The 144,179-nt window shown below is 36.2% G+C and overlaps 1 long non-coding RNA gene across 1 annotated transcript; it reads right to left on the minus strand.

Moving 5' to 3' along the window:
* Positions 1-27,279: 27,279 nt before the first annotated feature.
* Positions 27,280-106,121, minus strand: LOC130245016 (uncharacterized). The gene is made up of 3 exons (XR_008839279.1): positions 106,043-106,121; positions 32,240-32,393; positions 27,280-27,418 (listed from the first exon to the last, which is right to left on the minus strand). It is a non-coding gene; the product is annotated as an uncharacterized LOC130245016 (long non-coding RNA).
* Positions 106,122-144,179: the final 38,058 nt, after the last annotated feature.

Here is a 144,179-nt window from a genome sequence, read left to right on the forward strand (position 1 = left end):
TCGCCGAGCGCCTTAATCAGCTGCAGCTTGCCCTCTCGAATCCTCCAGCAGCTCTCCCTAATCCTCCAGCGGCTCTTCCGGATCCTCCAGCGGCTGCATCGTCGGAACAGGCGATAACCCCTTCACGACAGGCAGAACCTCGACTCAACCCACCCGCCGCTTACTCTGGTGAGCCCGACACTTGTCGATCCTTTTTGTCTCAGTGTTCCCTCACCTTCTCGCTCCAGCCATCTTGCTTCCCCACAGAGACTTCCAAGGTAGCCTTTACTATAACTCTCCTGATTGGCCGGGCCAGAGAATGGGGCACGGCGATGTGGGACAACAAGAACGAATGCTGCACATCATTTAAAGCTTTCTCCGACGAACTCAAGAAGGTGTTCGACCGTTCCCCCCTGCAGACTGAGAATGCGAGAGCATTAGCGGCACTTCAACAGGCGGACCGATCAGTGACGGATTATTCCATTGAGTTCCGCACTCTGGCGGCGAACAGCGGCTGGAATGCCAAGGCTCAATGGGACCACTTCCTTCACGGCTTGGCGGAGTACGTTAAGGACGAGATCTTCTCGCTCGAGCTGCCGTCCAGTCTCGATGGACTCGTCGATCTCGCCATCCGGGTCGACAACCGGCTCGCGCTCAGGGCGCGTCATCGCAGAGGCGGAGTCAACGAGGGTTCAGCTAGGAACACCGGCGCGCTGGATGTTCTCGTGGCACAACACCCCGAATTTTCAGAGGAGGAGCCAATGCAAGTCGGAAGAGCTCGTTTGTCGGCGACGGAGCGACGCTTCCGCATTTCTAACCGCCTCTGCCTTTACTTCGGGGAGGCGGGGCATCAGGTGGCCTCGTGCCCTATCAGAGAGCGGCGTAAGCCATCTAAGGGCGGATTAACGGTGAGCACCACGAACACACGTGCACTGCCTGGGGGTCGGGCGTCACTCCAGGCCTGGTTAAATATTAAGGGTTTTGTTAAGCAGGTGTCTGCCCTTATTGATTCCGGTGCTGAAGGGGACTTTATGGACTTAGACTTGGCTAAGCGACTGGGAATTGCTATGGTCGCTCTGGATAACCCCATTTCAGCCAAAACTCTTTGTGGCTCTCACCTAGCTGTGATAACCCACTGCACTATTCCCCTCACACTCACACTGTCAGGCAATCACGTGGAGCAGTTACAGTTTCTCCTCATTCACTCTCCCACGGCCCCCTTAGTGTTGGGTCACACCTGGCTAGTCAAGCACAACCCTCATATTGATTGGGCTCTCAGCTCTGTATCTTCTTGGAGTCCCTATTGTTTGTCTCAATGTCTTGGCTCTGCATGTTCTCCCCTTTCTTCTCGTTCTATGTTACAGGAGGAGGTGAGCGTGACTGGCGTACCTGTCGTTTACCATGATTTGAGAGCGGTATTTAGTAAGTCCCGGGCTTCATCGCTTCCTCCGCACCGCCCGTACGACTGTGCTATCGACCTATTACCTGGCACTTCTCCACCTAGGGGGCGTCTATACTCTCTGACTAGACCCGAGAGGGAGGCCATGGAGAAGTACATCCACGATTCTCTAGCAGCAGGTATTATACGTCCTTCTTCCTCTCCAGCTGGGGCCGGGTTCTTTTTTGTGGAGAAAAAGGATGGATCTCTGCGCCCCTGCATTGATTATCGGGGGTTGAATGACATCACGGTAAAGAACCGTTATCCATTGCCACTGATGTCATCGGCCTTCGATCTCCTGCAGGGGGCAACCATCTTTACTAAATTAGATCTCCGCAACGCCTATCACCTAGTTCGGATTAGGCAGGGGGACGAATGGAAGACCGCCTTTAACACCCCCACTGGTCATTTCGAGTATCTTGTTATGCCCTTTGGGCTCTCCAATTCACCGGCGGTCTTCCAGGCACTCGTCAATGACGTGCTCCGGGACATGGTCAATAATTTTGTGTTCGTCTATCTTGATGACATTCTGATTTTTTCCCAGAATGAACAGGAGCATGTCCAGCACGTCAGGCGGGTGCTTCAGCGGCTGCTGGAGAATCGTCTATTCGCCAAGGTGGAGAAGTGTGACTTCCATACACAGTCGGTTTCGTTCCTGGGGTTTGTTCTGTCGCCTGAAGGATTGCAAATGGATCCTGCCAAAGTAAAAGCAGTTGCGGATTGGCCCACCCCAGACAGTCGCAAGGCGGTCCAGCGGTTTCTGGGGTTTGCCAATTTTTACAGGCGATTCATACGCAATTTTAGCCAGGTTGCTCTACCTCTGATAAATCTCACCTCCATCCACAAACGATTTGAGTGGTCCCCTCAGGCCCAAACTGCCTTCTCTGAATTAAAGAGGCGCTTTATTTCTGCACCCATTTTGGTCAATCCAGACCCATCCCGTCAGTTTGTGGTGGAGGTTGATGCATCAGAGGTAGGTGTAGGGGCCATTTTGTCCCAACGGTCACCATCTGACGACAGAATACACCCTTGTGCCTTCTTTTCCCACCGACTAACCCCTTCGGAACGAAACTATGACATCGGGAACAGGGAGTTACTGGCTGTCAGGTTGGCGTTGGGTGAGTGGCGTCACTGGCTTGAAGGATCGGGGGTTCCTTTCGTAGTCTGGACCGACCATAAGAATTTAGAATACATTAGATCTGCCAAACGACTAAATTCTCGTCAGGCTCGTTGGGCATTATTCTTTGGCCGGTTTGATTTCCACATCTCCTATCGCCCGGGGTCCAAGAACGGTAAAGCAGACGCCCTGTCACGTCTTAGTGAGGTTGAGCCCAAACCCACCTCTCCGGCTGCTGTTCTGCCACCCGAACGTGTGGTGGCAGGGGTAGCCTGGGGGGTGGAGTCTGTGGTTCTTAGAGCACTCCGCACCATCGTTACGCCCACTAAGTGCCCTAGTAACTTGCTATACGTGCCTGAGTCGGTCCGGACCAAGGTGTTACAGTGGGGTCACTCATCTGAGCTAGCCTGCCACCCAGGAGCAGATCGCACCATTGGGTTAATTAAGCAACGGTTCTGGTGGCCCTCGATAGTACGGGACACTCGTGAGTTTGTGTTGGCTTGTCCGGTCTGTGCGGTGGCTAAGAGTTCTAATCGACCCCCAGCAGGGCTTCTCCGGCCACTGCCTGTCCCTTCGCGACCCTGGTCACACATAGCGATGGACTTCGTCACGGGATTACCCCCATCCAGTGGCAACACTGTAGTCTTCACTGTGGTGGACAGATTCTCGAAGGCGGCACACTTTATTCCCCTCCCCAAATTACCTTCAGCGAGGGAGACAGCTGCCGTTGTTTTAGACCACGTCTTCCGTATTCATGGCCTCCCGGTTGACGTGGTTTCAGACAGGGGTCCCCAATTTGTGTCCAGGTTTTGGGCAGAATTCTGCCGACAGCTGGGGGCGACTGCTAGCCTTTCCTCTGGGTACCACCCACAGACCAACGGCCAGGCCGAACGAACTAATCAGGACCTGGAAAGGGTCCTGCGTTGTGTGGCGTCAGGGGAACCGTCATCTTGGAGTTCCAGGTTAACCATGGTCGAGTACGCTTATAACTCCCTCCCCGTTTCATCTACGGGGTTGTCTCCCTTCCAGTGCTGCCTAGGCTACCAGCCCCCTCTATTCCCTTCCCAAGAACCTGATGCCGTTGTTCCCTCCGTGCATTCGTTCATTAAAAGATGCCTCCAGACATGGAGAATCGCCAGAAAGGCCCTTATTCGGACTGGCGAGAGGAACAAGGCTTCTGCGGACCGCCACCGTTCCGTGCCCCCTCTTTACGTGTGTGGCCAGAAGGTTTGGTTGTCAGCCAAAGACATTCCCCTTAGACTTCCCTCTCGTAAATTGGGACCCAAATTCATCGGACCTTTTCCTATTATCAAGGTGCTCAGTCCAGTGTCGGTTCGACTCAAATTAAGCCCTCAGTTTAGAAGCATTCACCCGGTCTTTCATGTATCTAAGATCAAACCTGTTCTTCGCTCCCCCCTGCAGCCCTTAACCTCTGCTCCTCCGCCTCCCAGACTGGTTGAGGGTGCACTTACATACACTGTGCGCCGTCTCCTGGATGTGAGGAGGAGAGGCAGAGGCTATCAGTATCTGGTAGACTGGAAGGGGTATGGTCCGGAGGAAAGATGTTGGATCCCAGCTCGGGATATTCTGGACCGCTCTCTCATTGACCAGTTTCATCAGGTCCATGGTGAGTCTTCAGGGAACGCCAGGGGGCGTTCTTGAGAGGAGGGGTACTGTCACCGTACCTTGCGTTCTTGCTCTCCTCTCCTACCTTGCATTTACAGATGACCTAGTTTTACCTGTTTTTATTTGCAATCACAGGAGCACCAATCATTTCTGCTAATTCTTTCCACCAGCCTGTTATTCCCTTTTTCCCCTATTTATAGCACGTCATTTCCCTTCATGTTTGTCAGTATGTTGTCATTTGTGTGTCTGTGCGAAGCACTCCGTTACTCACCTTTGTTTGTGTCCAGGCCTGCCAGTGAGCGAGCGTCCCGTTGTTCTGGGTTTTGTCCTTGACGCACCCTCAGCGTTTACCCAACTGGGTTAATTTGGTTTTGTTACTTTCCCTGAGACTCGCTCCTTAAATAAAGACATTATTTTTCTGCATTTGAGTTCATCTCTTCATTGCTCGTGACAGATATTAACTCATATTTTCCCTCTCTTGGAATAATAGCTGCAGCTGCGGGTAATACAAACAGTCTAAAGATATTATTCAATCACTTGTCATAGTCATATATACATGGCCTTAAACTGATATTTTAAATAAATATGTTTTACATTTAATTAATATTTCATGAAAATAGCCAGAACAAATGGGGGTAATGTGTGTGTGTGTGTTTGTTTTGGTGACATATAAGGACATACATTTGCATAATGACTTACATGCAACCCAGGCTCATTCTGAAAACGTACCTCTATATGCATTTCTGGAGACCGCAAAATAAATTCCAGGAGGTACGTTTATTTGCAGTTTTTATTTTCGCTAATCCACGAGTGGTTGCCGTCGCCGTGTATGCTTTTTGAGATCTCAAATTTCTCTTGCGATTGCCTACTGTTCTCGTGTAAACCCACTAGAGGCCGCTGTTGACTGACTGTTTGACTGACTAAATGACTGACTGACTGACTGACCCAACCAATTTCTTTTTTTAATGATTGACCCTCCCACCCACTTCGCTAAACCCAACCAACAATTTTGAAAAGCCATATGTACCTCTGGCTACATAATTTGCGGTATCCAAAAACGTATGTAGGACTACTTTTTCAGAATGAGCCTATGTTGCTTATATGAGGACATTTCCCCATGTCTCCATTTTTCAAAAGGCTTATCAATTATTTAGAATTTCTTCTTCTTATTATTATTATTATTATCATCATCATCATATTTATTTATTTTCTTTTTCGAGAAAGTAATAATAAACAAAGTTTCTTGTAAGGGTTGTGCAGGGACATAGAAAATACAGTTTATGCAGTTTAAAAACCATTACACCTATGGAATGTGTGTGTGTGTGTGTGTGTGTGTGTGTGTGTGTGTGTGTGCACATGTGTTTATCAAATCTATATGTGACCTAAAGGGCTCAGTGGTTAGCACTGTCGCCTCACAACAAGATGGTCACTGGTTTGAATCCAGGCTGGGCCAGTTGGCATTTCTGTGTGGAGTTTGCATGTTCTCCCCATGTTGGCGTGGGTTTCCTCCAAGTGCTCCAGTTTCCCCCACAGTCCAAAGACATGCGCTATATGTGAATTGGTTAACTAAATTGGCCATAGTGTATGAGTGTGTGCGAATGTGAGAGTGTATAGGTGTTTCCCAGTACTGGGTTGAAGCTGGAAGCTTCATTCCACTGTTGCGACCCCTGATATATAAGGGACTAAGTCGAAGGAAAATGAATGAATATGTGACTTAAAACTATAAATGTGGCATGGGAAATGTGGCATAAAACCATAGTTCCTTATTTTAAGGTGTGGCTTCCTCAAATAATTTTGACATAATACAAATATGAGCTTTCAGTTTTTAAATTATGGCAATTTGCAATTTTAATTGGAATAGGTATTGCAGGCCTACCTGACTGGACAGAGGGCGTCTGAACAGATCTGATATCTGGCTTACTGTAGGGGAAAAAATTTTTTAAAACATAAATTATACTGACAAATTGTATATGCCGTGGTGTAAAGTAACAAATTACAAATACTCAAATTACTGTAATTGAGTAGTTTTCCTCAGGAATTGTAATTTGCTAAGCAGTTTTTTAAAAATGTGTACTTTTACTTTCCCTTGAGTACATTTTTAATGCTGTATCGGTACTTTTACGCCTTCCTCTCTCTACTTTTATTTCCTTCAACCTGCAGTCACTACTTTATTTTTTCTTGTCTATGGGGATTAGAAAAATCAGTAATGTAACTCCAATCAAATCACACAAAGAAGGTAAATCGCATCATAATGAATCACCTCAAGACATGGGTGATTTATAATTGCAGCAAACTTGGAAGCATTAAAAGTGTCCATAAAGAGGTCCAAAATCTTTACACGCATTGAACCAGAGACTGTTTAGATGCAGGTCACTGATTAGAAGAGTGTTTACTGTATGTTGACCGAAATGGCCTTAAATATGCAGCAGGCACAAGATGTCAGCATGACGTCAGATTGATGTTGTACCCCAACGTTGTGGGGACATTGCATTTTGTTTGGAAATGAAAATCGGATTGACATCAGAATCCAACATCAGGCCGTCGACGTTAATGTCCAACCTAAAAGACACCAAATATCAATGTCTAATGATGTTACAGCTTGATGTTGTGTGGACGTTACCACTTTGATGTCTATTAGATGTTGGATTTTGGTTGCCATACCAGACGAATAAATGTCAGTATTTGACGTCAGTATGACGCTGGTTTAAGATGTTGGCTCGACCTTGGATTTTAGTCACTTTATAACACAACTTAAAATCAACAAAATATCAACGTCACTAGATATTGAATTTTGGTCACCTGACGTCACAATCTAAATCTAACCTAATATTAACGTCTTATGACATTGCGTGCCTGCTGGCTAATTATGAAATGCACTACAGAATGTTACGTTTACACACACATACACAAATTACATGTAAATGAATCAGCTTTTTGCAGCGTAACTCTTGAGTACTTTTAACAGGGCCACTTTTTACTCATGCTTTGAGTAATATTTACAACAGATACTTTTACTCTACTTGCACAACATTTTTAGGTAAGTAATGGGACTTTTACTTTAGTATGATTTTTCAGTAGTCTTTCCAGCACTTATCGTATATGTGAACGTTAGGTATGCTTCATTCAGGTTGATCAAGTTTACATTTTCTTAGTACGCAGATTGACTCATGTTTGTGGCTCATGTACATACTAAAACTCATGTTTGTTATATTATCATGTTTTCATTTGTTATATATATATATATATATATATATATATATATATATATATATATATATATATATATATATATATATATATATATATATAATTATTTGTTTTCTACGTAAAGCCAAACCAGGGAAGGGGGCTGCAAATTAGCTTCATGCTATGTACGCGACACCAGTTATCTTTGCATAACAATGTCAAGTGTAGGTTATTGTCGTTGTTAAATAAACAAAGTAAAAAAAAAAAAAAACTACTTAATTCGTATGTACCCGCAGAGAGACTCTAAAGACTTTATTTATATCTGAGAGAAATAAAATAGGCTGTAAATAACGTGTCATCTGGCTACATTTATTTCATTCAAACAGATGAGGTAAATTAGCTAGAAAGAAGTGCAGAATGTTCTGTAACATGGAAGTTATTTGCCTATTATTTTTTTCAATTTACATGTAGTTGATCTCACAACCTTTTCATGAACGTTTCACGAGTTCGCACTTACATTGACATAATTAACCTTATGCGTAGTTGTCGTGCTGTGCGGTGAGAAAGCTCTGAGCTCGGAAACCGCTTTAAAGATTTAAAGATACAGTAACGCAGAGGGTGCCGAATGTCGAGAGGTAATGGAGGTAGGACATAACGCACTCGATCATTTATAGAGACACTGCTCGCACTTGGCATTTATAGGGCTATTCTTGTTCTGATTCGATAATAACGTGATTGCCAGTTATGAATTTAGTCTTGATCTGCGCGTGCTCCTCCCGCACCATAAAAATAAAAAAAAAACATTAAACACGAATGACAATTACATATCTTGTCCACAAGATGGCAGCAGTGAAAAGAGTGAAAATGCATCTGAGACTCGAGCTGCAGTTTATCAGATCTGCTGCATTAATGAGGTTCTTGTGTGCTGTAAGATTGTCACTAATTACTGCTATAGTATTGAAACAATATCACTTATGTATTAAGCTGAAATCTCATATTGGATCATGTTGAACTGCTTGTAACTAATTACAACAATTATATTAGACCTTACAAGAAGCCCATACTGAGTGTTAAAGGGATAGTTCACCCTGAAGTTATTCCATCCTGTATCAGTTTTTTTCTGAACACAAAAGAAGATACTGTGGGGAAAATAAGCATTGAACATGTCATGTCCCCCCCCCCTCCCCTTTTTCCTAAGACTTCAACAGAGTGTAAACAATTTTGATGGTTCTGTGGGTCTCGTCTATCAAATTTAATCTTTACTTTCTATTGAATTTAAGTCAGATGATTGGCTAGGCCATTCTACAGCTTGGTTTTCTTTCTCTGAAAGTATTTCTGAGTTTCCTTAGCTGTGTTTTTTTGGATCATTGTCTTGTTGTAATGTCCACCCTGGTTTCATCTTCATCATCCTGCTAATGTAGCATTCGGACTACAGTTCGAACAGCTGTAGTTAAAAACCCATTCTTTACAGTTGGTGCAAGAAACCCAGGGATCCTTTGCAGTGAGTTTTCTGAAATTTACTTTAGCCGGTCTTAGCTGGATTTCTTTCACAGCTGACCTAGTGAATGGATTAAAACTGACTTTCTAACCACAAGAGTGGATAATTGTGCTTTTATTGTTCTTTACAAGACTGTAATTTCAGTAGTTTCAGTAGTTCAATTTGGTGAATTTCAGATTACTTCCTTAATGATAGAAAGGTTAATTTCTAAAGATAGTGATGTATTGTTTGCTTTATGAACCAAAAAAGTTTAACCTACATTGTGCAAACTTAGCAAAGAAGGTCTTTAGTGAACAAACTCAGAGTTATAATGTATAATAGGTGAGTGGGTGAATGAAGAAGAGATTCAATTATGGTATATGTATATATATATACACACAAGTTGACTGAACTAAATTAATAGAGTAAACTCGTTGCCTCAATTTAATTGAGTAATGGAGTCTCCCAAAACTTGCATATTTAAGTTTATTTAACTTGCCGGTTTTGTAGACTATACTTAAATTGTTCAGTTCATCAAACTTAACACTACGTTTGGTAAACTGAACAATTTAAGTATAATCTACTTAAGTACTAAGTTTGGTGAACTGAACAATTTAAGTATAATCCACTTAAGTACTAAGTTTGGTGAACTGAACAATTTAAGTATAGTCTACAAAACCGGCAAGTTAAATAAACTTAAATATGCAAGTTTTGGGAGACTCCATTACTCAATTAAATTGAGGCAACGAGTTTACTCAGTTAATTTAGCACAGTCAACTTATTAGTGTTTTCAGTGTAGAGGCTGAGTAAATAGTGTGTAAATTTAAATTTTGGGTGAACTATCCCTTTTCTCAATATTGAACATATCATAAAGTGTCCTTTATATCTGCTGGCCTGGTATAGAGTTTTGCAATGATTTTGGCTCTCTGGTCTTCATATGTTGGTGTTATCAGAGTAGACAATAAATGCAGAATTGTCTGGCTGCAGACCGACTTGCACTTGCACTCTCAGGCACATGCATTATTAACATCTACACCTATACCCTAACCCGAAACCTACCCCTCAGTCACCTCACTTGCAGAGGAAGCGAGTGCAAGTCTGAGAATGTAAGTGTAATTCCGCAGTCAGACACTATTGAATAAATGTCATGTTTACACAGTTGGACTGGTTGTTCTCATTCGGCTTTGCTGATGTGTTGCATATGCGACTCTGTTCTCCATAAGATGGCAACAGATCGGGTTATGGACAGTGAATGGAAGATTATGGAGTTGCTAGGTAACATGCAGGCCAAGTGCACAATGAAGTAAACCCCCAGAATATTTATGCCTTGCGAAGTTGAAACATCTGGTGGGGTTTTGTGAGGAGCTGATTGGCTTCAGAGTAGCTGCAGAAAAGCTCAGCGACTCCAGGCTGTTGTGTTGTGCGTCTCATACAGGTGCCAGTTGCTTCCACGAAACAGAGTGGATCTAATTAAAGATCATGTCATTGGAGGATAATGGGTTTCTCACTAATTAAGAACTGTTGGCTGATGATGACGATGATGTGTAATCTGGCTCTTGCTTAGCACAGCTTTCAAACATAGAGCCGGAATGTATAGTTCAAACTGTCAGTTTAAATGCTTAGGGAAAAAAGCATGCAAACTTTACACTTACGCTTACACTTATTCATTTAGCAGACATGTTTGTTTTATGAAAAGCATCTGCTAAATGAATAAATGTAAATCAATGGTCAATCAGTAGTGGAATCCAAGCAGAAAATAATTATATATACAGTGTAGGGCGACACGGTGGTGCAGTGGGTAGCGCCGTCACCTCACAGTAAGAAGGTCGCTGGTTCGAACCTTATGTAAAACATGTGCTGGTTAAATTGGCGGTTCATTTAGCTGTGGCGACCCCAGATTAATAAAGGGACTAATCTGAGAAGAAAATAAATGAATGAATATACAGTGTACATGCATATGACACTGCTATGAGTGTGATACTGCGTTTTTACAACACAGCAGCATAGCTGCACCCGGAAGTCAGGAGATGCACAAATTAGTATTTTTGTCATTATTACACATTTTTATAACAAACAAGCATATGTTTTAATATATTCCTAAGCATGTTCATGTTTACCGTCATGCTTTAAAAAAAAAAACCTAAAATAAAAAACACTAAATTTCGCTATCTATAATCCATAATAAACTCCTCTATAGCAGTCCCACAATATTCTGAAAAAACTTTTTACAGTGTCTGCTATAATGTTAATGTTGTATTTTTTGTGTGGTTACATAGATGCACATGGCCACAGTGTAAATGCACAGTACAGTTACGAGCTTACTGCCACATTATATTGTTATGATAACATGATACCGTTGCCTTCAGTGATAAATATCAAAAAATAACGCAATTAAAATAACTACAGCAGTCACCGTCGTCAATCTCATATTAAGTAAGAGATCACGATGACATATGATGACGTGTGCAGGTGCTGTAGTGGTGTCCCATTTCTTAGGGGTAAATTTTGAATCCCTTCTCCTTCACACTCTGTTTGAAGGGCCAAGGGGAAGGGGAATGGGTAGGGGTAGAGAAATAGAATTGGGATTGAGCCTTACTATGGTATAAATACACAGACCCACTAGTTTTTCATAATTTTTTTAGTGATTTTTAGCGATAAAAGTGACTGATTTTGTTGTGGTAATTCCCAGTAGTTTGCAGACAATGTTGCGATTAAAAAAAATATTATTAAAAAAATATACATTATAAATATATATATATATATTAGTTGTCAAACACCCCCCCTCCCTCTCTCATGTAATATGATTGTGAGGGCGCAGGTGAGACGTCATTTTAGTCATATAAAACAATTTATTGCAAACTGAAATAAATATAATTTAATTATATGGTTTGGAATGAGATGTTTTATGAGATTATTTAAATTTTTTTGCGATTATTTTGCATTTAAATCAAGAATTTTGCAGAATCTCAAAAAATTGCGACTTTTTGTTCATTTTGCGTTGGATTCAGTGATCGCGGAATCGCGAAACACTAGGAGGTCTGAATACAGCACTACAACATACCAAAGAGAGAGGTCGACTTAGAAAGTCACTTAACAGTTTAATAATGATTTGATCAGCTGTAGTTAGAAATTACATTGAGTTTTTCTCCTCTAAGGGCTTATTATGTGATCTCTGTTCTCATCTTGTGCCGGAACATCAACCGTCTTTTCTCAGCTTAGTATGACCAAAGACTATAGGCCTCAAAGGTGACAAGCTGATAAAAAAATTTGTCCAAAATTAGAAATATTTAAAATAGGCACTATCCTTATAAATAAACTGCATAGTTGCAATCTAAACAACTACATTCTTTCCTGAAAAAGCCTCAAAAGTACATTATGTTGTCCAACAGCAGCAATATTTGTCAAACTGTAGTGAGTTTATTGATCTGCTGTCACTCTATGTGGGAGGAGTGATGCAGAAGGGTGCGGAGGCTGTACGAGTGCTGTTATTATGGGAATTTTGCACGACTATCAGCCAATCAGATTCAAGAACCAGACAGAACTGGTGTGTGTGTGTGTGTGTGTGTGTGTGTGTATATATATATATATATAATTTTAATTTCTAAGTATTTATTATGATTTTTATGGTTATTGGTTATTTCTACAATAATATAATATAATATAATATAATATAATATAATATAATATAATATAATATAATATAATATAATATAATATAATATAATTCTACATATTCTAATATAATAAAACATATTGAAAATGTTTAGATATATAAATATATAGGAAATACATTAATATAAATGTATATGCTGACTTAAAAGATAAACAAATAATCTAAATAAAAACCTTTATACAAGTAATTTAAAGTCTTATTACTCTATTAGATAGTATTTTAAAAATTGTCTATACCTAGTATGTGATGTATTAAATATTAAGTAAAATTACATTGTATGTTATCGTAATAATTAATGATTGTTCATTTAACACATAAAGATAAATAAAATAAATAAAAAAGGGAAAAAAATAAAACAAAAATAAATGAATTAAATTAATAAAATGTACAGTGATGTGTTAAATGTTCTATATAATACACATCATTATAATCATCTTGTTTGATTATAACTTTCAACCTAAATAGTGGGGTGTAAAATAAGCAAGAATAATCAGACAAAAAAATTCTGTGCATGCTTAGTTTTCTCCTCTCACTAGGTGGCACTGTGGAGTTGTCCTTTGTCTTTATCTCCACCCATCTCAGTGACTAAGGTCATCACAGAGATATAGCAGTCCATTCATACTCTCTATTGTACATTTGCTCTAATCTAATGCTGGATGCAGTACTGAAGTTTTCCCAAGAACAGAAAGATACAGACAACCAAACAAGCTAACAAACAGCTAGCATGTACTTTCCACCCCCCCATTCTATAGTGTTAGCATGACACAGCAGCGCTCCGTGTCTCTGATAGAGGCTTTCTTCGCATTCCTCTTTCATTCGCTTTTAATTGGTGCTGTCTCCTGGCGGGATGGAGGAGACACTCTTGTTTAGGCCTGTCACAGAGTTACGCTGCTCATTTCCCCCACAACACACTTTCAATTAGCAGCCTGCCTTTCATTGCATGGAGAGCAGGCAAGAGCCCTAACAAGTATAGTGTGCTATAGTTAATGAGTGAGTGTGGAAATGACATGTGAAGGAGAGGCCCACAAGACATCAATCCCATTATGTATTTCCTATATATTTATATATCTAAATATTTTCAATATGTTTTATTGTAGAATTATATTATATTATATTATATTATATTATATTATATTATATTATATTATATTATATTATATTATATTATATTATATTATATTATATTATATTATTCATTCATTTTCTTTTCCGCTTAGTCCCTTTATTAATCTAGGGTCACCACAGCGAAACGAACCGCCAACCTATCCAGCACCTGTTTTATGCAGCGGATGCCCTTCCAGCTGCAACCCATCACTGGGAAACACATACACACTTATTCACACACATATACACTACAGACAATTTAGCCTACTCAATTCACCTGTACCGCATGTCTTTGGACTTGTGGGGGAAACCAGAGCACCCGGAGGAAACCCACGCGAACACGGGGAGAAGATGCAAACTCCACACAGAAACGGCAACTGACCCAGCCGGTCAAATAAATCAGTTATTAGAAATGAGTTATTAAAACTTTTATATTTAGAAATGTGTTGAAAAAAATCGTCTGTCAGTTAAACATAAATTGGGGAAAAACATAAACAGGGGGGCTAATAATTTAGGGGGTTCAATAATTCTGATTACAAATGTATGTTTTTTCGATTTGCTATAGGACAAACCACTGTTGTCCAGTGACTTGACTAGTTAAAATAACTTTAGTTAAACCTTTAAATGGAGTATATGCACACAGACTTTTACTTTTAGCCAGCCAGCCTCAGCGCAGCCAAGGTCTTTCCATTAAATTTTCACATTTAAGGTCTGATTACTTTAAAAATCAGTGATATTCACTGCCTGATAGATAAATAAAATAAAGTGGGTCTAGATCACACAAGAAGCACTGCATTAAATCCTATTTTCCCCTGACATGTCTTTAAAATATGACAGTGTATTTTACCCCAGTATTTTCAATGGAGTTTCTGCACTCGCCTGCTGATCCTGATGGCGCTAGTGGTTACACGATCTTGTTTTATGCTTGAACAACTAAATGAATGCTTGAGTCTATTTAACTGAATGTTTTGTAATGACATTACAACATCGATGCTGTAAAAGGAACATTTTGAAATTGAAAATAGTCACATTTGGCTTTCACTGGAAGTTTAGAATTGGCTGAAAAACACTAGCTGTGCATATATCCAATTGCACATTAAGCTGAATACTATTATCTTGCAAAATAATTAAAAACAGTAATTACTTTTATTTTTTACAGGGCAAAGAAGAAATAAATTAATTAGAAATTAGAAACAATATACAGGTTTTTAATGAATTATTTTTAATGAATAATGAAAAATAATAAAAAAAACTCCTTGGTATTTTTTACTTCAACTGCATATATATATATATATATATATATATATATATATATATATATATATATATATATATATATATATATATATATATATATATATATATATATATATATACACACATATACACATATATATATATATATATATATATATATATATATATATATATATATATATATATATATATATATATATATATATATATATATATATATATATATATATAGTCGGCATCTTGATATCACGATGCCATTAATAGTATGTACAAATAAGAACATAAATAAGAATATAAATTTTACACAGCATATGTCTTTAAAATATGTGTGTGAATTGATTTGATAATAGAAATATTTATTGAGGATATAAATATTCGTCCTATATTTGTTTATGTTTTTTAATTGTATTTTTTCTGTAATTTATGTATAATTACATTTTTATTTGAATATAGCATTCAATATAAAAATTCATATGGTGCCTAATAGATATATTCATCAAGGCTCAATGGTTAGCACTGTCGCTTCACAGCAAGAAGGTCGCTGGTTCAAGTCCCGGCTTGGCTAGTTGGCATTTCTGTGTGGAGTTTGCATGTTCTCCTCGTCTTCGCGTGGGTTTCCTCAGGGTGCTCCCACAGTCCAAAGACATGCGATATAGGTGAATTGATTAAGCTAAATTGGCCGTAGTGTATGAGTGTAATTGTGAGACTGTATGGGTGTTTCCCAGTGTTTGGTTGCAGCTGGAAGGGCATCTGCTGTATAAAACATATGCTGGATAAGTTGGCGGTTCATTCCGCTGTGGTGACCCCTGATGAATAAAGGGACTAAGCCGAAGAAAAATGAATAAATATATTCATCAGTTATTCATACCCCAGGGGTTATACCTCAAAGATTTATAAAATCTTATTTGTTCCACTTCAGATGTTGACTACTGTATGAATAGATGTGTGTAGATATTACAAACAAATATCTAAGTCACAAAAATGACAAAATGAAATGGACTTGCCTATACAAAAACTATACTATATTGATATTACAGAATAAATGCTACATTAATCAAATACACTGATGCAGCAGAGTTCATAGGGAAGAAGAGTTTAACTGAACACTCGTTTCCTTTGCCTTGAGGAGTTTATGCTGCAAAATCCTGCAATATGAAATAATAACTGCAGTTATAACTAACCAAAATACTACAGTCTAACCAGAAGCATGGCTTAAAGTGCGGCCAATCGTGAAGAAATCAGAAAATAAAGAGTGAGTACTCTGTAAATAGTGTCTTGCCTAGAGATTTTCATTATTTTATTAAACTCGCAGCCTCCATCCATCTTTCCTCTAGTGCTTAAAGGCACACAGATGTTTTTAGACATGTCCTCATTAATGCTTTTGTTTCACAGTGATCTTTTGCAGAACGCCATCATTGATAAAAGTATAGCATATCATTTAAAAGCAAGGTTACTTTGAGCTCACTCAAAAAGCTGTAAAACATGGTAGAATTAATTCGGATGTTTCTGCTATAATTACAGGCATCTGAAATGTGCACAGTAAACAGGGAATGACGCAATAGTATGAGTAAACAAGGAGACGTTCGTTTGTAACTTCAAAAGAGCTGTGATCATACCGGATGCTCAGATGAAACATCATCGGCTTGCCAAAATTTGTTCATGAAAGACAAAAGGGGATTAAAAAAAGACACAATCCAAGATGCCAAATTCCGACCAGCAGCAGCTTAGCTAACAGTGTTATTCATACAGGCTGATCAGATAAAATGTTTGCTTAATTACATTTGTGCCAGAAGCATGGAGGACATTTAAAAAAAATGAGTCAAACATGAATTAAAGAGAATGTAGGAACACTGTGGGTGTTGTGAGAGCTTTAGCATGGCCCATTTTAAAGAAAACCACTCACCGCAAGTTATATAGATGTCACCATGCTGAGATCACAACACGATCTTATCATTTCACTGCAAAAACACTGAATGTATTAATAAGCAGCACATCAGATTTTGTATTATATGCTAGAATGTGTTATAATTGAAACTATATAGTGTATGTACACAGACAACATTCAAACTTAAAGTCAAAATTATTAGCCCTCCTGTGAAATTTGAATCCTTTTAAAAGTATAAGTGTCCATATTTAAAACAAATAAGTGCTGTTTAACGGAGAAAATATTTGTTCAACACATTTTTAAACATATTTTCGATAGCTAATTTCTAGTAAATATTTTATTTTGTGTTTGTCATGATGACAATATGTAATGCATTTTAGTTATTTTGCTATAGATAGTATTCAGCTTAAAATTTAAAGGCTTAAGGTTATTTATTAGGTATAGCAAGTCAGGTTAGGCAAGTCATTGGATAACAGTGGTTTCTTAAGTGGGCTACTGTTAATGATCTAAAAAGATTGTTTACACACATATATATATATATATATATATATATATATATATATATATATATATATATATATATATATATATATATATATATTACTGCAGTCAAAGTAAAATAAATATGATTTTCTCCGGAAACAAAAAATATTATTGGAAATATTCTGACATGTTTTTGCTCCATTAAACATCACTTGGGAATTTTGAGAGTTTTCTGAACTTACTGCATTCATTAATTATGGATTTGAGTAAAAAGTAATATTTGGCTTTATTCTTAAAAGGTTTTAATCTCCACATCTCAAATTAAAATATTGTAATTTAGAGCATTTTTCCTTTTATTATTAGACAATTATAATTGGTCAGAATTAGAAATGTTTTAATTTGCTGTGTTTGGAAATCAGGATTTTCCACCAAATACTTTTTGAATATTTACATAATCTGAAGTTAAAACATCGATAATTTTTTTGTCTAAAATTTAATACAAACATGTCTGAAAACAAAGCACCATAGCAAATTTAGTTAATTTGTGGAAAGAAATCCTCTATATTTTTATTTTATAAATATATGGTAAATATGTTTCTAAGAGAGCGGTTGAACTTGAAATTGATCCAGATTTTGGCAAAATCCCAAACAAACTGAAATAAATCAAAAATTGTTACATTTAATAGTTATGTTTAATAATGAATGACACACGGAATGCATTTAATACTTTGTATACACTCTAAAAAATGCTGGGTATTTTCGACCCCCTTCTGTGTGTAATATGGACTATTTTTTCCAAATAAAAATGAATAGGACCAAATTTAACCCAGTGTTTGGGTTAGTCCATATTTTACCCAATTTGGGTTTAAATAACCCAGCATTTCTTAGAGTGTAAAATACCTTTTATGGTAATGACAGCTTCAAGATGCTGCTTACATGGAGAATGAAGTCTCATGCATTGTGTGATTTATTTCCAGACTTCAACAGAGTCTAAAAATCTTGATGGTTTTGTGTATCATGTCTATCAATTTTGATCTTTAGCTCTTATTTTCTATTGGATTCAGTTCAGGTGACTGGCTGGACCATTCTAGCAGCTTGGTTTTCTTTGCTGAAACCATTTGAGAGTTTCCATGGCTGTGTTTGGGGGCATTGCTGAAATGTCCACCCTGATTTCATCATAGTAATGTAGGTGTTGGGACTAAAGCAGCTAATATTAAATTTAACTGACAAGGGTCAGGGTTGGTTTCTAACTATTGAGAGATTTCAGCTGCTGTCTGGGCTTTCCATGCATTTTTAGACCTCCCATTATTCATGTGTTCAATACTTTTCCCCTGTGTCTTTTCATTTAATTACACATAGCTTAATTTGTAAACTAATTAATTCTGTTTTATTTGTATGAATGCGTTGCCTTAGTTGTTACTGACATGTGGTAAACATTTCCTTTAAAAAATACATTTAGAAATATATTTTCTGAAAAATGGTGACATGTTCAATACGTTATTTAGAATGAATGTTTTTATATGTACATAACATATTTTGGGGTGTTTTCCCTGTGATGGGTTGCGGTTGGGTATGTCAGAATAATTGGCAGTACATTCCACTGTGGCAACCCCTGATAAATCAGGGACTAAGCCGAAGGATAGTGAGCGAGTGAGCATATTTTATAAATATATATATATATACACATATATATATATATATATATATACACATATATATATATATATATATATATACACATATATATATATATATATATATATATATATATATATACACACAAATCTGTATGTATCTGAGATGCCAACTTCAAACCAGCACCAGTTCAGCTAACAGTATTATTCATTCAAGCTCATCAGATAAAATTGTTGCTTATTACATTTTGCCAGAAGCATGGAGAGCATTTAAAAACACATCAAAAATGAATTAGACAGAATATAAGAACATTGTGGGTGTTGTGAGAGCTTTAGCTTGGCCCAAATGAAAGAAAACCACACACCACAAGTTTAAATGACGCTCCTTTTTTTCATGTGCTTTTTTCCTGTGTTGATTCATATGGGTATGAGGGTGGATATAGATTCAGAAGCTTAAAAGAAGCAGACCCGCACACAGGCTTTTCCTCCTTCAGGGGTTACACTGTTTTCAGATGTGGCTGTTTTGAAGAACGCGACAGTGTATGTACTACAATGTATGTTTAAGAGGTTGAGATATCTCCAGAAGCCAGAGCAGGGAGTGTACGAACATATGAAAAGGGATTTTGGATTATCTCTCTTTGGATGCGAACACTCCAGTGACTTGCAAACAAAAAGGCACATAAATGCATTATGCGTTCTGGGCCATCAGGCTTGAAAAGAGACAAATAGGGTTCTCATCAGTGCAATCATTCGCTCGCTCTTACTGCTGTTTGAATGTAATTAAGGGGCAATAAAGGAGATAAACTGTGCTTTTACTTGCCGCCATATCGACACTAAAGGCAGAAAAAAGTACCAAAAATTCCCAAATCTTTTGAAGATATCATTTATCCAGTAAAAGTACATTTCTGGCTGTAAAATTTTCAGTTATTAGTGTTTATTTAAAATGTTATTATTTTAATATCTAGTCTATCCATTTCTAAGGTTAGACAGATTTTTTAGAGGGTTCATCCAAAAACGAAATTTCTGTTATTAGTTACTGACCTTCATGTCATTCCAATCCCTTAAGACCTTTACTCATCTCCGGAACACAAATTAGGATATTTTAGAATAAATCTGCAAGCTCTCTCATCTTCCATAGACAGCAATGATCCTAACACATTCGAATCCAGAAATAGAACCAAAAACATTGCCATAATTTGGAGACAAATATATTCACAAACATAAAACTATTTTACTGAACTATAATGTATATGACATTTAGTCCTCAACATTAGAATAACAACAAGTAAATAAAAAAAATGTTTAGCATTTATCACCATTTTCATGACACTGTTTATTTTCAATAGGTTACAGAGGACATGGTATGCCCCTTTTTACAAAATGTAAATAAGTCTCTGATGCCCCTAGAAGTTTTATGTAAAGTTTCAGATCAAATACCCCAGAAATAATTTTTTATAACTCTTTCCAAATCAGATCCAAATTGTGCCCTTTTGGTAACTGTCACTTTAAATGTAAATGAGATTGTGCTTTTCGAAGTCGGAGCTACAAACATATTATTTACTATAGCAGTTATTATTATTATGATTATTATATTATAGATTCAAAACAGAACTAACAGTATATCTGTGAAAAACTGAAAGTGTCAAAAGAAGTGGCTCAGAGGAAGGCAGTCTATGGAGATTACATTGTACATTTGTGCAACACAAAACTCCACATTTATAATGCCTCTTAGTCTCTGAAATTATCTTTGAAAGGCACAGTGCAAAAACTGTAATGGCAGATGGCTGCTTCTCACTCAGGACTGTTTATGTTAACGAGAGAGAGAGAGAGAGAGATCATCAATAATGGGTGATACTTTCCCCCTCTGATGACATGTACTGAGGGAGAACGTCAATCAAAGTGTTTTTATGAAGTGTGATTATTAAAAATGTATTAATTAATTTTTATCATTAAAGCCTGGCTATATTCAAACATTATTGTCACACAACTGCATATAAACCCTTGATAAAAATATATTTGCATGATAGATACCCTTTAAATTAAAATTATTCAGCTTAAATAAAAAAAGAATACATAATCCACTATTTCACTTTTACGTAATTCAGGAGAATTAGGAATCCTGACCAAAAAAAGAGGACCTGTGCAGGGAAAAAAGAGGAAGTATGACCATCCTGTCAGTTCAGGGTGCACATTTACCATGGGCAGTACAACACTGCCATTGGAATCAGCAGCACAACGGATCTGATGTGGGAGAATTTGCCAAACAAAGTTGTTTTTAGAATTTTAATTTTTTTTGTCTCAAAAAAAAATATTGGATCTTTGTATGATTACAGTTGAACCACAAGCACTTTGAACGTCTCAGGACTATTGCTGTCTATCCGCTTGTTAAGTCGTGAAGTATGGAATACTGTTTCCAGGTCAAGCTGCTACTCCTTTGAATTGAGAAAATATTTGTTTATGGCCACTTTTTAGTCATATCACACTTTAAAGTAAATTTTATATAGAATCACAGTTCACACATCAGTCTCTGGGCTCGCTGCATAGTAAATACTAAAATTTAAACAATTTATAAAAAATGTATTACTTTCTGGCCATCAGATATTCAGTGTGGATATATACATTGCGGTCGTGAGTATTACAGCGCTTTGGAAATGTTTATTATTACCAATTGATAAGTCTCCCCATACAGTTTGATAGAGCGCTTTGACCCGGAAGCCGCTTCGCCTGACGTCACACTTAACAAGTGGATGGAGGATGAGTGAGCTCTCAGATTTCATTTTAACTATAAAAATTTGTATTCAGACTATGAACAAAAGTCACAGGGGTTTTGAAAGACATGAGGGTGAGTAATTAATAACACAATTTTCATTTTTGGGTGAACTAACTCTTTTATTTTTTATTTTTTATTTTGTGCAAATGGGAAATGTTGCAACACCGCCTTACAAAATGTGTCCCGTTATTATTAGAACTATGCTATTTTTTTACTTTAGCAATAATTTTTTTTACATGAATGTCTAAATCATTGCGTCATGTTTGTTTTTAAGTAGTCTGGGGTGCGTTACCGAAAACCATCGTTAGCCAAAAAAGGTCGCAAGTTGCGTCGTTACAAAGTTCGTTGATTTGGCGTTTCCCAAATCCATTGTTCCAACGAACATTCGCAAACTGCATAACAAACTTCTGCGCTTGCAACTACACCTCTAGAGCTAGTTAGAAGCATAGTTCCTGGCTGTGTTCTATTTCCAGTTATCCAGACTATGCCCTATTCCTTTCAAACCTTCCAACATTTCACCTTGGAATGATTTAAAAAAAAAAACGTTAAAGTCATCTCTCTTAGGTGTAATTTGCTTTCCAAGTATTTTTACAGTTCAGTTTTTGTCTTCATATTGACAATTGTGTTCCCTTTATAGTGCATTTTGAAAACATTTATGCCATTTTGAACGCAGCTGTGGCTCATGACAAAAGCTATAGGTGACCTCTGATTTAAAAGCGGAATTTACGTTACGTCTCCAAAGCTTGTGAAAACAAGCTAAGCCAAAGGATCGGGAGTGAGTGAGTGTTTAGTTTTTGTCTTAGATTAGATAACATTTTAGGATGTCATATGATCATGTTACCACGAGCCTAACATTCTTTTAGTGTAAGTAATGACAAAAAGTAATAAGCGTTTTGGCCTATCAGAAAAAAGAGACAAATAGAGTTCTCATTGGTGCAATCATTCACTTGCTCTTATACTGTTTGAATGTAATTAAGGGGCAATAATGGAGACAGACTGTTCTGTGCGATGCTTACAGGCTTAGTGACAGTCAAACTATTGTTTATGGAGATCTTTTATTCCATATCCGTAGGGGTAAAGTCATCGCAGGTTAAAAGATTGTTGTCCATGCACACAATGCTGTTTATCAATTCAAAAGAAGTCTGACACAACATATGCTCAGGGTAAAGCTACTGAAGCAGGGAATTCATCATAGAAAAGGGCACATCGCCTGTCTCTTCTCAGCAGCCAGTCTGGGATTTGGATAGACCGAATACACTTGGCTGGTGAGAAACAATAGAGTATGCTTGACACCGGTCATAGTTCAGACTTTAAGCGGATTGGAGCGCAGAACATTACGTGAATGCTAAAGCAGAGCATGCCAAATGTCTCATATCTTCTGATGGAGTCTTGCAAACGTGGCTGCGCGAGTTTCTGGGGCAGAACTGGCTTCTCTCTAATGAGCATTTGCTAAATGAAGGCTCATTAATCTCTCTTCAAACAATGTAATTTTTTTTTTCTGCTTTATGCCTCAACTCAGAGTCAAGTTGGCAGAATTCACTCAATGTCATGGCTCTGCTTCTGATCTGTTGTTATTAATTGTTTATTTGGGATTCATGCCACTGTTCGGTAAGTCTTAAATCCCTCCCAGAGTCTTCCTGAAGCACGCCTGTCTAGCCTAAAGTAAAGAAGACTCAGACACAAATCCAATTTTCTGAACATGACAGAATGTATTTGTATCCATAACCAACTTTAAAGGGGACATATCATGCTCACTTTGACCAATCTCATATTAATCTTGAGTACCATGCCTATAGAGTACCACGGCATCATCTTTTCTTTAAAAGCTCTTTCAAGAGTTCACACTCTGTTTTGACAGATATTGTTTGACAACTGTTAGCAGGTTTGGCATGCTGTCCTGGGAGAGAACCCTGAGCTCGGAGATAGGTGAGCCCAGGGCTCCCGCCTGGTCCATAGAGCATATGAGGGGAGAACAAGATCAGGTGGTTCTCGAGAGCTCCCCGTGGTAAAAGAAAAAAGGAGGAGAAGGGGTGGATGGGGGGTTTCTTCGGAAAACGAAGATAAGAGAGTAGTTCTAGCTAGGCTACTTATAGTGAGTTGGGGTTAATCTGATTGGCTAACTAGTGAATGTAGATGAGTGGCCAGCTGCAGTCAATCATATCACGTGCTCCTCTCGAAATTAGTTTGAAAACTTCACTTAGTTTTTAATACTTTTTAGGAGAAAGTTACAGCTTTCTGATTTTCTAAGGGAAAGAAATTACAAGTGCCTGAAGGCATGTCATTGGCAGATCTATTGTGTCAACAGTGCGCAAGTGTGACAGTGTCCACTTAGCAACCAAATATAGTTAAAGTCTAAGGCCCCGTTTACGCTAATACATTTTAGTTTTAAAGTGCATAAGTTTTGCTACGGTTACGCCTTCCATCCACGTCTTTTTGAAAACGCTGAAGAGGCCATTTTCATTTTAAAATGCTGCTGCTCCGTGTAAGTGTGAATGAGGGAATGATTGGGGCTTTTTGCTTAATATTAAGTAGCCTACACAAAGTTCAGTCTTGCATCTTCTCCTCGTAAGTTTGCAAGTTTGATATGGAAAACAAACTCCCGAGGACACATCAGTTAAGTCTTCAAAGGGAACAGTGTACTTTATAACCTCATTCACATCACCCTGGCTACGTTGTTTCACTTTCCTAGCAATAAAATGAAAACATGATTTAAGAAACTTCCTATTTTCATTTTGATAGCAACTTAACTGACACCAAAGATTGAGGCGTTGTGTAGCTACATATTTATATGAGCGTTATCTTCACTGTATACATAACAAAACGAAGCCTATAACATTACTGCGTCCTTTCATTCTCATTGAAAATATGAAACTTTTGCTGAATATCAGTTTCAATAATCAATAATGGCCATTATAAAAGTATAATGTACAATAAATTTATACATTACAGGAAATAAAGGCAAGCAATCTTTGCACTCAGCCAAAACACGTTACCTGAGAACAGATTCAAAAGACCAAAGTCAAAGTCTATATCATTAGATATAGACAACAAGATGAATTAAATATCCCACTTAACAAATATAGTGAGATTACATTCAGTGGTAGACCCTTGATGAACAGTCTGACATGCACAGCTCTCATCTGGGTAGATGTGCTCAAAGCACCGCTGACTGCCTGGAGCTCAGTTGCATGCAATCACTGCAGTGCATGCCAGTGTGTGTGTGTGGTGACGTGATGTGCGTTTTTAGTGGTATCCTCTTAAGGCCCAATGTGTTTTTTTTACATGCATTTTTTTCTCTCTTTGCTATTTGGGCTTATTAGAACCTAATTAGAATTAAAATCTAAGCATCATCTTTTGATACGATGTACTTTTAGAGAAAAATTATGTCCATGTATGTGGACTTGTGGTCCGAATTTACATAAAACACTTTTTCCTGAATTTTTTTAATGTATATTTAACATAGAATTTTTTTTGAACTTGCTTTGACTATCAGAGAGTAAAACCAATTTTTTTTGCCATTTTGGACAGTTAAAAATAGTGTTTGGGACATTTCATATGCTGCAAAACAGTTGCAGGGTGACACTGTATGTCTGTAACAAAATATAAAACATTCAAAGTATTTTAAATAGCCACTTAAGAGCTAAAATGTGCTGTCCACGTATGTGGACATTCAAGCCCTAGGAGGTTATAGTGTGGACGGAGAGTTGTTCAGAAACGTTTTCATTCTAAAACGCCATTTTAAAACTAAACCGTATTAGTGTAAACAGGACATAAATTATAAGCCATCCTGTGAATTTTTTTTAAAAATTTCAAATATTTCCCAAATGATGTTTAACAGAGCAAGGAATTTTTCACAGTCTTATTTGTTTAATTACGGTTAGAATAAAAGCAGTTAAAAAACATTTTAAGGTCCATATTATTAGCCCCCTTAAGCTATTTTATTTTTTGATTGTCTACAGAACAAACCATCATTATACAATAACTTGCCTAATTACCCTAACTCGCCTAGTTAACCTAATTAACATTGTTAGGCCTTTAAATTGCACTTTAAAAAAGCTGAATAGCATGAAAAACATTCTAGTGTACTGTCATCATAGCAATGTTTAAGGATATATATTTATTTGCAGAAGTTATTAACACTTATGTTTAGAAATGTGTTGAAAAAAATCTTTCCATGAAACAGAAATTGGGGAAAAATATACATGGGGGCTAATCATTTAGTAGGGCAAATAATTCTGACTTTAACTGTACATCTTCTGATATCACTGTAAATAAAACAGTCACAAGCAGTGCAATCAGTTTAAGCTGGTCCCTGGAGCGAACGATCACACCAGTGTGATTCGAACATTCAGCACATCATTGATCAGCTGCCAAATTCAAATCTGCCCTCATACAATTGCTCCTGCCGAGCCAGAGAAAAAATAGTGCTGCACTTATTAAAGTTCAAAACTTATCGTTATTTTCAGTAGAACAACATTTGCTTAGGTTGGAGACATTTAAATATTCATATTTGCCTTCAAAAAAATAAAAAGTGCTTTGTAAATTGCATGGTGATATATCAATGGAACATAATAATCAGAATGGCAATAAAAATCATTTTACACATACTCTTACAGTGCGTATTATTCACAACAGAAACTCACTGTTTATGTGACAAGAACATTTACTCTATTCTTCTCTCGTTAATTTGATATAAGTTAGGAGAAGTTGATGAATTGTAAATCCAGCAGCTCTCATCTGCATTGCAGCGACATGGAAATATAATAGTGATGCGTTTAATATAACCCTCCAAAAAGGGTCAGCTGAAGTATTTAACACGTGAAAGGGTTAAACTAACTATGGCTAAATAAAATCAGCTTTTTCTCACATCAAAAAAGAAAACTTTTTAAGACTCATTCTCAACCAAATCCTGTGTAGCACTGTTGGGGGGTGATAGGTGCCCTTTTGCATTCACGCTGGTTAAGGATTTTTGCCCTTGGTTACGTAAACAAAAGCCAGGCTCAAAAAACAAACAAACTAACAAAAAAAGATAACCCGCAATAGAATATATTGGAATAAGAATACTCTTTGCTCTTTATATTCTTTATTTTCTATTTTTAAACACGCCTAAAATTTATTCAAAACTGTGATATTTATAGGTCAGAAATCCAATCAGGATCCCTAAAGTGACTGTATTGCAATGGAACAAATGTAAAAAATTAGGCTAGAATTACCATTAAAGGATTAAAATACATATTTGCCAAACAGCTCAGATTTATTTTATAAGAAGCTTAACACCCTTGGGGGCGATACAGATATTTTGGGAAGCTCTGGATGTGAGGACAACAGACCTAGGCTCTGATGCTGACCTACAGTTGGTCAAAATATTTCAGATGACCATCTCTTTCTTTCTTTCTTTCTTTCTTTCTTTCTTTCTTTCTTTCTTTCTTTCTTTCTTTCTTTCTTTCTTTCTTTCTTTCTTTCTTTCTTTCTTTCTTTCTTTCTTTCTTTCTTTCTTTCTTTCTTTCTTTCTTTCTTTCTTTCTTTCTTTCTTTCTTTCTTTCTTTCTTTCTTTCTGTCCATGTTTTGCCGAGCTGTGTACTTGCTAGTCCATATATTTCAGCTGCCCACCTCTCTGATGATAGAGGTAGAAAAAGATTAGTTCCCATTTACTAAGTCCCTCCAATCTGACTTTGATGAATGACCAGTACTTACCCAATCCTTATTGGTTCAAATTGAATGTAATCAAGATGAATGTTTCTTGTGGGTCCAATTATGTTCATGGTCTCTTGCTGGTTAAGATCCTCTTGCTTTACCATTAAAAAAAAGATCAATAAGTTATTTATTGTTTTCATACCACTTTCCAGAGAATCTACAGTACAGACACCCCCTCTAAAATATCCCTTATTCAGGCCTCTGATCAAATCACGCCTCTGCATAATGGTGCAACATTGCACTTCGTTAGGTGCTGCTAAAAGCATAATGGCCTGGGATAAAAAACAATCTCAAAAATGGATGACTAAGCTCAAAATTCACATATTCCACTGTAAAATCATGTAAACATCTTGTAATATTGCTATGCTGTACAATGCCAAACCATTTTAATCTTTAAGGCACATGGGTAGGCTTAATTTTAACCCCCAAAATTACAAAATAATTAATTAATAATCATTAAAAATTAAACTAAATAATAAATAAATACAAAATTATCATTATTTCCACTGCTAAATCTAACCTAGTGTTTTAACTGGTAAATGATTGATCTTTTTTGTGTCATTGGCTCTACCTATATTAACATGATCTTAGACTTTAACTTGACATTTATTGCAGTCCACTTTACGCAGTGCTTGATATAAACATTCTTTGTTAACTCTGTGTTTACCCAGTTTGTGATTATCTCTGGACTGCATGCATGCACCACACACAAGAGAGTCAGTTTTATTGATTTCTCATCAGAGAGTCAGTAATTCACTTCACTGTTGAAGATTAAGAGATAATATTATCAAAAATATAATGACTTTAAACACACTTCCAAAGCAGAAATAACACTGCTGATGCTGCAAAAGATTGAGAAGGCAATTTAAAGCAAATATTATTACATCAGTGCAACTAATGTTAATAATGTTCACCAAGAGCTCAAAATGCTTTAGCTAATTTATAGTCATTCATTCATTTTCATTCGATTTAGGTTCTTTATTCATCAGGGGTCGCCACTGTGAAATGAACCGCCAACTTATCCAGCATGTGTTTTACAGAGTGGATGCCCTTCCAGCAGCAACCCAGTACTGGGAAACATCCATACACACTCATTTACACACATCATGGCCAATTTAGTTTATTCAATTCACCTATACTGCATGTCTTGGTACTGTGGGAGAAACCGGAGCACCCGGAGGAAACCCACGCCAACATGGGGAAAACATACAAACTCCACACAGAAATGCCAACTGGCCCAGCCAGGACTTGAACCAACGATCTTCTTGCAGTGAGGCAACAGTGCTAACCATTGAGCCATCGTGTCCCCACTAATTATATCTAAATATTATTATTTTTTAATATATTTTAAGCCATTATTAGCAATAATTGACCATTTAAAATATAATGTATAATAAAAAATGATATAAAATATAATACAAGTATAAATAATTATAGTTATAATCACTCACTCGCTTTTCTTCAGCTCATTCCCTGCTTTATCAGGGGTTGCGACAGCAGAATGAATTGGCTGTTTACAATTAATATTATATAAATAAATTATTAGCAACAAAAGACAATTTTCAATCAAAAACACTTTAATTGTGAAAGGCTTTCATTTGGAGCAAAAAAGACACCAGTGGACTGGAAGTGGAGTTGTTGCATCACATATGTTACATTACTCACAACTGATTGGTCCAATTTGGGTTTGCAAAGTCTAACTCTGAATAAATCTTGCTCTGAAGCAGGTTAGACATGTAAGTTACTGTGGCGAGGAAACCCAATTAAACCAACCTGCCTTCTTGAGCCTGAAAACTCAAAAATGTTTTTGTTATTTTTGTTGCTCAAATTACATGCGCACTTACCTGGGTAAAAACCCAAACCAACTTCATCTGTTTAGACTATTTATCAAGTCTTTTTATCTGTGAAGTCTTTTCATCTCATACTGCAAACATCCATAACAGACATTGATTCTGTGATATTTACAGTACTATGGGTTTGTATTATTTGCTTGTTTTGGCATTTATCCTGCAGGCCATTGCAAATGACTGCCTATTTATACACTTTATTTCAAACATTTATTGTTGCTAAGACTTTTTTCTATTCGCTTATGTCTAATTCAACCAAAAATATGAGACAAACAGTATGACTGACTGTGAAATGTTACAATTTGGAATAATAATACAAATAAAAAACATTATTAGTCTAGTGTCACGTGATAATGCTGAATCAACATGCTGATTTTGGTCAAGAAAAATACATTATTAGTATTAGTTTTTCTTCAGATGTATAATTTTTTCATAGTGTAGAAATGTGAGATTTATTGAAATTAGAAATATTTGTTATAAATTTATAAATATCTGTCATTAAAAAAATAACTGAATACATAATATGTGAATACTCAGGGCTGTTTGCTTAGATTGTGGATTGAATATAATAATTCATTCATTCATTTTCTTTTCGGCTTAGTCCCTTTTTAATCTGGGGTCGCCACAGTGGAATGAACCGCCAACTTATCTAGCATATGTTTTACACAGCGGATGCCCTTCCAGCTGCAACCCATCACTGGTAAACATTCATACACACTAATTTCCAACACACACTCATACAGAATGTATTAATACTGTAAATAATTTTGTAGTGTCTTGCATGCACATTTTGAGACATCATTGTATCATCGTAGCACAATCGCCTCACAGCGAGAAGATTGCTGGTTCGAGCCCCAGCTGGGTCACTTGGCATTTTTGTGTTGAGTTTGCATGTTCTCCCGTGTTTGTGTGGGATTCCTCCGGGTGCTCCGAAAAGAAAATGAATGAATGATATGAAACAGGAAGTTGTTATAACTCAGGCAAGCATTCTCCGATCTGCCTCAAAATTCACACGTTTGATAACAGTCCTGACCTGAACACCTTTACATGCCAATATCCAGTTACAGTTATAGCGCCACCTGCTGGCAACAGGAAATGACATGTTTTACAGTGAAACAAACTCCTCCTACAAATTTTATCACATTAAATCCATGTTCCATTAGTTTAGTCCAAAGGTCTTTGTGATGCTAATTTATGAAGATCTAGTGTCGTGGTGGCATGACAAACCTCAGTGTTTTGCCATGGAACAGGAAGTACTTACAACTAAACCACCCAATGTTCGATCTGCTTGAAACTTCACATGGCTGATAAAATTCTTCTCCTGAAGGTATCTACATACCAATATTGAGTCATAGTCATAGCGCCACCTGCTGACAGGAGGAAGTTTGTCATAAATTTGTGATTTTTTTCAGTTTTTTTAAAAATATCAGCTTAAATTAATATTGTTCACTATTCTCTGTCATCCTGAGGCCACCGGGCAGCGGTGAGCCCGGGTGCGAGGTTCCTTTCATCCCTGCTTGCAGCTTTAATTATTATTATTATTATTATTATTATTATTATTATTATTATTATTATTATTCTTTTGACTGTAGGTCAATAGCCGGAAGCTGTTGAATTACCCTTATGAATCAAAGAAGACCAAAGTTTTAGTTAAGAAATGTTATTTAAAATTCTACAAAAACATCCCATATCTTAGATGGCCTAAATGTGAGTAAATGAACAACATTTTTTCAGTTTTGGTGAACTATGCAAACCTAAAACTTAGAATTATAACTCACATAGAAATCTGATACATAGAAATATATACAAATTATATCACATACAAGTTCATATCTGGATTTTAAATATATAAAATATGTCATATATGCTTTCCCATAGATGGGTTGCAGCTGGAAGGGCGTCCGCTGCGTAAAACATGTGCTGGATAAGTTGGAAGTTCATTCCGCTGTGGCGACTCCAGATTAATAAAGGGACTAAGCCGAAAAGAAAATAAGCGAATGAATGAATGTCACTTATGCAACATAGATATTTAAATATTGCAAATATAGCTGATTTCATTTATTTTCAACCTTTGGAATTACAAATATATACATGCTATCTCTTTAAATACAATTAAATTATTGACACAAATATTTGATAATTTCAAAAAGTTGACCGCCAACTTATCCAGCATATGTTTTTACGCAGCGGATGCCCTTCCAGCCGCAACCCATCACTGGGAAACATCCATACACACTCACTCACACACACGCACTTATAGACTATGGTCAATTTTAGCATACCCAATTCACCTGTACCGCATGTCTTTGGACTGTGGGAGAAATCGGAGCACCTGGAGGAAACCCACATGAACATGGGGAGAACATGCAAACTCCACACAGAAATGCCAACTGACCCAGTCGAGGCTCGAACCTGCGACCTTTTTGCTGTGAGGTGAACATGCTACCCACTATGCTACCACGTCGCCTATTATTATTATTATTATTATTATACATAATTTTTAACATGTCATATCAAAAATACTTCTCATTTTACTTTGCACCTTAGTTGTCCTGGAGTGACACACATATATATTTCATAACAACATAAGAAGCTTAACAAGCAATGCACAGCTTACAGCTATTCTGGGCGTCTCTGGATAAATGTCAGAACAACAGCCCTGACCTGTGAATGTGACGTTATTTTGCCTTTAGCTTGTCAGTGTTTCAGTCCAGTGTGGCACCGGCTCCTGGTTTGGGAGCAGCAGCTTTGAATCAGTGCATTCAAATGGAGAGCTTGTCACACACTGGATCCCCGGACTGCGCGCAGGGGGACTAATATAACGCCGTGGGCCAGACTGCTGGTGCTGGATGATAACCAGTCAGACAAATGGCTGATTGTGTCTGTGCGTTACTGTATATACACACTGAGGCAGGTGGGTGATAGCGACGTTCAATAAGCTTGCGATTTTAGCCTCTAGCGCAAACACCAGACAAGCGTAAACCCACAAGACATGGCTGGCGCATGGCGATATACACACAAACACACACGAAAACACATGCATATATGCAGAGCTTAGGGACATGTTACCTGACATCAAGAGAAAATGACCATTAAAACTCGCGGACATGCGCTGTCAGCTGTATAGACTTGAGGTTTGGCGAGTGGACAGCAAACTGTCAAGAAGGCTCCAGTCTCTCTCTGGCATGGTGTCAGTGCCCATTGCTGGAGCAGTGATGTCTCACTGTCGACGACGGGCCATTCAAGCAGGTAGCAGGTAATCAGGAAGACGAGGGTTGAATAGCGGCAGTAGGAGAGAACAGGACGAGAGGAGAAAGAAAGCACAGGGGGAATAATGAGCAGCGCTGGATTATTTCCTTTGTCATTCACACCAACAGTCAAACATACCAGATACACTCATGTCAGATGTTGTAGAGGATTTTGAGTGGTGATGGGAGAGTTAAAAAAAATGGAAAAAATGTGGTGTTTCTGCCTGATTTGACCACTACAGTACTGTTGTTAGTGCAACCTAGTATGTAGTCCTGTTGATTTCATCATATTGAACAATCTTGTAGAAAAAGTCAGGGCTAAAGGCAAATTAGAACTAAAACAAGCTATCTTTTTTTTGGTGAAGGCAACTTATTTACCCAGAGACTTTACTCTGCTCTTCAACAGTGTGAATACATTTTATCTGGTTCAGTCCTGATAGCTACATTACCTGAAGATAAAACCAGGGTATACATGCACTTAATCAGTGTTCATACACATTTTACTACTAAAATATCATGACTTTTCTAAGACTTTTCCAGAACTTTCAAGTACATTTTCATGACGTAATGCTTCATGTAATGTCTACATATACATGGTAAATAATAAGAAAAACAATGATGTTCAAATTTATGACAGCATATTATACAACACGTAACAATCTCTTTTGTTTAAATTAGTTTATATATCGATGTAAAATTGATTTTGATAATGCTTACACAGCACTAACAATGTGAGAGAAAGTTTTTGGCCAAGGATGGAAAAGAAGTAAAGACAACTAACCTATATTCAAATTAGGGCTGCACAATATATCGTTTCAGCATCAATATCGCAATGTGTGCATCCACAATAGTCACATCGCAGGATATGCAATGTTGGGATTATAGTTTAATATAGAGTTTAATAATAATGGAGTAAAAGTTTATCATCTGCATGCGTTTTTAAACAGGTAGTTCACCCAAAAATGACTTACCATTTTCATTACACCCTTAACTTGTTATAAACATTTATGAGTTTTTTTTATTTTTTAAATGAACACAAAAAACTATAATAACTCCTATAATATTAAAACAAGTGAAGTGTGAGTAAATAGTGATTACATTTTAATCTTTGAGTAAACTGTCCCTTTAAGGCCTGTAACTGTATGAACATTTCGATATTTCAAATTTTAAAACATCCAGCCACTAGAAATGTTCTGTAACTTTAATAAAGATTAGATAATATACAATGAAGTCTATGCAGTGTTGCTTATTCAATATCTGTACCTGAATAGTGAATAACTGAAAACTAGAATTCACTTTTATCTTTACTATAATTTACTTATCTATGCTTGTAATTTATTTGTTATATATTATTTGAGATTCACTACCCTACAAAATCCCCCCAATCAATCCAAATAAACCTGTTAAATCATCTGGTGAAATTGTATTCACATTGCAATATATATCACAGAAATACAAAATACCATAATGTCAGATTTTTCCAATATCGCGAAGCCCTAATTCAAGTATACGGGTGTTTGTTAAGCTAACTTCCATGACTTCTCCAAAACTCTGAGGGTTTTTCTGTTTTTCTAAAACTTTTCCAGGCCTGGAAAATGCCATGTCAAAATTCTGTGACTTTTCCAGGTTTTCCATGACCATATGAACCCTGCTTAATACACTTCATTCACAACATACACTTGTCATTCACACCAACAGTCAAACATACCAGCTACACTCTTGTCAGATGCTGTAGAGGATTTTGAGTGGTGATGGGAGAGTAAAAAAATTGAAAAAATGTGGTGTTTCTGCCTTACTTGACCATTACAGTACTGTTGTTAGTGCAACCTAGCATGTAGTCCTGTTGATTTAGTCATATTGAATGATATTGTTAAATAAAAGTCAAGGCAAAACCCAAATTTGCACTGAAACAACCAATTTTTTTGAGTAAAGGCAACTTATTTACCCAGAGACTTTACTCTGCTCTTCAACAGTGTAAATGAATGTTATCTGGTTCAGTCCTGACAGTATATATTACTTGAAGATAAAACCAGGGTAGACATGCACGTAATACACTTCATTCACACCACACACTTTGTCATGCACACCAACAGTCAAACATCCTAGCTACACTCTCTAAGATGTAGAGGATTTTGAGTGGTGATGGGAGAGTAAAAAAAAATAGAAAAAATGTGGTGTTTCTGCCTGATTTGACCATTACAGTACTGTTGTTAGCGCAACCTAGATTGTTGTCCTGTTGATTCAGTAATATTGAACAATATTGTTGAAAAAAAAAGTCAAGGCTAAACCCAATTTTCACTGAAACTACCTATCTTTTTTAGTGAAGGCAACTTGTTTACCAGGAGACTTTACTCTGCTTTTCAACAGTGTAATTTAATGCTATCTGGTTCAAGATGGAACCAGGGTAGACATACACTTAATACACAAACACACTTCATTGAACATGTACACAGACATCACCTATATACTATATAACTGCAGGTTAACTATGTTTATACATAATAACTTTAACTGGCAAAACCTATTAGTTACTAATTAAAGTTATTGGTAACCAATAAAGTTCTGGTAACTAATAATAACCTTAACTTTTCTGAATTTGATTGTAATGTAATAATGTGCACCTTTCGTGAAGCTGCTTTGAAACAAGAATTATTGCGAAAGCGCTATACAAATAAACTTGAATTGAATTGAAGTGGACATTTTAGCAAGACAATGTTCCCAAACACCACTAAAGAAACTCTATATTCCTTTCAGAAAAGAAAATAAAGCTGCTAGAATGGCTTGGCCAATCACCTAACTTGAATCCAATAGAATCCTCTTTGCAATAGTAACATTCTCATAAAAAACTGTTTTTTTTCTCAGTAACTAAAATGATCTCAGGGGTTTTCAAAATGTGGTCCAGGCTGTTGCAAGGGACTGCCAGTGGCTATATAAATACTATAATAAATGTATTGTTTGTGGTTTTTTCAAGTAAATACATGAACTAATGGAGCATTATATCAAATTGTCACTGAAAAGAAAGCAAATTGAGACCTCCACCTCAATAAATGATTAGATAATGATGGATTAGACTGATATTACACAGATTAACAGTGACCAAACCAACCCAGGCTCATTCTGATTGTGCTGGATCATCTACTAAATCTTAGTATTTAGAATCCATAAATTAATGCCTAGTCATTTAGCTTCTTTTAAATTGTTGTTGCCATAGACACATTCTGACAGTTAGAATCAGTTATTTGCCTCATTTAAAAAGAACACTTTACAAGAAGTCACTTACAATCCTCTCATCCTGTGATCATCTGTAGAAGCATTGTCTGCAAGTTTATTATCTGTTTGTATTTATATTCTATCTCAGATGTTATTGTTATGTACATAGATAACTGTTGCTCATTTTATGTACTCATTTTATCTTTTACATAGTTTCACTCTGTTTCAACATAATGTGGCATGGAATAAAGCAGCATTCTCCCACAATCTCACGTGTTGGAAAGAGTTTATCTGTCTGTCTAACTTTGGGAAGAGAGACACCGGAGTGAGGGCAGAACACTGATTATGTACCCCTATATACATTTCTGGAGAGCACCACAGACATCCCAGGAGGTACAGTTTATTGCAGCTTTTGTTTCCGTGAATCTGCCAGAGACTTCTGTGTAGGCTTCTTGAGATCTCAAATTTTTGTCGTGATTGCCATTCACACCTGATGTTCTAGCATAAAACAACTAGAGCCAGCTGTCGAGTGACAGATCCCCCTACCCTCCTCCTTCCCTAAACTCAACCAATAGTGTTTTAAAAAGCACCGATTGACCAGTGCTCATCCACTAACCTAAACTTAACCGACAGTGTTTTCAAATCAATCCAGAAAAAGATAAGCCCTCACGGGAGCCTGGTTTTTACATTAAAAAATTTTACCACATTCTCACCCTGTTATTTACATCTTTATTTAATTTTGTTGTTTTTGTTTTACCCCCTTTCTGAAACCGTTCTTTGCCAGACTCAAACCCCATCATCACGGTCAACTACGCTTTGCATCTCAAATCCTCCAAAGTACGTGGCGAGCCACTAGACAAACTGGTAACAGTGGAAAAGCCGTCCACAAAGAGGTAAGCGGTCAGCTGGTAAGTGCAAAGGAACGGCCTCATGCTGCCCCGTGGCGTTCGTTTTAAAGACAAAATGCAGCCATACGTTTCCCTGGCTACATAATTCGATCTCCAGAAATGTATACAGGGCTATATTTTCAGAATGAGCCTGTTTTGGACCAAACAGTGACTAAATAGTTACTGAAAAGGAAAATCAGGATCTGATACTGATACTGTATTAGACAGATATTACGCAGATTAACACTGACCAAACTACAAAAGAATATAAAGAAAAGTCAAATATAAACAGCAGTATACATCTTCTCCTGACTATTGCAGGAGAAATTCTCGCTAATTTAATGTACCAAGGATATAAAATATTTACACACAATGCCTGAGGTGTTACAGCAATACGTTGCTCAAAGGGTGACCTCAGGCTAATGGTTTTCACCTTAATTGCCAAGGAAAACTTAACACACACATGTACACACAGCTTCTTTCTCACAGCATGGAGAAGAATTTCCTTATAGAAAGTACCTTGAATTATTGATACACTGTTTGAATGCCTATCTCTCATTGTTTTGGAAACATTGAGAATATCTATTATTAATAACACTCCCATGTGAGTGATCTGTCTCACTGCAGTTCGGAATTAATGAAACATGAGATGGTCCACAAAATACGCCTACACTCCTGTCCGGTACAGTACACCTACTATATTATAACAGGAAATCGCAAGCTATCATTAAATACTTTAAATAACTAAATAAGTACATAAAATAAAACATGCATTATCCTACACTTTCATCTATTTATTCCGATTTTGATGTCTGATAACAAGACCTACTACTGTAGCGCCGATGTTTCTGTCTTCTTCATTTCTAATTCTCTTTCATTGAAACACAGCTCCCCATAGGACATAATTACTCACCAAACACCCAGCACCTATTGCTCCAAATGAGCTTGTGCTCTCTCTATATATGGCAGAATGCTATATTATTCTGATCTGGGAATAGAACGATTCACACTGAGTCAGAAACTAGACACATCATTAAGAAACGTCGTCTACATGACATCGTCTCAATTACCGCTTGTGCTCGAGTCACACAGCGGCATTTTCTGATTAAAAACAGTATAAGCCTAACAAAAATAAATCCGATGAGCATTAAACGTCCCCAATGAAACTTTTTTTTAAGAAGTTCTTTCAAAGCCAGACAAGAAATCACAGCACGGCCTCACAACGAATAACGTTTGAATACAGATCAAACCAAGGGAGATTAATATTCAAACCTCCCGTGTTACCAGACAATACGTCTCTCTTTGCTAAAATGCAACCTCACTTGGTTTCCGAAGCAGGCCGAGGGACATAATCTGGCCTAGTTCCCCTGATTTATGATGAGGTGTCAAACAAACTTTGCTAGACTTCTCCCCAGCTGACTTAAGTATGCAGGACTCTGGTTCCTTTACGTATAATTAGCATGGATCCGGAGTTGTCATGATGGTGTCACTGCGTACGAATCTGGATGTTTCTTTGTATTTGTGTGTGAGTGTAAAATGAGTAATGACCCTGGAGAACCAGCCTCAAGGCCGTGTCAGGGGCAATGCGACTGTCACATCTGGGACAGAACCCTCAGAGCTGAATCAGTGCTGATATCAAAACGCAGGATGTGTTGTTATCAAAGGAATAACAGTGTTGCAATTAATCATGAATGCAAAAAAAGGGCACATGAGAGGGAGGATACATGGAGATACATTAAAAACATTCACTCTTAATGCACTCCTAGCGTAGGTTTAAACTGCTCGCAGCAAAGGTTGAGAACTCTCCAATGCATTTTAGCCAGGCTTTCAAACAGTCGTGCGCTCATTTGGGAGAGAAAAGAGCCATTTAAAAAACACGCCTCCCTTGGCTCCAAACCTATAAGTGATATTATAGGGATGGCAATCATGAAGCGGCTTTTGCTCCAAAGTCCCCAAAAGTGCTGTTACGAAGCGAGGAGGACTGACTGTAATGTAAAACTCTCTCTCTATCTCTCTTTTTCTCTGATGGTGCACTGCATCTGTTTCCCCCGACCACTCTTTTGGACACATGCAGCCATGCAGAGAGGCTTATAATAAGTTTCTACACTGTGGGCTGGTCAGAACACAAGCTCTTGAATCCATTTGGCTGGACGGAGGGAACAGATCTAAGTCTGGTCTTTCAGTAGATTTGAGCTTTGACAACTCGGACGAGGCTGCTGTAAACCCTATATCAATCTCCGGATCGAAATGATGAAGTTCCTTGTGGGGAATAACAACGGAGTGTTTGTGGAGCTTGAGAAGGATTTTTTTGGTGAGGACTTTGGGATAAAATTGATTTATAGGTCAAATTGAGGTACCATGCATTGCAGCTTATGCATTTCTATAACAATATTATTATAATATTATAAGTCAAAGCTCAGTTCGCATGAACTGAAAAAATACTTTATACATATATATATATATATATATATATACATACACACAATATCACACTCGTGGCAGTGCGATATGGCAGTATATTGGCACTGGTGGGAGGTGTGCATTAGCTCGAGGCCACAGCGTAATATGTAAAGTGATGTCAAAAGAGGTGATTTTGCAAACATTTCAAGATTATAAGGCTGAATGGCATGAAATGCCATCAGTCTACAGAGATTTCCCAGTATTTCTCTGTTGCAGTCATGATTTCGCAAAAATTAACCCCGAAAAAGCCAGAGCAAAGCAAACACTACCAGTTTCTGTGGTATAAATACAGCACTACAAAATAGAAAAGATAGAGATCGACTCAGAATGTCACTTACCTGACTTATACTGATTTGTTCAGCTGTAGTTTGAAATTTACGCTTAGAAAATGCAGTTTTTTACTTATCATGCGTTCTCTGTCGCCATCTTGTGGCAGAACGTCAACTGTCACTTTCTTTGGTCTGCTCAAACAGGCTGATGGCGGCCGATGCATTGCATCCGATGCTTCGAAATTATAAATATTTAAAATAGGCACTATCTTTATAAATAAACTACATAGTTGCAATCTAAACAACTACATTCTCGACTAAAAAAAGCCTCAAAAGTACATTATGTTGTCCAAAAGCAGCAATATTTGTCAAACTTTAGAGTTTTGCTTGTTTCTTCTGTTTTTTGCTTGCTTCCTCTGCTTGTCGCTGTATGTGGGCGAAGTTATACAAATGGGTGAAGGGTGAAGAGTCTGTACTAGTACTGTCATTTGCAGAGTATCGCACGACTATCAGCCAATCAGATTCAAGAACCAGACAGAACTGTTATATAAATATATATATATATATGTATATATTTAGAACAATAATTTCCTGACGTAATAACAAGCCAGGCTCATTGCGGATACATACCCAGGTCTATATTCCTGGGTACAGCGAAATACGTTACCGGAGGTACGTCTGCTCTCTCTCTTTTTTTTTTTTTTTGCAAACCCATCAGAGGCTGCTATGTACACTTTATGATGTTCTCAAATTTGTTTCGAGCATCTTCTTCTCGCATAAATCCACCAGAGGGCAATATATATCAATACACACTTCAGCCAACCAGGCCAGCTTGCTGTACAGGTGACTGGCCCACCCACCCTCTTCCCTAAACCCAACCGATAGTGTTTTAAAAAGCAATTTAGAAAAAGAAAAGCCGCAGTGGCTGCATGATTTCACCACATTTTCAGCCTGTTGATTATAGACCCTTTTCATATTTCTGGGTTTCTCAGTAGCGGAAGGTGTCATAGCTGGGTAAACTTAGAGCGCAGTGAATGTGAGAGCACAACAAATATTTTATTTACAATAAATAATTTAATCCTATTTGCTGAAATAATAAAAGAAAAACTCCTCGATGGTGTTATCAAGACTTTCAGGACAAGGAAAAAAGTGAGACTGATGACGGCAGCTAGAGGAGAGAATAATGTAACATTTACTCTCAACACCATAGACACTGCATTAGAAACACCTCACATAAGTGGCAATTCGTTTTTTTGCAATTTGATGCAAATATGATATAATACATTCATAAATGCATATAAATGTTCATACTTTAAAAAATTTTAAATATTAAAAACTTTCAAGGACTTACAATTATGATGACCGTTAAACGCATCATAACAGTCTTGTGAACAAGGTCCATTATAGACGTACACCTGGCTACATAATTCACACTCTCCAGAAATGTAAACCGGGGTACATATACACAATGATGCTGTGTTGCTTAAATAGAATAACAATGTAGCCCTAAATTTCCAATTATTTGTCATTATAATTTAGTATTTTTAGAGCTAGATTTGACCAATTTTTTTCAGAAAGCTGTTTTAATAATAAAAAGTAATCTGTCACTTATTCATTTAATATTTTATTAAGGGCATGTCAACATAATTATTGTTTCATTTATACATATACATATTACTATGATCATCCATTATTATTTAAACCATATTTTAAAACTTTTCACAGAAATTATTTGAAACAGATTTTCCAGCCTGATCTCACGAGAAAACAAAGTATTTTACATTTTGTCAGTTTAGTGGCTCAGTGACTCAGTTAGTAAGTTCAGTCAGTTGGAATTTTCCAGGTATCCAGAGCTACATACAGTAAATCAAAATATGATGGACGTTTGACATTTCTTTGACAATTTTCAAACATATATATTTTTTAATTTGCCATAACTGTTTTATCACAAATTTGAACATTTCAGTGTGAGCATGTTTACTATGCAGTGCTTGAAAGTCTGGTTGTGTGTGATCCTTAGTTGTACATAGGTTAAAAAGTGTATGTAATTTTTTTTTCTTTTTCTGTTGCAAGTTTAAGAGCCATGTACTGTGTTTCAGCCTTTCAGGATAATTTTGCAATATAGTTAACATATTCAAAGGCACCACTGTTACCCAGCAAACAATTTTATGTTTAATGGACATCTAATAGACATCTAAACTTGGACAGCTTGGTTTAAACAAGGCTAAAATTGGGCTGTCTGTGAAAATCTTATAGGCATCTAAGAATAGCCCAAAACTAGACTAGTTGTCAAATAGACAGATTAGACAGACTTTATATGTGTAGTCATTCATTTCGTTTTAGTTCTAGGAACACCTTTTGGGGAATTAATCCAGCTCAAAAGGAACTACCAATAAACTGTACACTGATTGGGCAGATTCATGCCATACAAAACACAGTTACTGTTTTTTAACAAAATACAGAACACAACCTACTTCAATCTAGGCATCCATCGTCCTCTAGTTGCTGTTTTTGTTGAATACAGCTCTTTATGTTGCTGGCAACTGGCTTACTGTACGTCACTTCAGAGTTGGTTCTCAGTGGACATTAGTGAACCAGGCCATATAAATAAGTTCCTGTTATTACAAAAGTTCCAATACACACAAAAAACACGCAACACACTATTTTGATAATGAAATTTGAATCACACACCATTTTTAGGCACAACTTTGGCTTTTTTTCTGTGTACATGCATATTAAAGGGACATACCAAACTGCACACATGCAAGGTTCATATTTGAAGTTTTACAAACATTTTTTTTTTCAGTTTTGCATCTAATCTGCTTTTAAAACATTTCTTCTTCATAATATTGCACCGTTATGAATGTGCGCATGAATGTTTTTTTTAGTACAAAAGATTGACGGTTAAATGAGAGTTAAAGTAAGCATAAGTTTAATGAGGCAGCATGCTTTTCAGAGGAACAGCACATCACAACACAACAGCTTTTGTAGGGGATAATTTCCAGTTTTACAAATGCAAAAAACCAAGACCCTCCAAGAGCGCAGTGGAAAAAAAATCATTAAAAGTGCATTGCATTGGTATAATCAGTTCTCTGTGACTGGCCGATATCTTTTCATCTGAGCGAGACTACGCTAGGTTAATTCCTCACTAGTCGCTCATTTTACAGCACCCCATCCCACTCATATCACGCTATGCATTTTCCACCAAGGAAAAATAATCACTATGAGCCATCTCCCTGAAACATAAATCAGAGTAATGTGAAAATAATGCTGTCTAAAACGTAATGTTTAAGAGCATTTGAGTTCAGCGATTGCACATTTGTAACAACACAGCCAGTGTTAAATTGCCATTTTAAACACTTATTAATCATACAGATTTCCTGTCGGAAATTTAATGTGTCCTTCATCTTGCAGAAAGGACAGGAAAACATTCTGTGGCCGCTCATGATGGGTGAATTAAGGCTCTCTCTGCAGGGCAAGGTGGCACACCCAGTGAACCATTACGGAGTCATTATTACATCTATAAATGATTGATCTTTAAAGAGGCGCTGCGCAGAACACCTTAACAATTAACCCACCAGCTATTAAAACTTTGGCAGAGCTGCGACTCGACAAATAAATCACATGATTTTATATCTCCTGCATATTGGATGAGTGAAAAGTGCCATGTTAGAGCATATTGAAACTATTTCTGGAATGATGAGGGTCTTTCTTCAAATATGTGTCATCTTCGCTAGCAGATAAAGGTGTGAGTCATTTATTATATATGACCCATGCAAGGCCAGTCATGTTGGATTGTTTCCTTTGTGGTGTTTTTTACTGAGATTATTTTATATTTTTGTTTTGTTTAATGTGCCAAAATATTTATTTAGTACAGTTTTAAATGAGATTTAATTAATGTGAAGAGTTAAATATTTCTGAAATGGCCATTTGTCATTATGATGATCATAAGACATTTAAAGAATTACTTTTTTCAATTCCTTAGTATTTCATACCTTAATATGCCTGAAATGTGTTTACAGCCAAGTACAAAAAGAGATTTAAACAGCAATATTGTTCTTCAAGACAATTTTTTATACAGTGCTCAGCATAATTAATTTTGAAAATGAATATTTGTATCCATTTCTCAGTGAATATAGGCAATGTATTTTGGTGCATTTAAACAAAACAGAATTATTAAACAGATGTATCTATCAAAATAATATTTTAGTCACCAAACATATTTAGAAATTGAAAGATAATACAATTAAATTTAATTAAACAGTTAAATTGTAATTAAAAATTACAACCTACAAAATTTCAACTCATTTTGTCGTTTTTTTTTTGCTTCTCTTGATTTTTCCTCACCTAACCTCAACCCCTAAGCCTACCCCTCAAAGTGACGTCACTAGTTCCTTTCAGTGCATTGTGTCTGACATTGCATCACTAAGTGATACAATCTCAGCTTGCATCATAAAGGCTGCATTCAGATACTATTGGATAATTCTCCTAGCATTCCCAGTGATGGGTTGCAGCTGGAAGGGCATCCTCCGTAAAACATATGCTGGAAAAGCTGGCGGTTCATTTCGCTGTGGCGACCCCAGATTAATAAAGAAACTAAGCCAAAAAGAAAATAAATGAAAGAATTCTCCTAGCAATCTATTACCATCCAAGTCTGCACTTACTGTGTTGATTTGATGCACTTACTGATATTATAATATTATTTACAAATGTATTTGATTTATTTAAAATATTTTTTAAATTTTATTTATAACTTTATTCAAACCTTAACTACAGTTCAGAATCTGACAGACTGATTAGCTGTAGGCTATAAACCAGTCTGAAACAGTAAACACATAATTAATAAAGCATGAAACCAAGCACATGTGCCAAAATATGAACGAGACGAGTTTAATAAAATATAAAGTGTTTCAACCCCCCCCCCCCCCTCCCCCCCCACAAAAAAAAAAAAGATATATGAAGGAATATGAAAAAAATGCCAATGGGCATCTCTAGCTCTGCCCACCTCCCACCAGCCCATTTTCTATTATCTGCGAGAGATGCTCGGTGATGTTCTGCCAAGATGGCTACAGCCGGTTCCACCCATTTTAAGCTTCAAATAAGTTCTTCTGAAATGTACAGGTTAGGTCACAAACACTATGTTCATATTTTTGTACAGTCTATGAAGTTTACTTGAATTAAAAATATATAAATATTTTAAAAACCATGTTAAAAGTTTAAAAATAATAATTAAAATATACAAATTAGTAGTGTGAGGATTGATGATACTGGCATTGGGTATTGATGATACTGATGATACTATTGATGATAAACTTTGTTAGTACTTAATGAAAATGTTCTTAAACTACTTAAAGTAAACCACCTTTATTGTACGAAATTAATAGTAAAATTATGTATTACGTATTTTTAGTCTGGGTAGGCTAAATTGTCCGTAGTGTATGAGTGTGAATGAATGTGTGTGGATGTTTCCCAGAGATGGGTTGTGGCTGGAAGGGCATCCGCTGCATAAAAACATGCTGGATAAGTTGGTGGTTCATACCGCTGTGGCGACCTCGGATTAACAAAGGGACAAAGCCGAAAAGAAAATGAATGAATAAATGAATATATTTAGTCTTAATTGTCAATAATTATAAAAAATATAAATGATAAAAATAGATCTATCGATCTAATCTCAAATAACGCATGTTTAATATTATTTATATTATATATAATATTATATTATATAATTTTATTAAAAATGGCAAAATGGAAAATCAAGTGTTCCAGTTGCTCTGGTCATTGGATGACATTCCCAAACTGTTCTACTCCACTGACTGGCGCTGCGGTTTTAAAAGTTAGTTTAATTACAGCGGTCTAATTGAATTTTAATTGCATAGTTACTCAGGGTCTGCTTGACAAATACAATCACACATATGATTAAAATACAAGGAACCGCACAACCACCCACACACAGTTATGAACACTCTTGAGCCCCATATTGTGATATTTCATGTTGCCAAGTAAATTCTTGCTCACATAGCAAAATGCTTAATACTGTACTTCAAAGGACTGGAGCTGGATGGAATATTTGGCAGATGTTCGAGATGCTTAATGAGTGAGCTCATTTTCCACCTCATTAGGCAGCAGTGGTTTTCCAGGAGACGGTGGTGTTGTCTGTCTTGTACTGTGGAAGCGGAGACCATCGTTTTAGTATGATGTCGAATGGGATGCCAAATGCACCAAAACTGCCCTGTTTTGGCTGAATCGCCCAAGTATCAAATAATCACACCTGTCTATGTTGAGCAAATTGACAATTTATCACATACAAAATTCTATACCGGTTGGCTAATTTGTAATTTGCATTAAAACTTTAAAAAAGAATATCTAATAACCCTTTATATGAAGCCCTTGCTCATAATGAATTATAACTCTGTTTATAAGTATTCATAAGCATAACAATTCTATAAATGTATCTAAAAAGGCACAATATCTATTCAGTATTACAATGACAGTTATAGCTACATTTATCCCTCATATGACAACATGATATTTATATTCATTTACCTGCCACTGTTTCTTTAAGACCAACGTTCTAATTTTTTTGTTGAACAGAGAAGTTTAGCCAATGATGTGCTTTAGTTAAATCACATGACATGCAGTGTTTTTCTGTGGCATGATTTCTGACAGACTGGCGTTTATTGTGAGTAGTTGCTGAAAACAAATGAAAACGTCAATAAAAACAACTGATCAAATTATGTCAGAAAAAAAAAATCTGAAGACATCACCTCCAGTAAGTTATGATGACATATTCACAACTTAAAAAAGTTTTTATCAAATCATTTTTTTTTTGTAAATTAATCAAATGTATGGGTTGCAAATGTGCAATATTTCAATAGGTTAGCTAGCTAGCAAGGCCAGCTGTGATCTTTTTTCAATAGTATCTGGATGCAGCCTTTATGATGCAAGCTGAGATTGCATCATTCATCGATGCAATGTCAGACACAATGCACTCAAATGGAGCGAGTGACGTCACTGTGAGGGGTAGGGTTAGGCATGGGGTTAGGTGAGCCCATTAAAAAGCATTGGATGCAGCCCAGATTGCACTGCACTAGGTCTGCATCCAGACCCATCTCCCTTTTTTTAGGTTGTAACAATAACAACATGAACGCTTGTAAGATGATGTTAATTAGTCATATGTCAATGGAATTTGAACTATGGATAAAATCAAATTTTAATGGCAATACTTTTGAATAGATATGAATACAGGGAGCAGTGTATTAGCGAGCACCACCATGTCCTATGATAAGTGAAAAAAGAAAAGGACAGAACTGGCTTTTCCTGCAGATGAAAGTGAGGATGACATAGACTTTAGTGATCATGCGAATGATGCAGATTGGACATTTGATAAGAGCAGTGATGCTCAGTTCAGGTAAGTTAGCTCAGAGGCAGATAAGACAGGCTTAGTATAGTATAGAGTATAATATATAAACATTGTAGCTACATTATTCTGATGCATCTGAATATATTAGACTGGTTATTTATCTGTTATAATATTTACTGGAGGAAATATTGGTCACACTTTATTTTGATGTTCCATTTGTTGAATTAAGTTACATTGCATCTACATGACAACTAATTCTCAATAGATTAAAAGTAGACTGTTAGGTTGGGGTTAGTGTCGTGTACTTGCAAAGCATCTTATAGTCAGTTAAATATCTGTTGAAGGAGCAGTATCAACAGATATTAAGCAGACAGTCTACTAATACTCAAATGGACCATCAAAATAAAGTGTCACCGAAAAATTAAACCTACTGTATGTTGTATACATCATAATACAATATTATGTTTGTTTTCAATAATATTCAGCAAAAAAGAATATAATAAATGAAAGCTGTTGGAATATGAGTTGTTGGAAAGTATGTATAAGGTGTCATTTATAAGTTCAGTGTTAAAGCTTTTAATACTGCATTTCAAATCATTTCAAATAACACAATGATTAATTATAAGGAAAGTTCTAAATTTGTAATTTCTAAGTTAGATCCACTGTTGGACATTGTTGCCATATGCCAACATATCTTAAAGTACCAATTAATGTTTTTTACAGCACTTCAAGTTAAGCCTCTCTAAGAAAAGAAAAACAGTCTAATTTTTTTTATAGATCTATCATAATGCGCGCAGTAGAGTGATCCATTGAATTGCTTATGCATATGTTCCAAAACACATTATATACAAATACAGTCTTTCATGATTATATTTATTAAGATGCAGTGTGCAATGTTAATGTAGCACGTTCGCCTCACAGCAAGAAGGTCGCTGGTTCGAGCCTCAGCTGGGTCAGTTCGCGTTTCTGTGTGGAGTTTGCATGTTCTCCTGGTGTTCTGGTTTCCCCAACAAGTCCAAAGACATGTGGTACAGGTGAATTGGGTAGGCTAAATTGTCCGTAGTGTATGTGTGTGGATGTTTCTCAGTTATGGGATGTGGCTGGAAGGGCATCCTCTGTGTAAAACGTGCTGGATAAGTTGGCGGTTCATTCCACTGTGGCAACCCCGGATTAATAAAGGGACCAAGGCAAAAAGAAAATGAATGAAAGAATGTTATTGTGGAAAACAGACCGATTGCCTTACAAATACTTGGTGTGATCCATAATGCAGTTACTAACCAGCATCAACACATAATTAATGGCTTTAAATAAAGTAAAAACAAGATGTAATTTTCCACACACAAATGGAGAAATCATGCATCATGAGTATTTGTATTTTATGTAAAGTGTGGTTCTACCAAATGTACATTAACTTATGTTCGAATAGACACTGAATGTAAAATAGAGACATATTATCAGCATGGAAACATTTAATACTGATGTTATGTAGACATCTAAAATGTAACTTATTTACATAATAAATGTTCATGAATGTCCTTATGAATCAGGACCAACTAATTAATAGTTATATATCAGTGTATAATGTGTTATGAACATGCATCTTTAAAATGAAATGCATCACTAACACGTAATAATAACACTATTATAAATATAGCCATGACTGTCATATAATCACAAACACACTTGTTTGTGGAGCAAGTAGTTTGACCATATTCTGTTGTTTATTATTCCTAGTCATTTCACCCTATAGGCAGCTGAATCAGAAGTTCTAAAACAATCGCAAAAATGAGTGCGCTTCTGCATTGCAGAATCAGGTGAATAGGTTTTGTTGTGTAAGTGCATGTCTGTATATGGTTATATGTCACCCTCTATCTATGGCAAATTGATGATGATAATTGACTTTGTTTGTTAAATTAAAGTGTTGTTAAGATATTTAAATGAGTCATGTGACCTCAAAAGAGACTCTAGACGCACCTGATCACTGTTACCCTGATGAAGGCAAATCCTTGCCGAAACGCGTAGGTTTTTTAAGATTTAGCCTTGTGAATAAAGGCTTTCAAAATTTTCAAAATTTTTTGAGTGCCTTGGACTAATTCCTGTTGAGGTTTTGTTGTGTATTTATAATTGCATTTATAAAATTGTTATGCTTGATTATAAATAATTATGAAGTGATAATTAATTATAAGTTGGCGGTTCATTCCACTGTGGCGACCCCTGATTAATAAAGGGACTAAGCTGAAAAGAAAATGAATGAATGAATAATTCATTATGAAAATGGGCTATTTTACGGAATATCTTTCTAAATACAACAGTTGTCTTGTAAATGGTGCATATTAAATAATAATTCTACCAGCATGCTTATTAATTCACTTTAGCTGATTTTAATTGAGTGGATCCACTTGATGCAACTTTTATCTTTAATACATTATATGTGTAAATTATTATTTTTTTGTAATGTATTATTCTCGAAATTGTGATTCAAACATCAGATTGCGTTCTTAAAATGATCAGTCACTGCCATGTTACTACAGATTCAATAGTTGGCTAGTGTTAATGTTTGGAAGTAGTTGATGCCATACTTCTGCATGCACTCCAGATTCCCCACTGTAGAAATATCCTGGGAAAGCACTGATGCGTGAAGCTGTAGGGATGCCAAAAAAGCACTATGTCTGTCTTTTTGAATTAGGAGTACAGGAATACATCTGAATTGACTCTAATGTGGTGGTTTGTCGCTAAATATTTTGGGAGTTGGAGAGCATGTGGGGGCTGCAGTCCCAGGGAATTATATGAGGAGCATTACAGCAGTTCAGTCTGCTGGGTCAACAATGACTTTTTATATGCTCTCAGAACACGTTTTATATGTTTTGTTCCATAAATATTCTGTTAGGGCAAGTTTTAATGTTTAAAGTGCCCCTGTTTTGCTACTTTTTTATTGTTTAAGATTTTTGTATTGTTTTAGATGTGCTAGTATGTTTACACCCTACCAATGTCAATATACACTGCGAGGTCATCTCTTTTCTCACAGTGTCTGAAAACGTTCATTCATGGTGTCTTTAGATTCCTCCTTTAAAAACTCCTCTCTGTGTCTTTAAACTGTGTCCATCTTTATTTCTATAGCGCTGTGTCAAAGCAGCTTGACATGGATGAAGTTCAGTTTAGTTCAGTTCAGTCAAAAATGTGCTTTTATTTGTCAAATGACCCAGTCTGTTGTGTTTGGTCTACTTTTTGCCTATTATTATCATATCTGAATCTGAGCCCCAGAGGCTTTCTCAGCACATGTAAACATGCACTTATATAATCCTATACTTCAGCATTGATGTTTCAGTTGTCAAGTACTCACACATGGCTTTAGACAAAACATGTTATATGTAATTAAGAAGTCTCATGTAGATGACACAGTTTTGACATGCATTTTACATTTTTGTTGTTTACACAGAGACAAAATGTTTTAATTTTAAAAACTTTACATTTTCAGGCCCCAATTATTGTTGTCAAATGCACAAAATGTTAGTAATTTTTATTAGCATTTTTTTTTTGCAAATCTGTAACTGTCAAAGCACCTCAACGCTGATTTTCTGGAGCTCAAACATTCAAATACACAAATCGTCAACCCTCTTTCAACATACACTTTTTTTTCTTAAAATGTCTAAACGGGTGCATTTCCAAAACAACGACGTAACTCATGGCTGAACTATCATAGTACGATGCATCGTTCGGGAAAAAAACGATGTAGTGATGAGGGTTTTACCAAACCCCGTAGTTTCTCTGTCGCAGATCTATCATTTGAACCACGTTAGTTCTAACACAAAATGCCCATAATGATGTTCTAAATGGGGTGGAGTAACTTCTTTAGAGAATTATATTGTTTTACATGCATATTATTTATTGTTTTACAATAATATAGTTTTGGAAAAACATGCACTCGTTTTCCATATTAATTGAAATATATGTAACTGGCACATATAGAGCCTGTGTTTCCTTTACAAATATTATTAAGAACATTACATATTCTATTCTAAATCATAAAATCACTTACAAAAGCTAACACATATTCTAAAATCATATATAAATCATATGAATAAATAAATAAATAAATAAATAATGAGGCTATTTATTTAAAACAATTATTTAATATTTATTATTTATTAGGAAATGAAAAAAAAATCCTACTTGAATAATAATATTAATAAGATTAATGATGATTATTATAAATATTATTATTATTTTTTTATCAAGTAGGATATTGTTCTTTTATTTTTTGAAAAGTATACTTTTACAATTTGACAATGCACACCACAGCAAAAATTGTTCTAACCAACAGGCCCATGTCATTCATATACTGTACAGATACTTAATAAAGAACCTACTATAAATTAAAAGCATTAACGTATGCTATTTTTTCACAAGCTTAGGAGACGTAACATAAATTCCGCTTTTAAATAAGAGGTCACCTATAGCTTTCGTCATGAGCCACAGCATAAAAAGCAAAGTACACCTAAGAGAGATGACTTTAATGCTTTTTTTGAAATAATTCCAAGTTTAAATGTTAGAATGTTGTAAACGAATAGGGCATAGGGGAGATAACTTGGAATAAAACACAGCCAGGAACTATGTTTCTAACTACAACTCCAGAGGTGAAGCTGCCAGTATACATGTTTGTGACGCAGCTTGTGTATGTTCATTGGAACGAAGGATTTTTGTATGTTTTTGGATGTTTGTAACGGCGGAACTTGCGACCTTAGGCTAACAATGATTTTCGGAAACGCACCCCTGAGTGACACAATGGCTCAGTGGTTAGCACTGTTGCCTCACAGCAAGAAGGTCACTGGTTCGAGCCCTGGCTGGGTCAGTTGGCGTTTCTATGTGGAGTTAGCATGTTATATATATATATATATATATATATATATATATATATATATATATATATATATATATATATATATATATATATTGGTTTTAGTTTAACAGAAGACAAGCATCTCTGTTTAGTTAAGTATGCATATTGCCTATTCTTCACAAAGTAACTGAGATATTGAATTTCTAAACTGTAAAAAATGCTGGCTTCCACACAATCGATTGTGTTGGGACAACATGAAGTAATTGCGTTAATTGTCTTTACAAATTTAGGTGGACTGAACATTAATCAATTAAGTTGTCGCAAAAAAACTCAAGAATTGTGTTTTTTTAATCTCATTTTAAAGTACAAAGGAAATCAAAACTAATCATATGATTTTGTTAGGGTGTTTTGGTGGCACAGTGGGTAGCACGATCGCCTCACAGCAAGAAGGTTGCTGGTTTGAGCCATGGCTAGGTTAGTTGGCGTTTCTTAGTGGAGTTTGCATGTTCTCCCCGTGTTCTTGTGGGTTTCCTCCGGGTGCTCCAGTTTCCCCCACAGTCCAAAGATATGTGCTATAGGTGAATTGAATAAGCTAAATTGTTCAAAGTGTATGAGCAACACATTCTCACCCCAAAGGCGTCAAATGAGAGTTTATGGGTGTTTCCCAGTGCTGGGTTGTGGCTGGAAGGGCATCCGCTGCGTAAAACATATGCTGGATAAGTTGGTGGTTCATTCCGCTGTGATGACCCCTGATTAATAAGAGACTAAGCCAAAAAGAAAATGAATGAATGAATGATTTTGTTAGCTCACATTGCTAGTTTTGTGGTGAACAATTAATCTGTGCATGTAATTAAGAAAAAAAAAACAATGTTTGCCCTTGTAATCTTTCATTGAAATCTGAAATCGCACTTCCTGTTTTTCTTTCAGTTAAATTTTCAGATTACCTGATTTTGAGGCATTGAGTGTGGTTAACATACTTAACTCCATACTGACTCCAACTGTCAGTTTCGACAACAAACAGAAATGATGATGAGGAGGAGTCTGTTAGGTTGTAATAACTCTTCTAAAACCCATTTCCTGATCTGTCTGAATAAAATGCCTATACTTTACTACATCCAATCAGCTCAGAATTGAAAAAACAAGCCACGCGTACTCTTTTCTCATTTAATATTCCATTTCTCTAGGAAGTTTGTAACAATACAAAAAAAAAAAAAAAAGGTTGCAGCTTCCAGTTCAGGTGCACAAGTAGTTTGAACAAACAGCAAACGTCATTTTTTGAGTGTACATTGCTGTTTTTATTATTATTATTACTTGGGTTTATGCATAAACACACACAATCAAATCTAATCAACACAAAGAAATCTGTCCTATAACTTTATATCGCTCACTTTATATCTTTTAGCAGCACAAAGGATTTACACACTACATATTGCAATTTTTGGCCTTCAAAATGGTACATATGTGTTTTTACCTAAACAGAGGAACTCTATATTTCAGAGACTGTCATAATATCCTACAAGTTCATCATTTGCAGAAAGAAACTGACATTTAGTTGTAGCAAAATGGACACCCTACAAACCCTAAAGTTACATTATTAAGTCTAGGCAGATAGAGAGATAAAACATTAGTCACACTTATTTTAATGCACAATTCACACTATTAACAAACCATTAACTAAGACTTTTAACTCAATAAATTACTAATCAGCTGCTTATTAATAGTTAGTAAATTGGGTTTCGGTATTGGGGATTTGGGATGTAAAATAAGATCATACTTTATAAGTGCTAATAACAGTTTATATCTTAATAATAGGCTGGTAATAAGCCAATAGTAAGTGATGTGAATTGTAACTTAAATTGACAATGTAATAAAATTATATTTAAATTATTAATATGGTAATTATTAAAATGCAACAACTGACAGTAAAGTTATCATTAATGAATCAAATATGTTTTTAAACTTTTTTCTTTGTATACTACATCCAAAACGCAGTAAACCCATACACACACTCAACTGGTAGACTCCATTCAGCAGTGACCTTTTCCAAACCCCCAGGAAATGCAGAACACAGTTAAGCACATGTTACTGCCCTGTTTATTCATGCAGAATGCTGCACGCCATTGCATTGTTATTTCAGAACACCCGTCCACATTAGACAAAGAGTTATGAGCAGGGGACACGAGCGAACCGAATGCACACATGGCCAAGAAAACAAGCGAGCTGTTAATGCACGTATAATTAAACAGTCCTCCAAAGCAACTCAACACTCCGCCAAATAATTCTCTCAGGTTTGGAGGCGCAGTGGTGATGTCCAATTAATTGTTGCCAGCCGCATCTCGCTAGCTGTCAATGCATCTCTGTCTAATGAAGCTCATTTTAATGAACCCACAGAAAAGAACGGTTCAGATATGAAGAGCATGAACACAATTACTGACACACTTACTCATTAAATGCATGGAGAGGAACAATAATAAATTAGGTTTCATCAACATCACCGTGTTTACACCACTTCTAGGTACTTGGTTTACAGTTCACAATATGTGTAAGATTATATTTCATGCACTTGAATTATAACCAAACACATTATGTTTATTCATCAGCAGAGGGCAGTGAGAGAGTAACTTTAAGACAAACAGAAGTTGAAGAGGCTATACTGGACTTGTTTTGCTCGTGTTTTAGATGTTGCTTTCTGGATGTGACCTATGAGACTTTTTACATGTGGTGAGGATGTTGTTCATTGAAAGAGCTTTCAGCTTGAGGTAATATAGCCGCAAACAGCAATTAGAAGGATCTAGTGAATATAGAAAGCTGTTGAAAAGTGCTTTCTGACATATTAAATACAGAATCATTTCGACTTCTTTAGCTTGTTGACTTTTGATCTGTAATTCTGATGTAACGTTGATGCTTCTTATACACACATACATACAGAAAGACTGATATTAATTAAAAGAACAACTCACATTGAGCTCACTGTAAAAACAAAAGCATGCACACGCATGAAAAGATTAAATGGTCTCATATATAAAATATACAGATATTACACTTCAAATATGAGTAAATGAAAATTAGTGGTAATCTGTGATGTGCAATTACATAACCTACTGTACGTAATGTAAATTGCAACATGTAATCAAAAAAAGATTTTAAATTGCAGAAATTTTATGTAGTTTCTAAAAAAAAAAATCTCTAAAACAGTGGTCCTCAACCACCTGACTGCTCAATTGGTACCGGGATGCTCAAAAAAATCTGAACAATCTTTTATTTTTGAATTTTTTTTAATTTTGAAAAATGACCGTGCTAACGTCTCGGTCACTTGACCACCCAAACTTAACCTACAAGCAGCTTTATGATGCTTAGAGAGCATCACCCAGAGATGCAATGCCAGACACAATGTAAAACTCCCAGTTGGCCGTTCATTCCGCTGTGGCAACCCCAGATTAATAAAAGAACTAAGCCAAAAAGAAAATGAATGAATGAACATTCGTTGGACTGTGGGGAAACCGGAGCACTGGGAGGAAATCCACGCGAACACGGGGAGAACATGCAAACTCCACACAGAAATGCCAACTGACCCAGCTGGGACTCGAACCAGTGACCTTCTTGCTGTGAGGCGACAGTGCTAACCACTGAACAAAGAATATTTATTTATTTATTTATTCGTTCGTTCGTTCGTTCGTTCGTTCGTTCGTTCGTTCGTTCGTTCATTCATTCATTCATTCATTCATTCATTCATTCATTCATTCATTCAATTATTCACTTATTGAAATATTTTCACTGAATGTTTTTTGTGGAGCTGCAAAATATTACTTTTATAGCATCACTGCAAAAACACATTTTTTGGAATGAAAGACAACCATAATAACAAGACAAAAAATACATAAATTAATAAATAAAAGTGGAACTTAGTTCAAAACTAAAAATTCTGCTTGAGGATAGGTGCCCTCATGTAAGTCTTTAGCTCAAACTGTGTAGTGGGCTTATGATTGAATATTTCAAATTTAACCAGTAGTTGCTGGGCAACCAATAATCTCATCTATCCCAAAATCACATAATAACCAAATATCCCTCATAGCCTTTATGCCTGCAAAGTTTAGTCATTTATTTATTTAATTTTTTTTTTTCATTTGTAATCACTGTATACATTTCAAATTGATAAATAATCATACTAATAGGCTGCATAAGAAGTAACCCCTCATTGGATTGGACTGGATTGAGGTTGGGCTGTGGGTTATATACAGTAGGAAACAAGTCAGACTCTGTTGTTGTGTTCTAGCTGTCACTTCACCGCCATTGTGTCCCATTCCCATTCTCTCAAATGTGTTTCTCTCCCCATTCTCTTTCAGTCTTCAGCACACACATGTACTCACACACATATAAAGGCACCGCTCGCATTCATCAGACAACAGAAGAGCTGAATCACAATGACTTAGAAGACGAGTGGAGATGTCCACTGAGGCAGCATGCATTATGGAGGACGTCTCTGTACTGAGAATGTGAGAGGTAAGGCAGGGGCTGAAACACACAGATCCTGTGCACCCCTTTAAGTTTTGGCCTCATTTCATCTCAGTGTGCTGTCATGCCAGCCTGCCAGCCTCTCCGATTCATTATCAGCTCCTCTGACAAGCATGTGGAATAATCATGTACAGTAATCCATTATTCCAGCGCTGAATATACAGACTGGAAAAAAGGTTGCTTTGGTAAGAGCTCTTCAAAACGGGAACATGCAAATGCCTTTAAAGCAGTCATTTAGCCATAAAGAGGATACAAATCTTTTTTGTCTCTCTAACTGATTTGAATAGATTCAAATGTCTTTTAATCAGAACTATATGTGCCTTGCTGTTTGAAAGGAACACAGTTGCATGGTAGAAACTAGATTTGCATCTCATGAAGGAAATAACACAGTTTTATTTAGTTTTAGACTTTGGTTTTGTATACACATACATATAAATCAGAATAGTTGAATGGATGTGCAGACAAGATTTATGACAATTTAGTATGAATATATCATGATCATGTGATCTATCATAATGGTTTTATTTTCACTGGTGTCAGTTAATAATAATATTAATAATAATACATTTTTAAATAAATTCAAACAGAAAACAGCAATTTCACAATCATTTAAAGAATTATTTCAGAAAGAACTTTATTTTAGGTTGCCTTTGTAACAGTTTAATGATTTATTTAACTACTTAGTAATATTAATTAAATAAATATACACTACCTGACAGATGTCTGGTCGCCTATCCAAGTTTAAGAAACAACCAATTGTAACTTGACTTCTAGTTGATCATTTGGTATCAGAAGTGGCTTATATGAAAGGCAAAGGCCTCTAGATTACGCTTATTTTACCAAAATAAAATATAATCATGCCTTGATTTTTAATTATGTAATTAAAACAGTAAGGTCTGACTTTGCTTAGACAAAAGTCTTGTCACTTAACAGAAATAATGTACAGTATAGAATATAAAGTCATAGTGCAGTGGAAAAATAATTAATATTGTGTATGACTCCCATAAGCTTGGAGGACTGCATCCAAACATCTCTGCAATGACTCAAATAACTAATTAATAAAGTCATCTGGAATGGCAAAGAAAGCGTTCTTGCAGGACTCCCAGAGTTCATCAAGATTCTCTGGATTCATCTTCAATGCCTCCTCCATCTTACCCCAGACATGCTCAATAATGTTCATGTCTGATGACTGGGCTGGCCAATCCTGGAGCATCTTGACTTTCTTTGCTTTAAGGAGCTTTGATGTGGAGGTTGAAGTATGAGAAGGAGCCCTGTCCTGCTGAATAATTTGGCCTCTCCTGTGGTTTGTAATGTAATGGGCAGCACAAATGTCTTGATACCTCAGGCTGTTGATGTTGCCATCCACTCTGCAGATCTCTCACATGCCCCCAAACTGAATGTACCCCAAACCATGATTTTTTCTTCTCCAAACTTGACAGATTTCTATGAGAATCTTGGGTCCATGCAGGTTCCAATTGGTCTTCTGCAGTATTTGTGATGATGGGGATGAAGTTCAAAAGATGATTCATTGGAAAAATCTACCTTCTGCCACTTTTCCAAATGATCGACTAGAAGTCATGTTATTATTTGTTGCTCTTACAACTGGGATTGATGACAAGACTTTTGGCAGGTCATGTACATACAATATGGTTAGAGTTAGAATGCATGTTAGGTTTAGAGTTAGTTGCATGTAAATATTCATAATTAATTGTAACGTCTATACTAAGTACATGTAACAAGGACACCTTAAAATAAAGTGTAACAAAAAAGCTTAATTATTCTAAAATGTTGACCCACAGGGTATACATAGTGTTTTTCATATGCTAAAATTCTCCTTCATCTAAATCTTTTACATAATTTCAACACATTAATAATGAATAAGGAGACACCATCATCATCCACAATCGAATGCATAAGATGTTACAGAATTACTCATTACACAAGTATCAAGTAGATGAGTCACAATCCGGCTCCTGGTCTTTTTAGCTCAGTGAGATAATAAATCAACACTCACGAACGGCTGAGAGAAACCACAAACACACCACAGTCTTTTCTGATTTTATGGGATTAGTAATGGAGGACGTGGTGAGAGGCTAATTTGATGGCAGATAAATTGTAAATGCAATGCCACTCAACCCTTTCCAGTCTTTTCTCTATTAACGATCACTTTGTCAAGTCCCAGTAATGACATTGCCATTGTTTATTTGCAAATGTGATGATTGTGTAGATGCTTCTTTGTGTTTCCTAAAAGAAAACATATTTTGTAAAGAGTTTGATGGACAGGTAAATGTGTGTACCATTAAAATACATTCACAAAAACAACAAAGGCTAATGGCCTTAAAATGAAAATGAACCAAATTGCCACTTTTCAGTTTAAAAATAAATACTTATTTCTAACCAGTGGGAACTAGAGAAGAACTCTACTCATTCAGTCACTTAATCATAATTTTAATCATCTGATTGTAGAGGCATTGTGTGAGAGTTGAGTGTTTGGGCTTGTTTAGCCATTGCTAATAGTGCTTGATGTTGATGTTGATTTTGAAAACTAAAAAGTTATAGTTTTTCTTTTCTTTTCTTTTCTTTTCTTAACTTTTCATTTCTTTCCTGCAATATCTAAGAGCACAGTGGTTAGTGCATATGCTATTGCTAGCGAGGATTATATATATAATTAGATAATGTTACATATTAGATACCCAAAAATCTATTTTACTCAGCGAATTGCATTCCAAAATAACCATTCAGATTCACTAAAAATAAAATAAAAAAAATCGAAAAACTACCTGAAAAAAATGCTGAAATGTAATATATTAAAATAGTAAATAATACTAGTGATAGAATTTCCATTGATCCTCAATATAAGTAGTAATTATATGATTATTAAATATTTTTAATGACATAATTAAAATATTAGGTATAACCAATATTAGGTATTTTGTCCACTTTCGATGTATTTCCCAAATCATTTTAAAGCGGGTATAAAGAGGCAATGGAAAACGCTTTCATTTCTGCTTAACTAGACAGAAATCTACACCAAACATGCTCTGTAAAAAATGCTGTAAAATTTACAACCAAAATTGCCAGTAATTCTGTAAATTTTACAAGTGCACTGTAAATTAACAATTGTAGATTTACAGCACAATTTTAATAGCTCATTTACAGTGCACTTGTAAAGTATTACCGGCAACCAAAATCGCATGCAATTACATCAATTTTTTACAGTGTGTGTTAAATAAGAAATTAAATTTTTTCATCCATAAACCAAACTTAAAAATTAAGACGGCAGAGTCTGGCTAAGAACTCATTCTCTAATGTTTAGGATGTAAGGTTTTTCAAGTCTTTGAGGGATTAATATTGCCCATGACAGTATCTTCTGCACATTGTGGAGTTGAAGCAGGAACTGTCTAACTATCTACACCAAACAAAAGTATTCATCCGGTGCTCTTCCATGGGACTCAAGACTTGTTTAATACTCAGCCCCACTGTCACTGCACCACTCACATGGCTCTCAGCCAAGCCCACACTCATCACAGCGTCTAAGTTGACCAATCACAGACCTTTGAGTCGACGTGACATACTTTGTTTGAGAGGTCTATGTCAGTGTCAAGGTCCGCATGACAAAGTATGATGAAGGTTATGTGACTACGTGAAGGCTATTGTTGACCTACTGTACAATGCCCTACACTTTATGCCCGTAGACAGAGAGCAGCTAACTATTTGAACTTGTTCAAATGTATTCAAACATGTCAGCATCTACACTTTGGAAGCAATTCGGTCAAATGCAGTTTTTCAAAGTGGAAAAGTTCACTATATTTCAGATCCTTTATCTTCATCCACTTGCAATATGAACAACAGTAATGCATCTAAATACCAGGTGCAAACAGAGCCCAAGTCTCCTAAGATGTGAATGGAGCTCTTCGTCTTAGCTCTTCCTCTTTATTCAGAGTCTAAACTACAACATTCTAGGCAGAAACACATTCACCGCCTGCCCTCATTTTCTGAAACTGTGAAATTTCTGCCCATATGAGGACCTCAGTAATGAGTGAGAATCAGAAAAGCAGAACGTGGCCAATCATGGGTCTTCTCCTTGGGGCAGTCAAGGCTATGTCAATGTCCACAAGCCCACAGCCTCCTGCTTAACCCAGATCAGAGAAAGTCTCTCCACAGGAGGCGGCCGACGGGGCTTAGACAGCTCTGATGAGAGGAAGGGCAGTGGGGAGCCGGACTCTGATAAGACAAAGGGGGAAAAAAAGAAAAGAAAATCTGCAGAAGAGCAGAGGAAACTGACAAAACATGCAGCCTTTTCTGGGATCCCTCCTGTTGCCAGTTATGATTTTCATGTCCCTTTCTGATTTAGTTCAAGAAAAGGTCGCTTTCTCAAGTAACAATGATCACCTGATATGTATTTCCTCAGCTGGTTTGAAAGATGCTGAATGTTCCTGGTGGTTTCTGAGAGTATAAACTACAGTAAATGACAGCAAAATGTTGGGTTTTCGTTTTCTGTACTGTGTGCATGCGGAGAATTGCTCCGAGACATAATTAAAGCATTTTAATTAGTGGGCTACAGTTCCCTCTGAACTCACACACAATGCAAAACCTATTTGAAAATTGTTAGGTCATCAATTATAAAGAACGCATGAACCGTTTTGGAACTTTAAAACATAATGCAATAATATAATGCAACTATCCTGCTCTTCAGTCAGTTGTGAAATCATTCATTCATTCTTTTCCTTCGACTTAGTCCCTTATTTATTAGGGGTCACCACAGTTTTATGCAGCGGATGCCCTTCCAGCCACAATCCAGTACTGGGAAACACCCATACACTCTCACATTCACACACGCACTCATACACGACCAATTTAGTTCACCCAATTCAATTACAGTGGTCCCTCACTATAACGCGGTTCACCTTTTGAGGTCTTGCAGTTTCACAATTTGACATGCTTTTTGTTTACAGCACATTGTGTTCTGCGTCCTGATTGGCTGTAGACCATTGTCAATCAATCACCTCAGTGTCTCCTGAACAATACAGAATGCGTTCCGCTTGCCAAATCAACATAAATCTTCAATCGCTAGCAGTGTGAGTTCTAACAAGGATGCAAAAAGTGTTGTAACTGTTCGGAGAAAAAACATTGTAAAGGGGGTCGCACACTGGATGCACCGCACCACACAGCGGCGTGCACTTCAGAATTGTAAGCGTAAATTTATATCAGGGTATACACACCAGTGCTGCAAGTCAGCGGCTGTCTGCGGTGCCCAGCTATGACTCAGGACACTATTTATATTTCTGCCATGCCACAGAGTGCTATCTGAATAGTTCAACATACTGTAGGCTCATTCTGAAAACGTAGCCCTGTATACGTTTCTGAAGACTGCGGATTATGTAGCCAGAGGTATGAATGGCTGCATTTAATTTTTTAAACGAATGCTATGGGGCGGTATGACGCCATTCCTTTTCGCACTTACCAGCTAACCGCTTACCTCTGTATGGACAGCTTTCCCGCTATAACCAGTTTGTGCCTAGGCTCGCCATGGTAGACTTAAGGCGCAGAGAGGAGTTGACCAAGATGACGGGGTTCGAGTCAGGTGAAGAACGGTTCCAGAAAGCGGGTAAGACAAAAACAGAATCCAAAAAATTAAATAAACAAGTAAATAACAGGGTGAGAATGTGGTAAAATCTTAAAACGTGATAAAAATCAAACGAGGGCTTTGCTTTTTCTGGATTGCTTTTGAAAATTGTTGGTTGGGTTTAGGGAAGTGGGTGAGAAGGTCAATCAATAAAATTGGTAGGGTTTAGGGAAGAAGGAGGGTGGGTCAGTCGATTGGTCAGTCAGTCAGTCATTCAGTCATACAACAGCGGCCTCTGGTGGGTTTACGTGAGAACAGCAGGCGCGAATGGCACTCGCGAGAGAAAATTGAGATCTAAAAAAAAGCGTACACAGCGGCCTCTGGTGGATTCGCGAAACAAAAACTGCAACAAAAAAAACTTAGCTCCTAGGAAGTATTTCGCGGTCTCCAGAAATCTATATAGACGTCCAACTCTTCGTTTCAAGTTATATGCGGCAGTACGTTCATGTGCAGTTTGCACTTAAAAGTGAAGATCATTATTTTTTATCAAATATTGGTGGTCTTTGTTTTATTTTTGATGTGTAATTATAATATGGACAAAATTCCAGCTAACGAGTGCTGCTTTCATGGTCAATGATATGAGCAGAATTTCTCCCAACATCGTTGTTTCATTTTGAATAATTGACAATTTCTACAAATGCAAATCTCTCTTTTTTAAATTGGTTTGCCAACAAAATTTATTTGGTTAGTCAGTTATATAATAAAGACGGTAAACTCTTTTATTACAATTAACTATTTTCTAATTAGCCTACACAGCAAGTTTTCAACTCTTATTGGTTCAATTCCTTCCGAGACCCATATGTTATTTAGAGATGGGATTGATGTAAATTGTATTTTTGTAATGAATATGAGGAGACGGTTTTACACTTTTTTTGGCATTGTACATAGTCAACTTTTTAGGTGCAAAAAATTATTAATAACAATTTTCAGTATTCAAAATCTCTTTCATCATTATCAGAAAATGTACTTTTTGGTTTTGCTGTATCCTAATCAGGAAAATAGTTTTTATTTAATTAATTTACTTTTACTGTTAGAAAAAATTTACATTCATAAACGTAAGCTTACTAATTAGAATTACTACTTGTTCCTAATCTAAGCCCTTTAGGAACAAGTTGGCTTAGATCACGGCAGCCTGATTTTTACCACGTTTTCAGATTTTACCACATTCTCACCGCTATTTACTTCGTTATTTTATTTTTTGGCTTTGTTTTTGTCTTACCTGCTTTCTAGAACCGTTATCCGTTCTTGTCGTCATGGTCAACTCCGCTCTGTGTCTCAAACCCTCTCACATGAGCCACTGGAAAAACTAGTAACAGCTGAAAAGCGGTCCACACGGAGGTAAGTGGTCAGCTGGTAAGCTTTAAAAAGAAACGCCGTCATATCGTGTTTAATAAAGAGAGAAAAGTGTGAAAATGTTAATGCCTGTCTGAGAAAAGTGTATAAAGTGTGCAGTGAGGGGTTTTACAGCCTTAAAACATCTATAATATTTGTAAAAAATAAAGCGGACTACTTTGCAGATTTTACCTATTGCGGGTTACTTTTAGAGCGTAACTCCCACGAATAAGGTGGGACCACTGTATACCGCATGTCTTTAGACTGTGGGGGGAAACCAGAGTATATCCAGAGGAAACCCATGCGAACACGGGGAAAACATGCAAACTCCACACAGAAATTCCAACTGGCCCAGACTCGAACCAGCGACCTTCTTGCTGTAAAGTGACTGTGCTGACCACTGAGAAACCATGCTGCTTAGTTATGAAATAAAGCCTTTCGAACACTGATCATTTCTGTATTGGTTAAATATGAACAGGAATCCTTTCAGTTTAAAAAGAACGAATAAAATAAAAAAAAAAAACCCTGCAAAAAATGAGAAGTATTGACTTTGTTTCTGAATCTCATTTGCAAGCCGTTGCTCATTTAGCTAGAAAAGGTCAAACGGGCACCAGTTTCCTTGTAACCTATATTAATGTTGGCACTTGTTAAGCTATAAACTATAAATACCCATAAAAACTTCTCTGTTAAGAGCGGTTTGAGTGGGAGGAACAAGTTGGCTTAGATGGTGCAAATTGTTTTGTAATAAACATGCCGATCTTTGGAAACAACAACGCTTCAGACAGTAAACTCTAACCAGTCTTCAACAGACAGAACAATAGATCCCAAATTACAGCTCAGATTGGATTTCCAACAAGGGTGTTTTTGGCACTGAATTGTGAGGCATCTGTGAATTCAATTGTTTTAGACAGTACTTGATAATTTCCAATATTATCTGTCACACCTCTCTCACCACGCATAAACAGTTTCCAATATCACTTCGCTTCAAAAGCTTGGTAACTCAAAATATTTGCTGCCCTTGTGATAAAAAATTGCTGGTTTGTTTTCTGTATCCACCTGTTTTTTTTAAACTGATGTTAAGATAATATTGCATATACATTTCTTCTATGATATGTTACCAAGATATATTAATGGAGTCTACCAACATTAGGTCAGGATTTCTCTTTGTGTTCTGTCATCATAAATGTTACTCTTATACATCCAGTGCTCAGCATAATTGAGTATACCCCATTTTGATAAGGAATATTTTTATCCATTTCTCAGTGAATATAGGCAATGTATTTTGATGCATTTAAACAAAACAGATTTATAAAACAGATATATTTATTAAAATAATATTTTAGTCACCAAACATATTTAGAAATTGAAAGATAATACAATTAAATTCAAGCTAAATATTGCAAAAAAAAATTTCAATTTTTTTTATCCTCTTTTTTAAAATTTGTATTTAATATTTTTCTTTAACATATAAGTTGTACTAGTGTACTAGTTTTTGGACCGTCATCATAAATTATCCTGTGAGATCCAGATTTGGCTTCATTACTGACTAATCTAATGTATATGTACAAATATAATATTGTATAACTTCCTATTAAAAATAATGTGAGGAGTGTACTTAAATATACTGAGCATTGTATTAAAATAGTTTCTAGTTCTATATGTTTTGCATTTTATCATTTTTCTTTTATTCTGTTGTTAGGATTACAAGTATTAACTGTTACATTTTTTAGTGACTCTTTATGTTAGTTTCATAGTTCTGTTTTTTATTTTAGTAATTTCACAAAAAAATACAAGCCAGGCTCATTCTGATTACATACCCCTGTATACATTTCTGGAGAGCACCAAATACATCCCAGGAGGTATGTTTTTTGCAGTTTTTGTTTTCACAAATCCGCCAGAGGTCGCTGTGTTCGCTTTTTCAGATCTTAAATTTCTCTTGCAAGTGCCATTCACGCATGCTTTTCTCGCATAAATCCACCAGAGGCCGCTGTTGACTGATTTACTGACTGATCCCCCTACCCTTCTCCTTTCTTAAACCCAACCGATGGTGTTTTCAAAACCACTGATTGACCCGCCCACCCACTTCCCTAAACCCAACCGCAGTGTTTTCAAAAGCATTCCAGAAAAAGAAAGGCGTTTTCAGATTTTACCACATTCTCACCCTGCTTTTTCACTTGTTTATTTTATTTTATGCCTTTTGTTTTTGTCTAACCTGCTTTCTGGAACAGTTTTTTTTACCGGACTCAAACCCCATCATCACGTTCAACTCCGATCTGCATATCAAATCCTTCGACATACGTGGCGAGCCACTGAACAAACGGGTCAACTGGCTGTTACAAGCAGTCAGCTGGTAAGTGTGAAAAGGAACTGTGTCATACCACCCCATTTTAAAGATGAAATGCAGCCATACAATCCTCTGGGTACTGAATTCACGATCTCCAGAAATGTATATAGGGCTATGTTTTCAGAATGAGCCAATGTTGAAAAATTACATCACATTCACAAAATGAACACTTATGACAAGTAGTCAAAAATGGAAAAGTTTTTCCCTTACGTTTTAAAAATGTTTTGTGTCTGCACAACAACATTTTTCTAAATGATCTACGTTTACACATATCTGTGAAAAAAACATTACATGTGCCAGGCCAGTATTTTTGGCACTCCAGTCCTATGTGAAGAAGTGATGGTGTGCTTTTGGCAGCTTGGCGCTCGTGTCTGTGTGTAATTTGTCTTTGGTGTGTAAGATGCGTCTTTGGTTATATTGTGAAGTAAATCCACACTTTACTGATATGTTATAGGAAACACTTGAGCAACAACACTACCTTGCAAGCTGCCATTGTTGTGTGTGTGTTTGCACTTGCCTTTGATCTAACTTTTTATAAAAGTTTCCCATTTTTGGCTGAAAATGTCTTTTTAATGTCCCCTTAGTACTTTTCTTAGCCATTTCTTTTCTTTCTCATTCTTTCATCCACAACTTTTTTGCACTCAAAAGTTTAAGTCTGTATAGCTCTTCTGTATAGCAATAAATCTTGGGTGCATTTACGAAAACCATCATTAGTCAACTAAGGTCGCAAGTTGCGTCATTACAAACATAGTTCATTGTTGAGGCGTTTCCCAAATCCGCCGTTTTAACGAACATTCGCAAACTGCGTTGCAAACTTCTGCACTTGCAGCTACACCTCTAGAGCTGTAGTTAGAAACATAATTTGAGGCTGTGTTCTATTATCCCTCCTATGCCCTATTCCTTTCGAACATTCCAACATTTAAACCTGGAATGATTTAAAAAAAAAACAATAAAGTCATCTCTTTTAGGTGTAATTTGCTTTCCGAGTATCAGTTCAGTTTTAACGATCTTCATATTGACAATTTTGATTCCATCGTAGTACACTTTAAAATATGTATGCCATCTTGAACGCAGCTGTGGCTCATGACGAAAGCTATAGGTGACCTATTATTTAAAGCGGAATTTACGTTGCGTCTCCAAAGATTGTGAAAACAAAAAGATAAAGCATACCTTAATGCTTTTAATTTATAAGTAGGTTATTTATTAAGAAATGAATCGGTACTGTTTATGACATGGGCCTGTTGGTTTCTGCAGTGGTTTGAATGTGTCAAATTGTAAAAGTAGACTTTTACAGTAAATAAAATAAAATAAAATAAAAAATAAACAAGATACTTAATAATAACATTTTTTAAAATAACAATAATAATAATAATAATAATAATAATAATAATAATAATAATAATAATAATAATAATAATTATTATTATTATTATTAAGTAGGGTTTTTCTTAATTTCTGAATGAATATCCTACTGTAAATTAAAACCATTAACGATTTATATATGAGAGAAAAATACGTGTTGGCTAAGTGGTTTAATGTTTTAGAATAGAAAATGGAATATTCTCAATAATATTTGATAAGGAAATATAGGCCCAATATGTGCAGTTTATATATATTTCGATTAATATGGGAAATGAGTTTACCAAAACTAATACTGGAATTTTTTTTAAATGCGTGTGTGTGTAAAACAACATAATTTGCACCAAAAATTATGGGTTTTTTCTTTAAAGAAGTTGTTACTCCGCCCCGTTTAGAGCGTCATTATGGACGTTTTACATTATACAGTAACTAACGTGGTTAAAACAACGGATCTGCAACAGAGAAACTATGGTTTTGGGAAACACTTGGTACAAGATCGGTCTTTTCCCAAATGATGCATCGTACTATGATAGTTTATCGAGTATTATGCTGTGGTTTGGGATACACACCCATGGCTAGTTCTTTTTTTAACTTATAAAAAATGCACAAAACATAACCACTATAATTTTCTAGACAGAAGTGTAAGTTGGTAAAGTAGTCCCCATTGTGAGATAAAGATTCATCAGTTATATGTTTAGTGGTATTTGGATCTATCAATGTCTGGTTACACTAATCATTTTGGAAACAATGGCTGTTTCTCAATATGCGTTCTTCAGCGATCTTGCGTCGTGGTGTCTTGTGTATTTCATCATCATCCATTGCCAAAGTTCAGTTCCAATACTCAAGACCGCAAGAACAGAGGACGCGTGGAACTTCTCGGATGTGTTCTTGATATCGAGGACGCATGGATGCAGACTTGAGCACCGAACTCGCTCTAAAAGTCCCAGAAGTCATTGTGACTGGAGGTTGGAAGTGCAGCAATAGGTTTATTATTAAAGTTTAGAGATATAACTTATCTATCTCAGGAGTTTCCCTAAATGAGACAGTGAATATAAACATTATCATGAAAATCTTAATAAAGGAATAAACACATTTAGAGTGTTTGTTTGCTGAAATTCATATTGAAATCTGTTTTATTTATATTGTGCAACTTATAGTTGTAAAAATAAATAAATCGTTGTATAAATGCTGTAATTTTTAAATAAATAACCATTAAAAATGTGTGAAGGTCACGTGATCATTAGGAAGAACGCAGCATCTCATTTCTCACAGGACACGTTCTCAGTTCTCGCGGTCTCCCGAGTTCGTTCTTCCGAGGTGACCTGGCAAGACCGGTCTTCACAAGAACGCAAGTCCGTTCTCTGCATTCTTGGAATTGACACACAGCCAACGACTTTTCTCGTGTGATCCAAGTAAAATGTAAATAAAATGTTTACTTTATTGTTAAGTGGTACTGCTCAACAATCTTCCAAATCTGTTCAAATATGAAGATGGAACTGACTATCATGAGTTGCCTTTTGAAGCTGCTAAATAGAGCACTAATTTAGGAGATGCTGCTCAGAACACCTGCTGTGAGGAAATGCAGATGCTCAGAAACAGTGTTGCTGTCCTCTGGCCTCTTTAAAGGGCAGTCCATAATTGCTTCAACTGACAGACTGTTAGTGGCACAACAATTGAAAATGTCTTTATACAATTGCCATGCTTACATAACCCTCTGCAGAGATGGGCAGATATTGTAAATGTATAGATGGTATACAATTTTCTCCATTTGCACATGCCACTGGCATCTACATTCTCAGCTCTTCTTTATATAATTATGCCTGCTTATAATGCTTCTGTACTATACTGTAGGTCTTGTAGATAAAAATCAAACCTGGATGAATACTGACAGTATATCCTTGATAATTTCAGTTCATGTCGTAGTACAGAAACTGAACAAATGACCTGCTGTCATTGGATCTCACTATTAGTTTAACTTGATCTTAGTGCAGCTTTTGACATGATAGATCATAAGAACTCATTTGCTGCACTGGCATTCAGGGACACACATTATAATGATTTAAATCCCAACTGTCTGTGCGGTGAATGAGAAATCATACAAGTTATAAGCAGTAAAGTTTGTAGTGGAACAAGGATCTGTCTTAGGTCCCCTTCTGTTTACATTTTATCTGCTGCCCCATGGCAATTTTATTAGATAACATAGGGTAAGTTTTCATTTTTATAAAGCTGTTTATTTCATCAAGATTTGACGTCAAAATTAAGTTAACTAGATAAAAGTTTAGGTGAACAGTAATTTTCTTCTTTTAAATTCCCATAAAGAAATGAATAACATATTTATTTTCTTATGAAAACACCTTCGTTCACCTGCCAAGCTCACATTGCCAAGCGACAGATGTTGTTTGTTCTGATGCAGTGTATTTAAACTAAACACTGAATCTTCTACACTTATCTTTTGGATGGAATTTTAACAGAATGAAAAACTGTATATATATATATATATATATATATATATATATATATATATATATAAAAATATATGAGCAATATCACACGAGTAGCAGTGTGATGTGGCTGTATATCGGCATATCGGTGCATAGGCCGGGTGCCTTAGTGTCCCACCAGTGACAATATACAGCCACATCGCACAGCTACGAGTGTGATATTGCGTTTATACAACAGTTCGGTGGCATAATCGTGTATATAAAAAAGATAATCAAACACGGAGAGTCTAAAAATCCTTTTGTATGAAGAACTTCTTTCTTCTGCCATTCATTCACATCTGCAGCTGACGTCAGAACAGCAGAAACTGTTGCTATTTCACCAATGTCACTTTAGAGCTAGTATTTGAATGATTCTCTAGCTTAATGTCTAAAGTGATGACAAAATAGGTGATTTTGCTGACAGGATTTAAGATTATAAGGCTGAATGGCATGAAATGCCATCAGTCTCTGAGATATCTCCCAGTATTACTCTGTAGCAATCAGGAAATCACAATAATTAACCCAGAAAAAGCCAAAGCAATGCAATCACTGCCAGATTACTGATGTGTTTGTGATAAGGAAAACGCTAAACACATGCGGGCATTTCTTCTGTCTTTTTATTAACTGAACTAATATGCAGTAGCAAAAACAGCAGACTCATTAGAAACAGATGGCCATCTCCAGTTTTAAGACTTTAAAATGAGTCCTATCTCACACTCAACACACTACGATTACTATGGTAGTCTATAAATACAGCACTACAACATACAAAAGAGAGAGATTGATTTAGAAAGTCACTTACAATATAACAATATAACTTATAATGATTTGGTCAGCTGTAGGTTAAAATTACGCTAGGGTTTTCCTCTCATGTAAGGGCTTATTATGCAGTCTCTGTCGCCATCTTGAGGATGGACAACAACTGTCTTTGCTCTGCTTAGTGACAGGCTAATGGTCGCGATGCTCTGTCTCTCAGAAATGATAAATATTTAAAAGTAGGCACTATCCTTATAAATATACTGCATAGTTGCAATCTGAACAACTACATTCAAAAGCCTCAAAAGTACATTATGTTGTCCAACAGCAGCAAACTGTAGAGTGTACTCTGCTTGTTGCTGTATGTGGGCGGAGTAATATATATATATATATATATATATATATATATATATATATATATATATATATATATATATATATATATATATATATATATATAAAACTGTATAACAGTTTTTCATTGCGTTGAAACGCCATCCAAAAGATAAATGTAGAATTTTCAGTGTGACTAAGAACATCAGGTAATTGCAATCAGTGTCCCAGTGTTTACAATGGAGGCAATCAGAGATGTCTGACGATTTTACTGACCCATTTCTAATTCTGAAGTGGAAACATTTTATCTCCTTAAAGGGGTCATGTCATGAAAATATAATCCCTTCATCTTTTGACACAAACCAGTTTACTGTGCTGATAATTTTGGAAAATATATATCAAAACGACTCAACAAACAGTGTTTCTCCCAAAATCCTTGATCTCAGAAACTTTTTAGTTCATGACGGCCCACTTGCATTTACTCACACCAGTTTGGTATTCAGAAATCTGCCACTGCCACTCACGCTAAGGTAATAAGGAGAAAGTAGGATAGATGCTATCATTCCCTTCCTAACACCGATACGAGTGAAACGAGGGAAAGTCTGATCAATCCTGAGCTGTTTCTGGATGTGCTCTACATGCGTATCTGCGTGAAAGATCTCAACAAGCGACTGAAGTTTATTTTTAACAAAGTCCCAGACAAGGTTGGCTTGTATTGGAATACAAAGCGATGACATTATGCATTCAGATTTAAAAATGAAGTAATGTGTTCAGCACACGTATATTCATATTCAAAATCCAAATACTCCTGTTATAATAATGTTCACAAAATAAAGTGAAGAAAATGATTCCTTTCAATCAAATGAAAACATGCCAGCATAGCACTCATGTTGAATTAATCAAAATCATACCGCACAAAGAACAAAGAGAATACTGTGATTCACAAACAAATAACTCTAATGAGCTCGTTCTTTTGAATGACAAAAATACAGCCCACAATAGTGTGATTCAAAAATAAATGACTCTAATGAGTTGATTCTTTTTAATTAACAAATTACACAATCAGAAGTGCACAATACATAAGAACGAATTAAAGGGGTGGTCCACTACGATATCATATTTGAAACTTTAGTTGATGTGTAATGTAGCTGTGTGAACATAAACAGCATCTCTGAATGTAAGATGCTCAAAGTTCAATGAAAAGGGAGACCTTGGTTTTTACAGAGTTAGCTTAGCAAAGCCTACAATAAACGAATTTTGGGGACGACAAAAAATACTTATGGGCCTGTGAGATCACAAACGTACTTTTACCGCGCACACACACTGGGACGTGTGCTAAGAGGCATGGCCAGAGGCGCTGTAATGTTACAGCAGAGAAAGCTGAAATGGCGTCCAAACGCTGCTATTTCCACAGAGCTTCTTCTGTTTCTGTATTTGGGGTTCCAAATGACACGGCACAAAGACAGAAGTGCTTACAGTTCAATATTAATTATGTTCCAGAGAATCTTAAAATACATAGCAAGCATGATTTGACAAAACACAGCTTCCAAAATCTCTCCAAGTTCAGTGCTGGATTCGGTTAAAATCTCCTCAAAGAAGGAGCAGCTCCAACAAGCAGAAGCTGCAGCCTGTGAGTTTTTATTTGTTAAAATTGATCATGACATGTACAGTGTCTAGCCTTATGTTGTAGCAAAGATTTAAACAACGGGAAATGCTGTTTGGCCCCACTAACAATTTATCTACAAATTCATATTTATCAGTCAAACTGCTGTATATACACGCACGCACGCACACACACACACACACACACACACACACTTCATCAGCGTGTGCGTGTCTCTCTATAGGCAGCATTTCCGAGCGTTTTACATCTCAGATAATAAACTTTAGCATTTGTTTTTGTCCCTCATGCTTTCTGGAACCGTTCTTCACCAGAATGGAACACCGTTGTCGCAGTCAACTCAGCTCTGTGTCACACGTCAGCCTACATACATCAAGCTATCGGACAACAGTGGAAAAGCCGTCCATACGAAGGTAAGCGGTCAACTGGTAAGTGAGAAAAGGAAGGGCGTCATACCGCCCCGTTGCATTCGTTTTAAAAATAAAATACAGCCATACGTAGCTTTGGCTACATAATTCCCAATCTCCAGAAATGTATTTAAGGCTACGTTTTCATAATGAGCCCATGTTGGTAAAGAGAGATGACTCAAATCCGAGGACTCAAGAAATGAACGGATCAAATCTTTTTTATGGCTTTAAATGCATATGATTGGCTTCTGTCTTTTTTGTGATGAACGAACGACTCAAACCCGATAGAAGACTCAAAAAAAGAACTAATCTTCCACTCTACTTGTCGTTCATTCGTTCAAGAACAACCCATCACTAATAACTATTGGATGTTTCCACTATCGAGCTGAAAGGTTTTCTTTGCTTAACCATATTATTCCGGAACAATCAGCATGGATAGGGTTGGATTTGCACATTCCATTTTTGGAATGTAATACAAATGCGCCTGTCATTACCTTGTAATGAGTGTGATGTAAACAGCAGTATGAAAAATGATTAGATATTTCTCTTTTAGGGACTCTAATGTTTACATATTCGAAAAAAAAAAAGAAACTAGCAACTGTGCCTGGAATTCAATTCCAAGAACAGTTTGTAATAGTGCCACATGTACCAGGTTCTCATGGAAATACATGTGGAACCATACAGCATGACAATGAAAAAGAGGCTAATAACTCTCAAAAACTCTATCAAAGTCTAATCATGAGGTATCTTGACAAAATCTGATATGTTTAAATGAATAAACTCTACCAGCGTTGAAACTTCGAGTGACACTTTTCAGCATGGTTTGTTTTGCGAATCAATTAAAAAGTGCTATAAAGTATTAGCAAGCTGTTTTTTATTTACATTTTAAAGCACAGAGAGTGTGTATAATGTCATGAAATTCAGAGAATCTCTTTACTAAATTACTGTAGTAATAGTAGAATAGTTTATATGCATGTGTCCTTTCGGAGAGCACAGGTTATTATCAGCACCAGTAGACTTCAACATCCTATCTGTTGACTCTTCTAAATCCCCTCTGGGCTTTGGCATTAGAAGTGTGCTCAGGTCTACTTTTCATTCTTGTTTACACAAAGTCTATGCCCACAGCCCTGGAGATTGTGGGTTTGCTTGTTTTTTTCTCTCTCTGTGGTATCACACTTGCCTCCATTCCAGATAAGCTAATGACTGCTGCTCACAACAGCGATAGCACAGCAGAGCTCGAGCACCCACATCATTTCATCAGATGCACTGTAAGCAAAACAGTGCTCATTTCTCACCTTTACATGAGCGATTAAGCATCTATCGTTACACAGTACAAAATAAATACAATCTATCATCCCATTATCATAGTTCTGAGCGTTTGCTTCTTTCCAAAATTAGTTTGTTCCAGCTCTTTTGCTCGCCACATATGTTTGCTCATCCACTGTCCATCAGCAAATATGAACTTAAGCATAATACAAGTGGCAGAAATTATTTAGATTAATAAATTTCAACGATAATACTATTAAGCGGGGATGTTTATGTGGATGCTTCAATCAATTGTTCACCTCTGAGTTTCTAGTGCTTAGGAGAAAATGGCAGCTTGATGGATGGAGTTCATAATTGACTTCATCCGCTAAGAGCGCTTCTAATTTTTTCACAAGCAGAACAGATGGGGTGCGTGATAAACTGAATATACCTTTTCATTGTAATGAGGGGTTCTTAAGAAGTCAGCTTTCCATGCAGCTTTTTTCACATTGTATATTCTTACAATAATATTACAGTGTGTAGATTCATTGTAAGAATAACTGTAACATAAGCAATAATACTGAATGTGATTTTATCCTCTTACATTGTTTAGAATTATCTAAGGTTAGATGATGAAAATGTATGGGTCATCTATTAGTCTATTGACGGAACTAACAGCATGGGTAAAGGTTAAATGCGTGAAAGCCTTTTAGCACATCTGAAAAGAAATATTTTTATTTGTTACAATTTATTTTAATTTTGTCTCCAATTTCAAGTGATAATTCAATTTCAAATGTGTTCCTTATAAGGAACTGATCACATTCATAAATGAGGAATGAATTTAGATATTTGACTATATTTTAAACATCTCGTCTTTTCATTTAATATTTCATCATTTAACCGAAGTCGCTTAGAGTCAGTAACCATTAGTAGATGCCTGGATAATACAATATATAAATGTTGATTTGAATAGTTTATTAATCAATTACTTGTGCATTCTGAATGATTCTAAAAGCCACAACTACTCTTAAATACAAATAGTTTGTAAATAATGCGATACTGAATTTAGTAATGAACAATTAATAAGTAATAAAGTATGAAAATACAATCATTAAGCACATTATAAAAGTGCTTATAAGTCAAGAATACAGCATGTGTAGCTGTATTTATAAACTGCTTAATAATGGCTATTAATGTAGAGTTAATACTTAACAGATAAGGAATTAACTATTTGCTAATTCTTAATAAATAATTCATAGTGTGTAGTTATTATAAAGTGTTACAGATATATGTTGTGTTTTACTTTTTAAATGTTGATGTACATCCAAACTGGTCTAATGAATGAGCGGTTTCATTTCATTATTTTTTTTTTGCCATTTTAATTTCATAAAAGTTATTTGCAGCATTAAAGTAGACATTTCCATGTAATATATTATGTATATGAAATTACAAATTCAATTTGTACATTCGTTTTTTTGCATACACCAACGTGGGACCTCTCTTCTTTGTCAAATATATGTATTTAAGGTTAATTTAAAACACTCACTGTAGCCAGTAATTTTGTAAACAGCTGGGATATTTTAATTGCGCATGTTTATATTTCAGCTTAGGTTTAAGTGGTCCACTTATTTTCCTCTATTCTGCTCATTAGAGCCTTAATCAGCATTGCAATACAGACATTGCATCACAGCAAATGTGTGAAATAATATCCACCAAATAGGCAACAAGCACTTTAAGACCAAATTTGTCATGTCATTGAAAACCACAGGGAATCAACCCTGAATTCCGCTAAGGTAGCGAATGCACTTATCCAGGTTGAAAAGTGCCATTAAATAGTGGACGCATCTAATCATTGGCTTGAATTCAAAGAAAAAATCCGTATCCACTAACCATAAAGGCCACTTACTGAATAATAGCCAACCATTAAGTGTAGATCTGGCTATTTCTGTCCCTGTGGTATTGTTTACTTGAATCAGTTCAGTCCTCATGAAGCTATGCTTTATGCGACAGTATATGCTTTTCAAGAGTACTGGCTATTATGCAAATTTATGACAAAACCTAAAATCCAACTATTAGTTGCTCGTTATATATAGAAATAGCCATGTCCCTGTCGCCATGTGAAAAAACTTATTCAATTACTCAATTATCATGACACGCAGTGTTGAACATTATTCCCACCGAACTGTAAGTTTTACCTAAAATAGCACTGCCATTTTCCTGCTATGTCTGCATAAAAGAGCAAACCTGATGATCTAAGAAACTAGTCATTTAAAGAGTGCTAGCGGGATAGTAAATTTTGTAGACCAAACTGCAGAGAAGAGCTTTCATTTTAACAGTTCTGCTTCCATTGTCTCAAAGTCAATGATGGCTTTTTTTCTTCTTTTTCTTTACATCTCTTTTCTTAAATTCTTTAAACGGGATCAGCAGTTAACTTCAACTCAAGATTTTTTGCACAATTTATCCCTTATGTCTTGAAAAAGAAAGTAGCTAACATGTGAATAATGGAATCGCACTCTTAAAAATAAAGGTCTTTTATCAGCATTGAAAGCTCCAGGAATAATCTTCAACATCCTAAGAATCGTTCCATTAAACAAAAATTTTTTTTATAGTGCAACAATAAAATGTTTTTTTTTCTGTTTAAATGTTTTTCACACTATAACAAAAAAAGTTCTTATTTACGTTATGGTACACTGTTATATGTCTTTTATGTCTTTTATGTGAAGCTGCTTTGACTGCTTTGACACAATCTACATTGTATAAGCGCTATACAAATAAAGGTGAATTGAATTGAATTGTTACAAATTCTGTAATTGTTTTTCATTTATTTCTGATTCATTTGCTTATGGGGGAAATATGAATAACAAATGGTAGTAATAGGTCAAACTACTTGCTATACACAGCAATATTATGACAATATTATATACAAAATAATTTAATACAAAAAACAAAAAAACATTTGCAACATCAAGCAACGTAAGCTGTATTTTTATGGATAAAAATCAATGGAAGTGAATGAGACCTTACAATAGCTACAATGGCTGTGCCCGCTCAAATAAGGTTGATACACAAGAAACAGAAAGCTTCAAGCTTCCTTTATTTTCAAGAGTAATAATCACAAAACTAGCAAATCTGTTGCATGTATACTTAGTCACCTTTTGAAATGGATTTTAACTCAAACCTACAGAGTATACTTTTTATATTAAAGACTGAAGAGTTTTTAAAAAGGCAACGCAGTGGCGCAGTAGGTAGTGCTGTCGCCTCTTGCTGAGGCGTTTCTGTGTGGAGTTTTGCATGCGTTTGCGTGGGTTTCCTCCGGGTGCTCCGGTTTCCCCCACAGTCCAAAGACATGTGGTACAGGTGAATTGGGTAGGCTAAATTGTAGTGTATGAGTGTGAGTGAGTGTGTATGGATGTTTCCCAGAGATGGGTTGCAGCTGGAAGGGCATCCGCTCCGTAAAACATGAGCTGGATAAGTTGGCAGTTCTTTCCGCTGTGGTGACTATTTAGATTAATAAATGGACTAAGCCGAAAAGAAAATGAATGAATGAGTTTTTGAAAGATTCATGTGATGACACTGAAGTTACGCAACTGTGATGTCATTTATTTATAGTCTGCATTTAGCCTTTTTTTCCTTCTGCCAGTACTGTTTGTAGGTTTCATAGTTCTTTTTTGTAATGCTCTATTATAATTGGTTAATTATGATGCTAAGCTAATTGGCAGCAGTTAATTGTGAGATAATAATAACAGCAACTTGTATTATAATAACGTTAAATTATAATATAGCTACTGTTTTAATTATAATAACTACTGTTGATTACACAGATTACAGTTTAGCAGAAATTAAAATAATTTAGCTTAATTACTAGTTAAAAATCAGTCACCAAAATAAGCAGATTTTGGAAAAGGTGGGACTAGGTACCAGTCTGTGCGTGTTGGGTGTGTGTGTGTGTGTGTTTGTATATACATTTGACAGTATTTGAAGTGGATCATCATCACCTTCCTCAAAGTTGTCCTAAAACTATATATATATATATATATATATATATATATATATGATCTGCTGCAGTTCACACCGAGCATCAGAATGGGGAAGAAAGGGGATTTAAGTGACATTGAACGTGGCATGGTTGTTGGTACCGTAACATGAACGTGGCTGGTCTAAGTATTTCATAAACGGCTGATCTACTGGGATTTTCATGCACAACCATCTCTAGGGTTTACAGAGAATGGTCTGAAAAAGAGAAAATATCCAGTGAGCAACTGTTCTGTGGGCGCAAATGCCTTGTTGATGCCAGAGGTCAGAGGAGAATGGCCAGACTGATTCGAGCTGATGGAAAGGCAACAGTAACTCAAATAACCACTCGTTACAATCAAGGTACGCAGAAGAGCATCTCTGAATGCACAACACATTGAACACTAAGGTGGATGGGCTACAGCAGCAGAAGACCACACTGGGTGCCACTCCTGTCAGCTAAGAACAGGAAAACGAGGCTACAATTCGCACAGGCTCACCAAAATTAGACAATAGAAGATTGGAAAAACGTTGCCTGGTCTGATGAGTCTCGATTTCTGTTGCGATTTGGATTGATAGGGTCAGAGCCTACCTGAGTATTGCTGCTGACCATGTCCATCCCTTTATGACCACAGTGTATCCATCTTCTGATAGCTACTTCCAGCAGGATAATGTGGGATTAAGGCAGTTCTGAAGGCAAAAGGGGTCCAACACAATACTAGTAAAGTGTACCTAATAAAGTGGCCAGTGAGTGTATATAAACACATCTAAACAAACCAATAACAGCAAATGACATCACAAGATGCAACTATAAAAAGGATTCTTGCTCATTATAGTTTAATACAGTGGTCATTAATGTCTCTCCATGCAACTGATCATTGTGTGTGCAAAAAAAACCTCCCCAACATGTTACAAGTAATCAAGTGATAAAAATACACACATCGAATACACACACATAACAAAAGTGTAGCCAATCACAAAATTGCACTATATAAGCCTTTTTTATGGTATGTTTTTTATGGTTTTATTTTAAAAATGCCTGTATGAATGCAAACCAAACCAAATGTATTATTCTCAATTCTTTTTTTTTTGTTCCGACCAAAGGAACCAAGAGAACCAATTAGTCATAAAACTCAAGCTGGGGTTCAAACTATCCTTTAAAAACTCGCAATTATTACAGGAAAGAAAACTGCACTTGATAATTACTGATTTCATCAAGCAGCCTACTTGATTCCTCTGCAAATGGAGATTACATAAAAGCGGAGAGAGAAAGAGAGAGACAAAGACATAAAGAGAACAGAGCCATTCTAGCAAATGCAATTTAACCCACATACTCTTCAAAGGCTCTCGGGAGATGTGTGTGGCCACATGAATCACACCACTTTGTCTCAACGCAGACATTTTAGACTGACATCCTAGAATGCGAACACAATGAAAGCGCCATCAGTGACAAGAGGACGGCCCTATTTCTTAACGTGTGGCCAGATTTAAGTTCGCTCTGAATGGAAAAATAATTGATTTAAGGTAACACAGTGCTGCAGGGCGATCCGTTGTCGCACCTTTTATAGTTTAATGTGCTCATCTGATGTCTTGATGTGATGCATGATGCCTTCACCTGCACTGTCAAGGAGATATGGCCGACAGAGCAATAGCGGGTCTAGCCCGTAGGACAGCTATATCAATTTCCTGCAATTGAGTCAAATGCTTGTGTTTGCGCTCCCATCAGCACAAATAAGGAGCTATTGGGGGATGGTAGAGGAGTTTCGATTTCCTGCGACTGCCGACCGCCCTGGCGTTTGTCACTGTTTCTGCTGCCGGCGAGGAGAGTTGCTGTGCTGATGCGTTGGGAGGGTAACAGATGGGGTTTCTAATGTCATGAAGCAGATGCTTGTTGGCCAAAGTTAATGATGATGGGCATGTGCATCTGCAGCAAATGCTGAGCTAGCTTATAAGTGAACATTGCACTTTCAGAAGGAAACAAGATGGAGGGAGGCTATGGTCATTAACTAATCCGCTACTGCTAGGTGAGGAAGATTGAGTGCTGGAGTGTTCACAAACTTGAAGGTGTTTGTTATCCAATCGGTGAGCAGGACTTAAGAGATAGTTCACCCAAAAATGGAAATTCGGTCATCATTTACGGTCTCTTGTACCAAACTTGTTTGAGTTTAACACAAAATAATATATGTTAAATGGCCCATTTCCACTGAGTGATACAGTACGGTACGGTACAGGTCGCTACAGGCCACCTTTGTCAAGCTTGCGTTTCCACTGTTAAAAGGGTACCAATGGTACCAAAAGTTTCAGTTGACATCATTCTCGTTCGAGGAAATGTCTACAGTAAAGCTGTACACGTTGTTCACATATCATATAAGAAGCACTTCTCACAAAACAGATGCTTTATACACATAAATACTTGCGTATAAATGTTTATTACTAATCTTTCTTTAAAGATTATTTGATTATAACTGCAGATCAATGACAGCCTACTGTAACGTCTGCAATTATAAATTACAATTATAAATGCAATATATATGAACACATACAGACCCTTACAGTTTCCGATATGTTAAAAATTGCAGAGAAACTACACACAACATAGATTTAGTCCTTAATTGGGTTCAAAAACAACACGCAATATATAGCCCACAGTCAGTGCAAACCTTTCATCTGTATCTTTAATGTTCGCCAGCACATGTAACCTTGTTAGAAAGTAATTCCGTCATTCCGAGTTCATAAAAGTCCAAAAGGTGATGATAATAGTTAAACATGGCAGTTTGTTCATCTTTTAGGTTTGTGCATTTATGAAAGGATCGGATATCAGAAGCTCTTCAATAATCGTGCGCACGGTATTATCATCAGCTCAAGAAGTTCGCTATTTCAAATATAGACACGCACGCGAGCAATCGTTACCTCTCTGGAGAAAGTGAAACTGCTCGCACTTTTAGACGGGCTCATAAAACAAAAACAGGACACGGCAGATTTGGTTCTTCTTGGCTTTGTGGCTGTTCATCAAGATGACGACAAGGTTTGTTTGAGCTTGGGTCGACCATGACTCATTATTATATGTATATATTATTACAGTGTAATGTCTCAGCTGTGTTTTTAAAGATGCTGGTTCCTTTGTTTTCATTCTCCTGCTTGTGCATGAGCTAGTGACGTATCTCTGTAAACCAATAGCGTTTAACTGCACGTCTAGCTCCTCCTTTTGGTACCCTTTTCATGCTAGGTATCCTTTGCAAAGGGTACCCAAAAAGTGGTACGGTATGGTTCACTTTTTGGTACCCTTTGACAATGGAAACGGCCATAAAAGTGTACCGAACCGTACTGTATCGTACCATTCAGTGGAAACGGGCCAAAAGAATGTTCAAAAACCTGAACCTAAATTTTAAATAAAACCAAATACTATGAACAGTTGAAACCAGAAGTTTACATGCACTGTATAAAAGGCCCGTAACCATTTTTTTATGACAGATGTTAAATGTGACATAATAATTTTCTAATAATTCACAATAATACATTTTAATAATTTCTCATTATTGGTAAGTTAGGATTACTAAAATTCATTCTATTTGCTTAGTAGCAGATTAATGAGAGATTCTTTGGAGAATTTTTGTATTACTTTTCTTGAAAGTTAAAAGTTTACATATGATAAGATTACTATGCCTCTGAAAAAACCTATGATGGTGTTGAGGTTTTGGAAGACAAGGCGTTGTGATAAATAGACGCTGATTTCCAAACGTTTCCCAGACATGGGTTGCGGCTGGAAGGACATCCGCTGCATAAAAATGTGCTGGATAAGTTGGTGGTTCATTCCGCTGGGGCGACCCCAAATGAATAAAAGAACTGAAAAAGCATGTGCCAGCAAGACAGCCTAAAAGTCTGTCCAAAATTCCAGCAAACTACTGTGGGAAGCTGGTGGAACTATACCCCAATAGTTTGACTCAAGTTATACAGTTTAAATACAATGTTACAAAATACTAAGGAAATTTATATGTAAACTTTTGACTGTCTAGTAAAAAAATTCTCCAAAAAAAAAAAAAAAAAAAAAAAAAAAAAAAAAAATTATTCTTTATTCTGGCATTTAGCAAATGTAAATCATTTTGGCAATCCTAACGAACCTAAAATAGTAAACATTTAGTGTGATTTAACATTATACATTTAAAAGAATGATCACGTGCCTTTTTAGAGTGTATGTAAACTTTTGCTTTTAACTGTAAGTCTGTGGTTACAGGTTTCTAATATTCTTTGATTTATATTCTTTTGTGTTCAACAGCAAAAAAGAGACAAAAATCAAACTGGTTTGGAACAAGCAAATGGGTGAGTAAATGATGACAGAACGTTCATTTTTAGTTGAACTATCCTTTTAAATTGAAACTTACAGTTTTATGAACCTTATTTTAAAGAGTAATGGAGAATTTTTAAATTTAAAGCTGTTTCAGCACCTCACATTCAATAACTGCAAGACATTTTGTAAGATAAGAAATAGCTTTGCCTTTCAAATTCTGTCCATTTTATTTAGAAATTTAAACTGTAAATGCAATAATGCTGTTTGATGTGAACACCATCATTTCTTCTTTCATTTATTCATTGTCCTTTGGCTTAGTCTCTTCATTCATCAGGGGTCACCACAGCGGAATGTACCGCTAACTTATCCAGCATTTGTTTTACAAAGCGGATGCCCTTTCAGATGCAACCAAGTACTAGGAAACAACCATACACACACACACAGACACGAAAATGTAATTTATTCAATTGACTTATACCGCATGTCTTTGGGCTGTGGGCACTTGGAGGGAACCCACACGAACACACAAACTCCACACAGAAACGCCAACTGACTCGGCCAGGGCTCGAACCAGCAGCCTTCTTGCTGTGAGGCTACAGTGCTAACCACTGAGCCACTGTGTCACCCTCATTTCTTCTTCTGTATGTAAAAGATGTATACTTTAATTTTGTTTTATGAAGTATACCTAATATTGAAAAATATATGAAATATACTTCATGTAGTATGCATTCTATGTACTAGCATTATAAGTGTACTACTTAAATACCTTTTAAATACCCATTGGGACTAAATTCATTAATTCATTTTCCTTCAGCTTAGTCTCTATTTCAGAGATCACCACAGCAGAATGAACCGTCAACTATTCCAGCATATGTTTTACGCAGCAGAGTCCAGCCACAACTCAGTACTGGGAGACACCCATAGACATTAATTCACACACACACTCATACAGTACAGCCAATTTAGTTTTTATTCAATTCACCATGGACTGTTGGGGAAAATGGAGCACCAGGAGGAAACCCATGCCAACATGGGAAAAACATGCAATTAATAAATGACATAATATAAATGACAACTGGTCCAGCAGGACCTCAAACCAGCGACCTTCTTACTATGAGGCGGCTGTGCTAAACACTGAGCCACCGTGCCGCCTACTGGAACTAAATTGGCCTAGTTTATAAAAGTATACATTAAGTGTATACAAATGTGACAATAGAAAGTTAAGTGCACAAGTAGTCCAGAATTATGTTTTTCATTTGTACAACAAGTGAACTTATGAGTACACTAGTAGTTTAGTAACATTTACATTTAACTTTTCACTAATCTTATTCTTAAAGGTAGTTATATCACTAAATAAACATGAATGAAAGTCTCATGTCTTATGTAATCACTGCCTTTTCCCAACTTTTAAATGACTTGTCTGAGATAAATGCAATGGTTTGTGATATTGTAGATTATTGTAGACTCTTTGAAACATTGAAGAAGTCTAGATAAGCACTTCTGAACATTGACATCCAAGTGATAATGTCCAAATAAGAAAAATGTATGAAATTTGATTAGCATTCAATGAAATAATGGCAATGCTCATATTAATGGCACGCTAAGATAACGTTGAAGTGGTCTCTTAAGTTCTCTCAGAGCTGTATGTGCTCCTACATATTCATTAAATTGTATAATAATCGTGATTTTTTTTTCAATACTAAATGCAAAACAAGTATTGAGTTCACAAGAATACCTCAGAATAAATAAATCAGTATTTCCTCAATCAAGTTTCCACTAGCGTAAATGTTAGTTCATCATTATCCCTGTTTTCATAATTGATCTTTGCTTTGCATTTAATATTGGCTTCTAAGTGATCGGTGCTAATGAGCGGATAATGTAAACTCAACAGACGTCAGAGATGTAAACAGTAAGCAGCTCTGCATGAAGAGAAGTAATGTTTATTCCAATTACCCACAAGGCGGCCTAGTTAACAAATAGGTTGAACGCTATACAGTGAACAGGTAATTGTTTTGATTCAGCGATAGCACTGACGGCTACAACAACAGCATTATTTTTGAGAGTGTAAAAGAAGTTCTGGTACCTTTGTAGTCTCTATGATTAAAGTGTTAAATTACAACAAATCAGACTGACTTCAAAGCCATGTTAACAGAGTCCTTAGGGGGGCTTTCTGATTTAATTTTGTTTAAAACAAAGGGACAAGAATTCATTGCTTCATTATCTGAGTTTCTGTCATTAGCTAGACTGGACTGACATGGAAAGGATGGATGTTTTAACTGTTGCCCTCTAGCAGTCTTGTCTTGATGCTGTGATGTTCAAACACACATAGCTGTGTTTAAGATCATAAAACATGTGCAGTAACATGATCTGAGTAGAACGACTGCGTCTTTGAAGCATTGCACTGATGGATTGAAAACCCAACAGAAGAAAGTTAAAATGTGTTGAAGCTTTAATGCTGCCATGAATAGAGATCCCATTGGCATTATCTCTTCTCTCGACCGCTATTATTTGTAGTTTTTCACTTTCCTATTCATTAACGGTATATTATAACATGTATATGGGTTGTTGACATGACATTGCATTTTCAGTCACACATAACAAAAATTAAAATAATTTGTATTGTCATCATTTAAAATGCAACAAATGTTTAAACATTTCTTTGTTTTTAATGGACCTCTTGTTCAAAAACTTGTGTAATTACGATTTTTTTTAATTGCCAAATCTCAAAACTGCCTTAAAATGCAACTGTCTCAAGGATAATTCAATAAATTACATTCATTCATTCATTCATTAATATTCCTTCAAGCTTAGTCCCTTTATTAATCAGGGGTCGCCACAGTGGAATGACTAATCCAGCATATGTTTTACACAGCGGATATCCTTCCAGCCACAAACCAACACTTGGAAACACCAATACATTCTCACGTGCACACACTACAGCCAATTAAGTTTGTTCAGTTCACCTATACCACGTCTTTGGACTGTGGGGGAAGTCGAGGCACCCGGAGGAAACCCACGCAAACACGGGAAGAACATGCACACTGAGCCCCCATGTCGCCCCTTTAATAAATTACAACTGGTGAAGTCTAGATCGGATATGTGGCCTGTCGGAAGTGTGATATGCACATTAATATAGCCGCATTTTTTATGCCACTGTATAACAATAATTAATATTTAGGGTTTAGGGTTGGGGTAGGCGTTAAAAATACAATTTATTGGGTAATTTAATAGATAGCATAAATAATACTCTGTCCAACTCCTGTTTTTATGTTACTGTGAAGGTTGGGTTTAGGGTTGGGGTGGGGGTAGACGTTAATGACACATGTCACTTTACTTTACTTTGAATTATAGTCATGACTGAAGGGCATTATTAAACATGACACTAAAAAGGAAAAAGGTTGTAAAGTAACGTAAAGTTCCATATTTCTGTCAGAAATACTTCCTGACACAATTGATATAGTTTTTTAAATATTTCCCAAATGATGTTTACCAGAGCAAGGAAATTTTCACAGTATGTCTGCTAATATTTTTTCTTCTGGAGAAAGTCTTATTTGTTTTATTTTGGCTAGAATAAAAGCAGTTTTATTTTTTTTATAAACCATTTTAAGGTCAAAATTATTAGCCCCTTTAAGCTCTTTTTTTCCGACTGACTACAGAACAAACCATCGTAATACAATAACTTGCCTAATTACCCTAACCTGCCTAGTTAACCTAATTAACCTAGTTAAGCCTTTAAATGTCACTTTAAGCTATATAGAAGTGTCTTGAAAAATATCTAGTCAAATATTATTTACTGTCATGATGGCAAAGACAAAATAAATCAGTTATTAGAGATGAGTTATTAAAACTCTTGTGTTTAGAAATGTGTTGAAAAATCTTCTCACCGTTAAACAGAAATCGGGGGGAAAAAAAACAAGGGGGCTAATAATTCAGGGTGGCTAATAATTCTGAAGTGATAACTTCAACTGTATACATATATCATAATTTGTGGCCAAATAAAAAAGTAAATTTGAATTAAATTCCATATTATTATCACTTTCTTGATTGGTGACTATTTTTTTTACTCCGAGGTATCAAAATTAAGGTTAATGACACAATGGAAAGGTTTGATTTAGATTTGAAAGATTTGAAATATTCTTTCAGAAATCATTCTAAAATGACCATTTGCATTTCAAGAAACATTTTTTTCTTATTATCAATGCTGAAAACTCTTTACTTCAATAGATCATTTATTTAAATCTAAATTCCTTATTATCATTATAAATAATCCATCATTATCACTATTGATCAATTTTACGCATTGCTGAATTAAAGGATAAATTTTCAATATTCAGCCCTAAATAGCCATAAGAAAGCAGAAATAAAAAAGGAAAGCTTATTAAGAGTTTAATTCAAAGAACCCCCGCACAATATGATTATGGTCTATGAATTAATAGGCATGCTTAAATGAAGTAGATTTAGTCTTGGCAAGCGGTGAGCTTTCTGCAGAGGTCAATCCGCAGTGAATTACATTTCCTGCTCTCCTGATGTCAGACTGTTTCTTTCTATTACAATATCTGTCGGGGAGCAGCATGATTTAATAAACAGTCATTTTATTTCATCTCTCTGTCTAGCAATCTCCTGATGAGAAGCCTCAAGGAGTACATTAAGTCTCCTGGATCCATTTAAATGATTTGCATGAATGATGTGGTGAAAACTGATTCGGGCGTCCTAATCAAGCAAGCTTACTCATGAGACGATCTGTCTATATAATGCGCTTCATCCTATTGTGCTTCTCAGGCACAATGATGGATGTTATTATTATCCACATAGTCATTTTATTTAAAGTCTGAGAGCAACTCGAAGCGCACAAACAGACGTGCTGACTGCCGCGTTCAAACCAAAATGTCAGCAGCGACTTTTTGAGAAAAAAAATCTGCTGAACTGAAATATTATTTTGTCAGGAGCTCAGATGTTGAATGCACATTGATTAGCCATGTCGTTCTAAATACAGATTTGATGTGCCACAAGCTGAAAGGATCCAGTGACAACGAGGAAAAGGGAATTATAGCTCCAAAACTGAGAACGGATATGTGCTTTTCCTCTTAAATGCTTGCCACATCTTATAACCAGCCGGGGTCTCTTTTTTCTTCACACTTCAATATTTTGACTTCATAGTCGATACTTTCCCCCCCAGTTCCTTCCGGCTCATCGTCACTTCTGAGACAGATTGACAGCAGAGGGGGATCGCTACAAAGAGAAGCAATCTTCAGCATGGACAGATCCACCGTTGGACTATAAGGAACAGCTTATCTTACCTGACTGACCGGGAGAACTTAAAATGGTGAGCAATAATCCTTTTATTAAAAAGAGGATGTGGGAGCAGGACTGTTTTAGACAAGGACAAACATGCCTTAAAGAGCTGTAGAAATAGGCATTATGGTGTCCTATCAAATAATCAAATACATTTTATACAATACAAATTTCTAAAAACAGAATATTTTTCCATAAATGTGTTGTTTTTGATTTGCTTTTGATTGTTAAAGCTATATAATTTTAATCCCATTTCAATTAAATTATCATTAAGGAGTTAATATTAATTAAGTGATGATATACAAAATAGCTTAAGTTAAAAACTACAACAACAACAACAAAGGGCTTTATCATTGAATTTTCATGCGCATTTTGGCAGTAAAGCCAGCTCAGAAATGAACATTAATTCTCCAGCACCTGCTTCCAGATTGAGCAGTGTTTAATACACAGAGCTAGTTCACTGAAAAGCTATGCAATAAAATGGGAACGATGTAATTGGTGTGATCCTGATATCAAAGATAATCCTTCTATGATTTGACAGCTGTTTGCATCACTTCTCAGTGAACTATAGCTAAGTGTTGCTGCTACACATGAAAGCATTTGAAAATACCACATTTAATAACAATTTTTTTTTTACTCCAAACTAACCTCACAACATAAATCGAGTGTTTGAAATAAATTATTCTGCAAGATGATCCTGATAGATGTCTGTTTATTAGTCACATAGAATCAATAAAAACAGCTCTGTTTGATTTCCTGTATTTCTTCTTTGTGACATTTTTCCAGTTTATGCAAGGGATGGCTGACGTGAAACTGACATTTTGATACTGTGTCAAGACCACTAGGCTGCACCGAAGCATGATTCGAAAAACCCATGTCAGGTGACTAAAGTGTTTCGAAACACCAGGTCATGTGACTAAAGTGATTCAAAACATCCATCATTTCAGAAGTGTTTCGAGACCTGGCGAATTTGCGTTTGACAGGGTCAGAAAAAACTCATGTAGCCTAGTTGACCATGCATGTGTTACTGTGCTGCAAATGGCCCGGGTTCGACTTAATACGATGTTTTTTTGACCATAACAAGACATATTAATTCACAAAGTGTTAATTTGGACAAAACATGTTACAAGAACAGAGCATTAAAAACTAACATCTATAGCTGCATGACCCTGGATTCAAACCTATTATCTCTGCATGCTAGTCATGAACTCTCACCACTTTATTAAATCGTTTGAAACCTCAACTTTACAACGTGGGGTTTAATACCTCAATTTGCTTTGCTGAAGCTGTTCCAAAGCAATACATAAAAATGACCACTAGGTGTCACTATAAAGTGGAGTTTCGAAGCTTCAACACATTTGCTTCAATTGTTTGTGTTTCATGAAGCCTCGCTTTACCCACCACTAATTTACGCATGAGAGCGCCCTCTGGGCTTTGGAGGAAATTTACTACTGATCACAGAGCTGTGCATCCCTGACAGGATGTACTTGAGAATCACAGTTTTTGCTGAATTGTGAGATCAATTTTATTTCTATTAATCGTGCAGCTCTACAAGAACAGTAAAGTTTACTTAAATCTTAAAAGAAAACAGAAGAATAGAAAGTGACTTCATCTAGTAATAAAAATACAGTAAGTCAGTGCTATTCAAACAACTTCATCCAGTGATCACCTAGTGTAACAAATTACAAATACTCAAATTACTGTTATTGAGTAGTTTTTTCTCAGGAATTGTAATTTACTAAGTAGTTTTTAAAATCTGTACTTTTACTTTCTATTGAGTACAATTTTAATATTGTAATTGCAAATAAAAGGAAATTTTGAATTAATTATTATGAAATAATGATGAGTTAAAGGATGCACTAATCATGAACTAACTTTAACTACAACATAAGTCACACGAGGTCATGTATGGATTACGGCTACCTTAATTACTTGTTAGTACATGTTGTTAATTATGGTATTAATGAACATTTACATTTAAGCTAAATGTAACCAACATGAACTCATGAGCTTTTAATGTATAATTATGTCATGACTTTACTTGGAGGGGCACATTATCATTAACTCATCCTTAACTACTCATGAACTCCTGTGTTTACACTGTTCATGTTGATGTCGACAAAACACTTTTCTATTGTTACTCAGTGTAAATGCACTAGATACTGTAGACATGCTTAAGGAGTTTATGAGTAGTTAAGAATGGGTTAATGATATTGTTGTGCCCCTCCAAGTAAAGTCATGACATTCTTATACATTAATATATCATGAGTTCATGATGGCTAAATTTAACTAATGTGGTAATTAATACAATATAATACAAATAAGCATGTACTAGCATGTAATCAAGGTAGCCGCTATTTACACATGAACTCGTGTTGTAGTTAAAGTTAGTTCATGATTAGCGCATGCCTTAACTCATCATTAGTTCATAATGCAGTAATGTTAATGCCTTAACTCATCATTAGTTCATAATAAAGTAATGTTTAATTTACATATTAACACTTATTCATGTACACTTATTGTAAAATGTTACTAAAAATCACATCATGCTGAGCAATTTCAAAATATGGGGCACTTTGTAAATGCAGCAACCTGCTTAAAAGCGTTAAAAGTGTCCAACGAGATGTCCAAAAATCTTTACACATAATGGCCCAGAGACTGTTTAGACTGCATGTCACTGATGAGAAGATGAAGATGTCTATTGTATGATGACTGATATTGCCAAATGACCTTAAACAATAACTAAATGCACTACAGAATGTTACGTTTTCAAACACACTCACAAATTGCATGTAAACACATCAGCCTTCACAGCATACAGTAATACTCACTACTCTTAAGTACTTTTAAAGGGGCTACTTTTAGTAAAAAGGAATACTTTGAGTAAAATTTACAACAGATACTTTTACTTTTACTCACACTACATTTTTGGGCAAGTAATGGTCATTTCATTTGAGTATGATTTTTCAGTACTCTTTCCATCACTGCCTAAAACACACCTACATTTTTTGGTTAAAATCTAGATTTGAACTGCTTAACACTTTACTCAAATATCATCTTGTTACATAGAACATGTCATAATCTCTCCTTTATGTACAATATATACAATAATATAGAGGCATGTGCTGTTGGTCAGCCATGTTCCACTGAATGACAAAAGACTCGAAAAAAATTCATCAAACACGCTATGCTCTCTCCAAGATTTAATGAGCTGCACAATTACAGGCCAAAAATACAGCCCTACTATGAATGCTGCATTTAAGCAAGACGATTACATTCAATTACCCCTCGTTTTTTCTGTTAAAAATGTTTCTGCTTCATCTCTCTTTTCCATGACTGACATTTTTATGATGGATCATGAGGAGCGCTGTTCATATATTCATTATTGCACATCTCCCAGCTATAATTCAATCCATGAAAAAATATACAAAGCACACTGACAGTGGAAACAAACGACTTTTCCCAAATGATCTAATTTCATTCTTCCATTATTACAGCGCGAGTGCAGAAGAAGCCGAGCACAGAAAGCCATGCCAGAGTCGTTGGAAAAATCGGTAGTAAGACTGTCACGCTGTTGTGACAGAGTAAGACGTGCAGAAGGGCCTGTGCAATCACACGACCATCCACCCGTGCAATTTCCTCCAGAGCCCTGTCAGAGCTCCCAAATCACACAGCCGAGCCAGGCCTCCGCTCCACACTGGGTTACTGAGCACTCACAAATAAGTCACACAGTCAGTCCTTCCTATTCATCTCCATATTTGAGCCAATGCCACAAGCCAGAGCATTGCCTATCGGCTGATCTGCTGCAGTGTTTGAATGTAAAGCCTGTAGCATGGGGTTCCACACATCATTGTACATTTGAGCTAATCAAACATATGGTTTCGGATTGAACAAGATTTTTACCAGAATCGAATGCTTATGAATCGAATGCTTATTTCTGAAGTTCCAGTATGTGACAATTGCTGAATTTACTTTACTTTGCTATGGTTTAAGTATCATAAGAACGCATGCCAGTAAATGTGAGCATCAAATATATAGCATTTTTAATTTAAGGCAAAAATATTAGACTTTTAAAAAATTATTGGATTTATTTACTAAGGATGTCCCGATCAGGTTTTTTTGCCCTCGAGTCTGAGTCAGAGTCATTTGATTTTGAGTATCTATCGATACCGAAACCCGATGCGATACTTCTATAATACATAAAAAAGAATTTTAAAAAAGCGAAGAAACAGATCCAGGATGTTTCTTATTTTTTAATGTAATTCACTATATCTGAACATTCATCAACTCTGTTAACAAACAGAGCACTTCTGTGAGGTAGCTTGAACAATCAAGTAATAATTAACATTTAACTTAAAATTCCCGGCAGGCAATCCCAAGATTACATATCTCACGGTTTGCTATGGCAATGTTGTTGTCATCAACTTTATAATACCTCCAGACTGCACCCTACTCACGCTTTCAGCTTCAAGCTGCTTCCGTGTTCTACTTTGCCGGCATTTAGAACCAATCCCAAGTTACATTCCGGGAGTTTTCTAGGAGACAGAACAAAATGGGAGATGCGTCTGAAGTATGGGAGACTCACAGGAAAAATGGGAGTGTTGTTGCCAGGTATGACGGGAACGTGCAAAGCGAAAGGTAGGGATATGGGGAAGGGCTAAGGGGTAGAATTGGGATTGGACCTTATCCAATGCAGCAAAGTGATGTCATGTCGTACGCTTTTTTGTTTCAGTCTGAAGTCAAGAAAGAGGTCTAACTCTGTGCCACCGCATAACTATAGATGTGTTAAAAATAATAAATACACATATATATTCGAGTCCTGATCAGGAGGTAACATCCTATTCCAATTGAGTCTGAAATCGCGTGATCGGGCCGATTTCTGATCATGTGATCGGATCGGGACATCCCTAATATTTACTAGGTGACGTTTAAAACCACAAGGACAACAAGACAACTTTCATAGTCTTGAGAAAGTCTTATTTCTTTAAGTTTGACTGGAATATAAGCTGTTTAAAACATTTTTTATACAATTTATAAGGTCCACATTATTAACCCCGTTTTTTCAATTGACTACTAAACAAATCACTGTTTTAACCTAATTAACCCCTTATTAACTTAATGCCATGTTCAGAATGCACGATTTTCAAAGTAGTGGCATCACATATGTTTTGACACTGCATGACTATCTGGGGTAGCGTTTTCTAACACTGCAAGATGGATCGCCAACAGAGGGTTTCACATTGCATGACTTTACAATAGGAAGAATCGCTGACAACTTTGTCTTGGTCCACAAACTACATCTCACAACCAAACACACGCAAGAATTGACATGGAAACAATGTGAGAGTAACGTAGTATAAATTTTGTTTTTAACTACATAATGAGAAAGAAGCCTTTAATAGGGTAGAAAATGTGCTTATTTTGCTCACCTGGGTTTTGAAGAGACTTAGCAATTTTTCTTCAACTTTTTTCTTTTTCGACCCGGTTGTGTTGTTGCACAGATGACACGTCAAACAGACACAGGTGCTCTGGTAAAGTCTATATAGGATACAGCTGCGGATACACATATCAATATAGCATCATTTTTGTGACACTGTACAACAATATTTTTACAGTACTGTGATGGTTGGGTTTAGGGTTGGGGGTAGGGGTTGACGATAATAAAATACAATTTATTAAGCAATTTAATAAATAACATAAGTAATACTCTGTACAACTACTGTTTTTACATCACTGTGACAGTTGGGTTTAGGGTTGGGGTAGACGTTATAAAATACAATTAATGCAAAATTTAATTAATAATATAAATAATACTCATCAACTTCCGGCGCAAGCGTATCTGATCTAGCAACAACCAGGTGCTGCCAAATTTCCAAAAGTTTACCTCCTTTTCTTGGCTTCAAATAGACCAAAAAGAATCCCTTTTAACTTCTCCCCTAACCTCCTGCTGGTCTGCAGATACCTATACTAGTGGATTCTGCTCTCTCATTGGCTGTAGATAATGGCTGATGTTATTTTCAATCAGAACACATTTCACACAACATAATTTTGAATCGTCGATAGGTCCAGGTATTTAGCTTGCCAAATATCTTATGGGCAGGGCCAGATGGAATCTGTGGAAGTTTTTTGCTATTTCTGAGCAGAATTTTGTTAAAAATCTGCGGATTTCTGCAGAATTATTTTGGGAGTATCATAACTAAAACCTTAATATGTGAAATAAAAAAAAACATCTTTTTTAAACTTTTATTTAATGTTTAAAATGCAAATCCAATTAGATTATTTGGTAAACAAAGCAAGTCCCTCATATAATATATCTACTAAAAGACAGAAAATATTACTGTACAAACTGCATTGTACATAAATCAGATGAACATTTTCATATTAGTCAATAATATTACTGAAATTAATTGAAAAAATGAATAAATATAGATTTACACACATTTACTCAAGTAAATTAACAGAATTAATGATGGGCTAAAAATCTGCGGAAAATCTGCAGAATTCTGTGCGTGCAGATTCCGTGTGGGCCTACTCATGGGTGTCGGCGACTAATTGGTGATTCTCTTAGATCAAGTCTTTGATAGTTCACACTGTGCGATTGTTACTCACATGAACAGCACTGATTTGCCTGTAATTTCAGGTATTTGTCTGTGATTTCTCAAAACCTGTCAGCGAGTCAAAATCGGGGCTCAATCATGCGGTTTGAACTTAACTCGTCTAGATAACCTAATTAATCTAGTAAAGCTTTGCACAGCTAAATAGTAGTATTTTGCAAAATAACTAGTAAAATATTATGTTCTGTCATCATGGCAAAAAAAAAAAAGAAATTTGTTAAAAGAAATCAGTTATTAGGTGAAGTCTTATTTATATATTTATAAACTAGCTTTAAGATGACCACATGCTTATGGTTGACCATGGCTGGACCTCATTAACTATCACATGATTCTCCAATCAAATGTTTTCTAAGTCACTTCAAATAACCATAATCTTCCTAGCACAGTCATCCTCATCATGAAGAATCCGCCCTTCCACCTCCATTCCTACCCCTTCTTCCTAGACTGGGTGGCATGGTGGCCCAGTGATTAGCACTGTTGCCTCACAGCAAAAACATCACTGGATCTAATACTTAGTAGGCCAGTCGTCATTTCTGTGCAGAGTTTAAATGTTCTTCCCGTGCTCTGGTGGGTTTCCCCTGTTCATCGGTTTCCTCCCACTGACCAAAGACATGCGTCATAAGTAAATTGACTAAATCAAATAGGCACCATAGTTAAGTTCTTAGCCAACAGTATTTTTCCCCTCATATAAAGCAATTAGTCATTAGCCACAAATAAGCGGGGGAGTTCTAGAGATCTACCTTAACTCAATCTCGCCCTACAAATGGGAGGGAGCCCAAGGCTCGAGGATCTTTCGAGCTTAGAGTTCTCTCCCGGGACAGCATGCCAAACAAGCTTATAATCAATCATCAGCTAAGTGTGAACTCTTGAAAACTATGTTTAAAAATGTATTAAACATGTATTTTACATGTATTTTACATTAAACAGCACTTAATGTATAAATAATGAAAATTTTAGAGGCTATTAATTATTTCTTCAACTGTTACATCATTTTCTTTACTTTTAAATAGACAGTTTATCCTGGAATTATAAAAATTGCCCCTTTTTTCTATTATTTCTGTCATTGCTTGTTGTTTTGTTATTAACTGGATTGTATTACATTGAATTACATTAGATTAAATAATTTAAATAATTAAAATGAGATTTTTCTTAAACTGTTGTTTGTATTCCATTGAGATTTTTGTTTAAAAGTTTGTATTATTTAAATATGTATTTATTTATTTCACTATTATTAATTGCATTTAACGGATGAATGGATGGATAGCTTATCTGAGCTTGTGTGATCTTTTCAAGCAATTTGTTCATTCATGTGTTTATTTATTTATTTATTTATTTAGCAGACTAGTGCACAGTAAGTTGAAGCTGAATTTGTCAGAGCTTGTAGTTTGTTTTCAATTCATTTGAGTTATAGTTGACACCGCTGGACATACGATTTTAACAAAGTGGCCACCGTGCAGGCAGTCCGATCAAAATAACCACATCTAGTCCCTTGATATGACCATAATCTTCACTGCATGCAAGCCTTTCATCGTTTCAAACAGATTTGTCAAAAGGGGAATTCATTTCTTTAGGTCTAAAACTTAAAATGAACAAAAAATTGCACCTTCAGCATGAGTAAAGGAGTTATGAGAGCTGACATCTTATCTATATCTTTCTTTCCACTTGAAATGAAACCCTTTAGTGACCTTTATGTCTTTCTGTGCTGTACTGAACACAAAGTCTGTGAATAAAAGCGCTTCTGGAGAGTGGCAAGGTTATTTGGAGACTATCACATGGCGTGAGTTACGGGGGAATAAAAGCAGGCCAATTTAAATGTTCTGTTAACCACTATCCCACAGGGACATGTTGTTCCACAGTTCCCGCCTTGCTTGAGTGGGTTCACATAAGGGCCAGAATAGGAAATGCAAGTGTCTGAGCAAGAATGGATTAAAAATGGTCCTCCAGAACAAAAGAGAAGATGTTTAAATGCATTACCAGTATACGCCTGGTGTGAATATATATCCCAAGAGAGAACACTTTTGCAAACACCAAAAAAAGTAAATAAAGGGGCTCGTGCGTTATCGTTTAGCCGAGGCGCCAGCTGTGATTTCTTCTTCTTCTTTTACAGTGTAATTCCTCACAGCGGTGTCATTCAAACTGGTGTCTTCAATTTAGTCAGGCAATGAGAAAAGCTGAACGGTGCAATGCATTACATTTTAATAGAGCAACACCTGCGTGGGCAAGAGAGTAATGGCCCTCTTGAAATAAATTAGTGGGGCTTTATTGAGAACTGTCATGGTCAAGACAACGGCTCCCTGTGCCTAGAGAGCTCTTGTTTGCAAGCCGGAGAATTCGATGGAAACCTGATTCTTTCTCTTCCGTCTTGTTGCTTCCAACCTGGACTTAATTACCTTTTCATTTTTCATTTGCCTCCAGAATCGCCTCAAGCTTAAATTTTCTCTCTTTGAAAGAAATGAGGTAGAAAAATAGAAGACCTAAAGTGAAAGTCTTATGTAATACTACTTTGTGCACGTTGTATTGCATAGGCTGATGGGATGCACCCATAATCAAAGATGAACTACACTACTGTCTTGTCACCTATATAGTCTTGTTTTAGGAACAACAAATAATAACTTGACCTCTAGTTAATTATTTGGTATCAGAAGTGGCTTGTATGAAAGGCAAATTCAGTTCAATTCACCTTTATTTCTATATTGCTTTTCCAATGTAGATTGTGTCAAAGCAGCTTCACATAGAAGATCATAGTAAATTGAAACAGTGTCAGTTCAGTTTTCAGAGTTTAAGTTCAGTTTAGCTCAGTTTAGTGTGGTTTTATATTCAATACTGAGAGTCCAAACACTGAAGAGCAATCCATCGATGCGCAGCTCTACAGGTCCCGAACCATGCAAGCCAGTGGCAACAGCGGCGAGGAAAAAACTTTTTAGAATTAAATTAGAATTAATTAGAACTTTTTAAAGAATTAAAAAACCTCGAGAGAAACCAGGCTCAGTTGGGCACGACCATTTCTCCTAAAGGCCGCAAAGGCCTCTAGATATGTGGTTCTAATTTTTTTCAGCTAAGGGCCCCTTTGTGTAGGGGGAATCCTTTTGCACCCCCCCCCCCAAAAAAAATAAAAACGACGCAAAAAAACCCTAAAATTTATTTAATTTAAATCCTACTATTCATGCTCTGGATTAATTTTTGTGAGATGTCAGTTGAGTTGACATGGTTTCAGTGCTTCAATCAATTGATCAAATCTTTACAGTGTTCACTGTGGTCTGTTCTCACTGTATTCCATCAAGCCATATTAGGTCAAGTTATTATTTGTTGCTCTTCCAACTGGGATCGACGACAAGACTTTTGTCAGGTTTTGAATATCAGATGAGTGTATTCCTTTTAGTTTTACTTTATTTTCAACATCCTCTAAGTAACTTGAATTGTGAATACTTATCAATTAGCAGTCATTAGAGTATTAACAGATCAGATTTATATCTGGTAACTTAAACCTTTAAACTGACCCTAACCGTACTGACTGTAATGCAGAGAGTAAATATCAACTAGCATTAATTAAAGTTTTAATAAACTGCCTACCTAATATCTTTCTACCCTATGATGGTCTCCAACAGATATTAACTCTAACCCTACAAACTATGAATACCTTTTTTTTGTATGTCAACTTTCAATCAATCTAGTAAGCTGACACACATTAACCCTAACCCTAAAAAATGCTAACTCTAGTGTCACTTTGTACAACTGTGAGAATGTCAGCTAGAGTGTTGGCAGATCTGCTTAATGTTTTCTTACACTTTGATGGTCCCTAACAGACATTAACCCAAATCTTTAAAATCATAGATTGAATAAAAAAACATGGATATTTGGTCCTTGACATAGATTTCTACAGACCATTTTTGAACTGTAAAATGGGCTGAGTTGACTTTTGCCTTCTTGATATTGTCACTGCGCATCTCTTCTGGGATAATTGAAAATGGGCAAAGAGAGGAAACGTGAATGCAGCTAGAGAAGCCTGCTTGCATTTTCCCTTTACGAGTTTTTCTTTTGGAGAAATGCTTAACTTTCCTTGAAGAAATCACTTTGGTAGCCTGGCCATATCTGCTTGGTTGCTTCTTTGTTAATGTGTTTACTGAGTTTGGTCTTTTAAAAAACTGTTTAAAGCAAGATTAACAGATTTCTATAGAAGGAACCCGTTAATAAATAATTACTTCCAAATATTAGACTAAATGTAGTGTATAATGTTTTAGAGTTAAAATGCTAAAGCTATTGACAACTAGCAGTCATTAGAGCATTATCAAACACTTTGCTTCATATCTGCTAAACAGTGATAGTACAAAACAGCCATTAAACCTAACGCTAAACCTAATATAACCCTAACCTTAATCCACAACAGGCAGTGATCTCAAATACTGTACCCTTCAAATACTGGTTTGAGCTGATAGAAAGGCAACAGTAACTCAAATAACCACTCGTTACAACCGAGGTATGCAGAAGAGCATCTCTGAATGAGCAACATGTCCAACCTTGAGGCATATGGGCTACAGCAGCAGAATACCACACTGGATGTCACTCCTGTCAGCTAAGAACAGGAAACTGAGGCTATAATTCACAAAGGCTCACCATAATTGGACAATAGGAGATTGGAAAGATGTTGCCTGGTCTGATGAGTCTCAATTTCCGCTACGACATTCAGATGGTAGGGTCAGAATTTGGCGTCAACATCATGAAAGCATGGATCCATCCTGCCTTGTATCAATGGTTCAGGCTGCTGCTGGTGGTGTAATGCTGTGTGGGATGTTTTCTTGGCACACTTTGGGTCCTTTAGTACCAATTGAGCATCGTGTCAACGCCACAGCTTACCTGAGTATTAGTGCTGACCATGTCCATCCCTTTATGACCACAGTGTAACCATCTTCTGAAGGCTACTTCCAGCAGGATAACGCGCCATGTCATAAAGTGCAAATCATCTAAGACTGGTTTCCTGAACATGACAATGAGTTCACTGTACTCAAATGGCCTCTACAGCCACCAGATCTCATTCCAATAGAGCACCTTTGGCATACGGTGGAACGGGAGATTCGCATCATAATTGTGTAGCCGACAAATCTGCAGCAACTGCATGATGCTTTTATGTCAATATAGACCAAAATATCTGAGGAATATTTCCAGTACCTTGTTGAATCTATATGCCACGAAGGATTAAGGCAATTTTGAAGCCAAAAGAGGGTCCAATCCGGTACTAGTAAAGAGTACTAGTAAAGGTGAGTGTATATATGTATATATATATATATATATATATATATATATATATATATATATATATATATATATATATATATATATATATATATATATATATAGATAGTATACTGTGTTTAATGCAAGAATAATTTACATTTTTTTAAAAACTTTTTTTTAAATGATTTTTAACAAACAGGGATTTATAGTTTCAAAAGTTTCACAAAGTTGTGTGAATGACAAACGTACAGTGAGAAATAGACATAAGAATAAGAATAAAAGTGACCTAAAACTTTAAGACAAAAAAAAAGTTTACACAATTTCTACAATTTTTTGGTAATCACTATATTTGTGCCACCTCTACTGCCTGCCTCTCCTGCAAAGCTGTTTTATTCTATGTAATTCCATCTATCCCAACCTTGGCTATTAACAGGAGGAACATCTGGACCTCTTCTATTGAACATTATGCTTCTTTTTTTAGGTTTTTGTCCTACTGTGGTAAAAAATTGTTTAATCATGTGAACCAACAATACAGCAGTGGATCCTGCTGACTATCTTGTGTTTCTTGTGTCACAAAACCGCTGACTGGTATTGGTGATTCTCTTGGGCCAATCAGTGAGCAGAAGCATCTAAATGTCATAGTTTGGTAATGGTATGACTTGCTTGGAACCTCAAATAAGGTGGTACTACAAAAAGTACCAGGTAATAAGTATGCAACGCAGTGGAAAAGCCCCCAAAAGTACCAAACTGAATTATAGCGTACCATGCAGTGGAAAGGCACCTATATTTTGTCCTCTGCTTTTTAGGAACAGGATGATCAGATACTAGCCAGACTTTGTTGAGGGAACAAATACCAAGAGTTTGCACTATTAATAGATTGACACTCCAGACCCAAAAGTATTTCACAAACATCTCACTCATAAAGTTTCCTAAGCAGTTAATCAAAAGCCACCAATGGTTTCCCTAATGCATTCAGCTGTATTTAGCACTTCAGAAATTACTCATTACAACTTGAGACAAGTACACACATGCAGGGATGATCTAGGTCATCATGTTAAGATCTCCAGAGAGAGAGGATGATTGTAAACACTTTTAAATGTAATAATAATAATTGAGGTGTATATTTATCGTGTAAAGCTTAGAATTGTCAATCAGTGCTTGAAGAGGCATGCATAGCCTGACGCTGTGTACCAAATGAAAGAATTTGCATGTTCCACCTTGAACAAAACAATGAGTTAATTAAATAGCACACTTCATACTGTCAGTCGGCAGCATAGCAAATTAAAATTGTCCAGTGTGATTAAATGGGGTGATTGTCTTGTAATTATTCTTTATAATTTGTACTGCAGAGTTAAAGCATATTATCATGTCAAAAGACAGGACGGCTGAATCAAAATGAAAATTTACAGACAGAAAACGTATTTTATGAACATATGCAGTGTCTGGCCCAAACCAGCTAAAGTTCAAGCACACTCAGCTAAAAATAAAAAATATATATAAAATACATTAATGCTGATCAAACTACTTTAATTATGGTATTGTACATTCACATTTAGTCATATAGCAGACACTTTTGTCTAAAGCAACTTACAAATGAGGCATTCAGCAATTCAATTTGAAGAAGCGATAGCCCCTTTCACACATACAGACCTTTCCAGACAATTACCGGCAATTTTCCAGAAAGTTCTGTATTTGTGAGCAGGCCCTTTTTGAAAATACCGGTAAATTCGTTTTGGCAATTTTCATGGAAAGAGAAGTTCCGGTAATTTGCCGAAATGCTGCGCTGTGTAAACGCAGAAGGAAAATTGCCAGGAAGAGCTCGTTCACACTTAGAACATGCTGACTTGAGATGTCTACTCCAGCCAATCAGAACATTCAGACACATTTAAATCTGTGCTGTTTCTGAAAATAAAAGCCTTTGAATACTTTTCCAGACACATTTAGCTGATAGTTATTAGTCAGATAACGTTTCTATGTTCCTTCTTAATATCAACTGTGGAAAAAAATATCGATAAAATGCTCATGATAAGTAAAGTTTATTTATAAACTAATTTCGAGAGGATCACGTGCTTATGATTGCTTGCAGCCGGTCCTGCATTATTCAATTTATGATTCACAATCAGACGATTCCTAAGCCACTATAAATACCCTAAGTTCCATATAACAACCATCTACATTTTGAAGAATCCCCCCTTCCACCCCTACTCCTTTCCTAGATGGGTGGCATGGTGGCCCAGTGGTTAGCACTGTTGCCTCACAACAAGAATGTCACTGGTTCTAGTCCTTACCAAGCCAGCTGACGTTTCTGTGCGAAGTTTACACGTTCTCCCCATGCTCACGTGGGTTTCCCCCAGGTTCCTCCCACCGTCCAAAAACATGCAACTTAAGTTAATTGACTAATCCAAATTGGCACCATAGACGTGCTCATAGTAAGTAGTTATCTCTTACGTGCAATCACTATCTGTTAATTAGCTACTACAGCAGGGGAGTTCTCGAGATCTACCTGAGCTCAAACTCCCTTCTCGCCTTGGAAACGGGAGGGAGCCCCGGGCTCGAAGATCTTTTGAGCTCAGGGCACTCTCCAGGGACAGCATGCCAAACAAGCTTTATAATCAATCATCAGCTAAGGGTGAACTCTTGAAACCGCTGTTTGTTACCGTCAAGCTCTGCTTCAGTTACTTGACGCGTTTGCGGGTGAAGTGCTCCAGTGAGGACCAGCACACACACACATATTATGTAGCCTACATCTCGACACTCAAAAGTGTTTCTCCATATGTTTTCATTGAAATTGTTCACAATACTTATCCATTCAGAGAAATTGTAATGCAGTGAAATGTTTAAATGTTTAGCTGCAGTTCGCGCTTCTGCCTTTGTATGTCTCTGGGACAAAGAGCAGCTGCATGAATGCTAAAGCTTTAAATAAAAGTGAAATCATTAACAAATGCTGGACCCCTTTTATGTTTACAAATACAAGCGCAGCCGTTTAGAGCTCATTTCTGGTGAATGATGTCAGAATTGACAGGTATTTTGGAATGGATGCGTGAATGGTCTTTTCCGGAAAAAATCCAGAACGTCCTTGCCTGTGTGATCAGCTCTTTTTTGAATTTACAGGTAAAGTCGTTCCGGTAATTTTCTGGATATTTACTGGTATCACTGTGTAAAAGGGGCTAATATAAACAAGAAGTGCTTCTTAATTAAGGGAACTGTTAGTGCTCAGAGAAATAAGAGCTAGAGTAAGGATTTTTTATTGATTTATTGTTTTTAATTCATTGTCATTCGTTGATTATTCGATTGATGTTTTTACAGGTTTCTTGTCAGGATAAATCTTGAAAATTCTAAATGCACATCACAGTCCAGTTTGAGCAAATAAAGTTGAAAGATTGTTCAGTGGAAGACCATGGCATTCAATCTAGACGTTGCATGTTTAATCTGGGACTTTGCTGGATATGATTGGTAGAATTATTAAGATTAAAGTAATTTTACAAAAGTAAAAACACATTTTTTTGATAAATCTTTCAAACATACAGCAACAGGTAAAGTAAAATGTAAAGAAATGTAATATAGTAAAGTCCCTTTTAAGGAAGGTCTGTTCACTTAGTTATATCTGGGCCCACACTGAATCTGCGAGCAAAGAAATCTGCAGACTTCCACAGATTTTTAGCCCATCATTAAGTCTATGTATTTACTTGTGTAAAAGTGTGTAAATTTATATTTATTCAGTTTTCAAATTAATTTCACTAATATTATTGTAATATAAAAATAGTAATATTAAAGCGTTGATATGTTTTATTTAAAACACAGTTTGTAAAGTAGCATTTTCTGTCTTTTAGTAGACATATTATATGAGAGACTTGCTTTGTTCACCAAATAAGTAGATCGAATTGGATTTGCATTTTAAACTTTAAATAAAAGTTAAAAATTTTTTTATTTTTATTAGTAACTAAATAGTTTTTAGTTATGATACACCTAAAGTTATTTAGCATAAATCTGCAGATTTTTTTTTACAAAATTCTCAACAGAAATAGCAAAAAATGTCTACAGATTCTGTCTGGCCCTAGTCATATCTAAACGAATGGGAGAAATCCTGAAATCCTTCAAAACTGCTTGCTAAACTTAAATCAAACCAATTCAAATCAACAACAAAATATGAAGTAACTGTTCTCATTGCTTTTGTTTGCTTAAGCTCCAAATACATTTATTATGTGTTATTTCCAGTTTGCTACTGCTATTGCACATGCACACCGGTTGGCAAGTATTCAACAACTCCAATATGTTTATAGCTTTTTCAATAGTAGTCAGAGGATGCAGCTTTAAAAACTGCGAGAAAAGAGCCAGAACCCAGAGCAAAGACTGCAGGAAAACAAAGGAAGGGCACAATATGTAATGGGATGCATTTCTCCAGTCAAAACTAGTACAGGCACATACTGTAGTAGTTCTTCGCTGTGGTGGTCATACTGAATGTTGCAGTTTCCCAATTAATATACCCTACATTATACGTTTTTTCCTCAAAACCCCAGACATTTTCATTGGCAGAATTAAAAGAAATTAATAAACTGGCCAAATTATCAGACATGGATCTATTCTTCCCAAAACAAAAAAGATGAAAGTTTAAACATGATGAAATCACCAGGAGTAGGGCTATTTAATGTCTCAGAAATATTTAATAAAAGAGTAAATGAGAAATATTTTAGATGGGGATACTAGCAGTATCTATCCATCCATCCATTAAGCAGCACATAATTTAAAGTCAACCAGTTCACTCATAAGATTATGAACATTTCTATTAGGGAATCCGCCTGTAATTCGAAACATGGCCTCAACTTCTCTAAGTGAAATGATTCACCCAGATTGTCCCGGCAAACCCCAGAGGAATGGACATATCCAGCTCTGTGTGCCTCCCTTTGGAAGCCATCTTGTCTTCTCAATGAACTAATAGAGCCCTATGAGATATGTGTTATTTCTGGAGATTTCTTTAGATGGTGGTACTCTGTAAATGAATCCAGGATCTGTATTAGAGGTCTGAAATCTTCCTGACATCTCAGAGTGGAAGGGAAAGGAGAGCTGAAGAATTGGCTGGGGGTGTGGAGATTTGAGAAGGAGCCCAGGGGCCGGGCAATGCCCTCAGGATTGACACTTTCAGAGACAACCATGTCGCCTTTACGGAAATGAGGCTCTTTCAGCAACTTAAATTTATTTGAGTCTGAAAAGTTTAAAATGTTGTCAAGAGAAGTCAAGAGACGCACATACACATTCACAACACACCACACACTATGCGTGTAGTGCCAAATGCGTACTTTTAATTCCTAAAAGCATCAAACCATAACTTACTTCAGTTTGATCTACAGCTACACTGACAAGTCTATATACCAGCCCAGAAGCATATGCAACCGAATTACTAACCTTTGTCACATACTTTCCCTTTCTCAAAGTCAGTAAATAAGTCAATGGAGAGAAAAGCAAACTCATTATAAATCTTGACAGGCTGATTTTTACTCCCAACAATTCTTAAAATGAAGAGATTTTAATCAAGGCAGTTTAATGCCTGTGCAGCTCTCGGTTATTAAAATCTGAGGTGGCAGGACAGTTTTTTTCAGGTGCATGCTGGTAATTAGATTGCGAAAATCAGACAGAGGTCTACTCAGCAAAGATTGTCCATTTCCTCTCAGTTGTGGCATAATTTAAACATGAGATAGATGAACTGATTTGAGAGGTCAGATCGATGACCGTACAGAGCCACTAAGAATCTCCTTCTTCGGGATATTTACCACAAAATGACAAGATCAATTTATACTCACTCTAACACAGTAGATAAGAGCGATCAATCACAAACCACAGGGCTTTGTTACTAATTTCATATCTCGGGGACAGATTTGATGGAGGCTCTTTTGAGATTCTGCGAACGTTCGCATGATTGCAGTTGATCTGAATGTGGTTCAGGTACTCACAACGCAGCTTAATTCACTTTGGATTGAGTTCTCTGAAAAAGACTCAGTTGGGCAGAATTGTAATGATTCTTTAGAGAGGTGTTTAAACAGGAATCAATGAAGGTGTCTCGGTGCAGGTTTGAGTGTGATAACCCTCTTTTGCCCTTTTTTATTCTTGCAAATTCAAGCAAAATGCTTGTGGTGCTTTCAGGCCTATACGAGGAAGCTGTCATAATTTTTTATTTCGTGTATTATGGTGTATTGGATTTGAGTGGAAGTATTATTGAAATATTAGCGAATATTTTGTCCAGCGTGGCTTAGAGGAAATGATCTAAGTGCGAATTAATGATCTGTCTAAATATAGGTGCCTGTGGGGTGTTGGAGAACAAGAAAATTACAAGGTTAAATCCCTGGAGAGAATCAGCATTTCATCCCACAGAGTGTATTGAAATCTCTCAACATTATTTTGACACTACATTCTGGAATAGACTGGTAGAGGCAGCATGAAAGATTCAAACAACTCAAGTTTGGACCACCTACACAAGACAAATTCAGCAAGCTATAAACAACTATATGTTTAATATTTCTGAGGATGTGAGTGGTGTTTGTTCATGCAATACTTGTACTTTGTGGGGTGTAATTGTAGTCCTTTATTTTGGTAAAGTGGTTGAAAAATGCCATATACTGCACTGGTTTAGCAAGTTAAATTATTTTCTGATATATACATAGTAGGTATATGACTAAGATAAGTTAAACAAATTCTCCAAATATGTTTTTTTTGCTCATTTATTACTCCATAAAAAAAAATAAAAAAAACTGTACAATCAGAAGGTCCATAATTGACCATATTTTGAATGGTTGTGGATATTAATGAGCTCCGCGCACGCACGCACGCACGCACGTACGCGCACGCACACACACACAGCATGATGTAAGCATATGCTCTCTAATTTAAATCCATCGGAGTTATATTAACCTATTTTGCTCACGTGATCTGTTGTGGATAGCGTAAAGGGTAAATTATTATTAAACTTGACAAAATAAACCCATAGAGATAAGCTATAATGTCAAATAAAACACAGCCAGGAATTGCTATCAACCTCTGAATGAACAGATGACAGTTGAGCTGAATGATCCAACACGATTCAACAATGTTTTTTTTTTTTTTAAATATACGCATCAGATTTCCAAATAAACATGATAAATGAACAAAAGACACAATTAAACATACCTTATGCTTCTTCGGAGTGGAGCTGAATAAAGGTATAAACTGTGAAGACTGCATTTTGCGTCCTGACGCGACTTTGAACATGTCTTGTGACAGTAAACAAACCGAGTATTCCGTTTTCAAAATAAAAGTCCCACATACATAAGTTAAATATGAACTCAAAAATAACTAATGGAGGAAAATTATCCTTGTGGTCTCACTTGCAAGCACAGTGCATTATCGAACTTATCCTGAGGTGTGCAAATTAATTATCCCAAAGCTACATATCAGTCTGTGTTCTCCTGATGACATAGCTCCCTATAAGGTCTGGATTAACGACACAAAGTACATGCAAATGATGAGGATACTTTGTAGGTAATGAAACAGTCTGTTTTGTGTTCTGATTGGCCTTTTGTTCACCAGGGTTTTATACCAGCACTGGGATGCAGCTGGAAGGGCATCTGCTTCTTAAAACATATGCTGGAATAGTTGGCGGTTCATTCTGCTGTAGCGACCTCAGAGGAATAAATAAGGGACTAAGCCGAAGAAAAATTAATGAATGAACGTATTAAGAAAAAAACATTCAATTATTCATTCATTCATTCATTAATTCATTCATTCATTCATTTATTTTCCTTTGGCTTAGTCCCTTATTTATCAGTGTTCACCACAGCGCAACGAACTGCTAAATGAAACAGTAAAAACATAAACCTCACATTAACACCGCTCTTCTGAAGTTTCTATTTGTCAAAGTATTACTATATACATAAATACAGACACTTCTGTAGGATCATGTGACAGGACTATAATGAAGACTTTGCCACAAAATTTATATATAAGTTTAACAGTAGTACACTTTTCTAACATGCAGAAAACTGTTCAAATATCAAATGATTAGAAAATATTACACTATTACTGTTTAACTGTACTTATCATGAAGTAAATACTACATCTTTTTGACACGTAAAAAAAAACTTTAAAACTTTTGACTTCTACTACATTTGAAACAACTTTATCCATTATAAAGCCCGGTATGCTAGCACACAGCAATCTCACAACTTCCTGCAGACACAGACTAATAAACTCCAGGTAAACCCAGGGCTGAAGACGAGTGAGTGCTCTCTCTTTGCGCCCTTGCTGTCCATCAGGACAGGTTAAAGCATTTGAGTAGAGCAGATCACAGAGACAGAGATGCCACCGGCCCTGACCCTGCCGGCCTTCAAGATTAAAGCTCCATGCAGTGTGTGTCAATCAGGCCAATTGTACTGGCCAGCTAGTGCTGACGGACTGAAAGTGTGTGGCAGAGGAGATGATGCATGTTGCTGGAGTCTCACAGAGAATGCCTTGTGAATGGATGTTTGGAAGACCTCCAAAACTTACTCCCTCATTTTATTTAGAGGAGATCAATAATGTGAGACAGGCCAGAGCAGGCCACCAGTGCAGGAGTTACTTGAAGTGGTGTTTGTGTGGGTTGCAGCATTTTTGGCTGCATATGTGTAGCTGTTCAACTTGAGCTTGCTGCTCTTTACGGCAAATATCTAGTAATCAGTGATTTAAGTGACTTTGAAGGTGTCATGGATATTGGTGCCTTACAGGCTTGTCCGAGTATTTCAGAATACTGGTGACATCCTGGGATTACATTAAGTTTACTAAATTCAAATCACATTCACAGTCAACAAACATCAACCTATCATAAACAAAAATTATATAAATATGTTTACAAACATATTTTCGACAAAAAAAAAGTCTTTTTAAAAGTATGTTTTTTGAGATTTTTATACTTTGTTAAGACAGGACAATATTTAGCAAAGATACAACCCAGCAATCAATTTTATATTTATTAGAGGTCTAATAGACATCTAAACATAGACAGCTCGGCTAAAAGCCTAAACTTGGGCTGTCAGTGAAAATCTATTAGATAACTAAGAATAGCCCAAAACAATAATCTGTCAAATAGACAGATTAGACAGACTTTAGTCATTGTATAGTCATTCATTTCTGATTATTTGATGACTAGTCTAGTTTTGGCCTATTCTTAGACGTCTTTTAGATTTTCACTGACAGCCCAAATTTAGCCTTATTTTAGTCAAGTCGACTATGTTTAGACATCTATTAGATATCTATTAGGCATCTTTTAAAAACAAAAAAGTGCTTGCTGGGAACTATGTGGAAATCTGTAAACTGAGGGTTAAAACAAATCAAAATACTGTGAAAATGAACTTTCAAAGTTCCCACGTAGCTGATGATTGGTAAGTATGAGCTAGTTTGGCATGCAGGGAGAGAGCCCTGAGCTTGGGAGATCTTCGAACCCGGGGCCTCCTTTCGCTTCATCGGGTGTGAGGGGGGTGTGAGCTCAGGTAAGTCTCAAGAGCTCCTCTGAATTCATTCATTGATTAATTTTCCTTCAGCTTATTCCTTGTTTATCAGGGGTTGCCACAGCGGAATGAATTGCTAACTATTCTAGCATATGTTTTACGCAACAGATGCCCTTTCAATCTGTAATCCAATACTAAGAATCACCCAAATGCTCTCACACTAATATACTATGACCAATTTAGTTTATTCAATTCACCTATACTGCATGTCTTTGGACTGTGGAGGAAACCTGAGTACCGGGAGGCAACCTATAGAGCATGGGGAGAACATGTAAACTCCAAACAGAAATGCCGACTGGCCCAGCTGGGAATCGAACCAGCAACCTTCTTGCTGTGAGGCAACAGTGCTAACCACTGAGCCACCGTGACACTCTGAATTATGTTAGTAAAAAAAAAAGGGAGTCAGGATGGATGGGGGAATCTTCAAGACGAAGATAGTTAAGGTAATGAAATCTGGCTGTTTATACGTATTTGAATTCATCTGCTTGGTGTATCATGTGATTGCTAATGCCGTGGTCAGTCATAAGCATGTGATCGTCTTGAAATTAGTTTATATGTAAACTTCACCTAAAGTTGTCCAAATTAAGGTATTTGCAATGCACATTACTAATCAAAAATTGAGCTTTAATTTATTTAAGGTAGGAAATTGACTAAATGTTCTCATGAAACATGATCTTTAATTAATAATATAATGATTTATAAACAAAAAAAAAGGCAATTTTGCCTCACATAATGTATTTTTTCTACTGTTAAAAATATACCCTTTCAAAATAAGCCTGGTTTTGTGATACAGGGTCACACACATTTATAAATACACATAGTTATTAAAGCTATGAAAGATATTACAATCAAGACAGGTCTCTTTTTTTTAAATGATATAATGATAATGTTTCCAGCTGTTTTGTTAATTTTAGACATACCTTTTTGCGTTTAAGTGAATTACCAAGAAAGATGATTTCAACATATAAGCATACATTTAAGTGCATTAATATGCATATTTTAGCACTATTATCTGTTAGGCTTGGACTGGCAGATGGGAGGCAAAAGTGAAACAGAAGCCACTGATGAAGGTGAAGAGTGTTTTGTTAGGCATAAAGTGAAACAAATCCCGCAAAAACATAAAAAGGTGACAAAATAACAATAAAGAAAAATAAACAATACAATATTTACCGGTTTGTTCAGCTAAATCAAAAAAGATCTGAACAAAATCGATCAATAACGCAATCTCTTCACACAATGCACACTACTCCTACAACTACCCACAAGGAGTGAAGGTTTGGGGGCCATTTTATATCATTGGCCCCACCCATGGATTATACAATTTTTGAGTTTGTGGTGTGGTAACATGTAGACAAATATACAAATAAAAGACATTAAACAAAATATAAATTAATTAAAGTAAATAAGTATGCAAACAAAACTCAAAATTCAACTCAATAAACAACCAAAACGAATATTAAAAAAGAAAAACAGAACAATGGGTTTTATCAAGGGCCATAAGATCGTAACCCTGTGATGTCTCCCCAAAATGCCTCCTTTGAATGTAGGGTGGGGAAATACTGTATAACTGTCCTAGGTTGCAATCTGAACAAGTTTGGTTCTGAGCAGTGGATACCGGTGAGTGTACAGTATGTAATCTTTCTATGGTTAGTTTTTTAAATAAATGATGTTTAAAGGAACATGTGTCTGTGGTTATTTCAGTGTGTATGGAAAGATGATATGGGATATTGTTTGAATTGGTTTTGAATTTAAATGGTACATAAACACAGTGATAACCTTAGACAGCAGACAAACAATTACATTGCGAACAATAAACAAACACACATGCACAATACAATGAAAGCACTACAGAGATCTGTGTATACATATTTATTTGCCGGCAATCTGACCACGTTTGAAAGTGTATGCATGTTAGTGTATGGGTGCAGTGTATATCACAGTCACAGTGTTTTTCTCAGTCCTGTGACAGATCGTTTATTGATTTCTATATTCATATATTATAATTAACTGAATTTGTTGACAATGTGCTCATTTTATTAAGTAATTTTAAAGATTTTCAAATCAGGTTTAAAGGATCACAGGCAAATGTAATGTCTTGTAACTAAAGAAATTAAGAACTTTTAAACCTTCCAAACTCTTATATAGTCTTTCCCCTAACTTATCTTAAATGAAAAGTCTTGTTTTTTTTTTAAATGAATCAAAGACAAGGAGTGAGTGAATCTCTAGAAATGTGAGGTAAAGTTAGAATGAATGCACGAGGGCACAGACTGCAAATGCTAATGGCAACACATGTACAACTATGGGAACAATTAAGCATAGATTTAAAATGCCAAGGTGGTAATTGCGCAATTACCACACTTTCATTACAGGCTGAGACATGGTGATGTTAAAAGAACTGGCTTTTTTCCTCCAGTTTCATTGTTCTTTTACTGGTTAATTTCTTCAAATATCACGTGTCCTTCCTTTCTCAGTGTAAAGGCCAGAGTCAAGGGGGTCAGTACATTTTTAGTACATCAACAACAATAGCCCACAAAGCCAGAAGAGCTGTGCAATTAGAGGTTTGGCTGGGATCCTGACTCCTATGCTTGGACAACCTGCCATCGCTGCACCATGGGGGGCTTTTGAATCAAACTACTAACATTCACATAGCAGCTGTTATTCCACCTGACTAGGCCGTTTCATGTTTGATATTGTAGCACGCAGGTCATTTATATCTTCGCAATGCTGGCTGGGGTTCAGGTTTAACACAGATGAACATACTCTTGACACTTAGTTGTTTTACTGAAATGACTCAGGAATTGAGGTGCCCCATTATGATTTGTCAGATATTACTCTATATTTTTAAGTGTTTGTTAAGTTAAGATGCATTTTGGTTCTCATTTATCATCCCCATTTTACTTTTGGTTTTTACTCTGTTTATTAGTCAGTTTTTTTGTGAGGGGAGAGTCTATGGGGAGGCACGCTTTATCTGATCTTGCGGAATATTGTGCAGCTTACATAGAAATGACAAGAAAATGGCAAAGAAGGAAAAATATATGTTGAGAAGAAGCATTAATTTCTGCAGTCATATTCACAAAGCTACACCAAATGTTGTGGGTTTGTGTTTGAATCAGGATTGGTATAAGAGAACATTGTGCTTTTTTAAAAGTATTTTTTTTACCTTCACATCAATTAAATGTTTAACTGCCTCTCAAACTCTCTGAAACTTGTAATAAGGTTTCAGATGATCAGATCAACAAAATACATCCTAATGTTAACAAAACAAAAGACCAAAGTGCATTACAAAAGAGGTTATTCGGCTCTATTTTTACAATCTAAGCACAAAATATAAGAGCCCTATCATTCACCCGGCGCAAGATGTGTATGGTGTGATTTGTTGCTATTTTCAGACCAGCACATCCCTAATTTTCACGATTTGTGCCACATTGTTTAAATAACAAATCAGTTCTCAAAATATCAATGCGCCAACAATGCACCTTAAGACACCTCCTTTATAGACAGGAACACCCATGACTCCACAAAGTAGCACAAATGAATTTGTTATTTAAACAACGTGGTGTAAAACGTGAAAATTAGGGTTGCACTAGTCTGAAAATAGCAATAAATCGTGCCAAACACTTCTTGCTCCGGGTCTTCTTGCTTTTATTATTAAACAATATATATTAATACCTAAAAAGTCTATATTATACCTTAAAGGTATTACCTGCACTACGATGAAGCTGCTCTTCAGTGGATCAGCCATCAACACTGACTTTGTTTTAACACATTGAACAGAGCTTCAACATTTATACTAAACTGAACTGAATCAGCTTGAATTTAACTAGAACTACACCAGCATTCTACTATACTTTCATGCCTGCCGGATTTGCTGAAATGCTCCACAATCTGAAATATTGGTATGACTTTTTGTTCTCTTCATCTTAGGCACAACCTGCATTGTAAAAATCAATATATACTGTACATAAAGATGAATTTAATTAAATAATAGTTAAAAAAAATAACCTCATCTAAGAGTGTATATGTGTTTCATTGTAGTTTTTATTCAATATTCTTTTTTTTAATTGCCTGAACTACTACCTAATGTAAGTGTAAAAAATATTTTGTGATCATTTGTAGTTTTAATTAATTGTACATGTTTACGTAAGAGTAATTTTTTAATTATCTGGCTGAGTCATATGGAGAATGAAGTCACATGAATTGCTCAGGTGTGATTTTTTTTCACAGACTTCAACAAAGTGTAAAAATCTTGATGGTTCTGTGGGTCTTGTCTGTCAAATCTGATCTTTTTTTTTTCTTTGAAAGCATTTGAGAGTTTCCTTGGCTGTGTCTTGGATTATTATCTTGCTGAAATGTCCTCTCTGGTTTCATCTTCATCATCCTGATAATGTAGATATTTGACTGAAGCAGCTAATATGAATTTACAATGACGAAGGGCAGAGGATTGCTGAAGAACTACTGAGAGATTTCAGCTGCTGTCTCGGCTTTCACTGCCTTTGTACACCTCCCTTTCTTCATGTGTTTGATACTTGTTTCCTGTGTCATTGCATTTTATTTCACATAACTTCATTTTTAAACTAATAATATTGTTTGTCTTTCCATATATGGATTTGTTTGGTTGTAACAAACATCTGGTGAAAATGACAACAGAACATTTACAAACATGTTTACTGAGAAAATGGTGACACGTTGAATACTTATTTCCCCAGAATAAGCTCTTTGACATTTGTAAACCTATAGTAGGAGACCTCCAAAACTAAACTAAAAACTAGAAAAACATCACAATAGGGGACTATGATAAAGTACTGTGTAAAGAAGTAAGAATCATTCTAAAAACACAAAAGTCATTAAGAAAAGAAAGTCCAGTAGGTCCAGCAAGTTGAATTATTGTCTAAAATATAGACAGCAATATTTTTATGGAAGCAATATTTGATTCTTATTTACCGCATGGATTCAGGAAAGCCAGAAAACCCATCAGGCAAAGCGTGCTAAAGCGAGACTTTATACAGTGCAGTCACAGTACAAGTCACTGCACACGCCTAAAACAACAAGACTTACATTACCTTTTCCAGCCAGTGGTTTTGGAGGTTTGCTTTTTTTGTTTGTGTCTCTTGGAAAGGTCCTATCTCTTGATCTGTGTGAATGAAGGTCACTTGTCAGCCCGACAGTCCTTTGATACATGAGCACTATAATTAGCATATCGAAGGAACATTAAGCTCTTCATTAACTGTGCCTTGATCAGCAATTAGCACATATGAGTGCAATTAAATTCACATATTTACTTAAACATTTGAAAGCAGATATTAGTCATCATGAAATATTCATCACCAGAAACCAAAAATGAGCTACCCCTATTTAATGTTTTAATTAATCTAAAAATGAAAATTTAGCTTGTGTTTTCTCATCCTCACATTGTTCCACTTTTAAAAACAGTGGGATTTTTGTAAAAGCACCAAAAGCAGAAATTTAACAATTCATCCAATTCTTTCAGAAATGCAATTTCATATGGTAAACATACTTATGTGGTACTAAAATAAGAGCAGAACAGTAGTTATATTTTAATTATTATGTATATCTGTTTTATGACACATAGAAACTTGTATTGCATATTTTGAATTGAATTTTGAATTTGAATTTTGTGGCACTTTGTGTTTTTGATGATTTTATTCAACTTAGTAATTTTAATGAGTTTTTATTTGAACATTTTCTGTTTTGATTTATATTATATAATATAAACATTATTCATTCATTTACATTTTGTTTTATTTTTCCGTTAACAGATTTTAAGAAAGAAAAATATTTATTTTTTGGTTTTTATTTTTATTTATTTTTACAATTTTAGGCAAATGAAACAAATTCGGAGGAACTGGCAGATTAAAACAATACCAAGTTTTATTTTGGGCATTCAATGTATAATTTTAATTAGTTTTTATTTGAGATTGTTCTTTTTTATTTTAGTTTTAGTTTACTTATTTTTAGGTGCTTGTTGTTATTGTTCTATTAAATATATATTATGTATCATTCATTAATTTATATTAAGTTTTATTTCCAGTTAACATAGTTTTTAAGAAAGAAAAAGTATTTTTGTTTTGGGTATATTTATTTTTTTATTTTATTTTATTTTTAATTTTAGGCAAATAAAATTAATTCTGAGGAATTAGCGGATTTAAAAAAAATTAAATCTTAGGTTTTTTTTTATTCACATGATGAACCATCTGTGAACCAATCATGGATTTAAAGAAAGGAAAATATTTCTGTTTTGGGGTATATTTATTTATTTATTATTTTAGTTTTAATTTAAGGCAAATGAAAAAAAATCTGAGGAACTAGCAGATTGAAAAAAGTAAATCTTTTATTTATTTTTTAATTCACATAGAATTTTAAGTAATACAAATTACCGAGTTTTATTTTGGGCATTTAATGTATAATTTTAATTAGTTTTTATTAAGATTTTTCTTTTTTTTAAATTTCATTTTAGTTAAGATTTTCAAGATTTTTATTGTTATTTTAAATATATTAATATGTTATTCATTAATTTATATTTTGTTTGATTTTTCAGTTAACATAGATTTCAAGAAAGGAAAATATCTCTGTTTTGGGTATTCATCGTTTCTTTTATTTTAGTTTTAATTTAAGGCAAATGAAAAAAAAATCTGAGGAACTGGCAGATTAAAAAAAATGTAAATCTTTGATTTTTGATTTTTTTAATCCACATGGAATTTTAAGTAATAAAAATTACAAAGTTTGGTCATTTTATTAATTTAAAGTTTTAATTTGAAGTCAATGAAAATGTAAAATAATTTCCAAGCCACAATATACAATACTCAGTAAGGTTCACTCCACTTCACCCTTTCATTTTATGTCAAGCCTCCTGTGGACAGGTGTTAATACACTTAAACAAATGCATTTGGTTGTCCAGTGTAATTGTGATGTTCATGTCAAATAAATAAATCAATAAAATATATATTTTTTAGGTCTTTATTTATTTGTTTGTTTGTTAAGTAAGGGTACATACCCCTATTAATTAAATAAACTGAATATACACAATCAATCAAAAAGTTTGCAAAATAAAACAAAAAACTACCTCTGATTTAGGATCCCATTCAGTACAGTCGGTGCACACATTCATGCATGTTTATCTAGTGTAACAGCAATAACGTAGCATGTCGGATTGAGTACTATCGTCTTTCATTGTGACCTTATCTGTCAGTAGTTTCAGCGCTCTCCGAGAGCTCTGATTGGTGATGGGGCAATGCATCATGGGGTGTGAGAAAAGGACTCACTTTATCAGTCACCCCTTAGATAAAGACAGAAAATCCATGACAAAGTACTCGGCAGCAAGCAAACGCAGACCTCAACCGCAGACCTGATAATCTCGCAAGACTGACAGCGCCAAAAATCACACATTTTCATTCGCTTTGGTTCCCTCTTTCCCCCTCGCACCGGGGATCTGACAAAAAGAGAAAAGAGAGATAGGCACAGCTTTCAGGCCTTTTTTGATAGTGTCAGTCCATCTTTTGGCAAAGTCACATTTCCCTTTTTTCCCATTACTGCAGAGGAGTAACCTAATTCTCTTCTGAAAAGGTCACTTATCGAAGGGTACAACATCCATCACTCTGAGTAAAGTCATTACAGTGGCTTCATTTTCCTGATCTAATCCATCGCTGAGGATTTCAGCCATATATAATGATCATTTTGTGTCTGGATATAATTTTTTTTTACTGTACTTTAGGGGGTGCATTACATGAAAAGCAGGATTTATAGAGATCCTCGAAAACATCTTCTGTTTTTTGGAAAATAATTTAACCCTCATGTTCTGTTGACCTTAATGCGCTTTTATAAATAAATGTAATTTAAAATTTAAGCTTATTTTTTCCCCTTAAGAGCTATTTTAATAAGTTCCTCTGACCTGATCAAAACCCAACAGACATTACTGAAGCTTTAACCCGAGTTTTATCATAAAATACTTCTTTAGCTCTTCTCAGAAATGTTTTGACAGCTTAAAAATCACTTCCTATGAGATTTGACCAAGTCAAGTTTCCCAAATCCCAAACAAAGCACGATAGTTCAATTATTTTCTTCCATTTTGGCTTCTGAACTTCTTAAAAACTTCACTTTTTGTCCGCAAAATGAAAATGTCCATGGTGAACATCCTGATCTCATTCAGATGTGCATTATTTAACCTCTTTTGGTGATGGATTGCAAGCATTTTTGAAAGACTATTGGCAGGCTGCGTGACGCATGAATCCGTTAAAGGGCAAAATTTGATATGATGCACAGAAACAGGAGTGATAAACAACAACAGACACTCAAAATAACGTCTTGACCTAGATACACAGAATAAATCAAACTGCTTGACACTAATTGTACATCCATTGGGCACGCATGCATATTTCTACAGAGATACTGGATCAACATTTGGTAATGGGGTTGGAATATGTGCCTGACATGGTGAAAAATGGAAGCATCACCAAATGACAATCTTGGAGATGTGGGGATCTGCAAAGACAGCTTGGGAATCGACTTTATACAGCGTATTTCTGTAATTAGATACATCCCTGTTCACCTGTTTCTGGTAGATATGCAAGAGCGGAATCTCATGTCTCGCAAAGTTTACGCATCAAATTTTATGCAAATGGTTTAAGCTGTTCTACTTCAGACAGTAACTGGGGAAAATTTTGAGAACAAATTTCACACTGGGTTCAACAAAACCCCACAAAATTGCTAAAAATGGGAGATTATTTTGGGAGTAACCTGAAAAGTGTGATTTTTCAGAACGCACAAATCTAGTTATAGTATGTTTCCGAGCTGATAAAAAAACACATCTTGAACCAGCTTAAAGGGATATTCACTCAAATTTGAAAATTTTGTCATCATTTCATCACCCTTCACTTTTCTGTTGAACAAAAAAGAAGATGACCATTGGCTTCCGTAGTATTTGTTTTTCCTACAATGGAAGTCAATTGTTACAGGTTTCCAACTTTCCTCAAAATATCTTATTTTTTGTTCGACAAAGGAAAGAATCTCTCAAAGATTTGGAACCAATTAAATAATGAGTAAACTTTAATTTTTGTTTAAACTATCCGTTTAAGCTGGTCTGTTTGGATTATTATAGGCTGGACCTTTTATTTATAAATATTTTAGGAAATACAAACATAATTTTCATTAAACATTGACTGAAAAAAACCCCCTAAGACCTACACAATGACCTGGCTTGGTTTTAAGAGTTTTTGGGGTGACACTTTATTTTGATAGTCCATTTGAGTATAAGTAGACTGTCTGCTTAATATCTGTTGATACTGCTACTTCAAAAGACATTTAACTGACTATAAGGAACTTTGTAAGTATGTCAACTTACACTAACCCTAACCTAACAGTCTACTTAGAATCTAATGAGAATTAGTATGTAGATGCAATATAACTTAAATTCAACAAACTGACCATCAAAATAAAGTGTGACTGCTTTTGGCACTTGAAATAAGTTCTACAATTAGTATAGAATTCGTATAGAACTGGCTGTTCAACTAATTCACCAGCTTAATAACTAACTAACTAACTAAATAACTAACTAAATAAATAAATAAATAAAAGCGACACGCTGGCTCAGTCGCCACACATCAAAAAGGTCACTGGTTCGAGTCCCAGCTGGGTCAGTTGGCATTTCTGTGTGGAGTTTGCATGTTCTCCCCGTGTAGGCGTGGGTTTCCTCTGGGTGCTCCAGTTTCTCCAACAGTCCAAAGACATGCGCTATAGGAGAAGTCAATAAACTAAATTGGCCATATTGTATGTGTGTAAATGAGTGTTTATTGGTGTTTCCACTACTGGGTTGCAGCTGGAAGGGCATCTGCTGTGTAAAACATATGGTGGATAATTGGTGGTTCATTCCGCTGTGGTGACCCCTGATGAATAAAGGGATTAAGCTGAAGGAAAATGAATGAATGAATGAATGAATGAATGAATAAATAAAAAAAGCTGGTTTAAAGGTCTGTCAGTTTTGTCTTGCAGGTCTGTGGACAACAAACGTAGATGCTTATTGATATAGTCTAAATACATATAAAATTAAATAAATGAACAAATACATATTTTTCAGTTCAGTTTTTCAGTTTCATGTAACTCGTAATGTATTTGTAAAACATTTACATCTGTTTTTAAGGTTTATTTTTACATTTCCTTAAATTATATAATTTATTTTTATTTATTAAAAACAAACAAAAAAAATGTTTTATGAAAAACTTTTAGGCATTTTTTATATTATTATTATTAAAAATAAAATTATCAAACTTATTTAAAACTTTTTTTAGTTTTAGTTATTGTTAAACTAAATAAAAATGGAAAAATATGTAATTGGCAAGCTGTAATAAAATAAGTTATAATATATTTTATTATTTTATTTATTATCCATCCATTTTCTTCTGCTTCATTTATGTATTTATTCATTTTTTACTATTTTGTTTCCTTTTTTATTTTAACATTTTTAGAAGGGTTTCATGCCTGGAAAGGCTCAGTTTCTTTTCTTCTTCAGCATGGTAACTTTTTTAGGAAATGAAAATGATTAAAATGTTAAGGTAATATTATTTTCTTTTATTATGCGAACTATACCTTTAAATCATCCACTCGAATCTTGCTCTTTAAATCTCTAAATGACATTAAATTCTGCAGATTTAGCATTTTACATGTCTTGCAGCTTTACTCCTAACAGTCCTCATTTGCATTAATATTCATGAAGCCATCTTAGTTAGACTTAAAAAATATCTGCATCACAGAAATGCACTAATATATATTTTTTTCTATGCAAATCTTTAATTTATGTTTAGCACTAATGTTTAACAAATCAATCAATCAATGAAGACTTTACTGGCAATAAGGTGGGAGTATGCAAATGTGGGCATTTTTATGATTGTGCACAGGAAAGGAATGTCTAGGTTATCTTTTTTTTTTTTTTCTTTTCAAGTGTTGCCAGCTACACTGCTGAGATTCATGATATCTAAGCTCAAGATTTGGCAAGCTCATCCTCCTTGCAGCAGATGACTCCGTACTTAGCTCAGTAAATTATGCATGCATTATTCATATAATAATGCACCTTTAATATATTCGCATTTGAAAAGGCAAAGAAGACACATAAAACAGCACTTAAAGAAAAATCCAATTTCAAGGAAAAAATGACTAAATTAAGACGATTTCTGTACATTTTGAATTTTTGCATAATTTTCAAGAGACATTCTCCTATCAACTGTAATATTATAATTACTTTGAGAAGACAATTGAGTCTTTGTTTAGCAGTGGTGTAAAATAACAAATTAAAAATACTCCAATTATGGCCCATTTTCACTATATGGTACGGTACGGTTTGGTACACTTTTATGGCTGTTTCCACTGTCTAAAGGTACCTAAAAGCGAACTGTACCATACCACTTTTTGGGTACAGTTTCGGAAGGGTACCTAGCACAACAAAAGGGTACCAAAAGGTGGAGCAAGACACGCAGCTGAACGCTATTGGTTTACAGAAATACATCACTCACTCGTACAACAAGCCAAGAGAATGAAAACAAAGGAAGCGCCATTTTTAAAAACACAGCTAAGACATTACATCGTAATAATATATACATATAATAACAAGCCATGGTCGAAGTGGAGCAAACCTCGTCGTTGTCTTAATTAACAGCCACAAAGCCAAGGAGAGCAGAACTACCCTGTACACCGTAGTTGTTTACAAGAACGTCTAAAACACGAGCAGTTTCACTTTCTAGCTTGCGCCTGCTGTGCGTCTATATTTGAAATAATGAACTTCTTGAACTGATGATAATAACGTGCAGTTATAATCAAATCCTGTTCATAGAAAGGTTAGTAATGAACTTTTATACACAAGTATTTATGTGTACAGTATAAAGCATCTATTTTGTGAGAAATGCTTCTCATATGATTTGTGAACAACCTGTACAGCTTTCCATTGATATTTTCTCGAGCCCATCGGTACCCTTTTGGCAGTGGAAATGCAAGCCTGATAAAAGTGACCCATACTGACCCGTAGCGTACTGTACCACTCAGTGGAAATGGGCCATAACTGTAATTGAGCAGCTTTTCTCAGGAATTGTAATTTGCTGAGTAGTTTTAAAAAATGTGTACTTTTACTTACCCTTGAGTACATTTTTAGTGCTGTCTCGGTACTTTCACTTCGCTATTTTCCTTCAACCTGCCGTCATTATTTCTTTCTTATCTATGTTGTTTGGGTAAAGTAGAAAAATCAGCCCTGCAATTTCTGTCCAATCAAATTGCACGTAAAAAGTAAATCGCATCATACTAAACTACCTCAAGACATGGACGCTTCATAAATGCAGCAAACCATTTGGAAGTAAGGTTGTCACGATCCTCCAAATCCTCGATTCGATTACATTTTCGATTTTAAAGTCACGATTCAATTCGATTTTCGATTTAAAAAACAAAAATTTTACAGCACAAGCTATGCCATTTTAAGACTTTTATGCAATATAATAATATCTGACCTTTGTGCGCTGTGACAGTCATGAAGCTCTGTGTTGCTCTGAAGGTCCAGCATTCTCAAGGCTACTAAATATGCACTGCTAAGACCTTCAAAAACTTTCTTCTTCACATTATTGTACATGGAGGGTATCACCATAGCTGTGAGATGCGTTCTACTTGGGATTTCGTAGCGATTTCATGAATTAATTATGAATAATTTATTAATTCATAACGAATTAATTATTTGTAGCCAAACGTTTAAACTACCTGACCTGCATGGTCTCTGTTTTACCCATTAACAAATCATCCAGTAAATGAATAAAGATAAGTTACACACATAATTACCACCTGTCAATCACTTTTTCAGCGGGACTCGTGAATAGGCGTGAATAGGCAGAGTGATCTGTGTTCTTATAATGGCGTCGGTAAAAAAGGTGCACAACCAACCGGAACCAGCCAACAGTATCTGAGGTGTTCGCTAAAATTACTAAGTACAAGTGTGAAAGTGAAAGATTGAAACAGTCTCCTGACCCGGTGACTGCCTGGACCCGCTGTCTCGAGCGCATGACAGTGTGTGTGCATCTGTGTTTGTGCCCGTGTGTGAATGTGTGTGTGGTCACGTGATGTGCATTTTCAGCGGTAGTGAGAAAGGAGGGCTGCTCAGAAATGCAAAACACCAGTGTGGATGTGGATCGTTGTCTTTCTGAAATGCCATTTAAAAACTAAAACCTATTAGTGTAAATAGGGCCTGAGTGTGTATTTTTCGCGAGTGAATCTGCAACGGGGGGTGCGGTTGGGGGGTGGGATTAGGGTCCCAACCCTAATACATAGTACGTAGCAGAGCTTGCAAACTGTGTTTTTTTTTTGTTTTGTCGAAAACTCTCCATAACTCACTGGAAATCCAAAATACTTCCACACCGGCAACTTCATTGAAAGAGGAGAGGATTTAAGTTCTGTCAACAGGTCTCCTGCGTCTGCAGTTCAACAAGTTCAACTTCAATAAGCATGTTTTTTTTTCGCTTGGCAAGCTGACGTGACATGGGGGCGTGGCAGCATCGACGATTCCATTTTTTGATTCCATAATCGAAATTGAGCATGAATATCGATCGATTTCGATTTAAAATCGAAATCGTGACACCCTTACTTGGAAGCATTAAAAATGTCCAAGAAGATGTCCAAACTCTTTACACACAATGGCCCAGAGACTGTTTATAGACTACATGTCACTGATGAGAAAATAAAGGATATCGACTGTGTGGTGACTGAAATCACTAAACAGCCTTAAACAAACACTTAATAGAACGAAGGAAGGGTCAAATGAAGGAAGAACCGAACAAGTAATGGGAGGAAGGACCGAATGACGAAAGGAAGGACTGAACTAATGAAGGAAGGATGGACCAAATGAATGAAGGAAGTATTCATGGAAGGAAGGAACGAATGAACGAATGAACGAATGAACGGACGATGGAACAAAAGAATGAACAAACAAATGAATGAATGAACAAAGGACCAGATGAAGGAAGAAACAAAAATTTACGAATGAATGAACGAATGAATGAATGAATGAATGAATGAATGAATGAATGAATGAATGAATGAATGAATGAAAGGAGGAATGAAGGAAGGAATGAACAAATGAATGAGATGAAGGACGGAACAAAAAAACAAAGGAAGGAACGAACGAACGAACAAATGAAGGAAGGAACAAAAGAATGACCGAACGAAGGTAGGAATGAAGGAAAGAACTAACAAACGAACGAATGAAGGACAGAACAAAAAACTGTGGAAAGGAACAAACAAATATAGGAAGATCACTAAATGCACTACCAAATGTTACGTTTACACATCTCTGTACAAACAGCATGTAAACGCATCATATTTTCACAGAGTAAAAAACAGACTAAAAAACATTTTCAGAGTAAAACACCAGTACTTGAGTACTTTTAAAAGGGCTAATTTTTACTCTTACATTGAGTAATATTTACAAGCAATACTTTTACTCTACTTGCACTACATTTTTGGGCAAGTAATGGTACTTTTGCTTGATTATGATTTTTCAGTACTCTACCCACCACTGTTGTTTAGCAATATAACTGATGTTGAATGATCCTGTACTGCAGGGAATACACAAGAATATAATCTAGAGGAACAAAACAAACTGTAAACAATAACCATTAATTAGTTGTTTTACTTATTTTGTGATTAATTTTTTATTTTTCACCATTAATTCATGCTCGTGTATTGCAGTACGGACTGTGATCTTACTTCCAGCAATCTTTAACCTTGAAGTGACTTTTATTAACATTTTTAATAGTTTAAAAGTGATATATTGTCTGGGTTGGTGTTGCATATGTTGCAAGAAAACGTAGCCCTATATACAGTACATTTCTGAACATTGCGCATTATGTAGCCAGAAGGACACATGGCTGCATTTTGTCTTTAAAACACACGATACGGGGTGGTATGACGCCGTTCCTTTTCGCACTTACCAGCTGAATGCTTACCTCCTTATAGACGGCTTTCCCACTGTTACCAGTTTGTCCAATGGCTCGCCATGTACGTCGGCGGACATGAGATTTACATTTACATTTACATTTAGTCATTTAGCAGACGCTTTTATCCAAAGCGACTTACAAATGAGGACAAGGAAGCAATTTACACAACTATAAGAGCAGCAGTGAACAAGCGCTATAGACAAGTTTCAGGCGTGTAAAAGTCTAAGAAGCAAAACATTAGTAGAAATTTTTTTTTTTTTTTTTTTTTTTTTTTTTTTTTTTTTTATAGAGAGAGAGAGAGAGAGAGAGAGAGAGAGAAAGAGGGCTCAGTTAGTGGTATAGCCAGAGAGGCAATTGCAGATTAGGAGGAAAAGTGGAGACTAAACAGTTGTGTTTTTAGTCGTTTCTTGAAGACAGCAAGTGACTCGGCTGTTCTGATGTAGTTAGGGAGTTCATTCCACCAACTGGGCAGATTGAATGTGAGAGTTCGGGAAAGTGATTTCTTCCCTCTTTGGGATGGAACAACGAGGCGACGTTCATTCACAGAACGCAAGTTTCTGGAGGGCACATATATCTGCAGAAGTGAGAGCAGATACGAAGGAGCACAGCTAGAGGTCACTTTGTAAGCAAACATCAGAGCTTTGAATTTGATGCGGGCAGCAACTGGAAGCCAGTGCAAACGGGTGAGTAGCGGAGTGACATGTGCTCTTTTGGGTTCATCAAAGACCACTCGTGCTGCTGCGTTCTGAAGCAGCTGAAGAGGTTTGATAGAACTAGCTGGTAGCCCGGCTAGCAGAGAGTTGCAATAGTCCAGTTTGGAGAGGACAAGAGCTTGAACAATGAGTTGAGCTGTATGTTCAGATAGGAAGGGTCGGACCTTTCTGATGTTGTAGAGTGCGAATCTGCAAGATCGGGCAGTTCTAGAAATGTGGTCAGAGAAGTTCAGTTGGTCATCAATCGTAACTCCAAGGCTTTTTACCATTTTGGATGCAGTGATGGTTGCTCCATCCATCTGGATTGAAAAGTTATGGTGAAGGGTCGGGTTGGCAGAGACTTCAAGCATTTCCGTTTTCATGAGGTTAAGCTGGAGATGATGATCTTGCATCCAGAGTGAAATGTCTGACAGGCAGGCTGAAATGCGAGCTGGAACCGAGGGATCATCAGGGTGGAAAGAGAGGTATAGCTGGGTGTCATCAGCATAGCAGTGGTAGGAAAAACCATGTTTCTGGATGACTGTTCCTAAAGATGCCGTGTAGATAGAGAAGAGAAGTGGTCCAAGCACAGAGCCCTGAGGTACCCCAGTGTATAGATGCTGTAGGTTGGACACCTCTCCCCTCCACGACACCCTGAATGACCTGTCCGAGAGGTAGGAACTGAACCATTGAATAACAGTGCCTGTGACGCCCAGTGACTCAAGCGTAGATAGCAGGATCTGGTGGTTTACAGTGTCAAAAGCAGCTGATAAATCCAGCAAGATGAGGACAGATGATTTAGAGTCTGCTTTAGCCAGTCTGAGGTCCTCCACGACCGAGAGCAGGGCAGTCTCAGTTGAGTGGCCTTTCTTAAAGCCAGATTGCTTGTTGTCCATGAGGTTGTTTTGAGTAAGAAAGTCTAGGACTTGATTGAACACTACTTTCTCCAAAATCTTGGCCATGAATGGAAGCAGGGATACCGGTCGGTAGTTTTCAAGTAGCGTTTGATCCAGGTTGGGTTTCTTTAGCAGAGGGGTTACCCTAGCCTGCTTAAATGAAGTAGGGAATAGACCAGAGTCAAGAGATGTGTTAATTATGTGAGTCAGTGTTGGTATGACTGCAGGAGAAATGGCTTGTAGGAGATGAAAGGGAATGGGATCTAGCGGACAGGTGGTTGCATGGCTTGATAGCACGAGATTGGACACCTCAGACTGGGAGGTCTGAGAGAGCTGAGAAAGAGGTGAGCGTGTGTGGTGTTGGTGGTGTATCTTGCGTGTTTGTTGTAGGTGCAGCAAATTGAGCACTGATTTTTGCAGTTTTGGTATAAAAGAATGTAGCAAAGTCATCAGTAGTGAGTGTGGAGGATGCGGGTGGAGGAGGAGGGTGAAGGAGGGATGAAAATGTTTTAAAAAGCAAGCGAGGATTGGTGGCACTGTTGACTTTCTGACGGAAGTATGTCTGCTTTGCAGAAGTAACCTCAGTCGAGAAAGAAGACAGAAGAGTTTGGTATGTTATGAGCTGTTCAGGATTTTTTGTTTTTCGCCAGCTTCTCTCAGCAGCCCGAAGTTTTGAGCGATGCTCACGGAGAACATCAGAGAGCCAGGGTGCAGGAGGACTGGCTCGTGTTGGTCTGGATGTCAGAGGGCATAGTCTGTCTAGACATGATGTTAGCGTGGAGCAGAGTGTATCAGTTGCACTGTTCGTATCAAGTGCAGAGAGTTTGCAAGATGGAGGAAGAGAGTTAGAAACAATGGTGGATAGTCTGTTGGGTGAGAGAGAGCGTAGGTTTCTGCGAAAGGCAACTAGAGTAGGAGTGTGTGGCGGCTCAGGAGTAATGTGGATGTTGAGAGAGAGAAGGAAATGATCCGATGTTTGTAGTGGAGTTACTAGTGTTTGGTCAGCGAGGCAATGTCGAGTGTAAATAAGGTCTAGTTGATTACCTGATTTGTGAGTAGCAGAAGTAGGTGCTCTTTTGAGGTCGAAAGATGCAAGCACAGTCTGGAAGTCAGCAGCTTGAGGTCTTTCTATGTGGATGTTGAAGTCACCTAGCACCAACAAGGGAGTGTCATAATCAGAAAAAGATGAGAGAAGAACATCCAGTTCATCCAAGAAGTGACCTAATGTACCCGGTGGGCGGTAGATGACAACCACATTTATGCGAAAGGGGTGGATAATGGTGACTGCATGGAATTCAAAAGAGCTGATTTTTGGCAGGGACGGTCTCTGAGTGAATTTCCATTCTTTGGAAATCAGTAGTCCAGTCCCACCCCCTCTCCCTGTCTGACGAGGGGTGTGGGAAAGAGAGAAATTAGTAGAAAGAGCTGCATGTGTAGCAGTGTCCTCCGGTCTCAGCCAGGTTTCAGTTAGAGCCATGAGACTAAAGTCAGAATGAGTGGCTATGGAGGTAATAAAATCTGCTTTGTTAACAGCAGATTGACAATTCCAGAGGCCCACAGAGAGAGAGAGTTGTGAAATAGAGGATACATGAATTGATCGAAGGTTGTGAGGGTTGCGCCTGCAGCGTACCTCCCGTGCTCTGCGAGTATTAGTAACAACAGGAATTAGTAAACACATAATAAAGTGCAAGGAAAACAATAATGAGTGCAGAGAAAAGGAAAAAAAAAATAATAATAATAAAGTAAGAAGTACTCAAGTGCTTTGTCGGTGTCTTTGCTCGGTGGAGTCGCACAGGTAGAGTCGATGGTCTTTACCCTCGTCGGTCTTCACACGAGGCGGGCTTCACACGAGGCGGGCTTCACACGAGGTGGGCTTCACACGAGGCGGGCTTCACACGAGGCGGGCTTCACACGAGGCTGCCGCGACCGCTGCCGCGGTGAGACTAGTCGCTTATATACACCCCCGAGCGCTTTGCTGATTGAGCTCAGGTGGACACGCCTCGAGAGTAAAAACACCCGAAACTGCGGCCGCGGGGGCGCGCGAAAAAACCTCCGGCTCGGCACGCAAGCTCTTACAGTAAACAAAAGGAAACAGTGGCTAAAACTTGCTAGTACTAAACACAGATAGCTGAAAAACAATTTTAAATGTCCAACAACCAATACACAACCAGCTGAAACAAGTCTAGCTGTTCTCTAACCAAACACTAAACACAGATAGCTGAAAACAATTTTAAATGTCCTACAACCAATACACAACCAGCTGAAACAAGTCTAAGCGTTCTCTAACCAAACACAGCAACTGAAAACAGGTCTAAATGTACTTACTCGGTGTTGCTCTCGATGCTACAGTGCTTCTCCTGCTAGCTAGACCAAATGTGTTCACATATATAGTCTTTACCTGGCGTTTGGACACGCCTCCAAAGTTACAAAGCACCCGAAACTGCGGCCGCGGGGGCGCGCGAAAAAACCTCCGGCTCGGCACGCAAGCTCTTACAGTAAACAAAAGGAAACAGTGGCTAAAACTTGCTAGTACTAAACACAGATAGCTGAAAAACAATTTTAAATGTCCAACAACCAATACACAACCAGCTGAAACAAGTCTAGCTGTTCTCTAACCAAACACTAAACACAGATAGCTGAAAACAATTTTAAATGTCCTACAACCAATACACAACCAGCTGAAACAAGTCTAAGCGTTCTCTAACCAAACACAGCAACTGAAAACAGGTCTAAATGTACTTACTCGGTGTTGCTCTCGATGCTACAGTGCTTCTCCTGCTAGCTAGACCAAATGTGTTCACATATATAGTCTTTACCTGGCGTTTGGACACGCCTCCAAAGTTACAAAGCACCCGAAACTGTGGCCGCGGGGGCGCGCGAAAAAACCTCCGGCTCGGCACGCAAGCTCTTACAGTAAACAAAAGGAAACAGTGGCTAAAACTTGCTAGTACTAAACACAGATAGCTGAAAAACAATTTTAAATGTCCAACAACCAATACACAACCAGCTGAAACAAGTCTAGCTGTTCTCTAACCAAACACTAAACACAGATAGCTGAAAACAATTTTAAATGTCCTACAACCAATACACAACCAGCTGAAACAAGTCTAAGCGTTCTCTAACCAAACACAGCAACTGAAAACAGGTCTAAATGTACTTACTCGGTGTTGCTCTCGATGCTACAGTGCTTCTCCTGCTAGCTAGACCAAATGTGTTCACATATATAGTCTTTACCTGGCGTTTGGACACGCCTCCAAAGTTACAAAGCACCCGAAACTGCGGCCGCGGGGGCGCGCGAAAAAACCTCCGGCTCGGCACGCAAGCTCTTACAGTAAACAAAAGGAAACAGTGGCTAAAACTTGCTAGTACTAAACACAGATAGCTGAAAAACAATTTTAAATGTCCAACAACCAATACACAACCAGCTGAAACAAGTCTAACTGTTCTCTAACCAAACACTAAACACAGATAGCTGAAAACAATTTTAAATGTCCTACAACCAATACACAACCAGCTGAAACAAGTCTAAGCGTTCTCTAACCAAACACAGCAACTGAAAACAGGTCTAAATGTACTTACTCGGTGTTGCTCTCGATGCTACAGTGCTTCTCCTTATACCCCTATATACATTTCCCCTATGTACCCCTATGTACCCCTATATACATTTCTGGAAAGCGCCAAATATGCCCCAGGAGCTATGTTTTTATTTTATTTTTTGGCCATTTTTTGTTTTCGCGAATCCAACAGAGGCCACAGTGTATGCTTTTTCAGATCTCAAATTTCCCTCGCAAGTGCCATTCGCGCCTGCTTGCATAAATCCACCAGAGGCCGCTGTTGACTGACTGACTGACTGACTGAATGACTAACCGACTGACTGACTGACTGACAGACCGATCAACTGATCCACCCTCCTCTTTCCCTAAACCCAACCAATAGTGTTTTAAGAAGCATCGATTGACCTGCTCACCCACTTTCCTAAACCCAACCAACACTTTTAAATCCAGAAAAAGAAAAGCTCTCGCCTGATTTTTACCACATTTTCAGGTTTTACCACATTTCCCACACTGTTATTTACTTGTTTATGCAGAGAGGAGCTGACCATGATGACAGGGTTTGAGTCCAGTTCCAGAAAGCAGGTAAGACAAAAACAGAAACCCAAAAACAAAATAAACAAGTAAATAACAGTGTGGGAAATGTGGTAAAACCTGAAAATGTGGTAAAAATCAGGCGAGAGCTTTTCTTTTTCTGGATTTAAAAGTGTTGGTTGGGTTTAGGAAAGTGGGTGAGCAGGTCAATCGATGCTTCTTAAAACACTATTGGTTGGGTTTAGGGAAAGAGGAGGGTGGATCAGTTGATCGGTCTGTCAGTCAGTCAGTCAGTCGGTTAGTCATTCAGTCAGTCAGTCAGTCAGTCAACAGCGGCCTCTGGTGGATTTATGCAAGCAGGCGCGAATGGCACTTGCGAGGGAAATTTGAGATCTGAAAAAGCATACACTGTGGCCTCTGTTGGATTCGCGAAAACAAAAAATGGCCAAAAAATAAAAATAAAAACATAGCTCCTGGGGCATATTTGGCGCTTTCCAGAAATGTATATAGGGGTACGTTTTCAGAATGAGCCTGGGTTGCGGTACAAAAACCTTGTGATAATCTTCCAGTACATATTTCTCTCTATATTATTTCTTATCCATTATATTATTATATATTATATATAACTACTAAAATTTCTATAAAAGTCACTTTGTTGAACTGTAGAGTTGAATTTTCCACATCAAAAGTCAACAAAGCAAAGATCAAAGTCCCATAATGCAGTAAGTAAATCACAACATACGGAAGCTGTTAATTAACAGATATTTTTTTACAGTGCATGAACCCTTAAGAGCTTTGTCCATACTGCAGATTTGCTTAATGTCATGTAAAATACCACACATTAACGTTATTTTTTTACACTTGGTGAAGCACAAATCCAAACATACCTCTCACTTAACTTTCAAAATAAACTGAATATTTGTAGTGCAAAAAATATGACCTAAAATTGTCTTTATTTCCAATTATTTTAAGTTCCTCAAACTGGAAGTGCAACCCATAATTTAAAATGCAGGGAATTTTATTCTCTGACATGCACACACACGCACGCACACGCACGCACGCACGCACACACAGGGATGCTGTACTGGTGTCATGCGAGGTAGGTGTTCCAGGTATCTTGTTGGGGGTCCAGGTCTGACTGGTTTATCACTGATACTTCTGGTTCCAAATGATGCTTTAGGCTTGTGCTTCCATTTATCATCTGCCCCCAGGCAGTACACAGCCGGGCCAGGAGAGATAGGCAGTTTATTTTTCATAGTTATTTATTCGCTGTTCTCTCTGCCTTTGTGAGTGTGTGTATGTATTAGGGCTGTTGTCGGCATTGGCAGGTAAGGCCAGGAAAGGCATAAGGGACCAAGGTGAGCTGAATTAATGCACTGGTAAAAGTTATCAATAAATCTTCTGACCCAATTTTCAATTCTTTGCATAGTGAAATAAAAACAAGAACAAAAAAAAAAAGAAAAGAAACAAATGTGGATGCTGAGTGATATATTCTAAATAAATAAAAAAAATAAATGTAGAATAATTTATATTTTTCAGTTATTTCAGCATCAGTAATTTTTTAAGTAAAATATTTAATTTTATTTTTTAAGGTTTGTTTAGAATTTTCTTGTTTTATTTATTCATTTATTTGTTTTTTATTTATTTATTTATTTATTTATTTATTTATTTATTTATTTTCTGTTCTAATTAATGTTAAATTGAATGGAAATGATAAATATGTAATTGACAAGCTGTATTAAAAAAAGTTTTAATATATTTTATTATTTTATTTTTTATTGAATTTGCCATATTTATTTATTTATTTATTTACTTATTTTTTTCTGTTCTATTTAATGTTAAAATAAATGGAAATGATAAATATGTAGTTAACAAGCTGTATTAAAATAAGTTTTAATATATTTTATTAATTTATTTTTTATTTATTTTGCCATATTTATTTATTTATTTATTTATTTATTTATTCATTTATTTTCTATTTAAAATTAATGCTGAAATAAAAGGAAAGAATAAATGTTTTTTGTTATTTATGTTGACATATTTATTTAGTTATTAAATTATTTATTTATTTATTTTCTGTTTTATTAAATGAAAATTATACAATGTAATTAACAAGCTATATTAAAATAAGTTTAGTTATATTTTATTATTTATTTGTTATTTATTTTGCCATATTTATTTATTTATTACTTAAATTTTTTTTATTTGTTTTCTGTTCTAATTGATGTTAAAATAAATGGAAATGATAAATATGTAATTTATAAGCTGTATTAAAATAAGTTTTTTTATTTATTTTGTTATTTTATTTGTTTTTAATTTTGCCATATTCATTTATTTGTTTATTAAATTACTAATTAAATTATTAATTTTCTGTTCTAATTATTGTTAAAATTAATGAAAATGATTGACAAGCTTTCTTAAAATGTTGTTTAGTATATTTTGATTATTTTATTGGTTATTTATTTTGCCATTTAATATTTAATTACAAAAAGCAAAAAACTAGTAAGCAAAAACTATAATAACCCTGATTTCATGGTATTTGTCACATTACAGTATGGACATTGTACACAACCTCACATTCATTCATTCATTTTCATTTCTTTTTGGCTTAGTCCCTTTATTAATCCAGGGTCGCCACAGCAGAATGAACCGCCAACTTATCCAGCACATGTTCCACGCAGCGCATGCCCTTCCAGCTGCAACCCATCTCTGGGAAACATCCATACACACTCAATCACATTCATACACTACGAACAATTTAGCCTATCCAGTTCACCTGTACTGCATGTCTTTGGACTGTGCGGGAAACCGGAGCCCCCAGAGGAAACCTATGCGAATGCAGGGAGAACATGCAAACTCCACATAGAAACGCCAACTGACCCAGCTGAGGCTCAACCCAGCGACCTTCTTGCTGTGAGGCGACAGCACTACCTACTGCGTTACTGCATCGCCTCACATTCATATCATTAAAAAAAGTCCTTTTTTAACGTTTATATAAATTATTCTTTTAAATCAGCTAAATAACTTTGTTACTACACGTACATCATGTACTTTGTGATTTTTGAACGACATTATAATTCCACCGATTTAGCATTTTACATGTCTTGCAGCATCCTAACAAAATTAATATGCATTAATATTCATAAAGGCATGTGGGCTGCAGCATTACGAAAACACTGACTCAGAGGAGTGTTTAGGAATGAAAGTAACTCAATCAACGCCTTGGAAACATCCCAAACAATAGCCTATTACAAAGTCATACAGTGTTACAGTCAAGTGTTTTATTTGGAATTAAAAAAGTGCGATGCGAGAACACCTTCAGAGACACTGGGTGTGGGTGTGGAGCATAACAAACACATAAGGGTAAAACTAATAACAGAGCAATTTGTTTGGTGTCTTGTCTCATTGCTCTTTGCCATGCAGCTCATAATTATTCCTCTTTATTCAACTGGGCGAGCCAATTAATTAAGCCTGATTAAATCCAGCTAGACCATAAACAACAAACATCATCACTACATAACCAAACTACTAGAGGGACGGTGCCTTTCTTTCAGCCAATCAGATGTATTCATCCGAACACAGTCTCCGGGAGTGAAATAAACCAATCAGCAGCATATCAGTGTGAAGGATCCGCATCTCGCTGCACTCTAGGTGGGGGGGGGGGGGGGGGGGGGGGGGGGGGGGGGGGTAATATGAAAGCTGTAGCCGTCTGAAGTGGGCAAATAAATTTTGAAGTGTTTGAGATCTGAGAGATCACAGGCCGGCTTGTTTTTGGATCCGTCCTCTCGCCCATGGAGCTCTCAGTCTTGGATTCAGGATGTCCAAAGGCTTCTTTCTCAGCCAAGTGAGCAGAGCGAAACTGCATTCAGATGCCATTAGATCTGCGCACATCACAAAGACACTCAGGTGGAAAAGCGCATCTAATGGACTTCCTGACGGTGTGTCAGTGAGGAGAGACCCTGATATGAGAGAGCCAATCGACCGCAGAGCGAACTGGCATGAACTTTTTAGACTGGAAATGAGAACATGCTTTTTGATGCTTCATTCAAAATACTGATGAAAGAAGAGTAGAAATGGGAAGAATAGCTGTTTAGAATGACCTTCTACTTAATATACGTAAAAAAAAGAGGAAAAAAATGTAAGCATGGGAAAAAAAAAACGCAAAATGAGCTAAAATGGCCCCAATTTTAAAATCAAGATGGTGGTTCCATATTTAGCTTATATTGTACTGTTTACTTTTTTTTTTCACTAGTTTTTACTTATTTTGCATTCACTCTTTGCTCTGTTTATACTGGTGTGTACTTCTCTAAAATGTAAAGAACAAATAAATCATTTCAGTTATTTTAGAATCGAGTAAAGCCTTATTTATACTTCATGTGTATGCTCTGGCACAGCCTTCCTTGGTCGCATTGCCTTCGCCATGGCTGACGCCGACGCTGATGCGCACCTCTCAAAAAATCTAACTACACATGGCAACGACACGTAGCGCAAGCTCTCTGATTGGTTGGCTTAGTAGCGGTGATGAGTGTGGGCAGTACTCAGAGCCATGAGCCCGATGGAGCGAGTGTTTACAAGTCCTGTGAACGAGCTCCAGATGGAAACTTTTGTTTTACGTTTACCTTATGATTAAAGTTGTTGCACGTCTGCTGGTTCCAACCTCTAAATGAGCGAGTTTGAGCTAGTTGTACATTAAGATAGCGTACAGAAAAAACAAAACACCCGTGAAGAAACTCATAACACATAAAAACCTACTGCCAGCTAGCATTTCGGAAGTGTTATTGCAGAGCAACACAAACAACACACAGAAGTATAAATGCACGACTACACGTAAGGCAGGTGCCGTGGGTTATGCCAATCACTCGATGATGCAGAAGTATAAATCAGCCTCTCTTAGCCAACACTCATTATTTTTTTTTTATCTTTAGTCTTTTTTTTTCTTGATTTATTTAAATTGTATACTTATTTTATTTGTTTTCTGTTCCATTGTTATTATAATTTTAAAATATGTCCAAAGTGTTTTTTTTTTATTTTTTTATTTGTCAATAGCCCCTTTCACACAGTGATACCGGTAAATATCCGGAAAATTACCAGAACGACTTTAGTGGTAAATTAAAAAAAGCACTGTTCACACAGGCAAGTCCATTCCCACATCCTCTCCAAAATATAGGTAAATTCTAACATCATTAACCAGAAATGAGCTCAAAACGGCTGTGATTGTATTTGTAAACATAAGAAGGATCTGACTTGATGGTTTCACTTTTAATTTTTAGCATTTTAAGCTTTAGCATTCAGCTTATCCCAGAGACATCCAAAGGCAGAAGCACTAACCACAGCTAAATGTTTACATATCTGACTACCTAACAAATTCTGTGGATGGATAAGTATTGTGAACAATTTTGATGAAAACATATGGAGGAACACTTTCACATGTCGAGATGTACATAATATGTGTGTGTGCTGGTGCTCACTGGAGTACTCCTGCACTTCACGTGCACACGCGTCAAGCAAAGCGTGAGAGTAAACAAACGGCGGTTTATCATAAGCATTTTATCGATATTTTTTTACACAGTTGGCATTAAGAAGGAACATAGAAATGCTATCTGACTAACAACTAGCAGCTAAATGTGTCTGGAAAAGTATTCAAATGCTTTTATTTTCATAAACAGCGCTTATGTGAATGCGTCTGAATGTTCTGATTGGCTAGAGTAGACGTCTCAAGCCAGCGCGTTCTAATCGTGAACGAGCTCTTTCTGGCAATCTTCCTTCTACACTTATACAGTGCAGCATTCCGGCAAATGTTACAACTAATTTTAAACTAAACGAAGATACAAGGACATTTAATTGAAAATTAGCTGTAATAAAAACAGTTTCAATATAATTTATTAAAATATTTTTTAAATATTTGTTGTCTTAATAAATTGTATTTATTATATTTTATTTTTATTTGAATTATTTTAGATTAATTACTGTTTTACTTATGCTTTTCCTCGTTGCACACATATCATTTGAATTTTTTGGTTTATTTCATACAGTTGTGTATTTCCCATGCTCCTTTTTTGCTCTAACTCTATAATCTCTATGTTTATTTATTTATATTTATATATTTGTTTATTTTTTGTTAATATGCTTATAAAATATAAGCACAGTTTAGAAACCCTGATTTACCTTTCACTTCTGGTTATAAATTCTATTAAAAATTAAAACAATTTATTGTTTTATCTAATGCAATTAACATTTTATTTTACTTATTGTAACTACTCTGTAAAATAGCTTATTTTTCTGTCATAAGATTTGTGAATGGTGAAAATCTGTTACTATATGTGGTTAACAGTAAGTTTTGCAATATACGATTAAAAAACTTATAAATCTAACATGATCCTGCAACTTTACAGTAAAAATTGTTACAATTTGTTTACAGAAGTGAAAAGCAAGTGCAATTTACTCTGAAAAGGGTGAATTGACCTGCATGTTTGACAGATTACCTTTTATGCATATTAAGTTTTATTGTTACGTCCTAGTAAATTACTATTCATTACATTATTTTAATATTACCAATGTTACACACACAAATACAAAGCTCCATCTTCTACATTTTAGTATTTACCTTAGCTTCTTATAAACAACTTCTGATGAACTTTGCTTTATCTTGTTAATATACTGTAATAATAAAAGTATAATACAGAATTCAGTACCGTGGTTGGTACATGAACGTTATCAGGCAATGAAATATAGAGTTGATTGTTTGTTTCGTATGCAACAGTTTTATATTCATCATTGAATTCTAAGCATTAAGTTTAAAGTAGTTTTAATAAATGGTGTTATACAGTGCACTCTGTATAAATACAGAAAGAAGTACATATTAGAGTCTGAATGTAGCATAATATACTGTTTATCATTGTCACATTTATGTAACAAATATTTAGGCTTGTGTGCTAAAACTCTCCATCTAATGTTTTTTAGAGGGATGCAAAAGGAAATGCATGATTTATTTATTTTTAGAGTGTTTCTAATTTATAAATGTCTTGCTCAGACCTTTTGACTGATAAGCCATCAGTAACATATAACAAACTCCCCTCCGCGTAACAAAAAGATTGTGCTGTACTGATAATGCAGACATTAAATTTTAATCCAGCACACAATGTTTTAACAGACACAATTCATCCTGGTGTGCTGAAGGTTCCTGCTTAAATGTTCTCGCCTCTAGAGAGGAAAATGAATCACACTCTCTGTGCACAGGCCACCCCAAGGTGATTTATTTGCTTATTCCTTGTCACTGTGTAATTTATTGCAGTGCTTTTGTCTTCTTTTTTTGTATACATGGAGTGATCAGGCAGTGCAAAGCAGCAAACGTGATCCTATTCCTAAAGAGATTCACAGTGTCCAGGAGTCGAGGTCAGCTGAAATATCCCACCCAAGCTTTTCAATATGAAGCAATTTACATATTATGTGAGAAATATAGCTTTAAATGATCTTGTCAACAACACATGAAAATAGAGATCTTATTATGTGAATTATATTAATCTGCCAAAATACAAACATCACATCTAAGACGCAAAGGCACACACAAAAGACATTATTTTGAATGATTTTCAGCCTTAATAGAGTTGACAGTGTATACTATCTAGAATTTAATTTGCTCCAAACCCATTTGACTTTCTGTGAAACACAAAATAATGCAGTATTTTTTGAACATATACTGACCTTCATTTTACAAATGAGATATCAAGCAAGTCATTTTCAGAATTACCCAAATAATAATAATAAAACATTATTTTCATAACTAACATTTTCATCATTTGATAACATTTTCAATTCAAGTTTATTTGTATAGCACTTTTGACAATAATTATTGTTTCAAAGCGGCTTTACGAAAGGTGCACATTACTGTATTACAATCAGAAAAGTTAAGATTACCATAACTTTATTAGCTACTAATTACTTGAACTAATTAACTAGTAACCAGAAATGGCAAAAGTACACACGTCCTTTACTCAAGTAAAAGTACAGTTACTCGTGTTTAAAACAACTCTGGTAAAAGTTGAAGTACTGACTACACTTTTGTACTCAAGTAAAAGTTAAGAAGTACGGCCTGAAATATATACTTAAGTAAAAAGTATTCATTACCCGATTTTAATTTCACAGTGTAGCCAAGCAACATCGTTCTGCAATATTGCACAATAACACTGTTCAAAAAGTTGCCCTGTGTATCATCACCTTGACACAAAATTAACTTCATGGCTGTTAAGAACAACAGCTGCCATATTTGTTCATATACTCTAAAACATAATTCTAGGCCTATATATTCATAACAAATAAATGTCTTAAATTTGACACTTCATTTTGTCCAAAACATTTCAGTTTTTTCTTTTTCTTTTGATAAAATAATAAAATAGAACATATTTGACTACATTTTTTTGCATTATCCAATAGCAACACTCATGCATCTCATATTTTTTCACTATTTGTTTGTTTGTTTGTTTGTTTGTTTTCAAAGTGTTGTGTATTTTTCATTTACTGGATGAAGTCATTAATGCTGTTAATATATTTTTGTATCATCTTTTTTTGATAAAAATCCTGATCCTTCGCATTATATTCTTATTCATAAATCAATCAGTATAAATATGTGTGATTTTCAAACATATTTATCTAACAATCAAACAAATTTAAATGCAGACTATTTTAAAACTATAAAACAGGATAAACAAAATAAATGTCAATGCATAATGTAATTATAAAGTATTTAATCGCTTTAGCACTAACTTTACAAGCTGTGAAAATTGATGTATTAAAGGTTTTTTTTTTTTTTTGGAGTATTAACGTTTGCTTGAGAGATCAGAGTACCGTTCGCCATGGTCAGAAGTGGACAAAAGACTTGAAGCCCTTAAATGCCAGATTTGAACAATAATGCGTCTCTTGTTTACCTGTGATCCGATTGACCAAAACGCATTTTATTACCCAGAATAAACATGATATCAGTCATGTTTACATCACTGATTCTGTCACATCTACGTTTGCCATTCTTGCCATTCCCATGGTAAGCTGAATAATAGCTTTTTAAAGTTATTTTATATAAACATAGTTAACCTTGAGGTTAAATAGTATATAGGTGATCTCTATGTGTACATATTCAATGAATGAGCAATATCACACTGGTGGGATGCGTGCATTGGCATGAGGCCGCAGGGCCACCAGTGACGATATCCAGCCACATCGCACTGCTACGAGTGTGATATTGCGTTTATACAACAGTTTGATGACATAATCATTTATATAAAAAAGAATCAAGAATCAAGAATCAAACACGGAGAGTCTCAAAATCCTTTTGTATGAGGAACAACTTTTTTCAGCCGTTCATACACATCTGCAGCTGACATCAGAACAGCTGAAACAATTGCTAATTTACCAACATCACTTTAGAGCACTTTAGAGATGATTCTCTAGCGTAATGTCTAAAGTCATGACAAAACAAGTGATTTTGCTGGCATTTTAAGATTATAAGGCTGAACGGCATGAAATGCCATCAGTCTCTGAGATATCTCCCAGTATTTCTCTGTTGCAATCGGGAGATCATAATAATTAACCCAGAAAAATCCAAAGTAGCGCAAACACTACCCGATCACTGTTGTGTTTGTAAAAACACATGCAGTAGGTAGTGCTGTCGCCTCACAGCAAGAAGGTTGCTGGTTCGAGCCTCAGTTGGCGTTTCTGTGTGGAGTTTGCTCGTCCTCCCCGTGTTCGCGTGGGTTTCCTCCGGGTGCTCCGATTTCCCCCACACTCCAAAGACATGCGGTACAGGTAAATAAGGTAGGCTAAATTGTCCGTAGTGAATGAGTGTGTGTATGGATGTTTCCCAGAGATGGGTTGCAGCCGGAAGGGCATCCGCTGCGTAAAACATGCTGGATAAGTTGGCGGTTCATTCCGCTGTGGCGACCCCAGATTAATAAAGGGACTAAGCTGAAAAGAAAATGAATAAATGAATGAATGTCTTCTTTCAATCTGTTTACTGAACTAGTCTGCAGTAATGAAAACAGGTGACTGATTAGAAACAAACAGATGGCCAACCAAAAAGTAACTCAGGGTTATACAAAGTGTGGCCAACACAAAATGGATACATTCCTGATATGTGATTCCCATCTCACACTTAACACACTACAATCATATGGTATAAATACAGCACTACAACATACAAAAGAGAAAGATCAACTTAGAATGTCATTTACTTGTTTAACAATGATTTGATCAGCTGTAGTTAGACGATGTTTTTCTCCATATTATGCGCTCTCTGTCGCCATTTTGTGGATGGATGATGTCAATCGTCTTTGTTCTACTCAAAGACCGGCTAATTATAAATTATATAAATATAAATTATAAATATTTTAAAATAGGCACTATCCTTATAAATAAACTGCATAGCTGCAATCTAAACAACTACATTTTCGACTTAAAAAGCCTCAAAAGTACAATATGTCGTCTAACAGCAGCAATATTTGTCAAACTGTAAAGTATCATCTGCTTGTTGCAGTATGTGGGTGGAGTAATACATAAGGGTGAAGGGTGAAGAGGCTGGACAAGTACTGTTATTTGCAGAATATCGCACGGCTATCAGCCTATTAGAGTCTAGAACCAGACAGAACTATTGTATAAAGTGTATTAATTTCTCTTTAGCAATACTGTTAAACAAATACTGTATAGTAGTAGGGACATACAGGTATGAGCATGCATTCCATAAACATGTCAATTTTCAGATACACTAGAAGATGAAATTGACATATTCAAATCAATCCACTTGGGGGCACGCCTTTGCTGTATTTGCAGGACAAAAATTGTGTATTAGTGAGGACGAAAGGCCAAAATACAGAAAAAAAAATAAACAGATGAGTTTGGGAAATGAATGTAGATTTAGAAACTGCCAGGCCAATGCAACGACTCAATCGAAATACCGCATAGGGCTACAGCAGAGCAGTCGTTTCCTGGGCAAACAGGATTGCAAGTGATTAGTGAATTCAGGTTCCCCCATGAATGCGGTACATGTGCGTTCGCATGTAAGGAGGGGGAGTACATTTCCCTGACATTTCGCCTGCTTGAATATTAATAGATTGCCTCAGCTCTGCTCCGTGGCATCCTGTCAGGATGCGCTGCCTGGAAACACCAGCTTTGGCAAATGATGATTCCACACTGTGCCAGTTGTTTCAAACACCCTTATCATCCGCTTGGCACAGTGCTGCGCCCTGCCCTCGCTGCCTACACGGCCGGCCTACCCGCACCTACTGAGATAATGTGATAGCAGTCAGACTCGGCCAGCCCAGCTAACAAAAAAAAACAAAAAAACAACCAGGACACCCACACATCTGAAGACTTCAGATAAAAGAGACATCCGCAAAGCTCAGAGAAGGTGTTTGGCCAGTGATCTGTGTGTCTTTGTGTGGATATTGACATATGGATGCCTGTGAAAGTGATCTGATCTTTCAATTGTTTGTGATATTTGTTTCAGTGGGAAGTAACAGAAAATCTGGTTAGCCAGGTCAGTCAACGGTGAAATTAGTAAGACACCAGGGGTGTGTCTGATGCAACACCAGACCTGCATTTCAAAAATAATGAGCTCTCACTCTTTTGATTCATTGTTTTTTTTTTACTTCCTAAAATAAACTGAGCTGAATTCTTGTGCTTTGTTGTGATGCTCTCCAGTTGCTATGTAAATATGTGTGGGGAAATAACCGCACATTGCAAATGTTCATAAACGTATAACAAAATTTAAAATGTTCTTGTTAAATGTGTTTTAAAATGGTAACATTTTACAATATTACTTTAGTATATGTTATATTTTGATCAGATAAATGCAGTCTTTATGCACAAAAGACAATTGTTTAAAAATTATTAAATTAAATTAAGTTGGAGCAGTTCAACTGTTCTTTTAACACAGTACCTGTTTCTGTAAAATCTAATAATGATGTGCCTTGATTTCCCGTAGACTGTATTTATTAGTTAATTTAGCAATTTCAGTAACCTGACTGATTGTTGTAAAATCTGTGGAAAACGTCTGTAATGTATTTAGTGTTTTAGCGTATTTTTTACGATAAAGTTCTGGCAAACATAGCTGCCAGTAATTTTCTGTAAAGCTAAACTTTACATTAAAATTCTGTTATATTTCATATGGGTAATATGTTTATAACGGAAATAGAATGTAGTTAGGTTTATAGTATATTTATTGTAGACAGTAGTTTACTGTAAAGGAACTTACATTCACAATTGCTTTTTTTAAAGTAAATTACTGTAAACATTTTCATAATAATTTTTTTTTAACAGAACCTTACTGTAAACAAACAGCAGTTCTCAACTGTAAAATTTACAGTTTATCAAAAAGTATTTTGTAAAGTGCTGCACATTGTAACCTTTTATTTTACGGTGAGGTTCTGGCAACCACAGCTGCTGGTATTTTACTGTATCTTTCACCCGTTTTTTTTTTACAGTGTGGTCTTATGGTGCAATAGCCAAAAATTTGTGATGTGTCAAAATGATAAATTTTTCTTTCATGCTAAAAATCATTGATACTGTATATTAATTAGTTGCATGAAGATATTTAGTAAATTTTCTATTGTAAATATAAATACCAAAACTTTAAGTAAATGTATCAAAAATCTTTTTTTTATTAGTAATCTGCATAACTAAGTGTTTGTTTAGACAACTTTAAAATCAGATTTAAGGTCTGTCGAGTTACAGTAAGAAGGAGTCCCGGCATGTAGTTTGCATGTTCTCCCCGTGTTCTCGTGGGTTTCCTCTGGGTGCACTGGTTTCCCCCACAGTCCAAAGACATGCGCAATAGCTGAATTGGACGAACTAAATTGGCCGTAATGTGTGTGAGTATGAGAGTGTATGGGTGTTTCTCAGTAATGGGTTGCAGATGAAAGGGCATGCGCTGTGTAAAACATATGTCAGAATAGTTGGTGGTTCATTCCACTGTGGCAACCCCTGATAAATAAGAAACTAAGTTGAAGGAAAATTTATGAATGAATAACAGATTTTCTCAATATTTCGATTTTTTTTAACCCTCTGACTTTTAAAAAGTTGTCAAAAAATGTCTGCGAATAATGTTCTATTTTAAACCGCACATCAATGGAAAGCTTATTTATTCAGTTTTCAGATAATGACATGGTTTTGTGGTCCAGGCCAGGGTCACATATATTAAGGAAAGGTAATGGACTTACATGCAAATATGACACAAACAGGCAGAGAGAAAAACAAATCTAACCAACGATGTCTTCTCATAATTATATTGGTTACTAAAAAACACATTTAGCAATTTCAATCACCAATAATTTGCATGCATGTTAAAATAAACAGATTTTATGCAACAACTGCTGCATGTTATCAGAAAAAAATGCCAATTGTTTCACATGTCAACATACTTTAAAGCAGCTAATTTCACCTTTACAGGCCCTTTTGGGATCAACAGCTTTTGCTAGTGATTCTTATTTTGTTAATGCAACGAAAATGGCACTCTAAATTCATGCTAGACAATTGAGCACACATTGGTAAGCACGGCCGTCTCTCTTGTCCCAGCAGCACAAATTCATTCTGACTGAATCTTAATTAAGAAATCAGTCTTGGTTTTATTTGAATATGCATGTCCTGAGCATAAAGGACATCTGAGGGAAAGACAAAAAAGCAGGGGACAGTAGAAAGTTTGCCCGTGACAGTTTAGCAAACAGCAGCAGAATTGTTAAATGTCCAAAGAAAGCAAAACCCAGCGGCCATTTGCTAGCCATATTGAAATCGTACAAGTAAATATGGTGTAAGCTTATGCAAATAAGACCAGTAATAAAGCACCTCATGACAGAGAAAGTGAATATAAATGGCATTGCTTCCTAGATAACTTAAAATGGGAGCTTTGCGAAATGAAGATGTATAAATCAATTCTGGAACTTGTCACAAAACTCGTCTCCTTGTAGCTGTGTTTGTTCAAGCAAGCCAAGAAAATTTCGATGTCCTCTTCCGAAAGAATATTTTGTCACTCTGTATTCACAGCCCACGCCTTCATAAGCAAAGGACAGGAAGGAGCAACCTTGACCTTTCCAGAGAAGTCCAGAAAATGAAGAGAAAGATCATCATTAATCGCTAGTCATCTGCTCGCATTTCTTACAGCTGGTTCTTGTCATTTCAGATAATGAGACGGAGCAGAGACGCGGCTGCAGACGTGGCTGACCATCGCGTGTGCCCTTGAACCCAGCTGGACCTCCCAAGAAATACAGCGACTCATTATTCCATCAGATGTCACAGGCAGGGAATGTCAGTAAACTGCTTTCAAACGGAGATGGAGTTTTCACATTGTTTAGTGTGAGCCCAGAATAGAAGTCATATTTCAAAGCGCTGACGTTCACAACAGTGTTCGGTTAGTGTGTTCACTGTGTCGTAACGTTTTAGTGTGCACCTCATTATTAGTGATTTTACTGCTAGGCTGTTGAAACGCAAAGTAAGGAAGTGCTGGCATGGTGTCATGTTGCTTCCACTGATCAAATGGTAAATAATGATAAATACGGGCTCAAATAAATGAGATTTCCTCTTCAGACTAGAGAACGAAGCTGAAAAGAGCAGCTTGTGAACAATAAAGCAATGGTGCAAGAAACTCCTCCATCTTTTATTTCTCAGTGCTCAAGATATATTCAATATGTAATGGAAAGATAACTTTGCTACTACATGTCAACAAGCAATCATTAAAGTAGATGGTCTGCTTAATGTCAAGTAACATTTTTTATTTTCTGCTAAAATAAATTTCTAATGACTGTAAGCAACTATTTGGTAAAGTTGGTTTTCTATTCGCACATTCGGACTTTCTCCTTAATATTATACTTTCAGAAAAGTATTCTTTGCAAATTCTAAATAGTGAAATCATATTAGTAGCCAGTAGCTATGTTTCCATCCAACAAGTCGAAGCGGAAAACAATCGTCACTTTCTGATTAACTGGCGCCAAATATCAACAGTAAAAACAGAATATGCTGCGGAACTTTTCTTCTTTTAATAAATGACTAGCGCCTCAGAAGGCAATCCTGACATGCAGTGAACGCGCGGTGGCGTTTGAATGCATGAGACGTAGAGCACAGGAGGTCATTAATAATATATTAACACTAATACTGAAACGGTTAAAGCAT

Source organism: Danio aesculapii, chromosome 17, assembly GCF_903798145.1.
Source record: "Danio aesculapii chromosome 17, fDanAes4.1, whole genome shotgun sequence".
Lineage (NCBI taxonomy): Eukaryota > Metazoa > Chordata > Actinopteri > Cypriniformes > Danionidae > Danio > Danio aesculapii.